Source organism: Dipodomys spectabilis, unplaced genomic scaffold (assembly GCF_019054845.1).
Source record: "Dipodomys spectabilis isolate Male_0828 unplaced genomic scaffold, ASM1905484v1 ptg000228l, whole genome shotgun sequence".
In the NCBI taxonomy this organism is placed as follows: domain Eukaryota; kingdom Metazoa; phylum Chordata; class Mammalia; order Rodentia; family Heteromyidae; genus Dipodomys; species Dipodomys spectabilis.
In genome coordinates, this window is record NW_024870905.1 from 9,636,146 (window position 1) to 9,750,000 (window position 113,855).

At 47.4% G+C, this 113,855-nt stretch overlaps 2 protein-coding genes across 12 annotated transcripts; both read right to left on the minus strand.

The window, feature by feature from the left end:
- Nucleotides 1–4,795: 4,795 nt before the first annotated feature.
- On the minus strand, nucleotides 4,796–24,784 carry Fah (fumarylacetoacetate hydrolase). 3 transcript variants are annotated; one of them, XM_042697767.1, is made up of 14 exons: nucleotides 24,572–24,781; nucleotides 20,440–20,550; nucleotides 19,781–19,902; nucleotides 18,842–18,891; nucleotides 16,320–16,410; nucleotides 14,849–14,946; nucleotides 14,700–14,752; nucleotides 13,726–13,825; nucleotides 12,918–13,048; nucleotides 11,954–12,029; nucleotides 10,391–10,437; nucleotides 8,423–8,524; nucleotides 7,413–7,530; nucleotides 4,796–4,945 (listed from the first exon to the last, which is right to left on the minus strand). In XM_042697767.1, the coding sequence occupies exons 1-14, from the start codon at nucleotides 24,647–24,649 to the stop codon at nucleotides 4,866–4,868; spliced, it is 1,257 nt and encodes a 418-aa protein (XP_042553701.1). In that variant the 5' UTR covers nucleotides 24,650–24,781; the 3' UTR covers nucleotides 4,796–4,865. The 3 variants fall into 3 exon arrangements, with proteins under 3 accessions (XP_042553701.1, XP_042553700.1, XP_042553702.1); XM_042697766.1 differs by having other exon boundaries at nucleotides 24,569–24,781; XM_042697768.1 differs by lacking the exon at nucleotides 4,796–4,945 and having other exon boundaries at nucleotides 7,422–7,610; nucleotides 24,569–24,784.
- A 6,443-nt stretch (nucleotides 24,785–31,227) lies between these two features.
- Nucleotides 31,228–96,498, minus strand: Zfand6 (zinc finger AN1-type containing 6). 9 transcript variants are annotated; one of them, XM_042697698.1, is made up of 9 exons: nucleotides 96,281–96,401; nucleotides 59,971–60,131; nucleotides 51,337–51,453; nucleotides 44,215–44,385; nucleotides 42,505–42,613; nucleotides 40,345–40,445; nucleotides 37,411–37,455; nucleotides 34,623–34,736; nucleotides 31,228–32,170 (listed from the first exon to the last, which is right to left on the minus strand). In XM_042697698.1, the coding sequence occupies exons 4-9, from the start codon at nucleotides 44,366–44,368 to the stop codon at nucleotides 32,022–32,024; spliced, it is 672 nt and encodes a 223-aa protein (XP_042553632.1). In that variant the 5' UTR covers nucleotides 44,369–44,385; nucleotides 51,337–51,453; nucleotides 59,971–60,131; nucleotides 96,281–96,401; the 3' UTR covers nucleotides 31,228–32,021. The 9 variants fall into 9 exon arrangements, with proteins under 9 accessions (XP_042553632.1, XP_042553633.1, XP_042553638.1 ...); XM_042697699.1 differs by lacking the exon at nucleotides 96,281–96,401 and adding an exon at nucleotides 82,898–82,949; XM_042697704.1 differs by lacking the exon at nucleotides 51,337–51,453 and having other exon boundaries at nucleotides 96,281–96,498.
- Between the last annotated feature and the right edge of the window lie 17,357 nt (nucleotides 96,499–113,855).

Genomic DNA, 113,855 nt, shown 5'->3' on the forward strand with positions numbered 1-113,855 from the left:
TTAACAACAAGCATTCCAGCAGGTGGCTTATTATCCTGTTTGCCTCCTTGTAAACTTCCAAGGCCCACAGTCCAGGGGATGAGTGTTGGACCGGGAGACCTGGGTTCTAATCCTCCTTAAGCCATTCAGAGGCTGTGTGACCCTCAGCAAGACCGGCCACCTCTCTGTGCCTCAGCTTCTCACTGGAAGATGAGAGGAAAGCTCTAGAACTGTGGCTCAAGTGGTAGAGAGCTAGCCTTGAGCACAAAAGCTCAGGGACAGTGCCCAGGCCCTGAGCTCAAGCCCCAGGACCAGCATATGTGCTCCCTTCACACACACACACACACACACACACACACACACACACACACACACACACGACACAGCAGCTGTGGCAGTCATCCTCATGCGTCTGGTCCTGACAGTCCAATCCTGCAGCCATGGATCCCCAGGGAAATGAGTTCCCAGAGCACCATCACCCTCGAGTCCCCCTGAACACGGAGGAGCGCCATCGCCCAGACATTCCAAGGTGCGACCAGGTCCCTCCCCTCCCCCACTTCGTGGACCACACAAAAACAGAGGCCCGAGCTCCACTGGAGGCTCTGGGCGTGTGGGGCGGGCTCCAGACCCCGTGTCCTCTGCAGCCCAGCTCCTCGGTCAGCTGGAGGGCCACTCACAGGATGGGGGGCTGCCCTCAGAGCCACAAGCAGAGACCAGGCTGGAACACACAGCACTCGGAGGAAATGGTGATGAACCCCACGCCACAGGCAGAACCTCACGGGTCATGGGGCTCCAGGATCTCCCTCCAGCAAGAGCCCCATAGGGAGACACTGATGGGCTCTGCCCAGGAGTTCCTTAGTCCCTGCCAGCTTTTGCTCACACATGGATCCCCTAGTGGATCCATTAGCTCATGGACCCGTTTCTTTCAGCAATGAGAGTTTCAAATCGGGGGTGGGGGGAGGCTGCTAACAAAACAATGCTTTATATGTTGTGCTCATAAACCCCCTTGTCCAGGTGCAAATGTTTCTTTCCTCCTTTTTCTTCTGATTTTTGTGCCAGTCCTGGGGCTTGAACTCAGGGCCTGGGCACTGTCTCTGAGCTTTTTTTTTTTGCTCAAGGCTGTACTCTACCACTTGAGCTACAGCACCACCTCTGGTGGTTCATTGAGTCTATATGAGGACTTTTTTGGCAGAAGCCATCACAAACAACATGTAATGCACACAGTTGGTGACGCTAACCCGTGGGCTCCACACGTGCAGCCATCTTAAATAGCGGTCAAGTTCCATCTTAAATAGAGGTCAAGAGGAAAAACAAAAAGCTAATAGGACATGGTGATGCACATCTATAATCCCAGCTGATCTCAGGGGGCTGAAATCTGAAAATCTCAGTTCAAACCCAGCTGGGGGCCAGGTGCTGCTGGTTCACGCCTATAATCCCAGCTACTTAGGAGGTTGAGATCTGAAGATCATGGTTCAAAGCCAGCCAGGGCAGGAAAGCCACTCAGAAAACCATAAGTGGTACTATGGCTCAAGTGGTAGAGCACTAGCCTTGAGCTGAAGAGCTGAGGGACAGCGCCCAGGCCCAGAGTTCAAGCCCCACAACCTACAAAAAAAAAGGGGGGGTAGGAAAGCTCCCTGAGACTCTTATCTCCGATGAACCAGCAAAAAGACCGAAGTGGAGCTGTGGCTCAAGTGGTAGAGCACCAGCCTTGCACAAAAGCATAGGGACAGTATCTAGGCCCTGAGTTCAAGCCTCAGGTCTCTCTCTCTCTCTCTGTCGTACACACACACACACACACACACACACACACACACACAGCTGCCTGTTTCCTGGGTTCCTGAGGACAGGGCCTGATTCCTCACTCCTACTCCTTCCTATGAGATGCGTGGCTACTGCCAGGTGACATGGACATGGGGTTAGCAGGGGAGAAGAAACAGGGAAAGCTGGGTACTGGTGGCTGTAATCCTAGCTACTCAGGAGGCTGAGATCTGAGGATGGTAGTTCAAGGCCAGCCCAGGCAGAAAAGTTCGAGAGACTTATCTCCAAGAACCAGAAAACCAAAAGTGGTGCTGTGGTTCAAGTAGTAGGGCACTAGCCTTGAGATGAAGAGCTGAGGGACAGCACTCAGGCCTATAATTCAAGCCCCACGACCAACGAAAGAGACAGAGAAAGAGAGAGAGAAGAAGAGGGAGATAGCTGGCAGTAAAGAGAACTCAGAGCAGGCCAGAAGGAAAACCCAGCTTGGAATCAGTGCCTACCTCTGGAATGGGTGGTGAATGCACACCTCTGTCCAGGCCTGGCTTCACGTGCGGCCTTGTGTGGGCATGCTCTGTAGGACAATGAAGAGTGCTGGGCCCTGGGCCACTGAGGGAGGAAAAAGAAATGCTGGCTGGGCACCGGCAGCTCATGCCTAGAATCCCAGCTACTCAGGAGACTGAGATCTGAGGATCGTGGTTCAAAGCCATCCCGAGCAGGAAAGTTCATGAGATTCTTATGTACAAAGAACCAGTCAAAAGCCAGAAGTAGAGGTGTGGCTCAAGTGGTAGAGTGCTAGCCTTGAGTGAAAAAGCTCAGGGGCAGCCCCAGGCCCTGAGTTCAAACCCTAGTACCAACACACACATGCGCACGCATGTGCATGCACACATACTTGCCCAAATTCTACCAGGCACTGGTAGCTCATGCATGTCAGTTATTTGAGAGGCTGAAATCTGAGCCAGCCCAGACAGGAAAGTCCATGAGACTCTTCAATGAGCCACCGAAAACTGGAAGTAGAGCTCAAGTGGTAGATGCTTGCCTTGAGCTGCCGAGCTGAGGGGTTTGACTCAGAAGGGGGTGGGGGTGGGGAAGGGAGGAGTTCCCCACGGCTACTGTGTGGGGAAGTGGGGTAAAAAGGAGAGTGGCCCCTATCTCCCCCTTCCCGCACATACTCCCCCCTTCCTGCACACCTGGGGACCCAAGGGTGCTATGGGATCTCAGGTGGTCTGAGCCCCTGGCCAGGGCCGGCTGTGTGGTGCAGTGTGCTGTGGCAGCCAGTGTGGGCTTGAGTCGACTCCACACCATGTGTGCCCCCTCTCCTCGCCCGGACACCAACAGCCCGGCCACACTCAAACCCCAGCACCCAGCCTAGTCCAAGCTCTCCCCAGAAAAACAGGTGGGAGCCACGTGAGGTACGGGCCTGGGCCTGACACAGGGACTCCCGAGGACTGCTTGGGGGGGTTCCACCACAGCCCAGCCGGGCCCAGGCTCCACACCCCACCTCGAGATGCCCAGCCAGGCCTGGAAGCGGAGGCCTGCAATCACAGCCACTGGGGGCAAAGATCGGGCATCGTGGTTCTCCAGGGCATAAAAATAAGGACTCCATCTCAGCTCTCGGCCCAGTGCCATGGTCCCTGCCTGTTATTCCAGCCTCACGGGGCAGGGAGGGGGGCATGGCTGGACAATGGTGGGCATCTCTCAGCCCCAGAGATGCGGAGAGACATGACCAGCACAGTCTAGGCTGGTCCTACACAAAAGTAACTGGCACAAAAACAGGCTGGAGGCGTGGCTCACGTGGTAGTGAAGCTTTAGGTTCAAGTCCTACTACTAGGACACACACACACACACACACACCACCACCAACAACAAACCAAAAACTTGTGAGTGAACAAAGGGCAAATGGCATGACTTGGGCAGGCCTCATGCCTCATACCCCCTGTGCTTCCTGGGGCTCCCCCACTCCGTGTTCCCCCAGACCCACCCCCAAACCCTGCCACACAGCCTGAGGGCCAAGGTTCAAAATACCATAGCAACCACAGGACCTTTGAACAAGACCTGCACCCCAGTGCGTCCCAGCCAACACGGGACAGAGCAAGCAGAAACAGGAAAATCACTGCTGCTCTCCACGCCGCTGCACGAGATACCCAAAGGCTTGGTCCTGTGTTAAGTGCTGTGCTAGATGTTTCTGGAAGGATTTCCACTTTATTGGCGGTTGTATGGAACCCAGAGGTTGGACACTGCGGACCCTGAGCTCTTTTGTTCATGGCTACTGCTCTACTGCTTGAGCCACACCTCCTCTTGTGTTTTTTGGTGGTTCATTGGAGAGAAGAGCCTCACAGTCTTTCCTGCCCAAGCTGGCTTTGAACTACGATCCTCAGATCTCAGCCTCCTGGGTATCTGGGGTGACAGGCGGGAGCCACCAGCACCAGGGCTAGAGTGTTTTTTAATGAGAGATTTTTTTAAATGTGTTTTGTTTTTTGGTTTTTGTTCTGGTTGTGGGGCTTGAGCTCAGGGCCTGGTCACTGTCCGTTCTTTTCTTTTCTTTTTTTTTTTTTTGGGGAGTATTACATTTTACGTTCTTTTCTTTTGTATACTCCTGGGACTTGAAGGCCGGGGCCCTTGTGCTGTTCCTGAGCTTTTTCTGCTCTCCCATTGAGCCACAGCTCTATTTCCAGCTTTTGGGGGGTATATTATTGTAGATGAGAGTCTCGCGGACTTTCCTGCTCAGGCTGGCTTTGAACCGCAGTCTTGAGATCTCAGCTCCTGAGGACCCAGCCATTGTCATCCAGCATTCACATTATTATTATTATTATTTTTAATGTGTGCAGATCCTGGGGCTTGAACTCAGAGCACAGGTGCATCTCTAGCTTTGTCACTCCAGGCCTGCGCTCCACCACTTGAGCCACAGCTCACCACCGTGAAGCACGCGTGCGCGGACAGGGCCCAGGCTGCCTCTCCGTGGCCTCCACTGAGTGATGACTAGAACCCACACCTCCTCCTCCTCCTCCCGCCTCCCTCCGCAGCCCTGCCCTACCCCGGCCACAGCAAGGACACAGGACCCTTCAGGACACTGGGTCTTTATTCCAGCCCCACGGGCCGGGCTAAAGGTCAGCCGAGGCTGGGTGGGTGTGTCACAGAGGCGAGAGGGCCGGTAGCACCTTCCCACTGCACTGGCCAAAGCCCACGCGGTAGCCATCTCCCTGGCAGTGACCTAGAGCAGGGAACAGGGGACAGGACAGGGTCAGCCTCTGAGCTGGGGACTCCCAGGACCCAGCCTCCCTGCAAAGGCCAGGCAGCCCCGGGTGCACTGCAGCCCGAGCTCCGGGCCTTCCCCACAGTCAGGGTCTAGAGTTCACACTCCAGGTCTGCAGCTAACCTGAGCCAGGCGGCCTGAGCATTCAGGCCCCGGGCTGCACGGCCTCAGGGGCCCTCCAGGCCTCATCCAGGAAATGGGTCTCCTGGGGGCCCTGCTGCGTGTGCCTACCCGGCACAAAGCCACCACGTGAGCTGACCTATTCAGCTCCAGCTGAACAACAGTGCCACTAAGGAAGACAAGAGAAGCCTGCCTGCCTGCCTGTCTGTCTGTCTGTCTGTAAGGAAGGCAGGCCTGTGGGAGCAGCAGCTCTGGACAAGAGGTGGCGGACAGACGCCCGCCAGGTTCTGAGAGAGCAGCACGGAGGAGGAGAGCGGGGAAAGCTGCGACATGTGTGCCGGGTTTTGACGGGTGTGTAGGCGTTCAGTCCATGGGCACTGGGTGTAGTGAGGCTGCCCTGCAGATGGCAAAGGCCTCCCAGGAACCCGCTAAAGGGCTGGGGGTGCGCAGTGTGGATGCTTTACCAGGTCCAGGTTAAGCCCCACAGTCCCTCAGAGGTCAGCACATCCCGAGGGCCCATGGAGGCCAGAGCCTGTGAAGGCTGAGGCGCATGGAGGCCAAGGCATGTGGAAGGTGAGGAAGGTGGAGGCCACAGGGGCCAGGGTGGGTGGAGGCCGCATGACATGGCAACACCCTCAGCGGGACAAAGCCTGCATGACATGAGGCGCCACGAGACCCCTCAACCCACTGGAGGCCACCCCCAAAGCTGGGGCCCGGCGGGGAGACGCGTCTGAGGCCAGAGTCCCCACCAGAATGGGGATGGCGCGGCCCTGTGCGCGGTCAGGCCTCAGCGCTCAGGGGCCACGCTGGCTTGGGGTGCCTGGCAGCCCTGAGGTCGGCTCGGCTCCCTCAACTCAGCTCGTTCAGGGACCAGCTCCTCCCCCTGCACCGACCCCCAGCCCTCCTCCCAACGCCCACCCTAGCCAGGGCCTCCCCAGACACCCTGTGTGCATAGCCACCCTTGGACCAACTGGCTAGCGCGTGACTCAGTTTCCCCATTTTTCTGTCACTCACTTTTGGATGGCAACATATAAATAATCAATAATGAAGGAACAATCCATGGGGAGGGCTTTCTGGACACACCTGTAATCCTAGCCACACGCAGGCAGAGATCAGAACCAGCCCCCGCAGAAAAGTCCATGAAGGTCTGATCTCCAATGAACCCCCAGAAAAGGTGGACGTGGAGCTGGAGCTCAAGTGGGAGCATGCCAGCTTTGAGTGGGAGCCCCGGGACCTGAGTTCAAGCTCCACTATGGCACCAAAACCAAAACCCAAACCCATCATGGTGTGGCTCAACTGACACAAGGTTCAGTGTAGAGTGCTGAGTTTCAGAGTACTTTAGGGTACTGGGTAACCATGCTCAGTACCACAAACACAGAAAAGCCACCACAGCTGCCCCCACGGTCTTGCTGTGGGACCCCTCGGGCCCCAGCAGAAGTGGGTGTCTGGGACCTGGGCCCACCTGGCCCAGGGGCTTCCTGTCACAGGGACTCAGGGTGCAGTTCACAGACTGAACACCAGGTGGGGTGAGAGTGCCTTGCTGTGGGGCGGGGCCCAGGCCTGGCCGGAGGGCAGGTTGTTTTCTGCCACACAGCAAGAGTCCCAGAGGCACCACCAGAGCTAGGGGGACAAAATAGTTAGGAATGCTCCTGGTTCGAATCCTAGCTCTGTCCTTTTTAAAATTTTGGCTAGTACTGGGGTTTAATCTCAGGGACTGGGCGCTATCCCTTAGCTTTTTGTTTACTCAAGGATGGTGCTCTACCACTTGAACCACACCTCCACGTCTGCTTTTGGGTGGCTCATTGGAGTTAAGAGTCTCTGAGACTTTTCTTTCCCAGGCTGGGATCTCAGCCGCCTGAGTAGCTGGCATGATAGGCAAAAAGAGGAAAAATGGAGGTGTGGCTCAAGTGGTAGAACACCAACCTTGAGCAAAAAAAGCTAAAGGAGAGTGTGAGCCTCTGATTTCAAGTCCCAATACCGGTGTGCATGCACACGCATCCATGCACACACACATGCACGTGCACACACACACCCCTAGATGAATGTCATGACCGAGATGGAACCTGGGGTCCCGCTGGAAGCTCTCTGGCTCTATGGAGTGGGCTGCCACCCGCTGTGTGCCCTGTTAATAACATGCAGAGGAGAGAAGGGCCCCAAGGACGACAGAGACAGACAGACAGACACAGAGACAGAGACAGACAAAGACGGAAACAGAGACAGAGACAAAGACAGAGACAGAAAGATAGAGACAGAGACAAACACACACACATGCACACACACGCATGGGCACCCTCAGCGGCCTCACCTGTGATGATGACCTCGTCCCCATCCAGCAGGAATGTCCTGCTCTGCCCCGCGCCCAGTGTGATGGGCTTGGCGCCTCTCCACGACAGTTCCATCATGGAGCCGAAGCTCTCAGGATCCTTCCCAGGAGGAGAGAGAAGGGGTGGGCAGGTGCAGGGCCACCCACCAGAACTCGGGGCACCCTGGCCAACAGCTCACCCCATGGGGCCCAGAAGGGAGGGGCTGGGTGCACCAGATGCCCCTGAGGGCCTGGGAATCTGGGGGTCTGGGGACCTGGGAATCTGGGGGTCTGGGGACCTGGGAATCTGGAGGTCTGGGGACCTGGGAATCTGGAGGTCTGGGGACCTGGGAATCTGGGGGTCTGGGGACCTGGGAATCTGGGGGTCTGGGGACCTGGGAATCTGGGGGTCTGGGGACCTGGGAATCTGGAGGTCTGGGGACCTGGGAATCTGGGGGTCTGGAGACCTGGGAATCTGGGGGTCTGGGGACCTGGGAATCTGGGGGTCTGGGGACCTGGGAATCTGGGGGTCTGGGGACCTGGGAATCTGGGGGTCTGGGGACCTGGGAATCAGGGTCTGGGGACCTGGGAATCTGGGGGTCTGGGGACCTGGGAATCTGGGGGTCTGGGGACCTGGGAATCTGGAGGTCTGGGGACCTGGGAATCTGGGGGTCTGGGAACCTGGGAATCTGGGGGTCTGGGGACCTGGGAATCTGGGGGTCTGGGGACCTGGGAATCTGGGGGTCTGGGGACCTGGGAATCTGGAGGTCTGGGGACCTGGGAATCTGGGGGTCTGGAGACCTGGGAATCTGGGGGTCTGGGACCTGGGAATCTGGGGGTCTGGGGTTTGGGATCCTGGGGACAGCACAGGGTAGGGGGAGCAAGAAGAGAGAGAGGAGGAGAAGGAGGGGGGGTGTGGGAAAAGAGGAAGATGCAGGCCTGCGTTGGAGGTATGTGCAGCAGGGCGCAGCAGGGTGCAGCTGGGTGCGGCAGGCGTGCACAGATCCACTCACCGGCCCACTGACTGTTCCAGAAGCCAGGAGGTCCCCGGGCCGGAGATTACAGCCGTTGACGGAATGGTGCGTGAGCTGTTGTAGCATGGTCCAGTACATGTACTGGAAGCAACGGGGAGGGGGTGCAGGTATGAGCACCCACTTTTTGAGACAGCGAAGTGCAGTGAAGCTGGTGCAGGCCACCTCCCACACACCCCGGCTGCCTCCCGCTGCTTCCCAACACTAATGACACTGACGGCCGGGCGTGGTGGCTCACGCCTGCCATCCTGACTACTCAGGGGCCTGAGATCTGAGGATCAGGGTTCACAGCCAGCCTGACCAGACAAATCTGATAGACTGTGCTCTCCAACTAGTCAGCAAAAAGCTGTGGAAAGAAAGAGAAGGTGTGACTCAAGTGCTAGAGTGCCAGCCTTGAGTGAAAAAAGCTGAGGGAGTGTGCCAGGCCCTGAGTTCAAACTGCAGAACTGACACACAAAGAAGGGAGGGAGGGGGGGAGGGAGGGAGGGGGGAGGGAGGGAGGGAGGGTGGGGGGAGGGAGGAAATGAGGGAGGGAGGGAGGACGGACAAACGTCTTTCTTGTGCACCCACCACCATCTCCTGCATGAGCCCCGTGGCGCCCTGGCAGCCTGGTGCTCCCCTCCAGCCTCCCAGAGCCACCTCCCTGCAGGGCTCCGCACCAGCCCTGACCCCACGTGCGCACAGCCACCCCTGCCTGGCCAGCCCCCCAGCCCCTAAGCTGCACCCCTTACAGCCCTCACTTCTTGGGCTTCTGGAACACTCAGTGGGCCAGTGAGTGGATCTGTGCACGCCTGCCACACCCCACTGCATATACACTCCAACCCAGGCCCATATCTTCCTCTTCTCCCATGCCCCCTTCTTCCTTCTCCCCGCCCCATACTGTCCCCAGGATCCCAAACCCCAGGCCCCAGACCCCCAGATTCCCAGGTCCCCAGACCCCCAGAAAGCATGCTTTCACCACGTCGTATTCCACTGTTTCCTGTCTGGGGCCATCCTAGAGTTATGATGGACATGCTAATATTCATCTTTTGGTGCACAAATGTGCACCGGTGCCTGACTGTTTGCTGGCCTCTTGATGGCTTGTTTCCTCTTGCCTCCTTTCTAATATAGCACTGTAGCAAGAAGAAATATGAGGAGCCGGGCTCTGGCTCAAAGTTGATACAGTGGAATACTACATGGTGATGAAAAATATAAGCTGTCCCTATAATCTGTTCTGAACAATGGCTATGAAGATACATCTAGATACACATCTAGATACATAGATGGAGGGATGGATAGATAGATAGATGTGTATATATGGGCATGTGGGGATGTTGCTTACTGAAAATTCCTTGGGCTGCATACTCACAAAGGACATGTTTGTATCTAGGTGGTTTAAGCTTCAGTTGAAATTTTACTTAGGGGCCAGGCATAGTGCTGCAAACCTGTAATCCCAGCTATCCAGGAGACACAGGTAAGAGGATTGTGGCCATAGAACAGCTTGAGCAAGAGCACAAGACCTATCTGAGTGCTTCTTCCTAAGAAGAATCTGGGTTCAATGCCCAGGACTGAGGGAGAGAGAGAGAGAGAGAGAGAGAGAGAGAGAGAGAGAGAGAGAGAGAGACCTAAAAAAGGATTAAGTTGGCCAAACAAGGTGGCTCACACCTATTATCTCAGTTACTTGGGAGGTTAAGATCAAGAGGACGGCAGTTGGAAGCCAGTATCAAAGAAGTCATTAAGAGGTCCCTCCCCATCTCAACAAACAAGCCCGCGGCAGTCGTTTATGCCTGTAGTTTAAGCCACGCAAGAAACCTTAGGCAGGAAGAACATGGTCTCAGGCCAACCCCAGCAAAAATGTCTAAAAAAACCAGTCTCACATCCCAAAATATCACAGATCTCTCTCCCTTCCCGCCAGGGAGGAAAGTCTCCTTCTCCTGACTCCTAAGAAGCGGTGTGGGCTTCAAAGCTTGCCTTAAAATTGGACGTGCAGATGGTGGCGGCCTGCTGCATGCCTTCACCTGCCAACACAGAGAAGACGCCGTCACCAAGGCCTGCAGGCACAGGGGCTCAGGGCCGGCACCCTGCCACTTGAGCCACTACTCCACTTCCGGCTTTTTGCTGGTCCCTCGGGGACTTTCCTGCCCAACCTGGCTTTGAACCGTGATCCTCCAATCTCTGTCCCCTGAGAAGCTGGGATGGCAGGCATGAGCCACCGCGCCCGGCTAACATGCGGACCTGAGTGCGTGCTCTCACACACATGATCAGAGGATCACACGACCCACCCACGATCAGAGGATCACACGGTCCACCCACGATCAGAGGATCACACGGTCCACCCACGATCAGAGGATCACACGACCCACCCACGATCAGAGGATCACACGACCCACCCACGATCAGAGGATCACACGACCCACCCACGATCAGAGGATCACACGGTCCACCCGTGATCAGAGGATCACACGGTCCACCCACGATCAGAGGATCACACGGTCCACCCACGATCAGAGGATCACACGGCCCACCCACGATCAGAGGATCACACGACCCACCCACGATCAGAGGATCACACGATCCACCCACGATCAGAGGATCACACGGTCCACCCACGATCAGAGGATCACACGGTCCACCCACGATCAGAGGATCACACGGTCCACCCACGATCAGAGGATCACACGGTCCACCCACGATCAGAGGATCACACGACCCACCCATGATCAGAGGATCACATGACCCACCCACGATCAGAGGATCACACGGTCCACCCACGATCAGAGGATCACACGACCCACCCATGATCAGAGGATCACACGGTCCACCCACGATCAGAGGATCACACGGTCCACCCGAGCGGGAAAGGCCGCGATGCTCTTACCCGCAATGAACCAGCAAAGCCAGGAGCGGGGCTGTGGCTCAGGTGGTAGAGCTCCAGCCTTGAGCCAGGAAGCCCAAGCCAGAGCATCAAACACTGAGCTCAAACAAAACGCAAGACAGGCCCTGGACAGAACACCGGCCGCCGCGGGCCAGGAGGCAGGGCGCCGGAGACCGGGCGTGGGAACCGGGCAGGCCCGCCCCCGCCCCGCCCCGCGCCCGCCCCGCGCCCGCCCGCCCCACGCCCGCCCGCCCCACGCCCGCCCGCCCCGTGCCCAGCCCGCCCCGCGCCCGCCCGCCCCGCGCCCGCCCGCCCCGTGCCCGCCCCGCGCCCGCCCCGCGCCCGCCCTCCCTGTGCCCAGCCCGCCCCGCGCCCGCCCCGCGCCCGCCCGCCCCGTGCCCAGCCCGCCCCGCGCCCGCCCGCCCCGCGCCCGCGCCCGCCCCGCGCCCGCGCCCAGCCCGCCCCGCGCCCGCCCGCCCCCGCGCCCAGCCCGCCCCGCGCCCGCCCGCCCCGTGCCCAGCCCGCCCCGCGCCCGCCCGCCCCGCGCCCGCCCCCCGCCCCCCCCCCCCGGCCCTGCGCCCGCCCGCCCCGCGCCCACCCCCCCACCCCCCCCCCCCCGGCCCTGCGCCTGCCCGCAGCCGCGCGTGCGCACCACATACCTTTCAGGGCGACCGAGAGCCGGATGTCGAAGGAATACGGCCGGTCATGGCAGAGGTAGGGCAGGGGCTGGGGGGCCTGGGGAAGGAGCAGCCCCGTCACTGCAGGCCGCCCACCCGGCGGGAACGCGGGGCCTCCAGCGCGCGTGCGCGCTGCCCCGCCCGGGCTGCTCAGAACCGCGATCCTCCCCGTTTCAGCCCCGGAGCCGCTGAGACGATCATCTACCATCGCGAGCCCGCGCGGCCTCACGCAGGGGCGCAGGGCCTGACGCGGCCCAGGCCTGGGGTCGCAGCAGCTCCCCCTCCATCCCGCGGAGGGCAGAGGGAGTATTTACGGGCGCCATTTGTGGTCATTAAGTGATAGCTTGGGATCCCCGGGCCCTCCTAGATATGCACCTCCATAGAGCTCCGGCCAGCGCCCCCAGGGTCTCGATTTGGGGTATGTGCTGGGCGGGCCCTGGGCCTGGAGATGGCAGGGTTCCAGTATGGGGGCTCACACTTGTAATCTCAGCAACTCAGGAGGCTAAGATCTGAGGAGCAAGGTTCAAAGCCAGCCCGGGCAGAAAAGGCCGTGACACTCTTTTTTTTGGGGGGGACGGAGGGGGGGGGGGGGTCCAGTCGTGGGGCCTGAACTCTGGGCCTGGGCGCTGTCCCTCAGCTCTTCAGCTCAAGGCTAGCGCTCTACCACTTGAGCCACAGCACCTCTTCTGGCTTTTTTCTTTTTGCTTATGTGGTGCTGAGGAATCGAACCCAGGGCCTCAGGCATGCAAGGCAAGCGCTCTACCACTGAGCCACCTTCCCAGCCCCAAGGCCGTGAGACTCTTATCTCCAATGAACCACCAGAAAACCGAAAGTGGTGCTGTGGCTCAAGTGGTAGAGCGCCAGCCTTGAGCTGAGGGACAGTGCCCAGGCCCAGAGTTCAAGCCCCAGGACCAGCACAGACCAAAACCAAGGCATGTGTGCTTACCTGCTCAGGGTTGGGCAGGACGAAGGGCATGAGGGCCTCCATGGGGACCACCCATGGGGAGATGGTGGTCCCAAAGCTCTTCCCGAGGAATGGGCCCAGTGGGACATACTCCCACTGCTGGATGTCCCGAGCTAGAAGGAGAAGGGGGGGGAGGGGTGCTTGCCCAGCCCACCCTGCTTGTCCCAACCTTCCCTCTGCCCTCACCAGAACCTGGCACACTAGCCCTGTCCAGGCTGCCCCAGAACCAGGGGAGAAATCACCCAGTACCAAAGAGGAGAGGCCCTTGACGCCATGGTGCCAGGTCATAATAGAAAGATGGACAAGCTGGTGGCACACCCCTGTCATCCCAGCTACTCAGGAGGCTGAGATCTGAGGATCGTGGTTCAAAGCCAGCCTGGGCAGGAAAGTCATGAGACTCTTATCTTAATTAGAGAATTCACTATCAAAAAGCTAGAAGTGGAACTGTGGCCCAAGTGGTAACGCTCTAGCCTTGAGCACACAAAGCTCAGGGACAGTGCCCAAGCCTCCAGTTCAAGACCCAGAACCAGCACACAAAAAAAGGACAGACAAAGGATGGTCACAATGATTCAGATGAAGAGGAGAGACACCCCGAAGCCCACCAGATCCCTAGGACTGATAGCACACGTGGTGTGTTCACCTCAGGGCCCGGCACTTAATATGTGCTCAGTGAACACCAGTGAATGGAGTCAGCAGACCCAGACAGTCTGGTGAAGTGGCCCGGTCCTCAGAAACAGAAACCAGTCTGCCACCCACATTCCTGGACTGCTGTACCCCCTGCCACCATTACCACTCCAGTCGTTCATGAGAACCATCCCGAAGATGTGCTCATGGGCCTTGGAGATGGGGATCGGCTCCCCAAACCGGTTCCCAGGACCTACAAAGAAGGCCTAACCAGAGCGGGGAGGGGAGGAATGAGGGTTAGTGTCTGGGACTGACCTGCACAGCCCCAGGACCTTTGTCACCTGGAAACCGAAGGTCACAGAAATTTCCCAGCCTTGCCAGGGGCCAGGACTGCCATTGAGCCTGGACTGAACCAATGGCAACTCCGAGTCATGAACTGTAGCCACGCAGCCACACGGCCACCCCAGGAAAGCGAGGCCCAGCTGCCTGGGTGGCCTGCTGTTCTTCCCTTCCGCTCACAGCCAGGCATGGTGACCCATGCCTGGAATCCTAACTATTCAGAAGCCTGAGATCTGAGGATCATGGTTCAAAGCCAGCCCAGGTAGAAAAGTCCATGAGATTTTTATTTCCAATTAACTACCAAAAAAGTCAGAAGTGGAGCTGTGGCTCAAGTGGTAGAGCACTAGCCTTAAACAAAAATGTTCAGGGACAGTATGCAGGCCCTGAGTTCAAACCCCTGGATTGGCACCAAAAACGAAGAAGAAGAGGAGGAGGAGGAGGAGGAGGAGGAAGAAGAGGAAGAAAAAAAAATAAGAACATAAATGAGTAACTATTGAACTGTTACTCTATGGAGAAAGAAATACAGGGTTAGATTTCCATAAGTCTCTGGTCACACCCCTTCCCTTCCCTTCCCTCTCCTCCCCTCCCCTCCTCTTCCCTCCCCTGCCCTCTCCTCCCCTTCCCTCCCCTCCCCTCCTCTCCCCTCCCCTGCCCTCTCCTCCCCTTCCCTCCCCTCCCCTCCTCTTCCCTCCCCTGCCCTCTCCTCCCCTCCCCTCCCCTCCCCTCCTCTCCCCTCCCCTCCCGTTCCCTTCTTCATGCTCCTGTATATCCAGAACTAATGCAACTCCCCACACAGCTCACCATTTCCAACTCGATATCCAGGAGTTTAGAGGCGCCGTATACAGGAGGCTTGGCTGAAATGACACGAACACAAGGGGGTGCCGTGAGTGCCAGGCTGCACGGCTACCAGCAGCCGAGCTGGGCAGGGCCAGGTATTGGAAATCACTTACAATTGTCAGGTCTCATCTGCCCCGTGGGCCTTCGGATTGGGGTGCCGGACACCACCACGGAGGAGGCCCGGCCATGGTAGCCAACAGGCAAGTGCAGCCTGGTTCAGACACAAGCAAGGGAAAGGGGCATGGACACTGTTAAAATACTGCAAAGTAAACCGGAATGACACAGGCCCACACCTGTGAACCTGACTACTAGAGAGGCAGGGATTGAGAGGACTGCCATTGGAGGCCAGCCTGAGCAAAATGCCCATGAAACCTTATCTTAGGCGTAAGAGAAAAAGGAAAGGAAGAAAGAAGCCTGGCATAGTAGTACAGGGTAGAAGTATCTGAGGTCCAGGCCAGCCTGGACAAAAAAGCTCCTGAGAGGCTGTGTCAAACCAACAGCCATGCATGCCGGGATGTGACCACCACACGTCCTGTGGTGGGAGATTTGAGCCACCACAGGACGTGGCTCCTCTCTGTCATCCCAGCTACCCAGGAAGCTGAAAGCTGAGGACCGTGGTTCAAAGCCAGCCCAGTTAGGAAAGCACGTGAGACTCTGATCTCCAATGAACCACCAGGAAACCGGAAGTGGCGCATGACTCAAAGTGGTAGAGCATTAGCCTTGAGTGAAAGAGCTCAGGAACAGCGCCTGAGCCCTGACTTAAAGCCCCACAATCAATTAAAAACAAAAACAAATTCAGTGCACCTATGGATCATGCCTAGAACCCCAACTATACAAAAAGCTGAGATCTGAAGATTTCAGGTTCAAAAGCACCCCCAACAGAAAAGTCTGAGATGCTTGTCATTGATTAACCAGTACAGGGTTTGACCAAGCAAAAGTGCAAGGCTTTGCGTTCAAGACCTTGTTCTGACATCTGTGTGCGCACACACACACATTCACATATATTCATATAAATATTCACACATATCCACATATATATGTATATTCCTAATGCCTATAGAAAAAAAGTTATACAATGGAACATAGCCTGAAGAAAGGAAAAATTCTGATGCAGGCTACAGTATAAATAAGTCTGGACGACACTGTATTAAGTGAAATAATCAAATCACACACAAAAATAGGAAGCCAATATGGTGACACACACTTGTAATCCCAGCATTTGTAAGGCAAGAACAAGAGGATCGGAGGGCCCAGGCTGGCTTGGACTGGAGAGACCTACTGAGACCTTAATGAAAGCTGGGCTAGGTGCTCACGCCTATAATCCCAGCTATTCAGGAAGCGGGAGTCTGGGGATCGTGGTTCAGACAGCCAACTTGTGAGACTCTGATCTCCAATGAACCACCAAGAAAGGTAGAAGGAGAGCTGTGGTTCAAGAGGTAGAGTACCAGCCTCGATTGGAAAAGCCAAGGGAGAGTGCAAGGCCGTGAGTTCAAGCCCCACTATTGGCACCACAAAAAAAAAAACCAAACCTGCTGAACTTGACAGACAGACCAAGCGCCCACCCTGAGCCGCCACCGGACGCACCAGTTGGGCATGAGGGCGTTGTCCTTTCCCCGGAAGATGATACCGATGTTGGTGGCGTGTTGCCGGAAGGAATAGAAATCCGTGTAGTCTCCTAAAAAAGGACCAAGCCCAGCCCATCAGGGATGCCCACAGTGGAGAGGCCCGGATGAGGCCGGGAGCACACACTCCAGCGCCTCATTCAAGACCCATTTCTGGCCAGGCATGGTAGCTCATGCCTGTAGTCCCAGTCATTCTTAGAACCTTTGCCCTGAGAAACAAATTAAAAAGTAGGAAAACAGTAGAATCTGAATATGGAGTAGCTGATAGCCTTCCACGTCTGTTTTTGGCCAGTACTGAGGCTGGACCTCATGTCCCTTAGTGTGTCTAATTCAAAGCTGAAGCTCTACCACTTGAGCCACAGCTCCACTTACAGCTTTTTTTTTTTTGGTGGTCCACTGGAGATAAGAATCTCATGGGCTTTTCTGCCCTGGCTGGCTTCAAACCTTGATCCTCACATCTCAATCTGCTATGTAGCTAGGATTACAGGTAAGTCTAACACCAACACCAACACTTGGTGGTGGTGTCTTTTTTGTTTTGTTTTTTGGTACTGGTATGGAGACTTGAACTTGGGGCCCTGGTGCTGTCCCTGAGCTTTTTCACTCAAAGCTGGCACTCTACCACTTGAGTCCTGGCTCTACTGAGTTTTGCTGGTTCACTGGAGTTAAGAGTCTCATGGGCCTTCTTGCCCAGGCTGGCTTTGAACTGCAATCCTCACACCGCAGCTTCTAGAGTGGCTGGGATGATCAGCGTGCCCACCAGTGCTTGGCCCACTCCCCTTAGGGAGTTTCTGAGCTTCCCAAGTCTAACACTTAAGTTTTCTTTTGTTTGTGATTTTTTGGGGGGGGGGGAGTGGGGGAGGATTTGAACTGGGATCTGTGTTTATCCAATGAAGTGCTCTCTGCTTCTACTTCTGGGCCTGGATGCTATCCCTCAGCTCTTCAGTTCAAGGCAAGTGCTCTACCACTTGAGCCACAGCACCACTTTCGGTTTTCTGAGTGGTTTATTGGAGATAAGAGTCTCACAGACTTTCCTGCTCGGGCTGGCTTTGAACTGTGATCCTCAGATCTCAGCCTCCTCAGTAGCTAGGATTACAAGTGTGAGCCACTGGCTTCTATTTCTTGTACCACACACACTGCTTGTGACCCCACACAGGGACACACACACACACACACACACACACACCACCTCAGGAGCCACACATTTGCTTAGGCTGTGTCTGCAATCTGGACCACTTCTTTCCCCCTCACCAGTGGGTTTCAATTCCAGCACCGCCTTACTTTCTCTCACTGACTTCTTCCTTCCTTGCTATCCCCTTATCTGCCTCCTCCCGGGTGAGCTTTCCTTCCCGTGGGCCTTCCAGTTTTGGTAAGATCACAACCACTTCATTCCACTAGACTCCCTCTCAGGACCACAACAAGGCCTTGCTTGAACAGGAACACACTTGGCGTCTAATAATTGGTGAACTGAACGGGGAGGTTGTGGGCTACAGATGCCCTCACCCACTGAGGGGATGAATAACTAAAATCTGAGGGGATGAATGACTAAAATCTGCAGGGAAACCCACTTGGGATCACTGGCTTGTTGGGTGTCCCAAATCTCACATAAAAAAAAAAAAGAAGGAAGAAATCCAGGAGGTGGCACTGTGGCTCCAAGTGGTAGAGCACTAGCCTTGAGCAGGAAAGCTTAGGGTCAGTGCCCAGGCCCTGAGTTCAAGTCCCATGGCCAAAAATAACTACAAAAAAAAGGAAATACAAAACAACCCGGTACTGGTGGCTCACGCTTGTAAGCCCAGTTACTCAGGAGGCTGAGGTCTGAGAACCACAGTTCAAAGCCAGCGTGGACAGAAATATCTGCAAGACTCTTATCTCCAGTGAACCAGCAAAAACTTCAGAAGTGGAGCTGTGGCTGGAGTGGCAGAGCACCAGCCTTGAGTGAAAGCTCAGGGACAGGACCCAGACCCTGAGTTCAAGTCTCAGGACCAGAACCAAAAGGGAAAAAAAGCCATGTGCTGGTGACTCTCACCTGAATCCCAGCTACTCATCAGACTGAGATGTAAGGATTATGGTGTGAGGCCAGTCTAGGCAGGAAAGCCCACGCGACTGTTATCTCCAAGCACCAAAAAACTAGACATGGAATTGTGGCTCAAGTGGCAAAACACCAACTTTGAGTGAAAAAGCCAAGTGAGCACACAGTCTCTGGGTTCAAACCCCAGTAATGGGCAAACAAAATGGTGGCTCTGATGACCACTTGGAGCACTTGCCCCACAGCCTTCTGGGAAGAGGGAGGGCACTGACGTACATGGGTCACATGACTGACCAGGACCCCGAGGGACCCGGAGCTCCCAGCCAGACCCAACGGCCACAAGTGGGCTGAGACCCCACTCACAGCCGAAGCCCCGCCTGCTTTCCTCTGGCCTGGCCACGGGGAAATAAGCACTCGCCAGATTCTGTCCACATTGACTTAGCAACAACATCAGCACTCACCGATGGTGGCTGGAAGGTGCATGGTGGCAGAGGTCTGGGAGACGAAGGCCCTGAAATGCAGAACCAGGGGCTTCAAGGTCAAGGTCAAGGTCAGGAGCATGGTACACAGAAGCCCCACTCCGGCTAAGACCTGCAGACTCAGCCCAGAATTGCGCTCGTCCTCTGTGATGGTCTGGAAAATCACACCCACGATGCCACACACAGCTGACTGTCCCTTCTCTCTCAAACCTCCTACTCTGAAAAACAGGGCTGGGGGACGGGATCCTCTATGCCAGAAAACAGAGCAGGGGCCAGGCATGGTGGCGCACGCCTGTCATCCCAGCTACTCAGGAGGCTGAGATCGAGGATCGCAGTTCAAAGCCAGCCTGGGCAGGAAAGTCTGTGAGACTCTTTATCTCCAATGAACCAGCAGAAAACCGGAAGTGGAGCTGTGGCTCAAGTAGTAGAGTGCCAGACATGAGTGAAAAAGCTCAGGGACAGGGCTGGGAAGGTGGCTCAGTGGTAGAGCGTTTGCCTTGCATGCATGAGGCCCTGGGTTCGATTCCTCAGCACCACATAAGCAGAAGAAGCCAGAAGTGACTCTGTGGCTCACATGGTAGAGTGCTAGCCTTGAACTGAAGAGCTGAGGGACAGCACCCAGGCTGAGAGTTCAGGCCCCATGAGCAACCAAAACAAAACAAAACAAAAAAAAGCTCAGGGACAGCACCTAGGACCTGAGTTCAAGTCCTGAGAGAAAAAAAGAAGGGAAGGAGCAGAGGAAGGGAGCAGAGAAGGTGTGGCGGGACTGGATGGGGCCAGAGCAGGGGCTAGCTTGGCTGATCGGTAATCCCAGGGCTGCCCACATGTCCCAGAGAGGGACCGGATGGTGTTGGGCTGGGTTCACCAGGCCCAGCCACAGGCCAGGTCTTCATGGTCTGCCACCCAGCCCATGGCCCTCACCGCTTCCGGAGCTCAGTGTCATCTCTGAGCCTGGCTTGGCTGGCAGACAGCAAGTCCTGCAGGTATGCCCTCGCCTCCTTCCAGGCAGCCGGGCCCAAGCCCATGAAGCTGTTGAGAGTTGACTAGGACGAGAAGAGGTCACAGTGTGGGAAAGATCTAGAGAAGCACACAACTACCACCACCGCCTTCCCAGTGAGGGCCAGCCACTCCATAAGAAGGTTCTACTCCTCAATGCTCTTGGAAGCTGGGTGCAGTGGCTCACACCTGTAATCCCAGCTACTCAGGAGGCTGAGGTTTGAGGACTGCAGTTCAAAGCCAAGAAAGTTTGGGAAGCTCTTATGTCCAATTAACCACCAAAAAGCCAACAGTAGAGCTGTGGATCAAGTGGTAGAGCACTAGCCTTGAACAAAAGAAGCTCAGACATAGCAACCAGGCCCTGAGTTCAAGTCTCAGGACCGGCAAAAAAAAAAAAAAAAAGGCATCTGGTGCTGAGAAGATGTCGCCTGCCAGTGGGTCTGTCTCAGAAGGGCTCCCACCTGCGCTGGCACAGCCGGTCATGCGGGACAGCGTCTCCCTCACGCACAGAGGCGCTGAGCAAGAGCAGATGGCATTTCTGGGAGGGGGCACTGCGGGGGGGGGGGGCATGGCGCCCGTCCTACCTCTTGGAAGACGTGCTGGTGCTGGCAGAGGACAGGTCCAGTGAAGAGGTGTGCAATGGCACTGAGGTCCAAGATCTGATCCCCGATAGCCACTCCAATCCGGGGTTTCAGCTAGGAGGAAGACATGATGGTCAGCCAAGAACTGGTGGCTTACCTCTGCAATCCTAGATACTCAAGAGGTGGAGATCTGAGGATCAAAGTTCAAAGTCAGCCCAGAAGGGAAGTTTGTGAGACTCTCATTTCTAATTAACCAGCAAAAGGCTGCATGTATGTGGTTGGGCGCCAATGGCTCACACCTAAGGAAGCTGAGATTTGAGGATCTTGGTTCGGAACCAGCCCAGGCAGGAAAGTTTGAGAGACTCTTATCTCCAATTAACTACTCAGAAAAAGCTGGAAGTGGGGCTGGGAAGGTGGCTCAGTGGCAGAGCGCTTGCCTTGCATGCCTGAGGCCCTGGGTTCGATTCCTCAGCACCACATAAGCAAAAAGAAAAAAGCCGGAAGTGGCGCTGTGGCTCAAGTGGTAGAGCGCTAGCCTTGAGCTGAAGAGCTGAGGAACAGCACCCAGGCCCAGAGTTCAGGCCCCACAACCGGATCCAAAAACAAAAAAAAGAAAAAGCTGGAAGTGGACTGTGGCTCAAGTGGTAGAATGCTAGCCTTGAACAAAAGAGCATAGGGACAGCACCTAGACCTTGAGTTCAAGCCCCAGGACCGACACATAAACACACACACACACACACAGCTGCAAGTGGAGAAGTACAAGTGTTAAAGAGCCAGCCTCGAGAGAAAAGCTATGGGAGAGCGCCCAGGCCCTGAGTTCAAGCCCCAGTACTGGGCACATATTCACATACACACACACAAAAAAGACATGTGCTTAGCTCAGGGAAAAGCCACGGTGAGCCTGGCTCATGTGGTAGAAAGCTGATCTAACGCCCCACAGGCACTCTGCTACATGGGCTTCCTGGAGAGGGGTGCACTAGGTAGCATGGAGTATGGCTCCTGTCTCTACATCCATGAGAGAAGATAAAGAGATTCTGTGTTTCCTCAAAGGGAAATAAATAGCCCTGGGCTGTGGAAAGAGCAGGCAGCCCGGTCCAAGCCTTGTGTCCAAGTAAATTGTCTCAACCAGCCAACACTGGTGACTTACACCTGTAATCCCAGCTACTCAGAAGGCTGAAAACTGAGAACTGCAGTTCAAAGCCAGCCTCGGGGGCTAGGAAGGTAGCTCAGTGGTAGAGCGCTTGCCTTGCATGCATGAGGCCCTGGGTTCAATTCCTCAGCACCACATAAGCAGAAAAAGCCAGAAGTGGTGCTGTGGCTCAAGTGGTAGAGTGCTCGCCTTGAGCTGAAGGGCTGAGGGACAGCGCCCAGGCCCAGAGTTTAAACCCCATGACCAACCAAAAAAAAAACCCAGCCAGGTCAGGAAAGTCCCTGAGACTCTTATCTCCAACTCAGCAGCAAAAAAGTCAGAAGTTGTGGCTCATGTGTCACAGCACCAGCCTTGAAAACCAAGAGGCCCTGAGTTCTAATCCCCAAGTTCCAACTTCTGTGCTATTGCACAGACGCCTGCACTAACCCCGTTCCCCTCGGGCAGCCTAAGCCTTCTCTGGGACCAGGCATTTGGGCTACAGGTCATGGAGACCTCCATACACAGTGCTCAGGGCTGGAAGCTGAGGCTCCAGTGGGAAAGCTCAGGTTGTAGGAGCGGCTGCACCCCAGAACTTGAGGAGGAAAATTCCTTTTTAGGTTGGTGCTGGTATTGGAATTTGAACTCAGGGCCTTGTACTCTGGCTTGGCTTTTTTACTTGAGGCTGGTGTTCTACCATATGAGACACACCTCATGTCTGGCTTTTTGCTAGCTCATTGGAAATAAGAGTTTCCCAAGACCTTTCTGTCCTTGCTGTCTTTAAACCAAGACCCTCAGCTCTCAGTCTCCTGAGTAGCTAGAATGACAGGAGCTTCCGGCACCCAGCTTAGTCCCAGCCCTTGGGCCCTAGCGACCTGGAAAAGCAATTGTGCCAGTGCACTGCTCTAGGTGGAACATGGCAGGGGAGGGGGGCGGAAGGGTGATTCTCTCCCATGCTGTTTGGGACAGGAACTCCAAGCAGTGCTGTCACACCCCAACCTCCCATCCCTACGAGGCCCCAGCCCTCTTGGCCTCAGTTTCCCCCTGGATCTTCAGACAGCAACTGGAGAAAGGCACTCCCTTTGTCTACCGGGACACACTGCCTCTGTTCCCCAGCATCTGGTCGCATGGGACACGGAACTGTCCTGCCACAGGTGAGTGTGCAGAGCTCTGGAAGCTGACACACATGTGTGGGCACAAGCACACACGTCCACCCAGAGCTCATGACTTACCAGGCTGAGATCTGAGAACTGAGGTTCAAAGTCAGCCTGGGCAGGAAAGGCCATGAGACTCCTATCTCCAAAAGCCAGAAGTAGAGCTGTGGTTTAAGTGGAAGAGCACTAGCGGTCAGCAAAAGAGCTCAGGGACAGTGCCCAGCCCTGAGTGCAAGCCCTAGAACCAGCATTCAAAACATAAATAACAAAAATAAAACAAAAATAGAACAGATTAATCCTAGCTACTCAGCATGGAGAGGAAAGTCCATGAGACTCTGATCTCCAATTCAACACCAAAAAGCCAGAAGTAAAGCTGTGGCTACACTGCAGTTTCTACCAGGGTGAAGCGTTTGTGAGCGATCCATGCGTGGAGGGACCCGCCATGGGGGACAGTGGGTCAGCCATTCATTCCCCAGCTGCCACCACCACAATGCCTGGGAGATTCAGTGGAGATCAGCATAGTTTGAATGCTCTGAACTTTCTGGATGGAAAGCCAAAAAGGCTAACTCTCCATCTGGGCACTCTTTCTCAGAGCCCGGGGGGGAGGAGGGGCTTGCCCACCAGAAGTCCCTAGCAGCTACCTGGAACATTCTAGCAATAAAGGAGCAGGGCAGTGTCTGGGAACCTCTGGCCACACACACAAGAGGGACCTGAATTCCAGATTTTCCTGGCGCTCACAAATGCCTGTCCAGTCCTCTCGACCCTCAGGTCAGGTGAGGGCCTACCTGTCCTATCTGCTGAGGGCCAAGGGTCAGAGGTCGCAGGGTCAGAGGGTGGTTCTGCCTGTGGAGCATGGTTGGCTGGCACAGTTAAGGTTTAACAGGCAGTGTTTGTGGAGGGGGCTGCTGTGGCTGTGACCCACACCTGGGTCAAGGCCTCTGGTTGTGCAATCAAAGCATTGACCGTGGGCAAGACCACGCAAGGCCAGGCCATCTGGGTACCAGGGAAAGGCCAGGGGGAAAGGGCTCCCTTTCCAGAAAGGGCCATCTGCCTGCCCCCCCCCCCCCCCACTCCAGGAAGCAGTTCTTTTAACATCTACTCCACCACGGAGAATACCCCAGCCCTAGCAGACATCTCCCCCATAGTTCTGGGTGCCATGATTTAGAATTGGAGTTTATCTATAGGTGGGAGAGGAACACACATGCGCACATGCATGCACATACACACCTGCATGCTCGCTCTCTCTCTCTCTCTCTCTCTCTCTCTCTCTCTCTCGGAATCTGCTTGTCCCCCATTCCTCTCCCCTTGGCCCTGATTTCCTGCTCTTTCTGATCAGACGCTGCCCGTCCTGTCCAGGCCTCTTTCTGGACTGGAGGAACCTTAGGTGCCGGGCAGGGCCGGGGTCAGCGAGGACACGGAGGCTCCTCAGCCCGCACCGCCGGGCAACCACAGAACCAGAGCAACGCCGGTGCGTTGCTCCCGCCTGCCGGCCCAGCCACGCCGGAGGCCGAGGTCCGAGGCCCGCGGTTTGAGGCCAGCCCGGGCAGGAAAGCCCGCGAGGCTCTCATCTCCACTGAACCAGTAAAAAGCTGGAAGTAGTGCTGTGACTCAGGTGGTAGATCGCCAGCCTTGAGCAAGAGAGCTCGGGGGCAGCGCCAGGTTCTGAGTTCAAGCCCCAGGATCAAATAAATAAACAACGTGGGGATTAAATGGAACTTTCCAGGTTCTGGAGTTAGGGATTGCACGCGCTGGCCGGGCCGGGGAGGGGTCCTGGGAACGGGCGGCCGGCGGTCTCGCACCCTCCGGCAGCACCGCGGCCCGCCCCGGCCCCCCACGGTCCCCGCCCGCTCACCCGGCCCGCGGTGGAGAAGACGCCATAGGGCAAGTTCTGGATCGGGAAGTCCGAGTCCGCGGGCACCGGCACGAAGGACATGGCAGCAGGCACCCGCAGCGCGGCCGAGGGCGACGGCGACTGGACGGGGCCCCAGGGTCCGGCCGCGCCCGGGTTCGCGCCCGTCCCCCTTCTTCCCAACCCTCCGTTCGCGCCACTCCGCCCAGCGCTCCAGCGGCGTCCTGGGCAGCCGCCCGCAGACCCGGCAGCGGCAGGCTCCGCCCCGCGGAGACCCCCGGAGCGCCCCGCCCAGGCCACGCCCCCACCCCATAATCATACCTAGACCCCGCCCCTTCGCGTGTCCACCTCCGCCCACACCGCAGCCCGCCCCTGTTTCTCATTTCCATAATCTCGCTTTTATCACACCACTCCCATTCCACAGCCCAAGAAACCACTTTCTGGCCACGCCCATATGAGGAGCCCCGCCCCGCTCGCAGGGGGCTATGTGCGAGCTCCGCTGCCGTGGGGAAACCACAGCGCCGCCTCCAGCTGCGCTGGCGCCGGCCAGGGCGGGGGCGGGGCCGGGGGCGGGGCCGGGGGCGGGGCCGGGGCCTGGGGCGGGGCCTGGGGCGGGGCGGGGGCGGGGACCCTTGCAAGCGTCTTGAGTGAACAACTCCGTTTGCCACACAGTCCCAGTATGTGGAGAAGGGCTATCAGGCCTGCTTATTCCCCAGTCCAACAGTCGTGTCTGTCTCAGCTCTCTGCTCTCAAAGATTGGTTAACTGTTAATTGCAGGGCGTTTGGAAGTGTGTGTGTGTGTGTGTGTGTGTGTGTGGCGTGCGTGCACGTTGAAGAGAGATGAAAAAGAAAGTAAAGAGAGCTTAAAAGGTCAGCTGCCAGGCTGGGAAGGTGGCTCAGTGGTAGAGCGCTCGCCTCGCATGCGTGAGGCCCTGGGTTCGATTCCTCAGCACCACATACACAAGTGGCGCTGAGGCTCAAGTGGTAGAGCACTCTCCTTGAGCTGAAGAGCTGAGGGACAGCGCCCAGGCCCAGAGTTCAAGCTCTACGGGGGGGGGGGGGGGGGGGGGGGAGGGAGGGAGGGAGGGGTGGTCAGCTGCGGGTGGCTCACACCTGTCATCCCAGCTGAGACAGGAGGTGCTGGCAGGTCCAGGCAGACAGACTTGGAGACCCTGATTTCCAGTTAACCACCAAGAAGCCAGAAAAGGAGCTGCAGCTCAAATGGAAGAACTCCAGCCTTGAGCAAAGAAGCCAACTGTCACAAAACAAAGAGAAAGGAGAGGAGGAGAAAAGGCAAAGGGCAAAAGAAGAAAAAAAAAGTTCTGTAAAAAAGAAAAAAAATTAACCCTCGTTTACAATGATTGGTGCTTACAGCTAACTGGACTTGAATCCACTGACTAGAATTAGACAAGTGCTTAATTTGGGGCAAGTGAAATTATGTTTCCTCATCTCAGAAATAAAGACAATCAAATAACTCCAACTAGAATTCCAACCTTGGCCAAACAATGCCGCCTCACAGGAAGTGACCAGTTCCTTTTTTTTAAACCAGGGATATCCAGCCAAAGCCAGCCATTGCTTTACTTCTAGGTTTTGCTTTTTGTGTGTGTGCTGGTCCTGGGGCTTGAACTCAGGATTTGGGTGCTATCCCTGAGCTTTACTCAAAGCTATAGGGATCTACCACTTGAGCTACAGCCCGCTTTAAGCTTTCTAGTGTTCTCCTGTTGGGTTTTTGTGGGGTTTTTTTCGTGGTTAATTAGAGATAAGAGGCTCACAAACTTTCCTGATCTGGCTGGTTTTCAACCATGATACTCTGAATTTGGCCTCCTGAGTAGCTGTGATTACAGGTGGAACCACTGACACCCTGCTAGGTTTTGCTTTTCTTCGTGAAGACAACTAGAAATACAACAGACTGGGGGCACAGTTGCAGGGCAGTGAATGCTGGAGGCCCTGAGTTCAGTTCCCCACCCACTGCGGGAGAATTTGGGTTGTCATTGTCCATGTGTTCTCACCCTACCTGTAAATGTCTGGACAGCACTTCTAATTTTAAAAAAAAATCATTTGCAGGGCTGGGAAGGTGGCTCAGTGGTAGAGTGCTTGCCTTGCATGCATGAGGCCCTGGGTTCAATTCCTCAGCACCCCATAAGCAGAAAAAGCCAAAAGTGGTGTTGTGGCTCATGTGGTGGTAGAGCGCTAGCCTTGAAGAAGAGCTGGGGGACAGACAGCACCCAGACCCAGAGTTCAGGCCCCACAACCGACCCTCCCCCCTCAAAAAAAATCATTTGTTGTGCCACTCCTGGGGCTTGAGCTCAGGGCCTGAGACCCTGACCTCTTTTCCTTGAGGCTAGCGCTCCACCACTTGAGCCACAGCACCTCTTTCAGCTTGTTCTGAGTAGTTAATTGGAGATAAGAGTCTCTTGACTCTCAACTCTATCTTTCCTGCCTGGGCTGGCTTTGAACCAAGATCCTCAGATCTCAGCCTAAGTGGATACGAATACAGGTATAAGCCACCATCACCTAGCTCTCCTCTCACCTTCTGAGTAGCTGGAATTACAGGTATGTGCTACCAGTGCTGGCTCCTTTACTTCTCACTGTCCCAGGGACCAGCAGAACCATTGGGCTCTATCTTCCGGATAGCACTTCCCTTATCCACACTATAGGCACACGATCACAGTTACAATACACTTTCCTAATATAAGCTGTCCACGGCTTTTGGAGGCCTCAAGGGTTCCAGATGCGGCCAAATTCTCAGTTTCCTTTTTATCCATCTCACCCACAGAGCCCTGACTTCCCATTCTGAACATCCCAATGCTCACATGCTAATTCAAAAGGACTCCCCCCCCCCAAAAAAAAAAAGCCAGGAAGCTGAGTCTCTGAAAAGACCCAAAAACAAAACTGCATGAGTCTTCTCCTAAATCCCCAAAGATAGCTAGAAACTCCTTGACAGGGGAGCTTTAGTCACTTTGAGTGTCAACTCCTCAGGAGAAAACATGATTGGCTTGAGGTGTGATCATGCACTGTGTACTGGGCAGCAGGCATCCTGGGAAATGAGGGGCCAGGGCAGCATGCAGCTCCGGCCGTGGCTGTGGCATTTAAGTGCAGTGGGAAGCCTGAGTTTTGTGACCCTACCGTATGAAAAAAATTGAAAACAAGCCAATTCCACAGCAGTGTCACAAAGCATTGCCAGTTTAATAGTGCAGTCAAGCCAGGCACCGGTGGTTCATGCCTGTAATCCCAGCTACTCAGGAGGCTGAGATCTGAGGATAGCAGTTCAAAGCCAGCCCAGACAGAAAAGTCCATGAGACTCTTATCTCCAATAAACCACTCAGAAGTGGTGCTGTGGCTCAAGAGGTAGTAGCCTTGAGCTGTAGAGCTGAGGGATAGCACCCAGGCCGAGTTCAAGCCCCAGGACAGACAAAAAATAAAAAGTGCTGTCACCAAATCAGCTTCATAATTAACTTTTCCACATTGATACTTTGGACCTCTGGTAAACAAACCTCAGTTATGTTTCATGACCCTTGCTTCTGGACTGTCAGTTGAGGCTCACCGGGGGCCTTTTTTTGTATAAATTTTCCCTAAACGCTGGCAAATGTGTCTTCAAATGTTTGATCAGCAAGGGCAGAGCTGGGGTTTGAACCTGAGCACTAGAGCATGAAAAACTATTGAACTACCATTTATGGAGCAGGAGTGAAGTGAGAAGAAAGCAGGCTGTTAATATTAGGGGAGTATATTATTTATGGTATATTATTTAGATTGCTTGCTGTGAGATTTTATATGTAAAAAGATCATGAATGCAGGACTGGGAATGTGGCTTAGTGGTAGCATGCATGAAGCCCTGGGTTCGATCCCTCAGTACTACATACACAGAAAAAGCCAGAAGTGGTGCTATGGCTCAAGTGGTAGAGTGCTAGCCTTGAGCTAAAGAAGGTCAGGGACAATGCCCAGGCCCTGAGTTCAAGCCCCAGGACTGGCAAAAAAAAAAAAAAAGGAAGAAAAGAAAAATAGAAACAGAAATGGCTATTAGAATAAAATCAGAATAGTATTATGTCTACAGGGAACTGGATGGACCTAGAAAAAGTGAAGTCAGAGCCAGAGAGACAAAACACATGTCTCATGTGGAAGCTTGAGCTAAAATATAACCATGATGACATACCCACACTGATTAAATGATGGCATGCTCGGGGAGGAGTTCAAAGGTGGAACTCCTAAAGGATCATTTAACAAAAAGAACAACAAGTAGAAGCCTGTTTGGGGGGGATGGATGGAGGGCATGGGGGCGCACACAGAACGGAAGGAGGAAGGAGAGTGATTGCAGATATCGTGTTCTACATTATGTAAACATTGAACTATGTAACTTGAGGGTAGGGATGGGCCGGGGAAATGGGGGAGGAATGAAAGAAGAGGTAACATGGATCAAGATGCACTGTACTCATAACCTGACTTAGGTAACTGTAATCTCTTAGTATGACTACTTAAATTTTTTTTTTTTGGTTGGTTGTGGGGCTTGAACTCAGGGCCTGGGTACTGCCCCTGAGCTTTTTTGCTCAGGGCTAGCACTTGGAGCCACAGAGCTATTTCCAGTTTTCTGGTGATTCACTGGAGACAAATGTCTTATGGACTTTGCTGCCCAGCCCAGCTTTGAACCACGATCCTCAGATTTCAGCCTCCTGAGTAGCTAGGATGACAGGCGTGAACTACCAACACCTGGCCAATAAAATTTTTTGTTAATGATAAAAGGGCAGGGGGAATGGCTGCCATAGTAGAGCACCTGTCTGAGCAAACACAAGGTCCTAAGTTAAAAACAAAATTAAGCAACAACAAAACAACCAACTGCTGTGATGTGAGCTGGCAGCTCACAGCTATAATTCTCCCAGTTAGAAGGCTGAGACCTGAGGACCACGGTTCAAAGCCAAACAGGATGGACAAACCACCGAAATTCTTATCCCCAATTCACCTGGAGGTGTAGCTCAATTAGTGGAGTGCCAGCCTAGAGAAAAAGGTTAAGCAAGAGCTTCCGGTTCAGAGGTCAAGCACCAGTACTACAAACACAACGATCTATGCATATGATCTATGCATATGTGTGCGTGGGCGCACACAGATAGAGGAATGAGTTATTTCCTCTTTTTGGTACTTCGTTTCAGTTTGATTTTACAGGTGAAGTTTTTTGTTGTTTTTTTTTGGCGGGGGGGTGGGGGGTGGGGGGGGTCCGGTCATGGGGCCTGAACTCTGGGTCTGGGCGCTGTCCCTCAGCTCTTCAGTTCAAGGCAAGTACTCTACCACTTAAGCCACAGCGCCACTTCCAGCTTTTTTTTTTCTGCTTACGTGGTGCTGAGGAATCGAACCCAGGGCCTCATGCATGCAAAGCAAGCGCTCTACCACTGAGCCACCTTCCCAGCCCCTCAGTTTGATTTTACATACATACATACAGCTCAAAGGAAATCCTTTCTAGTCATGATTTGCCAAGAATTTTTGTTAATCATCAAAGTTTATAAAATACTTTATCAGAATCAAGTGATAATGGCTCCTTCCACCTAAATCTATGTGACTAAGTCTATTTAATATTAAACCATCCTAAGTCTGGGAAGATGGCTCAGTGGTAGAGTGCTTGCCTTGCATGCATAAGGCCATTGGTTCGATTCCTCAGCACCATATAAACAGAAAAAGCTGGAAGTGGGGCTGAGGCTCAAGTGATAAGAGTGCTAGTCTACAGTTGAAGAGCTGAGGGGCACGCCCAGGCTCAGAGTTCAGGCTCCATGACCGACCAAAAAAAATAAATAAATAAAATCAAACCATCCTTATGTTTATAGAACAGATATACTACTTTAAGCTGAGTGTTGGTGGCTCACACCTATCATTCTAGCAGGAGGCTGAGATCTGAGGATCACGGTTCCAAGTGAATTTGGGTAGAAAAGTCTGTAAAAGACTTTTATCTCTAATCAGCAAAAAGCCAAAAAAGGAGCTGTGGTTCAGTGGTAGACCTGCTAGCCTTAACCACAAAAGGTCAGGGACAGCACCCAGCCCCTGAGTTCAAGCCCCAAGACTAATACCAAAAAAACTCACACATTTTAAATCAAGAAATTCACTATTATTCATTTTGAAAAGGTAGGTCTGTAAACCAGAGTCCAGAAGTGCCCCTGAGCATGTTTCTACTCCATGATTCTCCATTCAGCCCACTGTTTGAATTTCCAATGTGATCAGATAAAGATTTCTATGAATGCTAACAGGCTGTGATGGAGGGCAGAGCAGACACTGGATAAGGACAGAAAATACCACATGCAGGGGCTGGGAAGGTGGCTCAGTGGTAGAGCGTTTGCCTTGCATGCTCAAGGCCCTGGGTTCGATTCCTCAGCACCACATAAGCAAAAAGAAAAAAAAAAAGCCGGAAGTGGCGCTGTGGCTCAAGTGGTAGAGCACTAACCTTGAGCTGAAGAGCTGAGGGACAGTGCCCAGGCCCAGAGTTCAGGCCCCACGACCGGACCCAAAAAAAAAAAAAAAAAAAAGAAAATACCACGTGCAATCTCAGTGACCATTTGTCCTAAGTCATGAACAGATGTGAAACTATTAGCAGTGCTCTTACCAAATTAGGAAAATAGAAAAACAGAAAACTTAACTGGACCAAATTACCCTACCAGGAAGACTTAGGAGAAAACGAGTGACACGGAGCATTCAGATTTTCCATTTTATTTAATCAAAGACTGGTGGATAAACATAAATACAGCACAATTACTTCAGATCATTCTTCATATTGTATACACAGACCAATGAACGTAATCTGAAAGAAACTTGCAGTCAGCAGTAAAATGCATTCAGCTTTTTCTTCCCTCGCTCAAAAACAAAACAAAACAAAAAAAAAAAAAAAAAAAGAAAAATGAAAAAACACACAAACTTAAAATCTCACCAGCACATACTCTCGTGTGACAAATGATCCTGACATAAATAGTGGTGCAAAGAAACTATGCTAACATATGTATAACCTTTGTTAATGGGGAAACAAACCAGAAGCAGCCATAATGATTAAGATACATTCAGTTACCAATGAACTAGCTGTGCCCGAGGGGCCTGGTGAACAGAGGATTGGTGTGAAAGAGAAAAGCTCTATCTACATAAACCACGAGGACCAAGCTGCAGGACAGCGCATGCGCGTGTAATACTGGAACCCAACACAGCCCTCCAAACTCACTCTCCAGGCCCGCTACGAGAGCCCTCTGCACGCAACTAAAATTAATCTTGAAAGAATAATACTTGCAAAGTTTAAGTCTTTTCAGCCACAGAAACTGCAATGGAAATAAATGTTCAGAGTCATTTTCAAAACAAAAACAAAAATCTATTCTTCTGATGACATGCATGATTAAAGGTCTATGCAAGATAACGCTGCTCTACATTCCCCACGACTAGAAAAAAACCTCAAGTCAGTTTTTAGTTTGCAGATGGTCAAAGGGTTTTGTATTCCAGCAGGAGCTCAAATCTTCTGGATCTTTTCACCAACAACTACTGGATTTTCTTTTCTGATTTTCTCAGCAGCATCAGCCTTGTAATTGTAAGAGCAGTTGTGTACATCTGAGTAGCGATGCACACCACAGTAAACATTTCCACACCGGCATTCAAACCCTGCAAGCAGTCAACATACACAAGTTAGATGACAGCAGTGTTCAGGTTAATTAGCATCAGGCAAAATCATCCTAATTAATTTTGTTTTGTTTACTTCTGGTGCCAATCCGAGAGCTTGAACTCAGGGCCTGGGTGCTGTGATCAAAGCTAATGTAGAGCCACAGCTCTACTTCTAGCTTTTTTAAAAAAAACTTTTTGGTGCCTAACTGGAGATAAGAGTCTCACAGACTTTCCTGTCCAGGCTGGCTTTTAACTATGATTCTCAGTAGCTAGGATGAGCCACCAGCATCAGGTATCCTGGCATACATTTTTTTCTTTTCCTTTCTTTCTTTTTTTTTTTTTTTGGGCCAATCCTGGGGCTTGAACTCAGGGCCTAGGGACTGTCCCTGAGTTTCTTTTTGCTCAAGGCTAGCACTCTACCACTTGAGCCACAGCACCACTTCTGGCTTTTTCTTTGTATGTGATACTGAGGAATCGAACCCAAGGGCTTCATGCATGCTAGGCAAGCACTCTACCACAGAGGCACATTCCCAGACCCTGGCATAATTTCTTTAGCTGCACCCTTACAGGTCACTAACAATGAGCTTTATTTCTCATTTTTATCTGTAAACACAAATCTGTAAGAGGGCAGGACTGCTTCCCTGTGCTCATGTTTCTCAGCCTTTCTTCCTGTCAAAAATACGCTAACTTCAACAATTAAAAAAATAAATAAGCCGGGTACCAGTGGCTCACACCTGTAATCTTACTCAGGAGGCTGAGATCTGAGGATCTTGGTTCAAAGCCAGCCCGGGCAAGCAAAGTCCGTGAGAGTCTTATCTCCATTAACCACCAGAAAACTAGAAGTGGCGCTGTGAGCTGAAGAGCTCAGGGATGGCCCAGGCCCAGAGTTCAAGCCCCATGATTGACAAAATAAATAAAGAGCCCCTATATCACTCTAAATCATTTTGCATGATAGAATGTCTTTGACTATGTCAACCCAAATTGGAAAAAGCGTGAGAATAAAGTAAAGAATAAAGTAAACTAATAAACTAGGAAAAAAGAAATGAGACATTGGAAATCTCATCATTTTAAAAATCAAAATGCTGAAATGTAAAAGAAGCCTACCATCAGGAGGAAACCTCAACGTTTAATTTGGAAAGATCAAACACCCTTCTGAAAGGACCATCGAGGGGCCGAGGGGCCACTGGTCACCCTGCACTCCTTTGCTAACAGGATGGAGAGCAGCCGGGGTGGGCACAGGTGCCAAGTTTCTTAGTGAGGCGGCACATCACAGCACCTGAGCCTCGTCTAGGCTCCAGGATTCCAGAAGAGTTAAGCCACCATGCTTAGTACTGAAGGACTGCAGGAAGCACCCGGTGGGGAATAAACACGCAGGAATGCCGCTTTAATTTCTGAAGAACTCCTAAAGCTATTTTCCTGAAGCAGGATTTCCACTCAAGATCGTATCTGCTCTTGTCAGGACTTTGTGCAGATTATTCAGAATAATGCCTGGCTGGGGTGACACGAATGCAGCAGTTTCTAGCCATAATTGCTGCCCTCCCAGTCACCCTGGGGCCTGTGCTCGCCGCCAGATGGGCAGCGCCACCAGGATTCACGCTGCTCCTTCAGGGCTCGGCTTGCACTTTTAAAAGCAGCCTCCACACATTAAAAAAAAAAATATATATATATCTGAGACGACTGGCTAGTGCTCTACCAACGTTGGAGCCATGCTTCCAACCCCAGCCTCCACACTTTTAAAAGCAGCCTCCATTTAGAGGCTGGAGGCCATCCCCTGCCTTCCACAGGACCTACGCCACCTGCCTGTCTACTGCCCTCAAATCCTGTGGAAACCAGGTTTTAAAAAGCCATTTATTTTATGACCAAGTATGGAATTCAAGCTTTTTTTTTTTATTTAAGAAAGATGGGGGTGGGGGGAGGTGGCTCTGTGGTAGAGTGCTTGCTTTGCATGCATGAGGACCTGGGTTTAATTCCTCAGCACCACATAAGCAGAAAAAGCCAGAAGTGGTGCTGTGGCTCAAGTGGTAGAGGTATTGAGGGACAGCGCCCAGGCCCAGAGTTCAGACCCCACGACCAGGGAAAAAAAAAAAAAGAAAGATCAGGGGGCAGAGAATGTGGCTTAGTGGTAGAGTGCTTGCCTAGCATGCATGAGGCTCTGGGTTCAATTCCTTGGTACCACAAAAACACAAAATAAAAGTAAAAATAACCCTCACAAATTACTAAAGAAAACCAGAAGCACAAGGCTACTTATCCAGCAGCCAGTGCCCCAGCAACTGTGGTGACATGACACTCTGCACTCTCCACACTGTTTTTTGGTTTTTTTTTTAGGTCTGAGTGCCAAACCTAACAACGTCTTTGTTATTAGTTAGCGCTCTACCAACCGAGCCCCGCTCCCCCTACCCCCCAGCCAATCCCTACACATAAGCCACTTGACCTCACGGACATGGACACTCACCAGTAAGGCCCACTTTCTTCCTGCACATGAAACAGCGATTCTTTTTCTGTTTTGGTTTCTCAAGAGACTTGCTTTGCTCTTCAGATGGCTGCTGTGCTGTATCTGCTACCGAAGCTGACAGAAACAAGAGAGTGCGAGTCAGAGTCCAGCTGTCCCCGGCCACTGGGGTACGTACCAGCCCACCCCACCCGGCCTGCAGCTTGCAGGAAGCAAATAGGGGTTATGCACTCATTACTCACACAAATAGGTGCTCATCCATTACTGGGTTTCTCCAGCACACAGGCGGAAATACACCCAGAGTATATAACTGACATGTGAACACAACTCTAGATGGTAGATTTTCTCCGTTTGTTTAAGCTGCATGCCCTAATTAGTTTCGAAATTATATACTTGACAAAAAAATAAATAAAAGATAAAAAGGAGGAATGCTACTTGGGGCTTCTAGGCTCCAGTAAGGCCTCTGCTGCTCTCATCTCCAGGGCTCACCCATTAAAATATTAGAGAAAAGAGAATGTTGTGATGGACAAGTAAATTGATCCACTGATGCACTAAAGCCAAGACCAAATGTACTAAGACTGAGGTTCGCTTACTACTCTCACCCATTTCCCTGTAAGCAGGCCCTGCTTGGTCACTAACGCCAGGCCTTCAGTGCTGTCCCCACAGGCAGACAGTGACATGACACAGGAGACACTGTTGTCACCTGTGAGTGCCTGTCCTGTCACCACAGGGGCCTCCTCTGTGGTGCACAGACACCTCTGCCCCCAACCACCAAGCTACAGGACAGGCCTTCTCTTCTCCTTACTCACTCTGCAGCTTCTCCATGAACACCCTGAACACTCAAGCCCATCTCCTGCACCCCTCTCCACTAATCCTGGCTGCTCACCCTGCAGCCAATCATCTGTCTCGAATGAAACCTACACGTTTAAAACTCAGGTGGTGCCAGGCACCAGTGGCAGTGCCTGGCCCTGAGTTCAAGGCCCAGGGGCCTGCCTTTGTCGGCCTCACACCCTGCTGTGAATAGGGAGGACTCATTTCCACTGGCTACCAATCACCTGTCCTTCTCTTTACCTGGCTAACTCCATCTGGCCACCATTCGCCCGTCCTGTTTACCTGGCTAACTCTATCTGTAACTCCACTCCATCTGGACTTCCTGCTCAACTCCAACCCCAGTGGCCCTGACCAGGAAGTGCTTCCTGTGTGTCCACCGCACCTTTCCACGGCCTGCATTGCCAGCTGGCCTTAGCCTGGCCTCCGTGAGTTCTCTGAGGACAGGCACATGCACAGTGCTCACCGCCCCCAAGGCTCCAAGCACTGTGGGGCGGCCCTCTGTGCCCCACATGCAGCTCCAGGAGCTGCCACACTCAGGCGTTCCAGCACCGCCCTTAGCTAACGTGCTATTCGAGAATCCCAAACCAGCTGACAGAAGAGACTGAGCAGGAAGGAAGGACTCTGCAATGACTGCCTCGTCTACAGACAAAGTTTTGCTTTATAAAACAAAGCAGGAACACCGCACACATTTTATTCCTAGACTAGGAGGGCCTGGAGGGCAAGACTTGAATGTCTTTCTTACAATTTTATCCCCAGTACCTACAAGAATCAAATAAGGTTTGACTATGTGCTTAGAACTCAAAAACAAATCAGTTTGTTGTCTCTGAAATAGCTACCCATAATCAGTTTTTCAAACCAATGATATTCAAACAAATTAACAGAGAAAATGGTTTAATGCAAGTAAACAATATCACCAACATCTTAAAAGACAAAAAAAAAAAAGACAAAGAAACAGGCCAGGCATCAGTGGCTCACACCTGTCATCCTAGCTACTCAGGAGGCTGAGATCTGAGGATCTCAGTTCAAAACCAGTCCAGGCAGGAAAGTCCACATGGACCTTATCTCCAATGAACCACCAGAAAACTAGAAGTGGCACTGTGGATCAAGTGGTAGAGTGCTAGCTTTCAGCAAAAGAGCACAGGAACAGCAGCCAAGCCCTGAGTTCAAGCCCCATGACCAACCATACCCCAACCCCAAAGAAAAAGAAAAGAGCCCCCCAAACTGGTGTTAACTATGGATACAAATGTGTGATGGGACCTGGAAAGGCAGACTGAAAAGACATCAGTGCCATGTACACAGATGCTGCTTCATGCCTAAACCAAAGCAGTCCCAACACAAATCTAGAGACGGGAACAGATGGCTTCTCATCACGTGAAGCAAACGCACAGCTTTAAGCATTAGGGGACTAGAAAAGCCTTTTGAGAGCTGCAAATGTGGTCTACTGGTAGAGTGCTTGCCTTGCATGTACTAAGTGATTCCTTAGTACCACATAAACAGAAAAAGCCAGAACTGGTGCTGTGGTTCATGTGATAGAGTGCTAGCCTTGAAAAAAAAGGACAGTGCTCAGGTCCTGAGTTCAAGCCCCAGGACTGGCAACAAAAAAAAAAAGCCTTCTAATTAGACAGAAACCTGGGGCCAATGAGTGTCAAATATTCGCCCCAATCTTACCTGAAATGTGGCTAAAAAGCCTGAATTTACACAGGCACCATTTGAATTCATAGGCTACTATATTGTGTAAGTCTGGTTCCCAGAAATGATTGTTCCTCAACTCTTCAGAACTGGGTGGATCCCCCATTTGGAAATGGACTAGTCATGAAAAGCTGGTGAATGCATGCCCACGGCGCCCCAGAGCTGCCACAGCTCCCTGTGGGAGGCCCACACGACCCGCTAACTGAACTGGAACCCGGCTAGAAAAGGCCTATGCACTGCCCTGGGCGGGAACATTAGTTTAACTACCCACATGGAGGATCACATTCAAGAGGAACAAGGCCCTCTGCTCTGGGTCCTGTGGAAAGAAAAGAGAGAAAGCAAATTAATCACAAGAGTATACACTCCTTACACACTATGTCTGCTGGAGCATTTTCATCCACAGTGTAAACAATAAAACAACACAAGATATCATCAATATCCCTAACATTACCTAGCTCATCGTGGCAAGGGATACCTGTCCACATAATGCTGGAGGCCAGGTTGCATCTCCTTAATCCTTGATCGAGGGCTAAGCTTTTCTCCATTCATTCTGGCTGTGTTCCAGGGCCTCCAGCACACAGGTGCAGCACCAGGGATCTACCCCAGCAAGACTCTGGGAAGGCAACTATTTCTTCTTTCTATATACTACTGTGGAGCAGAAGGTCTCTCACACGTACCTGCCTGGAAGCCACGATTCTTTTTTTTTTTTTTTTGGGTCCGGTCGTGGGGCCATAACTCTGGGTCTGGGCGCTGTCCCTCAGCTCTTCAGCTCAAGGCTAGCGCTCTACCGCTTGAAACAGCGCCACTTCCGGCTTTTTTCTTTTTGCTTATGTGGTGCTGAGGAATCAAACCCAGGGCCTCAGGCATGCAAGTCAAGTACTCTACCACTGAGCCACCTTCCCAGCCCTAAGCCACGATTCTTAAGACTTCAGCCTCCGGAGTAGCTAGAATTATGAACAGGTGTGAGACTCTAGTTGCCTGGCTGTATCTGGCATTTTTTTCAGGAGCCACATTAACAAGTAATAACATCATCAATGACAGAATACTAATTAAGGCTCTCTAGCACATGAGCCATGCTCAGCCCACGTTCATTCTTCTGAACGCAGAAGGCTGGCATCTGTCAGAAATTTGATGCTTGTAGCGCTGGGAATGTAGCTCAGTGGTACAGTGCTTGCCTCTACTTAGCATGCATGAAGTCCTGGGTTTTATTCCTCAGTACCACATACACAGAAAAGGCTGGAAGTGGCTCGAGTGGTAGAGTGCCAGCCTTGAGCAAAATGGAGCTCAAGAACAGTGCCCAGGCCCTGAGTTCAAGCCCTAGGATAGGGAAAGGGAAAAAAAAAAAGATGATGCTTGTGCTACTAAGTGACGCTGGACCCTGGAAGACTTGAACACCAGAAGTGCAGAAGGGTGTGCAGACTTCCCACCTTGTTGCCCGGATCCATGAGGAAGCACTCCAATGGAAACTGCAAGTCCTACAGCTTGACTGGTCTTTCTCAAGACTTTTTGCAACTTTCATCCATTCTCATTTTTAGCCTCACCAAGTTTTCCCAAATGAGTCCAAAGGAGTCTTTCCTGTGATTGCTGAGAACTTACGTTTAGACAATTCAACTTGTATGAAGAACCCTCCAGCCAGGCGCTGGTGGCTCACACTTGTAATCTCAGCTACGAGGCTGAGATCTGAGGATCATGGTTCGAAGCCAGCCTGGGCAGGCAAGTCCATGAGACTCTTATCAACAATTAACCATCAGGAAACTCAAAGTGGTGCTCAAAGCGGTAGAGCGCTGGCCTTGAGTGAAAAAGCCCTGACACACACACACACACACACACACACACACACACACACACACACAATCTGAAGGTGAAACTTACATGTGAGTTGCCAAAGGCTCACACACACACACACACACACACACACACACACACACACACACACAAAATCTGAAGGTGAAACTTACATGTGAGTTGCCAAAGGCTTACTTACATTGAAATTGCAAATGCTAGGTCTTTAGGAAATTTCAAGTTAATATCTGTTTAGCCTAAAAGTCATTAAATCATCCATTTTTTTAAAAAAAAGGCTCTAAGCTTTTCAAATACTCTAAAAATCATTAAATCATCCATTAAAAAAAAAAAAAGGCTTTTCAAATACTCTTAACTTCACCTTGGATGGAGCCAGGACCACCTTCTGAATTCATGGACTTAAGGGAGGTTGGGGGACAGTAAAATTCTCTGTATACTAGACTGGTATAAAGGCACATCATAATTATTAGTGCACCACACAATCTTCCTTCTTTGTCAGACGAGAATGATAATTATTGGTGCACTCACGTTTTTGGGGTTTTTTTTGCTAGTCTTGGGGCTTGAACTCTGGGCCTGGGCACCGTCTGACCTTCTTTTTGCTCAAGGCTAATGTTCTACCACTTGAGCCACAGCACCACTTCTGGCTTTTTCTGTGTATGTGGTACTGAGGAATTGAACCCAGGGCTTCATGCATGCTAGACAAGCACTCTACCACCAGCCCTGCACTCATGATCTTTTCATATATAAAATCTCATGGCGATGATCTATGTATCATAAATAATATACTCCCCTGAGATTAACAGCCTGCTTTCTTCCTTCTCACTTCACTCCTGCTCCACCTAGCTCCCCGTTCTGCTCTTGTGCTCTGAGGTCTTCCTGCTCCTCCAAATACCTGCCCCGACACCAATCAGCCCTTCCACCACAGAGCCTACTATTTAGTACCAATGACTCATGCCATCTCGAAATTCTATCCTTTCTACACTCTTACATCTTCACTCGCCAAAGCCCTTCACCAACCTCCCAGTCCAACGCAGCCGCCCCACTCAGCCACCCACCATAGTGAAACCGAGAGCTCCGGTCCCACTCCTGTCAAACACTCAGCTGACTTTTCTGTTTTTGCTCCATCCCTGCTCTTCCTTAAAATCTCTACCTAACTAAAAGACTGATCATTTGTTTAACCATTTATAGTAATAAATTAGGTGACTCGCATTGTAGATCCACTTTAAAAATCTATACAAATTGTGGAGCATTTGTGGAGCCTGAAATAAGGAAAATCAGCTATGTCACTTAAATGTAAAACATCTAGTATCGTAATAAAAACCAAGTTATCGGCTAAACAGACGGTGCCTCGGCGAGCACCTGTCCCAGGGACCCTGTGTGACGAGAGGGATGAGCACGCACACACCTTGCAGATCTTCCGTTTCTGGTACTGCTTTGTCCACAGATGAGCTTTCCACTTGGGAAGATGCAACAGACTCTGATAAAAGTGACTGATTTGATACAGGGCTAAAAAAGCAAAGCAAAGATAGTTGCATTTCTTTAATGAAAAATGATTTTTTAACTTCAATTAGTCTTGTCTCTTGACAGGCTCACTATAGTGTCCAGGTTTATCTCAAATTTAGGGGCACAAGCAACCTCCTGCCCTCAGCCTTCTGACTGCTGGGACTACAGGCATGTGCCAACCTGCCTGGGAATATCTTGATTATCTCATGCCTGTCTCCCTAGCTACTCAAGAGGCTGCTATGTTAGGACTACAGAAAGTCCATTAACCACAGAAAAAGCTCGAAATGGTGCTGTAGCTCAAGTGGCAGAGTGCTAGCCTTATGCAAAAGGAGCTTAGGAACAACACCCAGGCCCAGAGTTCAAGGCCCAGAACTGGGAAACAAAATTTTAAAAAGATAAATAAAAGATCATCTCCACACATGAATACTAAAGTGATGTAAATATACATATATATTATATATATATATTTTTTTTGGGTCGGTCATGAGGCTTGAACTCTGGGCCTGGGCGCTGTCCCTCAGCTCTTCAGCTCAAGGCGAGCGCTCTACCACGTGAGCTACAGCGCCACTTCTGGTTTTCTAGTGGTTTATTGGAGATAGGAGTCTCACGGTCTTTCCTGCCCGGGCTGGCTTTGAACCGCAATTCTCAGATCTCAGCCTCCTGAGTAGCTAGGATTACAGGTGTGAGCCACTGACGCCTGGCTGTAAATATGATTTTTATAGAATACACAGACACATGCTTGTAACTTAACACAATCATAGAGCTTTGAAACTGGAGAGCAATCTGCACGATCTGTTTGTGTTTTGGTATCCAAAACAATAATGCATGTCCTTCAGGCAGACCACGAAGGCATTAAATGAAAACAAGGTGACACCAGCATGCCAGACAATCCCTACCCAAAGCTATCCATGGTGTCCCCCCAACCCCCCCATGTAGAAAATGGACCACAGGGCAGGGCCACAATGTGCTTAACTGGTTTCTACCAGAATAAAAGAATGTCACTTAAACAAATACTTCTGAATGTAACTCAACTCTGACTCAATGTTAAAACAAATGAGTACTGAACCATATGACAGCATTACACAAACTGTGACAAGAATTTTGTGTGCTAATATTTGCTGACTACCATTTTTAAAACTTCAGTCATGGGCTAGAATATAGTAAAGGAAGAAATGAAAATCTATGTGAAAGGACATCTAAAGCCAAGTGCTGATGGCTCACTCCTGTAATCCTAGCTACTCAGGAGGTTGAGATCTGAGGATCATGGTTCAAAGTAAGCCTAGGCAGGCAAGTCTGTGAGACTTTCAACTCCAACTAACCAGCAAAAAGCTGGAAGTGGGGGTATGACTCAAGTGGCAGTCAGTGCCAGCCATGAGTGAAGAGGCTCAGAGACTGTGCTCAGGCCCTGAGTTCAAGCCAGCAGGACCAGCATCTCTACCCAAAAAAAGGGAGGAAAAAAATCTTAAAAAGACTTAAAAAGACATCCTTCCCCAATATTAAATCAATAAAAAGCTTTTTTTTTTTTTAACAGTTAAGATACAATTTTAGGCCAATTAATTGTGAGAAAAAGCATCTTTTCTATCAAAGTAATCTGCTTCCTCCATCTGTTAATCTTGAGACCTGTTTTTCCAAAGGGTTCCTGCCTTGGCCAGGTGGCTTGGCCTTTATTAAGTACACACCTCGCTCCCCCCGCCCCACCAAATTCTGTTTGAAGCTCTTTAATTACATCCTAGTAATTAAGCCCAATCTTTTTGCATAGTGAACCTGAGTGCAGCCAATAGGAGCAGAGGGACGGGCCTGCTGGGTTAGGGATAAAAAGGAAGCGGCCTGCCAGCATTGTGCGCTTGCCTGCTGGATTTTTGGCTGATAGCGTGCACTTCTGCAGAGGTAAACTCTGCCTTGCTGAATTCCTTTTGAGTTGATGTCTTTATTCCTATGTGACACCTCAACATCACAAGCTGTTTCTAACAGAATCCTACAGTGTTTTTACACGGTGTCCTTAATAGAACTATGAAAAGTAGAGCCCTTTCTTTATCCAATCACCATCCAGAGTGGCCCTTACCTTGGCTGCACAGATGAAGACGTGGAGTCCAATGCTGACTGCGCTTCTGGGACGCTGCCATCCGTGCACTGAACTGGTAAAGATTCAGACAGACTACTGACAGAAGTCGCTGCAATGCAACCACAGCCCACATTAGCCAGGCTGAGCTCAGGGTAGCCCACACCCCGTCCACAAAACACAACGCAGAGACTCCGCTTGACTACAGACATGGTCCACTGTTTTTAGCTGAAAACCAAAATGTTGTTTGCTGATGAGAACCTGTTTCTTAATGTTGGGGGCTAGACTTGGGGCCTACAGCACATAAAGCCTGTGCTCTATACACTGAGCTTACAGCCAAGTCCTAAAATATTTAAAACTTTTTAAACAGTTTTTTTTTTCTTCCCTTCTCCTTGCTGATCTCTATAGAACTTTTTCGTGTATGTGCCAGGATCAGAGCTTCAACTTAGGGCCTGGTATCCTTGCTCAGCTTTTTTGCTCATGGCTGGTGCTCTAACATTTCAGCCAAGCCTCTGGTCTGGTATTTGCTTGTCTCTTCAACCTTTCTACCCAGGCTGGCTTTGAACCTCAATCTTCAAATCCCAGCCTCCTGAGTAGCTAGGAGTAGCTAGCGGCATGAACTGGCACTCAGCTAAAACATACTAATTTTAACCAAGAAGGAAACGGATAAGTTGTATATATGAGTGAACTTCAATTTCTCAGGATTAAATATCACCCAAACTCAAGTCCTTTAATTCATAAGCACTTTCCAGTACTGGCTTATAAATGAGAAACTTCAAGATTAGTTAGCAGTAAGGCAGATAGAAGTTCAGAGTAAATATGCTCAACTTTCCTTTCCTGTTCTTCATGAGAAAATATGGACGCTAATGGAAGTCACATTCATCTGATCTGGGCCTTATGAAAATTCGTAACTTTTGACAAAACGGGTCTTGTTTTTTAGTTAAATATGAACTAATTACGACCCCATAAAAACCTTAAACATGAAGCATCAGCTTGTACTTTGTGGGCTGCAAAAATCTATCCAGGTTTTGGCCCACACTGGCACCATGCTAGATAAATGGCTCAGACTCCTCATTTAGCAGAACTTAACCCTCCTGTTCTCTGGGTATCATACTTGCTAGAAAGATACTCTATCACCTGGGCCACGCCTCCAGTCCATCATGATCCTCCTTATGCAACTGCTAAAACCAAAGACCTTCTCCATTCCAGGAAAATCCTCTGCTACAGAAAACCCAAACAAACCAATGAACTGAGCTTGAGTATTTCTTTCTAACTCTTGAGTCACCTGACTATACTCCATCATCATGAAGTCAGTTTCCAATAAGCCTGGTTGTGGCTGTCTATAATCCTTGACAAACCCAAGCACTCTTTCTTTCAACAGCTACTGGGCTAATGAGGGAGCCAAGCCCTCTTACAGCCACATTCCCTGGCCTTACTTTCTAAGATGGCCAGCACTGCTTACTTCAAGTGTTTTAATAAAGTAGTGAGAGTTCTGCAGCACAGCAGACTGGGGTTAGATCTGCAGTGTTTTGAGGATGGACACTCACTCTGGTCCCCAAGATAATGACCACCAATGTGCACTGAGAAACTTTCCTAACAGGACTGTGGCAATATAAGTACAATGGGAAGCAGAGTGGGGCTAGCTGCATTGGACTGTGCAGGGACCGACAGACGGACAGATGAACGGAGTGTCACTGTGACAGTGCTACTTACCAGGTGGGCTTATTCTACCATTACTACTATTCTGTCTTTGAAGATGTTCTTTGTAGCACACTGAGCACATGCCGTTTGTGCGAGGGTTCCCATAAAATCCGCAGCCAGTGGAACAAAGCATAGGCACTTGGCTGTGATTGGTCTCTTGAGCCATGCTCCTCGGTTGTACACCTAAAATATACACACAATCAGCAAGGAACTTAAACCCCAGGCTTCCGCTGTACGCTAGGCCAAAGCTGCTTGCTTTCTATAAAAAAGAGGAGACCCCCTACAAACTCACCCACTTCCACCTAACCATCCCAAGACACAGGGCTATGATAGACAAGAGAGAAAGAGAGACCTGTGAGTTTCTACCTCTAACCCATTGGACATGGTGAGACTAGACTGGCTCAACATGCAGGGAAGTCCTTGAGAACAGGACTGGTAGGGAGACTGACATTAGGAAACCTTTTTTTAAAGTACAGTTCAGTTTGAACCTTTCTAGTAATGACAAGTAGGCATCATAACTTTCTGGTGTGTGACACTGTTCATGCTACCAGACATTTCTTTCACCTAAATTGAGATGACCACTGTGGGATGGGGGAAGAGGGGCTGCAGAAAGGACTTCACAAGAATTTCAGAACCAAGAATTGCGAAGAACTTATCTAGATAGGAAAAGGAAGCAGCAGATTTTGTATTTCCATTAAAAAGCAATGTGCTAGCCAAGAGTGGTGGTGCCAGTCCGTAATCCTGTCACTGGGCAGGGCCGTGAAAAGCCAAAGAAGAATGATCAGGAATTGAAGCTTGTCAAGTCTGGTGCACATGCACAACTGTGCACATAAAAACCAAACCAAGGTCCCCCAGCTGTTGAAGACAGTGCTCAGATCTTCAGACACGCACTGAATCATGAGTCACCTCAGAATCCATCAGCACCGCCAAACTGGAAAAAACCTCAGATCTCCACATCCCTTGCTGCCATGTAAATATGCATTGCCAACAAAAGCCATGATGAAGAGGACGGTTCAGACAGCTCATCTACTGTCTGGATTGGGAGAGTTGTTCCTGACAGACAGTGTTGCAGCATTCTTTTTTTTTTTTTGGAGGGGGAGTGGTCCTGGGGCTTGAGCTCTGGGCCTGGGTGCTGTCCTTGAGCTCTGTTACTCAAGGTTAGCTCTCTACACCACTTGAGCCACAGCTCCACTTGTGTCTGGTTTTGGTGGTTCATTGGAGATGAGTCTCAGACTTTCCTGCCCAGGCTGGCTTTGAACAATGATACTCAGATCTCAGCCTCCTAAGTGCTGGGATGACAGGTGTGAGCCACCAAATGCCTGGCTCTTCTTTTTTAAATTAATGTTTGAGCTGGGCACCTGTGGCTCAGCTCAAGAGGCTGAGATCTGAGGATCATTGTTCTCCAATAAACCACCAGAAAACCGGAAGTGGCACTGTGGCTCAAGTGGTAGAACGCTTGCTTTGTTGCTGAAAAGCTGAGGGACAGTGCACAGGCCCAGAGTCCCAGTCCCATGATTGACAAAAAATAAAAATTATGTTTGTCTAGTTGTAACTAACTTGTGTAAATGCCCAACAAAGCGAAGGTAACTGGTAAGCAAAAGTGATGGAGGCTGGGTTTCTGTCCAGTGCATTCTTCAAATGCAGTGGTTTTCAAAGTCTGGGCTCTCAGAAGGGAAAGGCAGCACTGTTAGCAGGAGCTCCAACCCTTTCTCAAGCTTGTCATTGGGCAGCAGAGAGCAGGAGCTGTGGGAAAGGCAAGGAGAAGCCACGGAACCTTCTCAACGCGCCCAATGAGGCACTGGCCCTAAACGACTCTATAGTCATAGCCATCCATCACACAGAAGTAGCGCTCTCTGACAGTGAACATGCATGCATCTTGCTAATGTTCTGAGACTATATGGAAGACACATTCTAGGGAAATATGATTTTCCCCCAGTTCTAGGGCTTAAACTCAGGGCCTGGGCACTGTCTCTGAGCTTCTTTTGGTTCAAGGCTAGCACTCTACCAACTGAGCCACAGTGCCACTTTTCAGCTTTTTGCTGGCTGACTGGAGATAAATGTCTCATGGCCTTTCCTGCCTACGCTGGCTTCTAATCACCCAGTGCTCAGATCTCAGCCTCTGGAGTAGCTGGAAATACAGGTATGTGCTACCAGCACTGGGCTCAGTGGTAATAATAATGAAATGTGTTTAGTTGATACTGAATTAGCTTTAGAAAAACCTCAGATAAGAGTCAGTGAACCAGTGTTTTCCCAGTAGCCATTGTACTGTGGTACAAAATTCTTCATGAACAAGAGATCCATTCAAAGTGAAGAATAAACATTTGATTTAATGTTGACAAGACACAAAGGTTTTATGTGGTCCAGATTCCTCACTGCAACTCCTCTACAATGTCCATGGCAGCCAGCATCTGTCAAGGTCTGGCCTAATACCAAAGAACAGCCACTCCATTATTTGAAAAGGTTATTTAAATATTCTTTTCCAACTGGAGAGGGGCCAGATTTTCTTTGTATCATAGTACATATTAAACCTGAGGAAATCATGAGAATTTTGCTATTGAGCAAGGCCCCAAAGAGATTTGTAAAAATGAATTAACAATGCCACTCTTATCACTAAAGAACTCAGGAGGGAGTGTCCACAAAAAACCTTGAAATCAATTAGTGTTAAACTTTAATTTGTCGCAGATTAGCTTGTAATATAACAAATCAACAAATACCACTACATTTTGTTATATCCAAAATCTCTTCAAATGCTCTTGGAAATGTAAAGTCATGAAAGCAAAATTTTTGAGAACTCATTGCTGCAAAATGTAGTTTCTCAATCCAGACACAGTATTAATGAGCAGACACTAATTTTTAAGTGTGTGTGCACATGTGCATGTATATGTATACACACAACCCACACATAGCATTTCAAAGGGATGCATGCACATACACCCATCACAGACATAACATTAAGGTAGGTACATGCACAAGTGCAAGCATGCACACGCACGCGCACACACACACACAAACCAAGCACAGTATTTAGGGGCAAACATTCACTCTTGAAGGGAGGAGGAACACACACACACAAACCCTATTCTCCTTTTGCATAAATACAGTTATAGGAAGTGGCACTGTGACTTAAAGTGGTAAAGCGCTAGCCTTGAGCAAAAAGGAGCTTAGGGACAGCACCCAGGCTCTGAATTCAAGCCCTACAACCGACAAAACACACACACATAGAGAAGTATACATACAATATAAATAGATATATAGTATCTGTATACTTTGATTTTGTGGAGATGGGCACTGATTGGAAAAAAAATCTTTATTTATTTTTTGCTTGGTCATGGGGCTTGAACTCTGGGCCTGGACGCTGTCCCTGCGCTCTTCAGCTCAAGGCCAGTGCTCTACCACTTGAGCCCTTCTGGTTTTCTGGTAGTTCATTTAAGAGTCTCATAGACTTTCCTGCCTGAGCTGGCTTTGAACAGTGATCCTCAGATCTGAGCCTCCTGAGTAGCTAGGATTACAGGTGTGAGCCACCTGGCTTAGGAAAAAAAATTCTTAAGGGCTGCTTCTCATTGGCAGGTATGAGAATAAATACAGCACAGTATCAACTAATGGCATTAAAATGTCAGTAAGAGCAGAATGAACTTTCCCAGTGCAGCTGCACAGTCTTGACAAGTGATGGGCAGAAGACACAGTATACTTCCACAGACATGGATCAAAGTACAATGTGGCTATCAACTTTTTCATAATAATACTTGCTTTAGAACAGTAAGATTAACCGGTGGCCAGTGGCTCACACCTATAATTCTAGCTCATCAGGAGGCTGAGATCTGGGGATTGTGGTTCAAAGCCAGACCAGCTAGCAAAGTCTGTGATACTCTTGTTTCCAATTAACCAGAAAAAAGCCAGATGTGGAGCTGTGGTTCAAATGGTAGAGTGTTAGCCTTGAGTGAAAAAAACTAAAGGACAGTGTCCAGGTCCTGAGTTCAAGGCCCAAGACTGGTGGAAAAAAACAAAACAAAATCCCAGTCAGATTAAAATTCAAAACACACAATATGAGCTGTTCTCCAAAGCCACACTGCCCTGCACACGAGCACACTAACAGGGTAACAATGGTTTTCAGAGCTCAAGAGGCACAAAGAATTTCATGGTTAACTTTAAAAAGAAAAGAAAGAAACCAACCACACCTGTGCATTTTAGGACACAAAATGTACCTTTTATGGGAGACTCAGAAAGACCCAAAGCTGGCCAGGTGCCCGTGGCTCGCATTTGAGAGGCTGCAAGGATGCAGTCCAAGGCCAGCCTCTGACAGTGAGTTCACAAGGTCCCTATGGACAGCTGGACATGGGGTGGGCCCCGTTACCAGAGCCATGAAGGGAAGCCTTAAAACAGGCGGGCAAAGACTGCCTTGCCTGGCCAGCATAAGGCAAGGTTCAAACCTCAGTACCACCAAAGCAAATAAACCAAACCATACAAAGCTTCTGGCTTATGGTATGTAAATGTGTAAAGTCATGGAGCACTTAGGCCAGCATCTAGACCATTACCCGGCATCCAGACCAGTAAACAGCCTGCAGGGCAATTAGGCTGATGCTGAAAGGATAGGGGGGTGGGAGGGGAGGAAGGAGAAGGCTGAACAATTTTCATCAGATCCCTAACATACTTAAACAAGGCTCCTCCAGCATTCACAACTTATCTTCATTTAAAGATTTTGAATTTCATTCAGTTGTGAATCTTCAGTTGTTTTTAATGTCTCTTTGCCTAATAAGTTCTTATCAGTATAAATCCATGAGATTAAATACTTAAATTCCTACAATAAAACAGCAATGAGTGAATTGAATATAGGCTGGATTATAAGGGCAAATCCATGCCAATTAATCCTATTTCCCTTTGCTTCATTTCATAGAATTAAGTCAGTTACCTAGCTGCAACTGTTTTCACTTTGAAAAATCTCACATTCTTAATTGTTCATTTCATCCCTTCCCATCTGAAGGCTTGGCTTCTGAGCTCTGTATCCCTGCCTCGCTGCAGGCCTGGAACATTTGTCTTACCACATTACTGTGTGAAAGAGGAGTACCCAGCCTAGCACTCACAACTTACCCCATTTCTCACTTAAGTGTGCTGTGTGGATGGAGAATGGTGGTGGAGTCAGGTGATGCCAGTGTGATTCCCACCTCTGTCATCCCAGCTGGGCAAGTTCCCACACAGCCTTACACTCAGATGCCTGGGAGGGAGTGCGCTTAGACCCAGGCTAAACAATGCCTGCAGGCATGGCTTGTGCTCTGCCTCAATGAAAGCACACCACCCTTTGTTTTCTTTCACCTACATCTCCTAGAAGGGTCTAGCTCACACAGCTCCCTGCTCTGCAAATGGCATCCGCTTCTGGACTCTGCTGTGAAATCCGCTCTGTGGCAGGAACCGCTCTGTATTCCTAGAGAAGCTGTCTGTACCGCCTGCTAGGACAAGGCCACTTCATCTCCTCCCCACTGGGCCAAGGCCTCAGAGGGTACAGCTCGTTTTCTGGCTAAATTTTTTCTTCAAATAGCCGGAATGCCTAATATGTATTCTGTAAAAAAAATTCCTTGGAAAATTTATTTAATTGTTGTTCTATGTATTGTTGGTTATTTTCAGTTGGAAAAGGCAGGTGAACATATTTAATGGGAACTGTTTTACACTGCAGTATTCATTAAAGAAAAAAAGAGGGCTGGAAATGTGGCTCAGTAGTACAGTGCTTGCCTAACCTGCATGAAAGCCCTGGGTTCGATTCCTTAGTACCACATCCACAGAAAAAGCAGGAAGTAGCACTGTGGCTCAAGTGATAAAGTGCTAGCCTTAAGCAAAAGAAGCTCAGAGACAGTGCCTAGGCCCTGAGTTCAAGCCCCAGGACTGAGTAAAAAAACAAAAGAGAAAGAAACTGAGACAGTCTTCCTTGAGCATGGCTAGCAGCCATAATGTAGAGCAGCTACTACCTGGCCAACTTCAGTTAACTCCACCTCAGTCACATTTGACTGGGGCATATATTAATTTTTTTTAAGCAGCTGCAATGTGAGGACGAGGAGTGTGAGCACTGCAAGCAAGATTCTGAATTCACACCCCAGTGTGGCAGGAGAGGGGAGTATCACCTAAACACTGCAAGACTTCTGGATTTTCTTGAACATTTCTGGAAAAGACAGTTAAGACATATAAGGTTCATTTTTCAGAATTAAAAATCTACCAGCTTTGGCCCTAGTAAGTGGTGCCTATATTCTTCAAGACCACCCTCACTTCTGGGTAAATCTTGCTGACACTGATAAAATATTAATTCAAGATCTCTAATTTCAAAGAAAAATAATGACATAACACAGCGAGTGAAAAATACAAACTAAACTTTGTACTACAGTATGAAAGGTAAGAAGAAAAGCCCCTCCTACTCTTAAAAAATTAAAAATGAAAGACTGTTGGGCACTGGTGGCTCATACCTATAATCCTCAGGCTACTCAGGAGCCTGAGATCTGAGGATCTTCATTCAAAGCCAGCACAGGCAGAAATGTCCATGAGACTCGCATCTTCAGTAAATGACATAGAAAAATCTGGAAGTGGTGCTGTGCGCTGTGGCTCAAGTGGTAGATGGCTAGCACTGAGCAAAAAAAGCTCAGGGACCGACCGCATCCAGGCCCTGAATTCAAGCTCCAGGACCAGCACCAAAAAAGGAAAAAAAAAAAAAAAAATCACTGGAAAATTAACCAGAAGTGGCTAATCCTCTGTATCAAAAGAGATTTTTGAGCAAAGTAGAATCTATTTGCTTTTTTAAATAATCCAAAAAATGGCTTCCAGTCTGACATAGGTGCTTCGGATTGGCATTTCCTGGTGATAGAGTGACTGACTGCTCATGCTTAAGGGTACTTGGGTCCTCATTGGACACTAGTATGGGGAAGTGGGGGAGAGGGGGGTGTAGGCGGGCAAGGGTGTGGGGGAAAGGGAATCTGTATGAACTATGTACGCATGGGAGTGGGGGGAGAGCAAGAGACTGTGTATCTATCTATTGACCATGTTATAGTTCATCTTCAGAGACAAAAAAAAGGGGGGGGGAGGAGGGAATGCAGGGCAATTCACAGAGCAAACAGACCAGAAAATGAGTTCACAGAAAGCCCTTGGTAGGATGCTACTCACTCTGATAAAATAAGGGCTTTGGGTTAGGGTTCCTACTGTACTGAGGAGGCTCTGCAGTTCTCTGTATAGCAGTCCCCACTTCCCTAGGTCAGCTTGTCTTTCCTGCTGTTGCTTGGGCTGAAAGACAAAAAGGTAGGAGTCGACTAACATGAGGATAACATCTATGGGGTTATTATAGATACAAACTAACACATCATCCCCAAGATACCAGGCTACGAAAGCCTAAAGCTAACTCAGTAAAGACAACCCTCACTTGCCCAGCTAGTCCTAGAACCTACATCTCCATTGGCTGGTATCAATAAATTTTATCAAAAGGAGCCCTAGTAGCCAAGTCTGTTGGTGCCTGTCTCTAATCCCAGCATTTGGGAAGGCTGAAGCAGGAACCCAAGTCTGAGGCCAACCTGAGTTACATAGCAAGACCCTGCCTCAAAAATAGTTAAAATGAAGCCAGGTGCCAGTGGTGCCTAGCTGCTCAGGAGGCTGAGATCTGAGGACTGTAGTTCAAAGCCAGTCCAATTAACCACCAGAAAACTGAAAGTGGAGCTGTGGCTCAAAGCGGTACAGCACTAGCATTCAAGCAAAGAACTCAGGGACAATGCCCAGTTCAAGCCCCCGGACCAACAAAAAAAAATTTTTTTAATATGTACATGGGGATATTGTACACTCAGGACTTGATTATTTATATGAAATAAACTAGAAGATTCCCCCACTGGGATTTCTATTTGATTGCATACCACTTAGTGAAAAGACCATCCTTTTCCCACTACCAGTGAGAAAGTGTTACCAACTGTTTCTTTTGTCTGCACACTCGGTTCAATGCCTGGAGAAGCCAGGCATAAAAGCAGGCCCCTACGGAGAAAGGCTGAGGCCTCTGGCCAAAAGCTCCATGGGTGAAGCTAGAAGGGTATTTGCAGCGCTGGAGCCCTGCTGACTGCACGCCTTGTCCGCATTCCCAGCAGGAGCTATGGGACACAGTGACTGGGTCCTAACACTTGTAATCAAATTAAAACATGGTTAGGAACTGGAGCTCCACAATGTGGAGGCCTCGAGTTCAATCCCAAATACTGATAAACAAGCCTATTTTAAAAACATTTTAAATATGATGGTTGTTTAAATTCAGAGCTCCAGGAAACAAGCTGGGCAGCAACTGGTAACTAACCTAAAACTTCTGAGATACCTATCTCTCCTATTCTTGCTGCCAGCAGTCTTTGTTTAACAGAGCAACCAGTAAAAATCGAACTAAAAGCTCACTGGCTGTTTCCTCAAAATCCTCCAATAGTTTCCAACCTCACAAAGAGTGGAGGTCCACTCCTGACTACGGCTCCAGGGGTCCTTGATGCTGAATCTCTCATGCAGCTGGTCCCAGTTCATATGGACTGCCAGGTGTGTGCTCGTGGGGCACTGCATCCCGGCCTTCCCACCTGCTGCTCCCCACCCTCCCCTGGTCTTTGCTCAAGTGGAGCTTGTCAAGGAGGCATTGCCTATTTTAAATTGCTCTGGTTCCTTTATAAGCCTTCCCAGTGCTATTTTTCTCTTAAATACCTTTGTCCTAAACTTACTATACTTATTTTGTCTGTCTTCCTTCTTAACTTTTACCTCCATTACAGCAGGGATTTTGAGTGTGTGTGCACGTGCTCACTGGTCCTGGGGTTTGTACTCAGGGCCTGGGCACTATCCCTGAGCTTCTTTTTGCTCTACCACTTGAGCCACGGGCTCCACTTCCAGCTTTTGTGTGTGTGTGTTTAATTAGAAGAAGTATGAGTCATCTCATGGCTTTTTCTGATCAGACTGGCTTTGAACCATGATCCTTGGATCTCAGCCTGCTGAGTAGCTAGATTACAAGCATGAGCCACTGGTGTCCAACAATATTGTCCATTTAATGCTTAGCAAATGCTAGGCATACAGTATTCATTGCATGGAGGAATAAAACCAATCTGCCATGGTGACAACATACTGCCAACTAGTAGCTAAACGTCTACCCTTATCCCAAGGCAAAAACCAGGAAGCTCCTTTTGGAAAAACTGAATTTGCTCTTTGGATGGGTGTCTGCAGCAGGGCCTGCTGTTTCTGGGTGTGTGTTTCTGGATGTGTGATCTGTACAGCATGAGGCCTTCTGAGACTGCTTGCAGTGTTCCAGGGTAAAAACTATCTTCCTAACAACAACAACAGTAGCAGCACACAGGCCAGGCATGGCAGCACATACTTGTACATCTCGTTACTGGGAGCCTGAAGCAGGAAGATCACTCCAGCCCAGGAACTCCAGGCCTGAGCAACATCAGGAGGTCCTGTCTCAAGGATAAAAAAAGTGCTGGGTATGGTGGTTCACACCTGTAATCCCAGCAGTTGGGAGGCTGAGACAGGATTGGAATGTAAGTTCAAGGCCAGCATAGACTACATACATAGTATAGTTGAGACCAGTTTGAGTTATACAGCAGAAGACCTTGTCCAGGAAAATAATGGAATGCTCATTTGTCCTTTTGACTCTGTTGACATTCGTATGAGAGTATCAAAGGAAAAGTACTAGTCAGAGCCTTTGCATGGATGTCAAAGTAGTCCATATGTATATGTGAGTATGTGTGTGTGTATACCACTACACTTTTAACAGAAACAAAAAAGCCAGTCCTTAACAAAATAATAAAATTACCAATTTTATTAAATCTTGACACTGATTAGACTTTGCTGTATTATTCTGGAATACCAGCCTCCCAGAGTAAAGCCTTACTCCACCTAGTTTCCTATCCACATACTGCAAATTGAAATCTACAGCTCTGGAAGAATCTAGTGCATGGCTCCTTAATCTCCCATTCTGGAAGTAGATATCTACACAAATTCATAGCCAATGTCATCCTTCAATTTGAAATGTGGAGAGTGAGCAAGCAATAACAGAGGAGACTGTAACATTAAAGAACAGCAATCACAGTTAGGGTTATTTTTCAGAGTTGCATTTGCAAGCACTGCAGATTAAGATTGGGAAGGTTTCCCTCTAAAGCCCCAGTGGCATTCTAGGATCAATGCCAAACACATAGATACTCAAAAGTTGGATGAATAACCAATGGCAAAATTATGTTGGTTGGAAATATCATCAGGGAAGACACAGCAAGATTCCACGATGGTAAGCCAGTCCTGATTTGCTAGTTCTGTGTTCAGGGCTGTGCACTTTGCTATATTTCTATGTTCGAGGCTGTACACTGATCCATGGCACTCAATGCTCCACCAGGTATTATATACCAGAAGACAGATGTTTATGAATCATAGTTCTGCTCTCAAGGATGCTGGGAGCTGCGAGGGCAACTCAGTGCCAACCACTTATTTAGCATGAAGAGGCCTGCTCTGGGCTCAGTCTCAGGCTCAAAACGAAAGGATTAAGGTAGGTAAAGCGACAGAATATTAATGTCTGATTTTCATGTGTCTGCATAGGCATCTCCAAAATCACAACAATGAGGCTCAAAATCACAAACTGTGGCCTAGTGCCAGTGGCTCATGCCTGTCACTGTAGCTACTCAGGGTGCTGAGATCTGAGGACTGAAGTTCAAAGACAGCCTGGGCAGGAAAGCCCATGGGACTCTTATCTTCCATTAACCACCAAAAAGCAGGAGGGGGAGCTGTGGCTCAAGAGGTAGCAATAAAGCTCAAGGACAGCAACCAGGCCCTGAGTTTCAAGTCCCAAAACAAACCAACCCCACAAATTGCTAAAATGCTACAAAGCACCATAACCACAACATGTATCACTCTAACTGAATAGTTATCTGGGATCCCAAAAAGCTTCACAAGATATTCTAGAAAATAATTTACTTCGGCAAAAATGAATACCTTGAAGAAACACACAACATATCGAGAAGAGGCACAATCATACATCATTGGGACAACTTGGGGTGCCATACGGCCCATTACAAAGCACAAAGGCAGACACAGAATCTGCCCAACTTTGCCACTGCCTAGGCCTGAGTGGTTAGAGCCGGACTGCTCACAGCAGAGGAAAGATGGGGAAGGGAGGGGGCTTCCTTCTCCAAAAGACTTTGAGGCCCCAATGGGACAAGGATGAGAAAGCACGCCACAGAAACAGCTCAGAGGCGCGCAGCTTACTCAGAGGAATTGTGATGGTGGCTACAGTCATAAATCTCATAAATCAAGCTGGCCCCAGGCACCAAGGCCCTGGACACAAAAGGCCTCCTTGCCAAGCCACACAGTGCTCCTTGGCTAGGGGTCATCTGAAAATTCCTCAGTTCCACCAAGGTGAATACACTTTCTGGATTACAAGTGTGAAAGAATGGTTTCAAACATCCTCCTCTTGAACACATATACAACAATCCATCAATTATTCTAGATAACTGCCAACAAAACCTCACCATAGGCTTATTTATATTTGCATTCACACCGTGGAGGGTAAAGTACAGCCACACACCACACAGGATACTGTGTCAACAGGCAGGCCTTTCACCCACCTCACGGCCATCCCAGAGAGTACACACGTGTGTGCACTCTATGTGTGCCTGCAGTTCATTTCCCAGAGGAACCCCACGTTTAGCGGACATAAAACCTCCTAGCTGAGGGGAGAAGTGTGTGTTTCAAGTCAAAGCTGGTAAAAAATGTCAAGGCCACATCATAAAAACACCCATGCTGAGACGTTCATGTCTAAACCAGTAGGCCATGGGGAACATCTCAACCCTAGAAAAGGGAAACAACTCAGAAATACCACCTTGATGAATGTGAAATTAATGAAAGACCACCTTAAATTCTTTTCAGAATGCCATTCTGTGGAACAACAAAAGTAGATGAAAAGGATCAACAAAGAAAAACAGTAAAAACAAAACAAAAAAAACACTAACTGTTAAAAAGTCAGAAACGGTCTCAATAAACAAAATGCCCCTATTGGAAGAACCTGTTTGCTAATTAAAAATCCTTCAGTTGAGAATATTGATGAAAGTGAACAATGCAACTTGGGGGTGATGACACTGTGGAAAGGAAATGTACTTGGTACTTATTGCCTGACATATGTAAATGTAACCCTGTTGTGCTGTGTATCACCTCTATAGTAACAATAAAGTAAATTCTAAAAATTATTCAGTTGATTTTATTCCTCCTCGCAGCTAATACAACAGCTATGACTAAGAGGCAGAATATTCTAAAGAAGGAAACGAGTTAACTACTCAGGAGAAATCACTTAAATTTTGACCCAGATAACACAAGATTACTTCCTCTTGTAGCAGAATACAACAGTCAACAACTTGTACAAAGTAAAAAGGGCCTCCACAGGGTCATTTTGCACCATTTTTCTATGTTTCGAACAAGGAGCCAAAGTTTTAAGAATTAAATTTTAAAGAACTTACACCTGGACTTCATTCATCCTTACCATCTAGCAGTCCTTCACTGAAGTTTTTTTTAATGTGCTTTTGTTCAAGGATCACTGAGGCAGAGGGGAAAACGGGTGAGGAGGAGGAAAACTGGACAGACTGTGCCCTGAATCTCTGCCTAAAGTGGGACAGTGGTTTGTATTTTTATATGCCAGTTCTCTGAAAGGTTGTTGTCTAAACAAAAAAATCCAAATGGCTAACACATTTGGAAAGTCTATTCTAACCTCCCTGACTGAGACCGAACATAAAGATCAAGAGTAGGCCAATTTAACATGGGTCAATGTACAAATGATCACAAACATTTATAAGCTAACAAGGCCAATTAGGCCAGACAGGCAGCACCTACCACCAGCAGAATGGAGATGTTCTGAGCAAACATTCTCCCTAATTCCCCCAATTTATTTTTTAAAGTGATGAGATAGTACATGCCAGTAATTCCAGCTACTCGGGAGGCTAGGCACCTGGTAAGTCTATCTCAAAGTAAAACTTACAAGGGGCTAGGACAAGGGGCTCAGTGGCAGAGTGCTCTCATGTGTAACGGGTTAAGAATAGAAACCACAGAGGAGTAAAGATTTCAGTGCTCTGCTGGGGATATTTCTGCCTCGTGTCAACTTCCCCACCACCGTGCCCATCCATTTCCCACCATTACACAGACCAGGAATGCCATCCTGATCCTTTTGCACTGCACAAAAGCAGCCACTGCTAAGATGTGGGTCCAGGGGAAACAAGAAGCAGGCATGGTGCTCCTATGCAATGTCTGTCTGCCTCTGTCACCCCTCCTTCCCTCTTTTCCACCCCTCCCCCCTTCCCTTTCTTTTTCTGCCAGTACCCATGCTTGAACTTACAGCCTGACCCTTTGGCTTGACTTCATTGCTCACAGCAGGTCCTTCACCATTTAAGTTAACATCCAGTTCAGCATTTTGCTGGTTAACTGGAGATGGAATGCCTCAAGATTTTTCTGCTGGGGCTGGCTTCACACTAGATCCTCAGATCTAGCCTCCTGAGTAATTAACTAGAATGAGCCACAGGTGCCTTTCTCTGCTTGTGCTTTGTATTCCACGAAGGCTAATGCTTAGAATTTTCCTCTGTAGGAGAGTAACACATAATCATCTTAGATCAAAGGAAACTGAGGAACAATTTACCTAATTTTCCTATTATGTATCCTTCTGTCCAATCTTATTTTTAAAAATCAAAGTTCTATTAGCTATGTTCTGAAGGCTTCCTTCACTTTGCATTTTCTTTATTTTGACACTAATTAAAAAAGAAGAGTGGAGGAAGTGTATCAGAACATGGTCAACACAATAGGAGCACTGAATTAAACCAGTTTGACAAGTTTACTTGTAAGGCTACAAGTTTACCAAGTTTACTTGCCTAGACTCTTACAGAGGCCTGGATATAAAATAGGAAACTAAAGTATTTCTTCTCCAGAGCTCCTGGAAGACTGGGAGCTATATCATCTCTGCAGACTCACAAGGTTGCTCGCCTCTTGACCAACTCACAAAGAGAAGAGACCAACCAAAATCTTTGCGCCTTTCTCTGCAGCCAACATTCACCTCCTCTCTCCAAGTTCACGCTCCTTGTACAAGAATCTCAACGTTCAGCTTGTAATTCCCAGCTACTCAGATCTGAGATCTTTTTGCTGCTTTAACCAGCAAAAAAGCTGCACTAGAGGCATGACTCAAGTGGTAGAGTAGCAGCAGGAAGCAAAAATCTGAGCGAGAGCCCCACTACCAGCACATATTACATACACACACCCACACACACCCACACACACCCACACCCACACCCACACACACACACAAGTATCCATTCAATATGCTTTGTGTTTTCTCACTGCTTCTAAAGATACTTTTTTTTTTGAAGTTTAGTGAAGTGTCTCACAGACTTTCCTGCCCAAGCTGGCTTTGAATGGCGATCCTCAGCTCTCAGCCTCCTGTATAGCTAGGATTACAGATGTGAGCTATGGGCACCCAGAGAGATAATCTATTTTGATTTTCTCACAGCCAATGTTTATGGAATATGGAAGAGAAAGCCAATTCAAGATCTTAGGTGTAACACACACCACACAAATATAAATATACCTGCTACCCGGTGACTCCCTGACAGTTAACAAGATGTTCTAAGTCATTGTTTATCTGTGAGCTCCTCATTTTGCTCAATGTTTGTGATTCCTTGTCATCTTCTAAAAGTGGGAAGAGGAAGACATTTAATTTAGTGGTTTGCTTCTAAAATCCATGAGGTAAAAAAGTGGGGAGGGGTGGAATAGGAAAACAAAAAAAATTTTAAAAAGCCCTTCCAATTAAATTCTTTTCTTTTTTTTTTTTAAACCAGGGCTGAGAACCGAACCCAGGGCCTTGCGCGCGCCAGGTGGGTGCCCTTCCGCTGGGCTAAACCCCCACCCCTCCAATTAAATTCTTGAAGGGATAACTTTCAGTGAAGGGGGGGGAGGGGGGAAGGGAATTGCTTTTCTACAATAGGAATATCAAATATTTTTAAATGAACACTGCTATAGTTTAAAAATCTCCAACTAATTTAGGAAATGAAAGCTCCTTTATTCTGCAGTGTATAATTTCTATTAAATCACTGTCAGGAGCAATTTTCTTACTTTTCTTTCTTTTTTTTTTTTTTCATTTTTAACTTGCCCTAGGCTTGAACCCAGGGCCTCAAGTTCTCATTTGCCTTCACTTGGCTTTTTCACTCAAGGCTGGCACTCTACTACTTGAAACATATCTCCCCTGCCAGCTTTGTGCTGGTTAATTGGAAATAAGATTTTCTCTGGCTTAACTGCCTGAGCAGACTTCAAATCAATATTTTCAGCTCTCAGCCTCTTGCACAGCTAGGATTACAGGCATGAGCCACTGGTGCCCAGCACAAATTTCTATATTAATATCAAATGCTACCTTTCTAAAACACAGCTTTTATGGTTGGCCAAAACCCTCATTTTGAAAAAAGCTGAACTCAAACAATCTGTAAACAAATAAAACAAAACAAAAAACCATAATCTTTTGCCTCAATGTAATATTATTAATGTGCAGTCTGATACCTAGAATAAGTCTGAAAAGATGTACGGCCACTAACACTAGTTGTGCTACTGCACAAAAATATTTTATGAAAATCTACAGCCCACTCCACTTTCAGTATCCTACACGCCTAACATTAGTGTAAAAAGAATTATTTTAAAGTCTTATCAAGATGACTTATGCGCACCTTCAAGCATTTTAGATTAAAAAACCTTAAGTTTGACACCCATTCCACAGAGTTCCAGTCTTAAGTCTCTACTCACACAGTGAAGGTTGATGAGCAGACAGCTGTCCTGTATCTTGACACAGACATTAGCTTCCTGCCTTCCCTATCCTCATAAGCAGCTACTTAAAGTTTGAGTTTTATGCAAGAATACATTTTAAAGCCTTCAGTGTTTTACTGCAGCAGACTTCAGATTCATTCCTGCAACACATTCAACATGAGACAGAGTTGAGACAGTTAGAATTCATTAGGCACTACATTTTAATCAGGTAAAGTTCAAAGGAGTCGTTTTACTAGTATTGCTACATAAAAAGGACTGTGGTAAGCAATGAAATCATTCCATTTGGCAAGTGACACCAATGTAAAAATGTAACAATATACTACTTTAACCTACTAGTTTTTCTATATACAACCATAGAGTGATTACATTCTTTTTTGTGTGTGTGCTGGAGCCTGAGGCTTGAACTCAGGGTCTGGGCACTATCCCTGAGCTTCTTTTGCTCAAGATTAGTAGTGCTCTACTACTTGAGTCACAGCTCTACCTCCAGTTTTTTTTTTTTAGTAGTTTACTAGAGATAAGAGTCTCATGGATGGGCTGGGAAGGTGGCTCAGTGGTAGAGCGCTTGCCTTGCATGCATAAGGCCTTGGGTTCGATTCCCCAGCACCACATAAGCAAAAAGAAAAAAAGCTGGAAGTGGCGCTGTGGCTCAAGTGGTAGAGTGCTAGCCTTGAGCTGAAGAGCTGAGGGACAGCGCCCAGGCCCAGAGTTCAGGCCCCACGACAGGACCCAAAAAATAGAGTCTCATGGATTTCCCTGTCTAGGCTGGTTTAGAACCACAATCCTCAGATCTCAGCCTCCTAAGTAGCGTGAGTCACAGCTTAGAGCTAAGGGAGATTACTTTTTATCATCATCTGTATCCAACTAAGCAAATCTAGGTATTTTTTTCTGTTTTCTTGAAGTTTAATCCATGTATTTAGAAAAAGTAGCCACCACCATCAACAAAAAAAAAAAAAAAGCAGCATTTCACATGGTAAAGTGCCTTCAGTGTCCCAAGGAAACGCTTCTCCAGCTACCTTCCTGGGAAAAAATAGATCCATCCATTTTGACAGCAAGAAGAGCTGCATTTCTAACATTTCCAGTAAATAAAGATCTGTGGCACATTTGCCCAGATTCTATAGCACCATTGCTGTTACCAAAAAAATCTCATTTCACTAGAAAACAAGATTGCATTTACATAATTAAGTTTTTACTGTTTTCTTCAAATAGCTGCACAAAGGGCTTGAGTTTAACAAGTCAATTTATGTGTAATGCACCTGGGTCAGTTATCCCTCTATCTCCTACAGGTACATTTTCATAATTCTTTTTTTTTGGGGGGGGGAGGGGGTCCGGTCGTGGGGCCTGAACTCTGGACCTGGGCACTGTCCCTCAGCTCTTCAGCTCAAGGCTAGCGCTCTACCACTTGAGCCACAGCACCACTTCCAGCTTTTTTCTTTTTTGCTTATGTGGTGCTGAGGAATTGAACCCAGAGCCTCATGCATGCAAGGCAAGCGCTCTACCACTGAGCCACCTTCCCAGCCCCACATTTCCTTTCCATAATTCTTAACCCTACCCAAACTCAACTTTCAAAATGAAAGAGAGAGAGAGAGAGAGAGTGTGTGTGTGTGTGTGTCTGTCTGTCTCCTGGGCCTTGACTCAGGGTCCTAGGTCTGCCCCTGAACTTTTTTGCTCAAGAAGTGTTCTACCACTTGAACCACAGCTCCATGTCCAGCTTTTTGGCAGTTAACTGGATATAAAAGTCCCAAAGACTTTCCTGCCCAAGCTGGGAACCTCAGATCTTAGCCTTCTAAGTAGTTAGGCTAACAGGCATGAGCCACTGGCACCTGGCTAAAAGTTTGTAAGACAGAAAAATCCTTATTGCTTCATCTCATTAACAAATATACAGGCAATGATACACACACTGATAATAATGGTTTGTACTGCAGAAATAAAGAGATGTTAATTAAACTGACTTTTTCTAGTTTATATGACTAGACAAAATGTACTATTTAAAAATGACAGATTACTCTTAATAGCCTATTACCATTTATGCAATCTAATTTTTTTTTTTTGCTGGCTTTGGGGCCTAAACTCTGGGCCTGAGCGCTGTCCCTCAGCTCTTCAGCTCAAGGCTAGTGCTCTACCACTTGAGCAACAGCACCACTTCCAGCTTTTTTCTTTTTGCTTATGTGGTTCTGAGGAATCAAATCCAGGTCCTCATGCATGCAAGGCAAGCACTCTATCACTGAGCCATCTTCCCAGCCCCTGAAATCTAATTTTTAAATGTCCTTCTCCTATTCTATGCATAACGTGTAATAAACATCAGAAAACATGGCTTTCCTTTTCATTGGTTATTTTTCCCTCAATGCTAAGTAATTCCAAGGCGAAATAAAATAAAAATTAAAACACAAATAAACACTCTTACTTTTTATTTCTATAGGAAAAGCTTTAAGATTTCCTAAACATGGCAAATATGTACTATTTATATTACCAACATGGATCAAAAACACCATGAGAAACAGCATCCAATTGCTTCCAATTCACTTGTTCTAAAAATATTATCTAATGTTAAAATACTGCATGTTATAAAAGATGACTGATTTTATTCATAATAACACATTTATAATCTACTTACACCACACAAATACAAACTAGATATAATAATTTTAAACCTCTTAAATGTCATAGCTACATAGAGCGTCTGGGATGCAAGTTTTGTCTCACATCACACTCACCTGCACTCCACCAACTGCAGGCAGTGCTATGATTGACTGAGATTTTGAGACGTTATAAATTTGTTCAAGACCACAGAGCTGGTGAGTGACAGAACTCAGAGCTAAGGCCACACTTATTTGTTCCAAAGCCTGGTGCTTTTACAAACCAAGCTAGATCACAGTGGAAGTGAACCACTGTACTGACCTATCAAGCCACATCTGGAATTGGGTATCATATGCAAGTACAATACTGGTAAATGACCGGTATCAAGAACCCACCAAGATGCTTATAAATTCAGGAAAGCCATCATCTCTTATAAGAAACCATTATATGGGGCTGGGAATGTGGCTTAGTAGTAGAGTAGTTGCCTAGCATGCATGAAGCCCTGGGTTTGAGTCCTCAGAATCACATAAACAGAAAAAGCTGGAAGTGGTGCTGTGGCTCAAGTGCTAGAGCGCTAGCCCTGAGCAAAAGATATGCAGGGACAGTGCCCAGGACCTGAGCTCAAGCCGAAGGAAGGAAGGAAGGAAGGAGCGAGTAAGTAACCTAAGAAATAAAAAAACAAGAATACATTTTTTTTTTTGCCAGTCGGGACTTGAACTCAGGGTCTGGGTATTGTCCCTAAGCCTCTTTTGCTCAAGGCTAGTGCTGTACCACTTAAACCACAACACCACTTCTGGCTTTTTCGGAATAGTTTATTGGGGATAAAAGTTTCACGGACTTTCTTGTCCAAGCTGGCTTCAAACTGCAATCCTCAGATCTCACTCTCCTGAGCAGCTAGGATTACAGGCGTTGAGCCCTCATAGCCTGGCTAGGAATACATTTTGAATGGCTGTGAAAGAAAAAAGCACAGGTGTTATCTCCTGTAGAACAAGAATACTCAAAGCAATGTTAGAGAAATCTCAGGCAACAAACTGTAGTCCCAGTTGAGTCTTCCCCATTGAGGTTCACCCAGGCTCTGCCTCTGAGTACTGAGTTTGTGTATCACACACCTGTACCTGTGTAAGTACCATCGCCATTCTAGCAGAAAGTGGTTGCGGCAACATGACAGGAGGATGTTAGATGACACTTTGGTGAAGACTGATAATATACACTGGGTCTCCTAGTCACCCTCAAATGACATATTATGAGAGCAAAAATAACTTAAGTGGGCGACCCCAGCAGAGATCAGATAGATTGGACACTGAAACTAAGGAGTACTGGTGAGCGCAGATGTGTGGCCCTGCAACTGCACATCACAGAGGGTAGACTGTGTACAGAGCCCCCGCTGAGGGGTTAAGGGGGTTTCTGGAAACAGGACCTGATTCCCCTTCAAAAACAACTGAAGGAACACTCCTGACTCAAGAATGATTAAGACAAGGAAAGGTAACAGATCATTCTGGGGTGGTTCCTGCCCTAGACAAGCAGATGAGATCTGAGTGTGGGGTGTCTGGGAGCCAGAGAGTTTACACGAGAGTAGGCCCTTGTTCTCAAGACACTACAGGTGGTGACTACAGGTGGGACTGCCCACGGGATCAGCAAAGCACATGACTGTGTGTGCAAGGGGCCCAGAGACCACAGGTCAGGAGGGCTCTAGTGCGCGGCTTGCTCCACTGTGCAAGCCAAACCACGGGTAGAATTCTGCCTGCCAGATGGACGCCTGGGAGAGGAAGGGGTCTGGGGGAAGCAGGTTGTAGGCCTGGTCTTGGAAGTGTGCATCTATCACAGGCCTCATCCCTTCTCCTCCGCTTCCTGCCCACATCGTGTGAGGCGCCTCTGCTGTACATGCCTGCTACCGGGCCGCCTGCCTCACCGCAGGTCCAGGATCAGCAGAGCCAGGAACGGTGGACAGCGAGGTGTACGGCGAGCACTGGGAAGCCAAGTCCACCTGCTCCCACGTGGTTTACACGAGGCAGGGCATGCAGGTGACAGGAAAGCAGACTGACAGCACATTGCATGTGGAAGGCATATGCAGAGGGGAGGTGGGTCGGGACACTGACAGCTGAACAAATGGGACAAATGTCAAGGTGTCACCCACTATGGGGTGTATATCAATTATTTCAATTATTGTAACTTGCTATAAATTTTAATTACTTCCAAATAAAAACACCTGGACTTGAATACCAGAACTTGATATTCTAAGGCTTCTGAATATCTTTATTTTTTATCTATATTTCTTATAGCAGGACTATAAACCATAAACCTCAACCCTCAGCTGCAGCATTTCCTTTGACTGGCATGGAGTCTGGACTCAAGGAGAGAGGAAGGGGTGACAAAGGCCACTAAAAAATCAACCTTATTCTTACAAACAAGAGTGTTGAATAAGGAATAGCATTTTAGGAGGTTAAAGAAGACAGTAACTTCGTTAGGAGGAAGGGCAAACAGGAATAGCTGAAAATGATGTCATTGGCAGAACAATGGATGGAACTGGAGACCAGCTGTTAAGTGAGACAAACCAAGTGCTGAAAGACAAAAGTAGCTCAGGTTTTTGCTCATGTGTGGAACCTAAGGGAGTAATAATGTAGCATGCTGACAAAGGAGGGATTGTGGGGGAAGCAATGAGAGGGAGAAGGGCAAAGAGAAAGAGTGACAGGGCGCGATAAGACAGAGCACATTGTACATGCATGTGTGCAGAACAATGAGCCGGCACCAGGGGCTCATGCCTGCAATCCTGGAGGACAGGGGCTCCACAGAAGTCTTGGCACAAAAATTGGTGAGACCTTTTCTTAGCTCACAGATGGGTCAGCGGTACAGGCCTGTCACCAAGAATGAGAGGACTGTGATTCCAGGCAGGCCTGTGCAGAGAAGTCGGCGAGACTCCAACTCAAGTCAGCAAATCACTGCTGAGCGTGGCAGTGCACACCTTTCGTTCCAGCTTGGATAGGAAACCTAAAAGGAGACTGAAGTCCGAGCACACACCAGGCCAGGAAGCAAGATTTTGTCTCAAAAATAAACAGTACAAAGCCAGGTGCCAGTGGCTCAGGCCAGTAAGCCTAGTTGCCCAAGAGGCTGAGATCTGAGGATTGCATCATGAAAGTCTGTGAGATTCTGATCTCCAATTACCAGTGTTACTGTGACTCAAGCGGTAGAGCACCATCCTAGTATAAAAAACTAAGGGACAACAGGTATACCCTGAGTTCAAGCCCCAGTACTGGCGCACATACCTACCCACCCATACTGCCCAACCCCTTCAACACACACAAAATACAAAAAAGGTTAAAGAAATGGCTTAGCAGTACAGACCCATAAGGCAAGAGGCCTAGAGTTCAAACACCAATACCACCAAATATGGCCATAATGAAACACACTAAAAACTGTTTTAAAAAAAGGAGGGGGAGGCAATTCATTCCCTAAGGCAAATACTAATCTTAATACAGACAATACAGGCTAATACAGGCTTAAATCATCCATACCAGAACTAAAAGATAAAATATATTTAAAATAGAGCAAATCCTCACTCCTATCTGCACATATCAGACTTGTACTCAAAGGCGCATAGTTATTTTGCAGTAGCCACGAAGTGCAAATAAACAAGATATACATGCTAAATGGAAAACAAAACATCCACACAATGGAGTCCTACTCAGCAATAAAAGAGAATAAAATATTGAACATACTGCACAATATGGTTTTATTTGTAGGAACTATTACAAAAATATACAACAGAGAAAGACAAAAAGGGAGGGAGGAAGGGAGGGAGGGAGATCTAAGGGCACAGACAACATGAGGGAGGGAGGGAAGGAGGGAGTGAGGGAGGGAGGGAGGGAGGGAGGGAGGGAGGGAGGGAGGGAGGGAGGGAGGGAGGGAGGGAGGGAGGGAGGGAGGGAGAGATCTAAGGGCAGACAATGTCATCGTCATCCAGGGCAGAGAGGCCTGACTCCCACGGGATTAAAGGGACACTTTCTGGAACAATGGAAACTTTTTGCCTGACTAATGGGAGGGGGGGGCGGCCCACACAACTATACCCATCCTAACAAAATTAAGAGCCAAAGACCATGGAAAATTGAATACGTAGTATGTAATATAAATGACACCTTGAACTTTCTGTGTGGGGGCTGGGAGACAGCCCTGAACCTCACACATCAGGTGAGCTCTCTACCACTAAGCCAGAGTCCTCACTCTATTTGTAAAGAAAATAAAATTCAATTAGGACATTTTTACTCATATACTACAAAGTTAGATGCCAAATAAATTTACAGCTATTTGTAAATTCTCTCAATTCTTTCCTTCTTTTATGCTGGTATTAGGGCTTGAGCCTCATGCTTTCGCTTCGGATTTCCCATCCACTTGAGCCTCCAGCTTCTTGGTGGTTAATGGGCAATGAAAGTCTCACAGACTTTTCTGTCCAAGTTGGCTTTGAACCCTGATCCTCAGATCTCAATCTCCTGAGTAGCAAGGCATGTGCCACCAGTGCCTGGCTCCTTTTCTCTCTATTCTGTGTTTTGGGCCCATCAGGATTGCCAGGATAAAACAGTCTAGGGTAAACACATTCAACAGATACTCACTACACACAAGGCATAGTTTTGAAGAAAACAAGATACAATGCACAAATCCAGCCTGAATAAGATGTGATCTTTTCTCTCCTAACTTCTACCATATAGACCCTTCAGATAAGAAATTAAAATGCTACCACTCAATAAAACAACATTGTGCTGGGCACCAGTGGCTTATAGCCTATAATCCTAGCTACTCAGGAGGCTGAGATCTGAGGATCATGTTTCAAATCCAGCTCGAGCAAGAAAGTCTGTGAGACACCTCTAATCACCAAAAGAAAAAAAAAAGCCAGAAGTGGAGTAGTGGTAGAATGTTACATTTGAACAAAAGCAGCTTAGGCCCTGAGTTCAAGCCCCAGGACTGGAACCAAAAAATAACACCAAATAAATATCATGCTATCATGTTGAATTTTTTAAAAAAGTTTCCAATTACTATCACACCAGTTTTTTTCTGTAAGTCCCCTGATAATGCATCCTGGTTAGCAGTTACCTGTTGGAGGGAGGAAAGATGGATAGGCGAGGGAAAACCAAGTATGAACCATCAACATACTAGAAACATACACGTCAGCAGCCAGCCACTCTCCTGGCTTAGTGAAGCCATGGAAGCCTCTGTCGGACTGAGATCACACCACGTTCTCAGGTGACCCCTAAGGCTCATCATGATACAGGATTTCTAGGTTCTGGAACATCTGCTTATAACAGGTGCCCAAGGCATCCAAAGGCTTAAATATACTCATTTATCTGCATTTATCTCTTTATACCAACTAGAGCAAATCAAAATCATATTACCAACCAACATCCTTGCTACCAATAATCTTTGTAAGATCAGTGAAGAGTGGAGCACACTGATCTGGCCTGTATTTGAGCCTTTCCTCCTCCTACATCATTAAATAGTCAGCAGCTGGCTAATCGACAACAATCTAGTTTGGCAGATGACAAATCCTTTTAAGATTTTCTAATTTGTACTATATGATCTTCAAGAATGTAATGGCACCCACAGGCCATTTAGGAAAATCAAAATCAACCATAAAAAAAACAACCCACCTCCACAAAGGCAGTCACAGTATGTATTCTCTTTTTCATACCTTTACAACATACTACTGTGTAAACACACAATATTTCACTATTTCTAATGCTAAAGAAATATCAGTAAGCTGACCAGTTTTCAATCTCTTAATTGAGGGAAAAAAAGTAGAGTATCGCTAACTCTGAAACTAGTAGAATGAATAACTCTGAAACTATTTCAAAGTCAAGAAAAGTGAATCTAAGCAAGGTGCTGGTGGTTCATGCCTGTCATTCTAGCTACTCAGAAGGCTGAGATTTGAGGATCACAGTTTGAAGCCATCCTGGGCAGGAAAGTCCATGAGACTTCAGCAAGCTGACTGAAACCCAACTGGCTCCAACAGTGGTCTCAGCATTGTGGTCTCACCGCTCCCAAGTTAGCCTCACCAAGACCTGGCCTTCGGCTGGCCTGAGTCAAAAACCAAGAAGGTGTGTGCCTGAAATTTCAAGAGGTAAGTTTTTAAAATTGGAGATTTCCTGAAGTGATCAATAAATGCAGACTTCCCGTGTAAATGTCAGACGGATGTTCCTTAACACTGAGGGACAGCAGCAGAAGCCAGCAAATCCCTGGCTTACTGCTTAAGTACTGAATCAACTCTGCAGAATGCATCCAGGGAGAGACTCCCTAACTGGGAAGAAGGAATTCCAGAAATACATACTCACCAGAGAAAATTACTGTAAAGACAGTAACTTCAGAAAAATTTAGGTCAACTAAAATTAGGCCAAAGGATGAGCCTTCGAAAGTAATCGTTGGAGCCGTGCACTGGTAGTTCACACCTGTAATTATACCTCCTCAGGAGGCTGAGATCTGAGGATCGAAGTTCAAAGCCAGCCTAGGCAGGAAAATCCGTGAAACTCATGTCCAATAAACCGCCAGAAAACTGGAAGTGGTGCTGTGGCTCAAGTGGTAGAGTGCTAGCCTTGAGCTGAAGAGCTGATGGACAGCACCCAGGCCCAGAGTTCAAGCCCCACGATAGACCAAAAAAAAAAAAAAAGAAAAGAAAAAAGTTGGTGGATCAAACTAATCAGCCTTTTTAGTTCTAATAAGCACTGACATAAATGTCATGCCTGTCATCTTTGCTACTCAGGAAGCTGAGATCTGAGGATCCTGGTTCAAAGCCAGCCCAAGCAAGAAAGTCCATGAGATTCTTATCTCCAATGAACCACAGGAAGTGGTGCACTGACTCAAAGTGGTAGAATACTAACCTTGGGCAAAAGAGTTCAGGGACATCGCCCAAGCCCTGAGTTAAGCCCCATAACTGACAAAGGGTTCATTTAACATGCAAGCAAGAGTTCCGATTCACATGACATGTTTTTACACTTGGGCTTATTCACCCATGCATATTTTAGGACCAAATGACCACCAGCACAGGCCAGGATGCCACTTTCACTGACACCACCAAATAACACTGCGCTCACACAGGAAGTGACGAGGCTGAAATAACCAAACAGCCCCCACTCTAATCTGCCAACGTATCAACTCAAGAAGTAACTACTTACTATTAAGGGACCACAGAGAGGTATTAGACATATGCATTAAAACTGGAATGTTTCTCATTAAAGAATAAGGCAAAAGTTATTGACAAATCAGTAATGGTTACTGTTACTTTATCTAAAATACTGCACTCAATTTTCATAATATGAGCATTATATAAAAAATAGACTGTCCGGGCTGGGATGTAGCTCAGTGGCAAAGCGCTTGCCTAGCAAGTGCAACGTCCTGGGTTCGATCCCCAGTACCAAAAAAAAAAGAAGACAAAAAAAAGAAAAAAAAAATAGACTGTCCATTTTACCTAAATGAAACTTAGTGAAAGCAAATGAGTGAGAGGCCCTGGTAGCCCATGACCTCCAAAGGGCATGTGATTATTCTGACCAAACAGTCCAAACTATTAAAATACACTATGCTTGCTTTATTCATGATTTTTTTACACTCGGTATTGACAACAGTCAAAAAAAAAAAAAAAATCAAAAGAAATGCTTGCTCAGTGTTTCTCTTCCTTTAATTTTGTGAAAATATATGCCTACCAAAAAGCTAATGGATTCTTCACACATATGTCCTTGGGATTGTAGGGCACAGAAATGGAGGGACAAAGAGTGAACAAATGTAGCAGTGGTCCTTACTGGATACTATGTGGAAAATGAACTCTAAGTGGTGCTGAGGCTCCAGTGATAGATCATTAGCCTTGAGCACAAAGAGGCTCAAGGACAGTGCCCAGACCCCACAACCAAAAAAAAAAAAAAAGGACCCTACACTGGGAGAGCATGAGGGAAGGGCTGACATGTCCCAAAAGAAATGCACTCCTTACCTGAATTATGTAACTGTCACCCCTCTATACATCACCTAAATTGTTTTTAATAATTTTTTAAAGCCAATGGAGCTTGGCATTGTGGCTCACTCCTGTAATCTCGGCTACTTTGTACCTCGAGGCTAGAATTATACAAATCATCTCAACTACAAAAAAGAGCTGAGTGAGGTAGTGTACACTGGTCCTGGCTACTCACCAAAAGTCCCCTTCCTGCCCTGCCTCAGGCAAAAAACCACAGACAGAGTCCCTACCTGAAAGGCAAAGCTCAGAGGGCTGGGAAGTGGGACAAGAACCTGAATGCAAACCCCATAACTGCCTCCCCACCTTCCCACAAAAACAGCAGGTTACTGAGCCTTAAGTGAAGGCCTGAAGTAAAAACTTTAGATTTGTTGAGAGGAAAGCCTGGAGGCGGGGTGGGAAAAGAATCAAGCATCTGCACACAGAACTAAACTGTGCAGCCTGAGCATGCAAGGCCTTTCCTCAGGGAGGTCTCCTGAACTCCGCAGGCCCCAGATCCCTAGGATCCAGATACAACCAGGAGGGGAACCCCAATTCACACCAGCTGGTTGCCAAGCGATCAAGCGGTACCGGGGCTGGGAGCAAGGCTCAGTGGAGCACCAGCCAATGAGTGACAGTGGCAGGTCCCAGCCTGGGTGCCGGTCCTTCTCCAGTCTGTGTGCATCCTCTTCTTCCTCATCTCATTCCCACACTAAACTTACTCAGTACTTATTCCATGCTAGAAAGACAATACAAATGCTGAGAACTTCCTTCCTTCCTTCCTTTTTTCTGAATGATGCTGAACACCTACGCCCAAGAAACCTTCCTGGTCTCAATGGCCCAAGAAGCTGGGATTAACAGGGTGCCGGGCTTGCTTATGAAATCTTTCTTTGCAAGTTATTTCCTTTGGTGACTTTTCTTCCTATTTGCCAGATGGGGTCACCATAGCTCTCTAAATCGAAATCAGGGTATGAGCTAATAAAAGTGTGATCTCTGCTTGTCTAGCAAGGAAGAGGGAGTTCCTTATTTCTCTGTTGTTTCCCAGTGGTGACCAAACGCTATGGCTGTGATTATCTCTAAAATATTCCAAAACTTCAGAAAGCCATTAAAAAAAATCTGAAGATGGCCAGGTGCCAATGGCTCACACCTGTCATCCTAGCCACTCAGGAGGCTGAGATCTGAGGATCAAAGTTCTAAGTCAGCCTGGGCAGGAAAGTCCATGAGACTCATACCTTCAATTAACTACAAAAAGCCAGAAATGGCGTTGTGGTTCAAGTGGTAGTGCACCAACCTGAGCACAAAAGCTATGGGACAGCTCTAAGGCCTTGAGTTCAAGTCCCAGGACCAGCCAATTTAAAAAAAAAAAAATCTGGGGATGTCTGCTCAAAGATGTCCCCCTCCACAGCCATCCTGCTAGCACACATGATTAGGTGTCCAGACTCTGGTAACACCTTTCTCCGAGACTTTTGTCTTAGATGTTTTTGGTAAGTTACCATATTAACTGTTCAAAGGGGGTTTTACTTTATCTCCCTCTTAGGGATCCTCCTTCCTCCTCTTTCTTCTTAACAGATTTAAGTGTCTTTCATCATGCTATTTTCTTTTTTGGCACGGGGGCTGGTGCTGTGGCTTGAACTCAGGGCCTGGGCACTGTCCCTGAGCTTCTTTTGCTCAAGGCTAATACTCTACCACTTGAGGCTTTTCTGTGGTACTGAGGAATCGAACCCAGGGCTTCATGCATGCTAAGCAAGCACTCTACCACTAAGCCACATTCCCAGCCCTCATGCTATTTTCAGACGCATATGAAACTGTCTTTCCACCAGCACACCTCTCACAACCATCCCATACTTTAGGTCTAGATTCTGCAAAAGCTTGGCTTATATGCTCAACCTGATGAACTCTGGCAATTTCTTCTTTGTGATTAACTAAATACACTGCGCAGATGTTTCACATTTTCTTTACCCATTCATCTGTAGTTATCTTTTTGAGACTTGGCTCTCATGTGATCCAAGTTGACCTCGAACTTTCTACCCTCCTGCCTCAACATTCCAAATGCCAGGGTTACCAGTGTGTGCACCACACCCAGCTCTTAAGGAGCCAGGCTTGACCACACCCACACTGGCAGAACTCACTCTTCCAGACGAATATTAATCCTTTCCAAGAGCACTTACCCCACCTCCTCTATCTAATTTCCTTAAACGCCTTCTTTTTATGGAGAGGTCAGGGGTCTGGTGTTTTGAACTCAGGGCTTTTTGCTTGCTAAGCAGGCATTCTACCACCCATGAAGCTTTCATTAATTTTTTAAAATAATACCACCCAGGGGGCTGGGAATGTGGCCTAGCATGCATGAAGCCCTGGGTTTGATTCCTCAGTACCACATACACAGAAAAAAACAGAAGTGGTGCTGTGGCTCAAGTGATAGCGTGGTAGCCTTGAGCAAAAGAAGCTCAGGAACAGTGCCCAGGTTCTGAGTTCAAGCAGAGCACCAGCAAAAATAAATAAAAATAATATCACCCAAGTCAGCCTGGACTGCTATCCTATTTTGCTATTCAGGAGGCTGAGACCTGAGGGATCCAAGTTCAAGGCTACCTCAGACAGAAAAGTTCACTAGACTCCATCTCCAAAATAACTAGTAAAAAGCAGGACTGGGGGTTGGGAATGTGGCCTAGTAGTAGAGTACTTGCCTAGCATACATGAAGACCTGGACTCAATTCCTCAGAACTACATAAACAGAAAAAGTAGGAAGTGGCACTGTGGCTCAAATGGTAGAGCACTAGCCTTGAGCAAAAGCAGCTCAGGTACAGCACCCAGGCCAAGTTCAAGACCCAGGACTGGCAAAAAGAAAGTAGTACTGGGGTATGATTCAAGAGACAGTGTGCCTAGTTACCAAGTGTGAGGCTCTGAGTTCAAACCTCAGTACAAACAAACAAACAAAAAAGATATCTATATAGAAAAGTGAAAAGGGCTACAATCTAAAAGGACAGCCAAAGCCAATTGTGTGGCTCACATTTCTAATCCTCACAATTTAGGAGTATGAAATCTAGAGGATGGTGATTTAAAGTCAGCCCAGGTGGAAAAGTCCTAGGGACTCCATCTCCAAAATAATTAGCAAACAGCTAGGGTGGAGGCATGGCTCAAGTGGCAGAGGAGAGCAAGGGAAGCCAGTTTAGCCAGTGTGATACCCTGACTTCAAACCCCAGTATCAGAAATTGACAACAACAAAAAAGCAAATAAACTAGTTTAAAATTAAATCAAAACAAAAAGTTCCAGAAAAAAAAGTGATTCAGTATGAAAACACAAAAGGATGAGATTTCTTGGGGGAAGGGGGAAGGCCTTCATTTAAAAAAAAAATTAACTATAGGGGCTGGGAAGGTGGCTCAGTGGTAGAGCGCTTGCCTTGCATGCATGAGGCCCTGGGTTCGATTCCTCAGCACCACATAAGCAAAAAGAAAAAAGCCTGAAGTGGCGCTGTGGCTCAAGTGGTAGAACACTAGCCTTGAGGTGAAGAGCTGAGGGACAGCGCCCAGTCCCAGAGTTCAGGCCCCACGACCGGTCCGCCCCCCCAAAAAAATTAACTATACTGAATTTTTTATTTAAATTCAAATAACTACTATCTACTAGGCAGCACTGAACAGTAGAGGAAATTCTATCACTCACATAGGGAAGGGGACAGCAGGCACTGGTACAGAACAGCAGAGGGTTGGGTAGCAAGGTTTGGAAGAGAACCAGAGGCTAGCAAAGCCGCCAAACAAAGAGCTGAGAATGCTGGGAGCAATGGTCCCAGGGGAGCCCGAGCTGAAGGAACAGGCTGAACAAGGATTTTTGGCCAGTAGAGGTCTTCAGAAAGCCCACAGCTAAAGCAATACGGGGAGAGGTGAGAATTGGAATGACAGGAGGCTACAGCAGAGAAGGTAACATTTTATTTATATTTACCAGGGTTTGTCAGGCAGGAAATGTAAATATAAATTAATTCCAAATAGAGACACCACCCTGTTTTTGTGGGTCCTGTGGAGTTTGAACTCAGGGCCTGGGCACTGTCCCTGAGCTCTTCAGCTCAAGCTCAAGGCAAGAGTCTCACAGGCCAGGTGCCAGTGGCTCATGCCTGTAATCCTAGCAATTCAGGAGGCTGAGATCTGAGGATTACGGTTCAAAACCAGCCCTGGAAGGAAAGTCCGTAACTCTCATCTCCAATAAACCACCAGAAAACTGGAAGTGGCACTGTGTTAAGTGGTAGAGCGCTTGCCTTGATCTGAAGAACTGAGGGACAGTGCCCAGGTCCAGATTTCGAGCCCCACAACTGACCAAAAAAAAAAAAAAGTCTCACGAACTTTCCCACTCAGGCTGGCTTTGACCTGTGACCCTCAAGCTCCTGCATAGCTAGGATGAAAAGCATGAGCATCAGCCCAGGTGTAGGTAAGGTTAAAGAAGAGGCAATTTTCATGCACTACTGGGGTAACTGTAAAGACAAGGGGATCTCAGAAGGCAAGGATGTCACCAGCAAGTGACCTGTGCCAAGGGATAATCTACTTCCACGAAGTGCCTGGCATGTCAAATTGACAGGAGACTGGCCAATCAGGGATCTGTGGGGAGTTCATGTTAAATAGATGCCTTCCATCAGGATTCAACTCTGAGGTGGTGACAAATGCCTGTATCTATTCCTTACACCAATGAAGACAAGGAGGATCCAACAAGGCCAGTAGTTCAAAGCCAGCCTGGGCAATACAGGCTGGCCTGTGTTTAGGGGCCCTGGGATGGTAGCTCACACCTATAATCCTAGCCACTGGGGAGGCTGAGATATGAAGGTCCAGTCCAAGCAGACAAATCTGACTTGGAGTCCAACCAAAAGTTGGATGTGGATAGAGGCCTGGCTCACATGGTAGAATGCCAGCTGTGAGCAAAAAAAAAAAAAAGTGAGAGTAGGCCCAGTTTAATCTCTAGTACCAGCAGGTGGCGGAAGGGGACAAAAAGCCTGAAGGGCTCAGTAGGAGGAGGCAGGGCTGGTCTAGCTGGCTAAGGACCCTGGGTCAGACCCTCAGCAGGAATGCAGGAAATACACTGTCTTTGATAATGTGTTCTACCTTAAGAGTGGTGATTTCTTTAAGAAAGGTACCAGGGTCTGAATTTGAGTTCATTTCAGTTACTCCCTTTTGAGCAAAAAAATAAAGCTTTTGCTCTATCTATATTCCTTTAGAAGAACAGCAAGAAAAAAGGACAAAGACAAAGGAGGCAGCAGGGTTCCTGTACCTGAGCAAACACATATACCTAACCACTCCTAAGACTTGCGTTTTCTAGCTTCCTGACTGCCTAAGCTTGTAAGTCATCTTTCCCCTCATTCAACTTCCACAGCAATGATTTTTATTATAGCAAGGCACAATGTGGTCGTTAGTAATATAAAACACTGGCTTAATGAAGAAGAAATATTCAGAATTTTGAGACAATTGTGTAAAAAATTAAAATGGTTGCATATTTTACTTAGAAATAAAACATTCAAGTTATATCCTATATATCATATAAATTATAGTAAAAGTAGCCTAACATTTTGAGTAATAAGCTATTGTTAAAATTTACTTTTGAACCAGCTACCAGTGGCTTATGCCTGTAATCCTAGATACTGAGGCTGAAATCCAAGGATCACAGCTCAAAGCCAGCCTGGGCAGAAAAGTCCATGAGACTCTTATCTCCAGAAAACTAGAAGTAGCACTGTGGCTTAAAGTGGTAGAGTGCTAGTCTTGAGCAAAAGAGGTCAGGAATAGTGCCCAGGCCCTGAGTTCAAGCAGCACAGGACCCACCAAAACAGGGTGTTGTTTCTGTGTGGAGTTAATTTATATTTCCTGCCTAATGACAACCCATAACCACCACCACCAACAACAAAATTTACTTTTAAGAGTAGTATCGGGCTGGGAAGGTGGCTCAGTGGTAGAGCACTTGCCTTGCATGCCTGAGGCCCTGGGTTTGATTCCTCAGCACCACATATGCAAAAAGAAAAAAGCCGGAAGTGGTGCTGTGGCTCAAGTGGTAGAGCGCTAGCCTTGAACTGAAGAGCTGAGGGACAGCACCCAGGCTCAGAGTTCAGGCCCCATGACCGGATCCAAAAAAAAAAAAAGAGTAGTATGGTAACTTTGGTGGGGGGGATGGGGGGAGGCTAGGAAGGGATGGGAAGGGGAAACAAAGGAGGAGGCTACAATGCTTGATAAGAAATGTACTCATTATCTTGCCCATGTAATTGTAACCCCTCTGTACAGTATTTTCACAATTAAAAAAAAGGGAAAAAAAGAGTAGTATAGTGTTTTCTTTCTCAAAAAAAACAACAAAAATAAAACAAACCAGGAATTGGTGTTGTGGCTCAAGTGGTAGAGTGCTAGCTAGCCTTGACCTCAGGGATAGTGCCCAAGCCCTGAGTTCAAGCCCCAGTAATGGCAAAAAACAAAAAAAACCCACACACACATTTAGGCTGGGAATGTGGCTTAGTGGTAGAGTGCTTGCCTAATATGCATGAAGCCCTAGGTTCTATTCCTCAGTACCAGATACACAGAAAAAGCTGGAAGTGGTGGAGTGCTAGCCTTACGCCAAAGAAGTTCAGAATAGTGCCCAGGCCCTGAGTTCAGTCTGCAAGACTGGCTAAAACATAAAACTTTCAAGTAGAAAACACACCTAAAAAAAAAAACCTGCTGCTTTTATAATAGGCAATTCATGAATTACCCTGGCCCCACTATTGGATTTGAACTCATGGCTACTTTATTTCATGTTTTACAATGCTGTGTTTCTGCCCATGCAAGCTTGGGAGTAGCTGGGATTACAAGCGTGTACCACCATGCCCAGCCTTTGTGGAATTTTACCTTCATCTGCAACTGTAATTAACAACCCAACCCACTTAAATAAATACATAAATATTGGTAACATTTGCCTATACTTCAAACATGCTATATATGTTTCTTTTATCACACTGCTCTCAAAAGCTAAGGACAATGGAGGTCTTTTGGCTTTATTTTGGTCAGTTGTGAGGCTTGAACTCTGGGCCTGTGAGCTGTCCCTCAGCTCTTCAGCTCAAGGTTAAAGCTCTACCACTTGAGCCACAGCACTACTTCCAGTTTTTCTGGTTGTTAATTGGAGATAAGAGTTTCATGGACTTCCCTGCCCAGGCTGGCTCTGAACCGCAGTCCTCAGATCTCAGCTTCCTGAGCCACCAGCACCCAGCTTTGGCTTTAAAATAGACTGGAGGGGGGATGGCAGAGGAAGGCAAAGATAAAAAGAAAATTATTTGAACCCTACCAGTTATGTTATCAAAGGGCAAGAAGGAATCACTAGTAAGGGTTGATGGTTTTTTTCTGTTTCTTAATTTAACATTTTTTTTTTTGGAAATTTTAGTAAGGTTACAATTCCCTAAATCAGGTTGTAAATACAATGTATCCTGACCAATGTCACCCCTTCCACTGTTCTCCCTATCTTTCTACCTCCCATCTCTTCCCTCAAATTACAAGCTTAATATGTACATTGAATAGAAGGATTATATTGGCTCATACTTCACTTCCTCCTTCCTCCCTCCATTCATGCAACTCCCACTACCATCCCCCACAAATATACTAGTAATTTTGAGCAAAGAAAAACCCATGAACACACAGTAATATAACAAGTCAAACTGGAGATGTAGATCAATTAAGGCCAGGCACCCTGTGGCTCACATCTGTAATCCTAGCTACTCAAGAAGCTGAGATCTGAAGATCTCAGTTCAAAAAGTCAGCCTGGGAAGGAACGTCTGAGACTCTTACCCTCCAATGAATCAGTAAAATGCCAGAAGTAGAAGTGTAGTTCAAATGGTAGAAGGTACCAGGCAAAAAAGTGTGAGGCCCTGAGTTCAAAGCCTTAGTGGCACCAAAAATTAATGATTAGGTAGCCATTTTAGTGAGGTAAGTATGAAATCATGCTGGGCTAGGAAGTTAAAAAAGAAGATGACAGAGTTGGGCACCGGTGGCTCACACCTATAATCCCAGATACTAAGGAGGCTGAGATCTGAGGATCACAGTTCAAAGCCAGCCTGGGCAGGAAAGTCGATAAGACTCTTATCTCCTATTAACCACCAAAAAAGCCAGAAGTGGACCTCTGGCTCAAGTGGCAGAGCACTAGCTTTCTGCAAAAAAGCTTGCAGACAGCTCTCAGGCCCTGAGTTCAAGCCCCAGGACCAGCACACATACACAAAACACAATAGGCCCTGGCCCTGAGTTCAAACCCCAGAATGAGTGCAAGTGTGTGCACATGTGTGCACACCACACCATACAGGCCCTGGCCTGTGTTCAAACCCCAGGACCAACAAAAACAAAAAACAAACTTTGGGGAAGGGGTGTCAGGAGAGACAGGTTCTAGAGATATTAAGCATTTACATATAGCCTGGGATGAAAAAACAAGATGAAACCCAGCTTCTTTTCTGGACTTTCACAAACACACACAGGTCATTAAAAACACAAGACTACAGATAACCAAGCAAAGGAAGAATGAGAAGACTGTTAAGAATCCTTGGCCCCGGGCTGGGAAGGTGGCTCAGTGGTAGATCACTTGCCTTGCATGCATGAGGCCCTGGGTTCGATTCCTCAGCACCACATAAGCGCCGGAAGTGGTGCTGTGGCTCAAGTGGTGAAGCGCTAGCTTTGAGGTGAAGAGCTGAGGGACAGTGCCCAGGCGAGAGAGAGAGAGAGAGAGAGAGAGAGAGAGAGAGAGAGAGAGAGGAGAGAGAGAGAGACTCTACCACTTGAGCCACAGCTCCATTGCCAGCTCTTCTGCCGCTAACTTGAAGATAAGCGTCTCAGTTTCCCAAGAAGAAAACACACACACACACACACACACACATGCACATGCGCACGTGCACGGCACACTTCCCTAATGAGCCAAAACTGATTGCCTTCCAAATGACTTCTACCATTTTCTGTCTGCATTTTAAAATAGTAACACACAACTATCATCATTCATATATTTCCCCAACATTTAGGTCAACTTAAGAGTTCTCAAAACTAATTTTTACTTTTCTTCTGAAAGTCAATCAACTAATAGGAATTCCAGACTTCTGTCTGCCAGAAGCCAGTACGGCAGAGACCCAACAGAGAGCCCATTAAGGACCATCATTCTGGAAGGTTCAGTGCTCCCTGGAGACCAAGAGCAGGTAAACCTTTACCTTGGATGGCCATTAAATGTAATCAACATCCAAACTCCAAGTGCTTTTACTAAGATTATTACATATAATTATGTCAATCTGTAATGTAGCAGGAAGATTAAATTTTGCTGAAGAAAACAAAGGAGCTGGAGGCACAGCTCAGTGGAGCATGGTTTGTATGGCACTGTTCAAGACCCTGGTGTGAACCCAGTACTGCCACACATCAAAAAAGTACGTTTTCTCAAACTTCAGACTAATGAAGAGGCTGGGTGTCCCTCTGTTTAGTCTCAGAGGTCTGCTAAGCAAAACAAAACAACAAAAGTAACAAAAAACAAGCAAGGCACCAAAGGCTCATGCCTGTCATCCTAGCTACTCAGAAGGCTGAGATCTGAGGATCAAGGTTCAAAGCCAGCCCGGGCAGAAAAGGCTGTGAAACTCTTATCTCCAATAAACCACTAGAAAACCAGAAGTGGTGCTGTGGCTCAAGTGGCAGAGCACTTGCCTTGAGCTGAAGGACAGCTCCCAGGCCCAGAGTTCAAGCGGACCAACAAAAACACAGAATGGTAGGAGTACCTGTGTTACAAATATGGGTAAATTTTTCTCTTCTAATCCAGATGTTCAAATAATAAAGTAAAATAAACCTGCTTGCTGCTAAGTGGCTCATGCCTGTCATTCTAGTTATTCAAGAGATTGAGATTTGAGGATCACCATTCAAAGCCAAGCGGGACAGGAAAGTCCGTGAGACTCTTGTCTCCAATGAACTACCAAAAAGCTAGAAGTAGAACTGTGGCTCAAGCAGTGGAGCACCAGCTTTGAGCTTGAAAAAGCTAAGGGACTGTGCCCTGGCCCTAAGTTCAAGGCCCTAGTACACACACGTGTACACACACACACACACACACACACACACACACACACACACACACACACACACACACACACACACACACACACACACACACACACACACACACACACACACACACACACACACACACACCTTCCCCTGGAAACAAACACCACAAAACCTCTCAGAGTAGAGAAACTAAGTTATTACTAAATCAAAATTCAAGTCACCAGGACTTAGGTTAAGTGATGCAGACTCTAAAATGAATATAACTATTTCTTATTCTGGCTTAGTCTGTGGCTACATGTATTCAATTTATTACCCTGAATTTTGCTTTAAATCAACTTTTTCAATGTGTTCTGCTGCAACAACTGCCTGGTTGCAGCAGCCCTTGCAGGACAAAGACTACATACACTTCAAGACCAGCCACCGCATCCACACCATACATGCCTGTCCTGCTTTTTATCTTTCTACTTCTAACTGAAAGCCTACACACAGTGGAAACATGCTGAGACACCATTTCTCAACCTACAATTACACATACAAATCTTCTGTTTCTCTGGTATATATTGTTTAGAAACCCAGTCTAGAAGTATGCATAACAAGGGCTATGTGCACATGCTGAGACAGGTGCAGGACTCTCATTCACTTTCTAGCAATGTTCTGTCCACATTATGTTTTCTCAGACATATTCCTTCAGCTGCATGTGTGTGTGGCGGGACAGCACATGGTGAAGAGTGGTGTGGGCCACACAAAGTAAGCTATGGTGAACTTCTGGGAGCGGCCTGCCGGCAGCAATAGACAAAATAACCAAATACCAAGTATATGCAATGACTCACTCAAGTGGACAAAAGCTTTCCTAGTTTCCTTCAGCTAATTTTAGTATTCAGAAAATGGACTTAGAGCCATCTCCATCTTGCTAATGGCGTTTAAAACAGGCTATTTGTTTAAGAAACACTGATAACTCTGCTCCAGAGGCACAGCACAACAGGAAATAGAGCGACTATTAAAGAGAATTTTGCACTACATTGCTGGTGGCAATGGAAATTGATGCGATCTTTTTGCAAAGCTATACCAGGTTATTCATATCCTCGGATCTCTATTTACAAAAGAAAGAAACCTGTTTGAAAAAGGAAAATACTTGAAAGAACTATTTAGCAGTATGTCCAATGAACTATGATCAAAGTCATGAAAACTTAGGAATCTTAGAGAACAAAGGAAAGATTAAGTTCATTACAGTCCTCATCAACTTAAGACAAAGGTATGGCTACAAGAATCTAAACCAAACTAAAACAAGACATATTACAACGTGGGATATATATATATATATAAAACCGCCCTTATTCACAATTATGGAAAAACGTAAAACTATGGAGGAAAGATAGAAAAAAGGAGCACGCCACACAATGATACTTGCAGGTATGTGATTCCTAGATTTTATAAAAACAGAATTGTTTAAGTAACTGCTAGAGCAGAAAAGCATTAATTTAAAGACCTTTCCCATAAATTGGAACAAGCAGCAAAGCAAATCCAAGCACACTGGCTAAAATACCTAGCAGGCATTTGTATCTATTCTTGAAATGAACTTTTACATCCTTAACTTCCACGAGACTCAGGGCGGTAACGTAAAGCAAACAGGCTCCAAAGAAAACTTAACAGTACTGAAACCACAAAATTATTTCTTAATAAGAAATGTTCCTAGATTAATATACTTTTTTCCAGGTTTTGGTAGTCCATCTATAGCTTCTAAAACTACAAATTCATACATTTCCTGTTTCAAAAGAATGTTAATTACTTATCTCTTCCTCTGAAAGAAAGAAAAGTTTTTTGGGAAAAAAAGTTTTACTTTCTTCATACAATATAAATCAATGACCCCTCTCTTTTAGCTTAAAAAAGGCTAAAATTATAAGCGTATTAAAATGTTAATATACTGCTGAATTGAAAAAACACTCGTTGTTAAAAAGAGGAATGTAATAAAAGGGGTTTAAAAATGTAAGCAAATTGGCATTTCAATTCTTTAAAAAGGAGAAAATTAAACCTCCAACCCTGACTGCTCTTTTAGCAACGTACCACCTTAGAGACATGACACACACCCTCTCCTCCAGGTGACCCTTCCAAAAACTGACAAATGACTGCTTCCATGTCCAGCCCAAGAGAAAGCCAAAGTCTAAACTAGAAATACTGATCAAAGAAAAGTCAAGTTTGAGTCTCTCAACACCTATTTCCTGTCTAAACAAGCCCTTTTGTTCTGCTTGCCTGCTTAATTTTAATGTCCAGTTTACCAAAGAAAACAGAAACAATAACAAACCTAGTATACAAAGAAGCATAAAGGAGCAAAAGCAAAAAAAAATAAATAAATAAACACAAGATCATTAGAAGATTAGAACAAAAATCCTACCAATAAAACCTCCACAATTTTCTGTCTGCTTCACCTCAGATTAACTTCACTTGGGGCTGGACTCCAAAGCAACCAAACCTGATTACCAAGCCCCACCTTCTCCGATTCTAGTGGCCCGCAAGGAGAATCTCCTCCCTGTGAGTGAAACTGATAATGGTGATTGGATACGGCTAATATCCATTATTTTAAAGAACTTTTCCTTGCTAGCAGGTTAGGTTAAACGCACTAAAACCCCCTGGATAAGCAGGTTTCTTAAAGAAACAGTAGAGAACGCTTCGGTTTTCCCATCATATACTATTTGCTTTCTCTTTTGTCTAGGTGAAAAATAAACTAAGTAACGTCAACGGAAGCTCACAGAAGCCGCTTTCACGTGAAGTTTAGTGACAGAAACTTTAAAAATGCATGCTTTTTAACATGAGGCATTTGATATTTTCACAGGGCCATGAAGTTAAGCTTTAAAAACAAAGATTCCTAATCTGGAGTTCAGTTTGTGTGAATTTTAAAGCAACTACAAAAAAATTACTAAATTTTTCTAAGAACTAAAGAAAGGACAGTCTTAAAATTAAAACATACAGCAACTAAAATTTCAAGTCCAAAATATTCATTTCCAAACTCCTTATCAAATCCTCAGTAGTCTTGATATATTTTCAGTATCACAACAAAGTAAAATTTTCAGTGACATCAGAGACTGGTATTTCCACTGAAAACTGAGGAGAAAATTAAACAGAAATACCAGTTCTGGATTAGCCATGAGCAGCTCTGACTGTGTGCTCTGCTGCAGTTAATGCTCATCTAGTAGTAGCTGAGTCTGAAAAGGAAGAGTTTGTTCTAATGGCACTGCTTAAGTAAAAGGTTATTTACTTGTTTTATTTTGCAGTGGGGGGGTGGGGGGTGGGGGGGATTGAACTCAGGACATCACATGTATGTGAACACTCCCAGCTCTAGGTAGAAGTTTACAATGGTTTGCCTGGGCTCGTCCTCCTCCCCTCTTAAAAGAGGAAAGAGCCAGGCTCGATGTGATGTGTTACACTGATAATCCCAGTTATTGGAGATGCTGAGATCAAGAATTGAGATTTGAGGCCAGCAGGGCAAAAAGTTCACAAGTCCCTCAAGACCCCAATTGAACAGAAAAATCTGGGCATGGTGGTGTATGCCTGCCATCCCAGCTACCACAGGAAGCACAAGAGGGGTCCACTAATGGCCTGTAACCCTAGCTACTCAAGAGGCTGAGATCTGAGGATCATGGTTCAAAGCCAGACCAAGCAGGAAAATCTGTGAGACTCTTATTTCCAATTAACCATCAAAAAGCTGGAAATGAAGGTGTGGCTCAGTGTATTTAGTGTGCTAGCTTTGGGGGGGAGAAGAGAGAATACTTTGGGGACAGCACCCAGAAACAGCACCAAAAAAATAAAACATTTTTTTAAACCTGCTTATGTTTTAGTAACTTGACCAAACATTGTGCTAACATTAATCATTATCTGACTAATTCGACGGCATCTGGTATTTAGGTGAAATGTAATTTCTACTTCTACCAAAAACTGGTAACTGTTATTCATACAAATAAAATACAAATAAAGGCAAATTTGAATGAGTTCTGTTTTTAATAAGTTTTATGTATCATGGAATTCTTAATTAAATGTAGTTTTCCAAGTTCAAATTTTTCCCATTTTTTTTTCCCCCTCAGGGAATATTTAACTATTAGAACACAAGGCCAACAAAATTACTTTGAACACAGAAAAAGACATTTTTGTGACAGAATGGACATTCATCTCATGGCAGCTAGATGTGAGTGTGGGGAAAGACCCTGCTGAAGTACACACAAGCCATGGTGGTGTCGATTAAGCGGACACACAGAAAGCGCCAATCCAGAGGCCTCACCCAGGGTCTTTTGCAGGACTTACTCTCTGAATGTGCAGCACTTCGGGAGTTAAGTTGGGGTTCTTTTCACAGCATGACCCTCTTGCAAAGCAACACTGGAAGGGGAAGAGGTACAGGGGCAATCACCAGAAAGAACAGGGGAGGGAAATATGGTAAATGGCCAAAAAATTTTAAAGGTTAAAGGACAAGGGCTGGAAAATATTTTAAAGTTTGACAACCACAGCATTAGAAGACAGTTATAAGACCCAAATAAACATCTGCTCTGAGGTCAATTTTTTACTTCAAAGTTAATTATTTGCATGATCCTCCCTGTAATCACAGTGTCATAATAATAAGACAAATCTACACCCCAGAGAAAAGAAGGAAGATGTGACTATGGATTACAAATAGTCTAAAGATCACAGGATTTAAAGTTAGGCAGTATAGGGCTGGGAAGGTGGTTCAGTGGTAGAAGGCTTGCCTTGCATACATGAGGCCCTGGGTTCCATTCCTCAGCACCACATAAGCAAAAAAAGCCAGAAGTGATGCTGTGGCTCAAGTGGTAGGGGGTTGCGTTGAGCTGAAGAGCTCAGGGTCAGTTCCCAGGACCAGAGTTCAGGCCCCACGACTGACCAAAAAAAAAAAAAAAAGGTAGTACACAGATTAAAACTAAGGGTGTTTTATTACAGCTCTAAACCAGAAGAAAGTGGTAAAAGTAGAGTAGAAGTGATACCCAAGCTTTTACAGTCTAGTTTATATGAGAACAAGAACAAAAAGCCTGCACAGAAACTTCTAGACTCCCTGAGATTATATGAGAATATCATTTTCTGAAGATGTCTATTCTTTGTGGGAGTCTAGACATATCAGTTAAATGTAACTCATACCATCACTGGACAACTTAGTGCCACTTTCTTTAATTTTATTATTATTATTATTAAGGTAATGTACAGAGTCAGGTAATGAGTACTTTGTTGGACAATGTCCCCCCTTCCTTCACTTTCTGCCAGGCCACTTTATATTTTACTAAAAAGATCCTATACATACAGCTGTGTGCAGCGTCTCAAACCTGTAATCCTAGCTACTTGGGAGGTACAAATAGGGACTGAAGTTGAACAGCTAGAGAATAAAAAGTTCTAAGTCCCATTTCAACCAAAGGCTGGGTAGAAGGGTACACACCTATAATCCCAGCTATGGGGAAGTACAATCAAGGGGATACAGGAGCATGTGCCTGTCATTCACAGGGACCTGGTGAAGCACAAGCAGGAAGACGACAGCCCAGGTGGCCAAGGAATAAAGTGAGATCTTACTTCAAAATTAACACACACAGGGTTGGGAATGTGGCTCAGTGGTAGAGTGCTTACCTAGCATGCATGAGGCCCTGGGTTCAATTCCTGGGTGTCACATAATTAAAATATCATTTTTAAAATAACCACCAATGCAGCTAGGCTTCATGCCTGTAATACTACACCTACTCAGGAGGCTAAGATCTGTTTGAGGATCGCAGTTTGAAGCCAGCCCAGCAGGAAGTCAGTGAGACTCTCTTCTCCACTTAACCACCAAAGTCAGAAGTGGAGCTTTGAATCAAGAAGTAGAGCACCAGCCTTGAGCACAAAAGCTCAGGGACAGCACCCAGACCCTGAGTTCAAACCCCAGCACTAACAAACACACAAACACACACACACACACACACACACACACACATACATACATACACACATAGACACAAACACACACACAAGCCATAGGGCCTAGAGCTGCACCTCACGTGGTAGAGTGTCAAGCAGGCCATGAATTCAATCCCCACTACCACAAATAATAATGATAATAACAGTAAGTCCTATATAAAGAATACATACACAACACCTCAACTACTAGGAATAACTTTTGGTGGAATACATAGAGAAAGGGGAAAAGGGCTCAGAACAGCTTCAGATACCTATCCTGGGCTTATTCCTCAGACACACCTGATGCTGAGAGCAGCAGGTGATGACAGAGGACCTCACATGAGTCAGCAAGACCTGATGGAGTACCACCATGGTGGGATCAGCAAGAATGAAGTCTGGTGGTGCACCCAAGCAGGGACCAGGGGCTGATGACAGCCTGGGCCGAGAATAAATGAAATCCTACCTCTTTGGGCCTTGTGGTGAGTGCCTGTGATCCCAACTATTCAGGAAAGGAAGACTTGGGGCTGGGAAGGTGGCTTAGTGGTAGAGCACTTGCCTTGCATGCCTGAGGCCCTGGGTTCGATTCCTCAGCACCATATAAGCAAAAAGAAAAAAAGCCGGAAGTGGCACTGTGGCTCAGGTGGTAGAGCACTAGCCTTGAGCTGAAGAGCTGAGGGATAGTGCCCAGGCTCAGAGTTCTGGCCCCACGACCGGACCCAAAAAAAAGAAAAAAAAAAAAAAGAAAGGAAGACTCTTGAAGGATCATAGTCTAGGGCAGGCACCAGGCAAAAACTGAGACTTTACCTGGAAAATAACTAAAGCTAGAGGCATGGGCCAAATAGCTATCTAAAGGTCCTAAGTTCAAATCCATCAAAAGATAGATGGAAGGAAGGAAGGAAGGAAGGAAGGAAGGAAGGAAGGAAGGAAGGAAGGAAGGAATCTAAATGGAGTGATAGCTCCAGCTGTGAGGAAGGAACCCAAGCCACAACTCAGGTTGTGGCCTGTGTTCAGAGTTCAAGCCCTGGTACTGACACACACTAACACACAACTCAAACAACATTTCCAGGCAAATGAACATTATTGCCTACAAAAATAAAGTATGTAGTTGAGCTAAGTGCCAGTGGTTCACATCTGTCAGCTTAGCTATTCAGGAGGCTGAGATCTGAGGATAGTAGTTCAAAAACCCAACCCAGACAGGAAAGTCTGTGAGACTCTTACCTCCATTAACTACCCAAAAAGCCAGAAGTGGAGCTGTGGCCCAAGTAGTAGAACACTAGCCTTGAGCAAAAAAGCTTAGGGACAGCTCCTAGAAATTGATTTTAAGACCCAGGACCAACACACACAAAAAAGTAAAAGTATGTATTTGAGTTTGTAACTTTTGGAGTAAAAATATGTATTTGAGTTTGTAACTTTTTGGTGTGTCCCTTCTAATTGGTTATCAGAAAAAACCCAGAAGGTGTAGATGGGGAGTGGAGGAGGGCAGTGATGGCCCACTCAGCAAAACACGAATGCAGAGCACATACAGGCCACATACAGATAAGAAAACCGAAGGCTGGGAAAGGGAGAGAGAGCTCTGTGTAAGACACAGAAAGTTGCTTTGTTATAGGTCCAGAAGGATGAACAAAGTCGCCAATAAAGAAAATCACAAAGAAACAGAGACCAGGACATCAAAGGGAAAAGCACTCAGAGCCCTCACGCGTCGTTAAGGCTTAATACTAACATTGATACCCAGTAAAACTGCTAGAGACAGAAAATAAACAGATCTGCAAGCTTTTATATCCTTCACTCCCTAACTACTTAGAACTGAAAAAAATAAAAAATCGAAAGACAAAAGATTTTCTATGTACTTTCTTGAGACTTAAAAACCAAACGATGGCCGGGCGCTGGTGGCTCACGCCTGTCTCCAGTTAACCGCCCAAAAAGGATGGAAGTGGAACTTTGGCTTAAGCATTAGAGCCTTGAGCACAGCGTCAGAGCGTAGGCCCTGGGTTCAAGCCCCAGGACTGGCACAAAAACAATATTATTCAGTGTTAATAGTTTATAGACTCACTAAACCTTTAAACACCTATTATGTCTTGAGCATTGTTATTACTACCTGTCATGAATGTCCATATCAACAAAATAAACACAAAGTCTCTACCTTTGTAGAAGCTTCTGCTCAGCCAGATGGCAGTGGTTTATGCTTATAATCCTAGCTACTCAAAAGGCTAGGTGAGGACCCTGGTTTGAAGCAAGCTAGGCCAGGAAAATCCAAGAGACTCTTATCTCCAATTAACCACCAAAAATCCAGTGTCAAGTGGTAGAACTCTAGCCTTCAGTGAAAGGGCCAAACAAGAGTGCAAAGCCCTCAGTTTAAGACTGAGTACTGGCACACATCACTCTCTCCCTCACACACACACACACACCTCTGAAATAGCACTGTCCAAATAAAACCCTATCTGGAACTACACTGATTTTCGATTTTCTGCTTAGTCACATTAATTATACACTTAATTCAACGTGCAAAATATCTCATTACTTCAATATGTACCCATTTTTAAAAATCAAGATAATCTCATTGTTTTGGACTGAAAATTAAGTACACATGGGATACTATGTATGACCAGCCACATTTCTACTGTCAGATCTGGCTATTTTCTTTTCATTTAAATAAATCACTATAGCCATCAGCAACATGACTGCAAATTGGGATTCATATTTATTGCTGAAGAAGGTGTCCTATCTCTAGTCCAGTGCAATCACTGATAGCCATACATGGCCTCTGACAAAACTAATCCAACTGAGGAATAGAATTTGTGTGTATGAGTCCTGAAGCTTGAACTCAAGGCCCAGATGTGGTCCCAGAGCTTCTTTGCTCAAGGCTGGCACTGTACCACTGGAGTCACACCTCCATTTTTGGCTTCTCGGTATTTAACTGAAGATAAGCATCTCAGTGGTTTTCCTACCCAGGCTGGCTGTGAACCACAATCCTTAGATCTCGGCCTCCAAAGTAGCTAGGATTACAGGTTTGAGCCACCAGCACCCAGCAGGAAGAGAATTTTTAATATTTCATTGAAAAGCCATTGAGATTGGGAGATGGCAGACTGGAAAACACATCTCTGAAGGAAGAAATAAGCAATGAAACAAATCACACACACTTAATGAATTGCAACTATTACACATTTTTACAAATGAAATAGCCAATACAATCTCACAAAACCAATAGGACCTAGTTTTTAATCATAAAGATTCAAAAGAAAGCTGGGCGCTGGTGGCTCACGCCTGTAATCCTAGCTACTCAGGAGGCTGAGATCTGAGGATCTCGGTTCAAAGCCAGCCCGGGCAAGAGAGACCGTGAGACTCCTATCTCCAATAAACCACCAGAAAACCGGAAGTGGCGCTGTAGCTCAAGTGGTAGAGCGCTCGCCTTGACCTGAAGAGCTGAGGGACAGCGCCCAGGCCCAGAGTTCAAGCCCCACGACCGACCAAAAAAAAAAAAAAAAAGATTCAAAAGAATCACAAGTTAAAAGAACAACATGTAGAAAAGTCTTCTGTAGAAAAAAACAAAAACTGAAAATTTGTTATGAGGAAATACCAAGGGGCAAAGTAATACAAAGTTACCTGAAGAAGTCTGACTAGATCATAAAATTTAAGCAAACCACCCAGGTGTAGAAGAGAGAGAGAAACAGCCCTATCACTTGGAGATAATTAAAGTTAAAAGGTAATTGTATTATTTTTATTTTTTTGTGCCTTACTGAGGTTTGAACCCAGAGCCTGGGCACTGTCCCTGAGCTCTTTTGCTCAATGCTAGCGCTCTACCACTTGAGCCAGAGCTCCACTTCCGGCTTTTTGATGGTTAACTGGCGATAAGAGTCACTCAAATTTATCTTCCTAGGATCCTTAGATCTCAGCCTCCTGAGTAGTTAGGATTACAGGTGTGGGCAACTGGCTCACTGCCCTCTAGTTTTACTTCGGGGGAATGGCCCAGGCAGGAAAGTCCGTGAGATTCCCATCTCCAATGAACCAGAAAACTGGAAGTGGAGACTTGGAAAAAATTATATTAAGTGAAGGAAGCCAGGCCCAAAGAAATATAGGTCTCATGGTTTCTCCTATTTGCAATAACTAGTATATGTCTGAGACAAACAGAAACTGTCAGACAAGTTGATGTTAGGCGAAATGAACCCCAAGATAAGGGTTCAAATTTTTTTCTTATTTGCAATTGTTTCCAACATATTTATAAGATGATTTCTTTGTTGCTTTGTATGTACCTCTCCCAGGGTATAAGCCCTGCTTTCACTGTATTTAATGTTGATATAATTTGTGGAGGGGAAGGGAAAAAACAAACTGTTTAAATAGAGTTACAGGTGGACCCATTACAACAATGAGATGTACAAAGACGTTATGTCAAAAAACGAACTTTACAACTTTGGCAGGGTAGGGGGAGAGAGGGTGGGGAGGTAGGGGGTGGGAGGGTGAGGAGTGGGGGGTGTGGGGGTGTGGGTGGAAAGGGGAAGGGATGGTATGGGGAAACAAAGGAGTAGGCAACAATGCTTGATAAGAAATGTACTCACTATCTTGCCCATGTAATTGTAACCCCTCTGTATGGTATTTTCACAATAATAAAAAAAAAAGGAAAAAAAGAAAAAAAAAAAACCTGGAAGTGGCGCTGTGGCTCTAAAAAAACCTGGAAGTGGCGCTATGGCTCAAAGAGGTAGAGCGCTAGCCTTGAGCAAATAAATGAGCTCAAGGATGGCTCCTGAGCCCAGAGGAGTTCAATACTCAGGATAGGCAGGGGAAAAAAAAAAAGTGACATCAACAGAAATGTGACTGAGTGCTCCAGGAAAAGGCACAAACTTAAGGGCATTAGCTTCGCTTGTTCATGGATGTCAAGAAGGCTTGACAGGCAAAACACAAGGGCAGGACAGATCCTGAGATACAAGCAGGACCCAGTCACTTGTCCATACACATCTGAAACATGGCTATTCACTGACAAATTACATTCCAGATGTTAAAGCCAATCTGTAAAAAAGAAAAATGCCCCAGTAATGATTTGTTACTGCATGTTGAAAACACTGTTTTCAGTGCTTTGAGGAGATTTTATTTATCTATTTCACCTGTTTTTCTTCGTAATGTAGCTATGAGAAAAAAAAAACTACTTCGTTTTACTTCTATTGACAACACTGGTCTACAGTACACAAATCCCAGTAAAAAGTCTGAATTTTATTTTGTATACTGAAGAGGCACTTAAGTATTTTGAGCTTTGGAGCATCATAATCTAGTATATACATTTAAATGGTGGTTCTTCATTGAGCAGGGAACTGCAGGGAACAAGAACTAAGACTATGATTCCAATTACTTGAGCACTTGGAACTGGAATTACATCAAACAAAGGTGCTAGGTAGCCTCAGGCACTCATGCCTGTATCCTAGCTGAGATCTGAGGATCAGGGTTCAAAGCCAGCCAGAGCAACAAAGAACAAAAAAAGAAAAACTGGGAGTGGAGCTGTGGCTCAAGTGGTTGCGCACTAGCCTTGAACACAAAAGCTCAGGGAAAGCTCCCAGGCCCTGAGTTCAAGCCCCAGGATCAGCTCCCCCCCAAAAAATATATAAATAAAAGGGGGAAAAAAGGTGCCAACAGACACTTCTGAGATGAATTTGAAGGTAGAGCCAGGATAAGGTTGCTTAAAATTAACTACTAATAGTTAACAATATGAAAAACAAAAACAAAACAGCAAAGTTGGGCATCAGTAGCTCACACCTAGAATTCTAGCTGCTCAGAAGGCTGAGGTTTGAGGATTGAGATTCAAGGCCAATCTGGGCAGAAAAATAAAAATTAAGACTCACCTCCACTTAACTAGGAGAAAAAAGCTGGTGGTGTAAAAGTGGCAGAGTGCCAGCTGTGTGAGTAAGTACAGAGCAACAAATTGAAGCCCAAGTATCAGCACAAAATAGAACAAAGACACAGAAGACCAAAGACATACCAGACAACATGTTAACAGTGGATCTCTATGCTGGCATTAAAAGTAAGGTTTGGGTTACAATCCATTCCAAAACTGAAACACTCCCCTCCTACATACACATGCACACCACGCATGCGAGCCCACACACATAGCCACTGCCTTTTTAATCCATTACAAATTTTTGTTGTTGTTCATGGGGCTTGAAAACTCAGCCTGGGCACTGTCCCTGAGCTCTTCAGCTCAAGGCAAGTGCTCTACCACTTGGGCCACAGCACCACTTTTGATTTTCTGGTAGTTAATTGGAGATAAGAGTCTGATGGACTTTCCTGCCTAAGCTGGCTTTCAATCAGCCTCCTGAGTACCTAGGATTACAGGCCTGAGCCACTGGTGCCAGGCTGCAATTACAAAACTTTTAAAAAGCAAAATACCGCCCTACAAAAACAAAACACCCTGTTGTTTATCTGCAAGATGGGTGTTAAAAATATTCTATTCTCAAGCCAGGCAGTAGCTACTAGGAGGCTAAAATCTAAGGATTCCAGTTCAAGCCAGCCCAGGCAGGAAGGTCCATCAGACTCTTATCTCCAATTAACCACCAAAAAAAAAAAGCTGGAAATGGAATTGAGACTCAAATGGTAGAGCACCAACCTTGAGCAGAAAAGCTCAGGGACAGTGCCCAGGCCCTGAGTTCAGGTCCCAAGACCCATGTGTATGTGCTCACAGAGCGCATGTGTGTGTGTACACACACACACACACATTTCTATTCTCATGCCTTCAAAGAAACAACTTAAAGCTATTCACTACTGTCATGTTATTTGCATACACACTGTCTTCAGAAAATTAAAGAAATACCGTTCCCTTGTTTCTGTGGAAGCACTGGGGCAGTTTCAAATCTAAATACTTATTGATGTGTGGTTCCTGAAATACCTATCACACATCTTTCTCTCCAAAGCATACATGGCATAATTGTACAATGTCGCTCTAGTCCTAATATTGCTGCCAGCTGCTGCCCAGGACAGAGCTGGTACAAACCTGAGAACATACACATTTCAATTTCACTTGCAGCAAAACACTAAGACAAAGAAGTTTGTCCAGTATTTTGCCAGACTGAGAGGAAGGGAGGGCCAAAGAAAGGCTGATTGACAGCTTAGGAAAAAAGGAGGGAGAGAGAGAGAGAGAGTGAGTGTGTGTGTGTATTTTTTTCCCCACTCCTGGGGCTTGAACTCAGGGTCTGGGCACTGTCCTTGAGCTTTTGTTTTTGCTCAAGGCTAGCACACTTGAACCACAGCACCACTTCCAGGTCTTTCTGTGTATGTGGTACTGAGGAATTGAACTCAGAGCTTCCTGCATGCTAGGCAAGCACTCTTCCACTAAGACACATTCCCAGCCCTCTAGCTAAATTTTTTGCATTAAGAAGGAATATAAAGTTCTACAATGGAATCTAAAGAAAGAGACTTATCAGGTAAAAATAATAGGAAACTTTGGTTTTTTACACAAATATTGAAAAACTAAACCATTCACCAGGGCCTTGAATCTTCCACCTAAACAATATAGAGAAACTGTGGTAGTGCCAGTACTGGGTCTTGAACTTGAGATCTCCCATTCTCATTTAGCTTTTTCACTCAAGGCGGGCACTCTACCACCCAAGCCACACCTCCACTTCTGGCTTTTTGTTAAAGATAAAGAGTTTTACAGGCTTCTTGTGCCTGGGGTGGCCTCAAACCATGATCTGTAACTCATTAGTAGCTAGGATTAAAGGATATGCCACCAGTGCCCAGCAATACAGGGAATGTTAAGGTCTCTAATTTATTCCTATATACGTTAATCTATTTGACTCCCAACTACCTAAAAGCATTTCACACAATCTACCTTAAGTAGAGAAACACTTGTGCCACAAAAGCTGGCAACAAGAAAATTTCATCAAGCACACCTGTTAAAAGCAAAATATATGGGGCTGGGAATGTGGCTTAGTGGTAGAAAGCTCGCCTGGCATGCATGAAGCCATGAGTTCGATTCCTCAGTACCACAAAAACAAAAAAGCCGGAAGTGGCACTGTGGCTCAAGTGATAGCGTGTTAGCCTTGAGCAAAAAGAAGCTCAGGGACAGTGCCCAGGCCCAGAGTCCAAGCCCCAGGACTGGGGGGAAAAAACTAGCAAAATGCCTAGGAGAAAAGATTAGCATCAGATCACAACGTAATGCAGTGAGGTACAATCACACACTTTTTCTAAAACTCAAAAGGAAACTAAAGGGACTATACTGTTTATATACAAGTAAGTTAAAAACAACAACAACACCTTATTTTGAAAAAGACAAGAGAGTAACACCAAATCCACTAATGCAGAATGTTTACCTCAGAGCCAGGAACCCATGACTCACTCCTGTAATCCTAACTACTCAGGAAGCGGAGATGTGAGGACAGAGATTCAAAGCCAGCCCAGACAAGAAAAGGTCAGAAGATTCTTATCTCCAAGTAACTAGCTAAAAGCCCAAAGTGGAGGTGAGGTGTGGTGTGGCTCCTGTGCTAGAGTTTCAACTATGAGTGAAAATGGTAAGGGACAGTGCACAGCCCTGAGTTCAAGGCCCAGTACCAGCCAACCCCCCCCCCCCCACCCACACACACACATTAACAAACCAGAACCGGTGGGGTGGCTCATACCTGCTATCCTAGCTACTCAGGAGGCTGAGATTTTAGGACTGCTGTTCAAAGCCAGCCTGGGCAGTAAAGTCCATGAGTCTCTTTCCAATAAACCACTCAGAAAACTGGAAGTGGTGTTGTGGCTCAGTGGTAGAGCACTAGCCTTGAGCTGAAGAGCTGAGGGACGGGGTTCAAGCCCCAAGACCGACAAAACAAAAAACACAAAAACAAAAAAACAACCAAACAACAACAAAAACCTCAGCAGTAAAGGTAAACAGGAATCCTGGCCAGGTAAGAAGCAGATTCACATTTTGTTTTGCTCCATCTCTTGGTTTAAGGGGAGGAGTCGTAAATTTTTATTGCTTAATCTCTTCATCTTACATCACGGCTGTGTATTCTGTTGTGGTATTAAGTACATTTTCAGGCCTTAAAAAACACTTTATTGAGGTGCAGGTGACAAAACCAATTGGCACAGACTTAAAAGTGTACAAGGGGATAGTGTAACAATGCTTGAACAGAAAAATTACCCCTACAATAAAGATAATAAATCCATCCACTCTTTAAGTCTTCCCCCTGTATATCTGTGATCTCTTACTCCTAAATATATATTCTTAAAATGTAAAAAATAAAGACTTGGGCCTGTTTCGAAATTTTACACACGCTCACTTCACAAAATACCTTCTCTTAAATCCACGTACTCCAACAAGTGCACGGAAAGTGCTGACACAACTACTAAGCTAAGCTGAAAACGCTGTTATTCGATAGTAAAAACAAAACAAAAGCTGTTTTGAAAGAGGAATTGAGCCGGGGGCTCGGGGGGAGTCCTCCGGGTGCGGGCCCCGCTCCCCGGCCCGCACCCTAACTTTTTAAACACTTGTACCACTGCGAAATGTTCAAATACAAGTCAGGGCCCCCGGCCCCGCGTGGCCCCGGGAGGCCGGGATGAACCCCCGAGCGGCCCGTGGCCCGCCCCGTCCACTCTGGAACGGCGCTCGGGGTGCGGGGGTGTCGGGGTCAGGCAGGGAGGGGCGCAAACGCGGGCGCCGCGAACCCCGCGGCCCGGCCCGCAGCCCCGGAGGGAGTCGGGACGTCGCGACCCACCCCGCCCCGCCCCCGCAAACGCTCCGTCGCGCGCGGGCCCACCACCTGCTGCGTCCCCCGCCGCCCTCCGCTTCCGGCTCGCCACGGGCCGAGCCTCCCCGCCGCCACCGCCGCCCCGGGGGGGGGGGAGGGCGGGCCCGGGGTCCCGAGGAGCCAGGGGGAGGAGAGGCGAACCGAGCCGTGCTCCTCACCTGGCGGCGGCTTCCTCCGCCTGACGCGCTGGCCGCCGCCGCCGCCCGGTCACCGCCGGTGAATGGGGGACAGGTGAGGCCGCCGAACGCCCGCTCGCTCCCGCCGCGCCGCCGCCGCCGCCGCCAGCCCCTCCGTCCGCTGTTTATTAAACTTTTCTGTTTGGTTGTTCAGCCTGTGACGTCACTGCGGGAGAGCGGCCCTGATTGGCTAACGCCCGACGCTTACGCGACCGCTCCGGCCCACTGCCTAATTATTACCGGCCCGGGAGGAGGTACAAACTGGAAAAGGCGATGGGGCGTGGCTAAATCTCGGAGCTCACTGCTATTGGTCAGAGAGTCGGGGAGGGGCGGGGCCGAGCGCTGTGGGGACGCTCCTCCTTTGTGGCGGTGGGGGCGGGAGGCATACTCTCCTGTCGTCGCTCAACTTCCTCGCGTCCGCGGGCCCTGAGAGCACCCGCGGCGCAGACGGGATTCGCTGCGGCGTGAGTCGCTCCCTTTGACGTCCTGAGGCTAAAGCGGCGTCTTGGCGCCCCACCTGCCGCTGACCTTCGCCCCCACGTGCCACTGGTGCCCTCCTGCCCCCCTCCCCGCTTCTGCAAGCGCGAAGTCCGCCGTGCGCGTGGCCGCAGACCTCTGCCCGGTCCAGAGCCGGACTGGGAAGAGAAGCAGGACTTGGGACATGTGTGCACTGCACGCGAGTGTCAATTGCACGCGCGCCCGGACCGCAGCCTTTCCCAGAGGCGCGGGTCCCACCTCCCACCTGCTCCATGCCGGCTGCTGCAGGCCACATTGACACTTCTGGGGCAAGTAAGAAGGGAGACACAGCGACCTTCCAGAACTTTCTCTACCTTCTTTCCTGCTCCCAGGCAGCACAACAGGATGCACAGGTGGTTCATCCTACCCGGATTGAAGAAAGAGGTCAACCCGCTCGTGAGAACCCTATTTTGCTAGTTATTGGGATTTTTAATATAAATTTCTATTTTTTGTTGTTGGTCGTGGGGCTTGAACTTGGGGCCTGGGTGCTGTCCCTGAGCTGCTTTCGCTCAAGGCTACTACTCTAACCACTTGAGCCACATTGCCACTTCCCATTTTGTGGTGGCCCAATGGAGATAAAAGTCTCACAGGGGCTGGGAATGTGGCTTAGTGGTAGATTGCTTGCCTAGCATGCATGAAGCCCTGGGTTCGATTCCTCAATACCACATACATAGAAAAACCTGGAAGTGGCTCTGTGGCTCAAGTAGTAGAGTGCTAGTCTTGAGCAAAAGAAGCTCAAGGACAGTGCTGAGGCCTTGAGTTCAAGCCCCAGGACTGGCAGGTGGGGGTGGAGAGTCTCACAGACTTGCCTGCCTAGCCTGACTTTGAACAGTGATCCTTAAATCTCAAGTCTCCTGAGTAGCTGGGATGATAGGCATGAGCCACCTGCTCTGGCCACCTGCTCTGTATCTTGAGTGCTAAAAGTTTTTCATTCACACACTAGTGGTGGGAACTATGTGAAGTTTAGGATTTGAAAGGCTTGAGAACTGGAGAATTGGGGCATCTTGCTCTGGGCAGATTTGGACTGGAAGGAGAGGACAATGGAGGAATGGCAATTATAGACATCAGAATTTTCCAAGAAGAAAATTGCTTTCTCTGGTGTTTTTTTGTTTGTTTGCTTTTGTCTGAGACCAGGACTTGAACTTGGTATTGACTCATTGACTGGTGCTTTACCACCTGAGTAATGCTTCCAATTCCAGATATGTCACTTTCTGACTCAGAAGAGTGCAGAAGCTTGCTGGAATAGGAAAGAAAGTCTCCTAAGAAACTCTCTCCCAAAGTACCAGTATCTGTGGCTCATGCATATAATCCTAGCTACTCAAGAGACAGATCTGTGAGTTACAGCTCAAAGCCAGCCTGAGCAGGTGTATCTGAAAGATACTTATTTCTAATTAACTAAGAAATAAAAAAGCTAGAAGTGGAGGTATGGGTCAAGTGGTAGAGCTCCAGTCTTGAGTAAAAATGCTATGGGACAGAACCCAGGCTCTTGAGTTTAATCCCCAGAACTGGCACGCACATCCGCGCACGCACATGCACACACGCGCGTGCGCGCATACACACACACACACACACACACACACACACACACACACACACAGAGGCTTTCCAGGCGCTAGTGGCTCACATCTGTAATTCTAGCTACTTAGGAGGCTGAGATATGAAGATCACAGTTTAACATGGGCACACATATCCCTGAGTATCCTATCTGCAACTAACTAGGAAAAACATGATGTGGCTCAAGTTGTAGAGCTCCAGTGGTGAACTGAAAAAGCTTAAGAATAGCTCCCAGGTCCTGAGTTCAAGACCTAGTATGTGTACCACAGGGAAAAAGGTGGGGTGAGGTGGGGCTAACTCAAGAAGATTCATTTTTATAATAGATCTTTTTTGGGGGGGTCCAGCCTGAACCTTGGGCTTGGGTGCTGTCCCTCAGCTCTTCAGCTCAAGGCTAGCGCTCTACCACTTGAGCCACCTTCCTAGCCCAGGTTCATTATAATAGATCTTAAGCCAAATTGAGTAGTTGACTTTATTCTGTGGGAAATGGGAAGCCATTAATTAGAACAAAAAGGAAAGGAAGTGGTGTATTACAGCAAATTCATTGATACTAGAAATAACTTTTGTAGCTTAAGTTTCTTTCTTTGCAGCCCTGGTTTCTGGTTATCAGGTGATTGAACTATATGAGAAGAATGTAGGGTTGTGTCTGAGCCCAAATCCTTGCACAGATACTTTTATTTTCTTTTTTTCTCCTCCCTCCTTCCTTCCTTCCCTCCCTCCCATCTCTCCTCCCCCCCTTTCTTTTTTGGTGCCAGTCCTGGGGCTTGAACTCAGGACCTGGACACTGTCCCTGAGCTCTTTTACTCAAGGCTAGCCCTCTACCATTTTGAGCCACAGCCCCGCTTCCAACTTTTTGGTGGTTCATTGGAGATGAATCTCACGGACTTTGCTGCTCCTGTTGGCTTTGAACCTTGATCCTCAGATCTCAGCCTCTGAGTAGCTAAGATGACAGGTGTGAACCACTGGTGCCCGGCTCCTGGGGTGATTTTTGAGACACATGGGAGTTATATTGTTGGCTATGCAGTGCAACCTGGCAGAACAAGGTTCCAGCTTCAAAGAGTTTTTTTTTTTTTGGTCAGTCGTGGGACTTGAACACTGGGCCTGGGCACTGTCCCTCAGCTCTTCAGCTCAAGACTGGCACTCTACCCCTTGATCCACAGCTCCATTTCCAATTTTCTGGTCGTTCATTGGAGGTAAGAGTCTCACAGATTTTCCTACCTGGGCTGGCTTTGAACTGCAATCCTCAGAGCTCAGCTTCCTGAGTAGGATTACAGGCATGAGCCACCAATTCCTGGCTTCAGAGAGATTTTTTTTTTCCCTAACAAATGAAGATATGAATTAATACTGCTACAAGAAAGTCCAGCGGGACCAGAGTTCCTGGCGAGGAAGAAAGAGAGGTCTGGACTCACTGGAATGGATCCTGTGTCTAGAGGCAGTGAAAAAATCCTGGGAAGTAATGTGGGCCCCAGTCACAGCTAGAGGATGACTATTAGCTCATCTCATCTGCAGGATCTCTACAGGTGCTCATGTTTACTGCTTCAACCAGTAACCTGAATCCAGAACCATCTAACCTCATTCTTCCCTACTTCTAAACTTAGCCTTCAAATCTGAACCAAAATTCATTTGCTTTTTTCTGAAGGTCCTGGTATATAGCTTGGCTCCCTGGTAATTGTTCTAGAAAATTGTCCTGGAAGCTTGGCACTGGTGGCTCATAGCTGTCATACTAGCAAGTCCGGAGGCTGAGATCTGTGTATTGTGATTTGAAGCCAGCCCAGGCAGAAAAGTCTGTGAGACTGTTATCTCCAATGAACCAGCAAAAAGCTAGAAGTGGAGGTGTGGCTCAAGTGATAGAGCACCAGCCTTGAACAGAAAAGCTAAGGACAATGCCTGGGTCCAGAGTTCAAGCCCCAAGACTGGCATTCATGTCCACACACGTGTGCACAAGCACACACACACACACACACACACACACACACACACACACACACACACACACAGATACAAAAGAAAACTTGTAGAGAGCCAGACCTCTTTCACGGTTTAAGCTAAGCTAGCCCTGGCTTGTGGATCTTGGGTGAGGGGCCTGAAGGATGGGTTATATTTAAAAGCCTCTGGCTGGGTGCTGGTGGCTCACACCTGTAATCATTGATACGCAGGAGGCATCTGAGGATCATCGGTTCAAAGCCAGCTTGGGCAGGAAAGTCCATGAGACTCTTAATGTCCAATGAACCACCAGAAAACCAGAAATGGAGCTGTGACTCAAAGTGGTACAGTACTAGTCTTGAGCAAAAAGAGCTCAGTGACAGCGACCAGGCCCTGAGTTCATACCCCACTGTCAACGTCTAGTGCGTTGGGGTCCCTGGGTAAGGGTCACGAAATCACCACAGGGGATGCACTAGACGTTGACACCCCACAACCAACATAAATAGTATAATAAGTAAAAGCCCCCAGTTGGCTCTGATACATTGCCTCCTGCATATGATCCCACTTTCTGGGTTACAGTAACCACTCCCTCCTCTGGTCCTTCATATATTTGACCATCCTCCACCCCTCCATCCTGCCTACCACTTGATCAGCAGTCCCTTTGTCCATGGATCTGCCTCATATTGTCCTCACTTTGTGTGTGTGTGTGTGTGCATGTGCGCATGCATGTGTGCGTGTGCTCACAGTCCTGGGGCTTGAACTCAGGGACTGGGCACTGTGCCTCAGCTTTTATGCTCCAGGGTAACACTCTACCACTTGAGCCACAGCTCTACTAATAACTTTTTTCTTCTTTTTCTTTTTTGCTGGTTGTGGGGCTTGAACTCTAGGCCTGGGTTTTTTTTTGTTGTTGTTTCATTTTGCTGGTTACAATCAGAGATAAGAACCATACTTTTCGGCTGGGAAGGTGGCTCAGTGGTAGAGTGCTTGCCTTGCATGCATGAGGCTCTGAGTTCGATTCCTCAGCACCACATAAGCAGGAAAGAAAGCCAGAAGTGGCGCTGTGGTTCAAGTGATAGAGTGCTAGCCTTGAGCTGAAAAGCTGAGGGACAGCGCCCAAGCCCAGAGTTCAGGCCCCACGACCGGACCCAAAAAAAAAACCCAAAAAACAAAGAATCATACTTTTCCTGCCTGTGTTGACTTCTAATCATGATCCTCAGAGCTTAGTCTGATGAGTAGCTGGGATTGCAGGCATGAGTCACCCAACACTTGGCTTTTTTTTACTGGTTATTTTCAAGATGGACTCTCATGGACCTTTCTCCCAGACTGTGTAAGCTCCCTGATTCACAATTACCTGTTGGGATCTTCATGGTTAAAAGTAGAGACCAGTCACATCCTTGGTGAAAGATGTTACTCCAAACCATGGTGGTACCAACATGGGATGCCCACCAGAATCCAGGAGCCCAGCTTCAGTTCATAGTTGTATATGTTTCCTTAGAGACCTATATGTAGACAAATCTTTTTGACGGTGGGCCTGACCTCATCAGCAAGTGAACACCAGATTCAGAGGGAATGGCTGCCCAAGCAGATATAAACAAAATCAAAAGCTCGCCCTGTTTTTAACGGAGTAACCCAAAGCCTCTCCCAAACTTGGATGGAAAGCAGGGTCCCGGGTCCAAGTTCCTGATATTGTGAGGATGTGAGCCCTATGCTGCTTCTCTGGCCCTCCAGCGACCTGGTTGCTGGCTGGTGGTCAGTGTGCTCCCTTGCAAAGCAGAGGAAAGATAGGGTACTCTTCCTGGAGCTGGGCAGCTGAGGGGGATGGGGAAGGAATCAGGAGTCATTAGCTCAGAGTTTCAAAAAAGTCAGCCTCATACTTCCCAGAGGGGACCTGGACTGGAACAAACTGGACAGCCAAGAGTGCAGCTCTTTGGAGAGCTGCCCAGGAGGTTAACCAGTGCCAGCACTGAACCATGAAAGTTTTCTTGGGCACAAAGCAAAACCACTTCCAGGTGAAAGGAGAGTTCTATCAGATCCTGGCCAAAAATGACAGGACAACTGTAAGGAGTTCCCATGGGGTGGGGACATGATGGAAGGGGGGGCATTGATCAAGATGCATTAGACTCATAATAAATGGACACCTTGAAACTGCTTTGTACAGCTACCTAAATGTAATGAATAAATAGCTGGGTACCAGTGGCTTATACCTGTAATCCCAGCTACTCAGGATGCTGAGATTTGAGGATCAAGGTTCAAAGCTAGCCTAGTAGGAATGTGAGACTCTTTCTCTCCAATTAATCAAAAAAACAAACAAACCAGAAATGAAGCTGTGATTTAAATGGTAAAGTGCCAGCCTTACTCGAAAAAGCTAAGGGATGGTGCCCAGGCCCTGCTCAAGCCTCAAGGCTGTCACAAAAATAAATGGGAAACAATAAAAAGGGTAAAGAGTTCTATGGAATGGAACAATAAGAACAATCTGTGGGGTGGGGGCTGGTACTCATGCCCATAATCCTAGCTACTCAGGAGGTTGAGATCTGAGGATGACAGTTCAAAGCCAGCATAAGACAAAGGTCAGTGAGATGCTCCGATTCATAGCAAAAAGCCCAAAGTGTAGCTGTGGCTTAAGTGGTAGAGAATTAGCTTTTAGTGAAAAAAATCTAAGGGACAGTGAGTGCTTAGGCCCTGAGTTCAAGCCCTAGTAAGGGCACAAAAACAATCCAAGCTGGGTTTCAGGCAACATGGGTGGCCTATGTTTTTGTCCCTGTGGTCTTGGCAGACGTATGTGTAAATGGCAGTAGGGGTAGGTGGCCCAGGTCAAGTCCCACTGGACAGGAGACAAGGGCCTTTGCTCCCAGCTCACATCTAATCAAGCAAGTACTTCCTGTGAGGAATGCAGTACTGAGCTATAACAGGTCTCCACCCTGCCCTGGAGTGCAAAGCTGCCCTTCCTGTCCCCACAGGACTGACTCAGCAGCAGAGGTGAGGCTGAGTTAGAAGACCAGATGTTTGCCTGGATCTGGGGAGCAGAGGCTGACGGGCTTCCAGACCACAAAACCTGTCCTTCCACACAGCAGGCGATTCTCCCTTCCCTGTCCACGCTGGGCTGTGAAAGGCGCAGACTTGTATTGTGATTACCTGTCCTGCTTGCTGTGTGTGTGTGTGTGTGTGTGTGTGTGTGTGTGTGTGTGTGTGTCTGTGTGTGTGTGTGTGTGTGTGTGTGTGTGTGTGTGTGTGTCTACGTGCCTGCAAGCATGCCTGTTCCGGTACCCATCTACTTGTGTGTCCTGGGGCATGAACTCTGAACCTGGGCGCTGCCCCCCCCCTTTTTTTTTTTTTTTTTTTCTCATGGCTGGCACTTTACCCACTTGAGCTACAGCTCCACTTCTGGCTTTTTGATAGTTGATTGGAGAAAAAAGTCTCATGGACTTTTTCTGCGCCAGCTGTGGTTTCCAACCACAGTCCTCCGACCTCAGCCTCCTGAATAGGATAATGGCTGTGAGCCACCAGTACCTGGCCAGGTTCGGTTTGACACTGTCCTAGTACAGAGGAGGAAGGCCAAGAATTGAGGTCCCTGGCAGCTCAGAGTGAGGGGTGTCCCTGTGCAAAGGGAACAATTGCTTGCTTGCTTGCTTGCTTGTGCTGGTACAGGGGTTTGAACTTAGGGCCCCATATTCCTGCTTAGTTTTTTCTGCTCAAGGCTGATGCTTTACCACTTGAGCCACAACCTCCATTTTTTGAATTATGCTATGTAGTTGAAGACTATAGTCTCTCAGGTTTCTTCTGCCTGGACTACTTGTGAACCCAGATCCTCAGATCTAAGCCTCCTGAGTAGCTGGGATCACAGGCTTACAAGAGCTACCATCCACCAGGCCCTGGCAGAAGAGAGCAACATGAAGTGCCCAGGCAGACAGGGCTGGGTCCCTCGAGTGTGGGTGCTGGTCACGGTTGTGCTGAGAGGACCACACACCTGCGTATCTGGAGAGTGATTCATTAGCTACATCTCTGACCCAAGTACATCCCAATTCTAGCTCATTAGTCACTCTCATACATGAGGAAGTTGATTTAGGAAAAATATTTGAGATCAAATAATACAGATTAGGCATGGTAGTACATGCCTGTAATCCCAGTACTCAGGAGGAGGAAGCAGGAAGATTGAAGGTTGAAGGCCAGCTGGGCTACCAAGACCAAACAAATTTCAGAATCCCAAGTCTGGTACCTTGTGTCCAACACATCAGGACTCAATAAATCTTTGCTTAGTAAATGCATTTTTTTTTTGCCAGTCCTGGGGCTTGAACTCAGGACCTACATGTTGTCCCTTAGGTTTTTCATTCTAGGCTAGTGCTCTTCCAGTTGAGCTACAGCTCCACTTTGGCTGTTGTTTGTTAATTTGAGATAAGAATCTCAGATTTTCCTGCCTGTGCTGGTTTGGAACTGCAGTTCTCAGGTCTCAGCCTCCTGAGTAGCTAGGATTATAGGCATGAGCTACCAGCGCCAGGCAACACTGACTGTGTTTGAAAACTGGAAAGTCACAAGAGGACCAGAATCAGTGCTGTAGGAAGTCTGATGCCAAGCAAACAAACAGGATATATTAAGAAAACAAATTTGTGCCAGGGGCTTGTGGCTTACGCCTGTAATCCTAGCTACTTAGGAGGCTGAGATCTGAGGATCGCAGTTCAAAGCCAGCTTAGGCAGGAAAGTCCATGAGACTCTTATCTCCAATAAACCACTCAAAACCAGAAGTGGTGCTGCTGCTCAAGTGGTAGAGCACTCACCTTGTGCTAAAGAGCTGAGGGACAGCACCCAGGCCCAGGCCCAGGGTTCAAGCCCCACTAGTGACCAAAAGAAAAAGAAAGAAAAGAAAAGAAATTCATGAGCCAGGCACCTGCTACTCATGCCTGCAATCCTAGCTATGCAGGTGACTGAGTTCAAAGCCAGCCTGAGCATGCAAATCCAAGAGACTCTTTTATTTGTAATAAATCACACAAAAAAAGCCAGTAAAGACATGGCTCATGTGGTAGAGCACCAAGGTCCTAGGGTTGGCACACAGCACACACAGATACACAACTCACTACTTTCCATAGGGCCTTGTGTTGATGGATTTCCTGGCCAAGTGTCTATGTATTTAGGGGCCTCCTTTCCACTAACCAACTGAGCAGGTCTAGTTCTCTCTCTCTCTCTCTCTCTCTCTCTCTCTCTCTCTCTCTCTCTCTCTCTCTCTCTCTCTCTCCCCTCCCTTCTGTCTCTCCCTCAACTTTACCATTGGACAACTTTCCTTCAATGGCTCAGATACTGGACTGAATTTTGGCAGAGACGTGCAGGCTAAAAGAAATCAGACATTGTGCCAGGAATGTGGCTTAGTGGTGGAGTGCTTGCCTAACATGCATGAAGCCCTGGGTTCAACTTCTCAAAACCACATACACAGAAAAAGCCAGAAGTAGTGCAGTAGCTCAAGTGGTAGAATGCTAACATTGAGCAAAAAGAAGCTCAGGGACAGTGCCCAGGCCCTGAGTAGTTCAAGCCCCAGGACTGGCAAAAAAAAAAAAAAAAAGTGGACATCTGCATAGGGCTAAATGTGTGCTGAAGAAACCACATAGAGCCAGGCGCTGGTGGATCAGGCCTGTCATCCTAGCTACTCAGAAGGCTGGGATCTGAGGATCGTGGTTTAAAGCCAGCCTGGGCAGGAAAGACTATGAGACTCTTCTCTCCAATGAACCACCAGAAAACTGGAAGTGGCACTGTGGCTCAAGTGGTAGAGTGTTAGTCTTGAGCAAGAGAGCTCTGGGACAGAGTCCAAGCCCTGAATTCAAGCCCCATCTCTCTCTCTCTCTCTCTCTCTCTCTCTCTCTCTCTCTCTCTCTCTCTCTCTCTCTCTCTTTCTCACACACACACACACACACACACACACACAGCCATATGTTACAGAAACAAGCGTCAGCCCTGAGAGTTAACCCCTGGTTGACTGGGTCCCGCCCTGAGGCTCTTCCTTGAGTCACCTGCACCTGCTTCCTGGCTCTCCTGCAGGCCCTGGGCCCCAGCCCAGGCTTCTGAAAGCCACTGGCATCTCTGTTCTGTGTGGCCTCCAGTCCTCCTGATGCTGGCCCATGGCCGCAGCTGACTCCGCGTTCACGTTCAGCCTCACCCTCACCTGCCCTGTGACTCTCACACCTGTGGTCTCTTGGGCCTACTAACTCATTAAGTATTTCTGTGGCCTCTTTCCTCTGTGGAGGCACTGGGCTGAGTGCTGAGCTTCTGCTGGTAAATAAGACAAGGAGTATTCATTACAAGGGAGGAGAAGACACCGACTGGCCAATTATACACAATGGAATAAATGCCTAGGATGTTATAAACACCTTTAGTAAACTAGATAGATAGATAGATAGATAGATAGATAGATAGATGATAGGTTCTTTGGTGGAAGTACTGGGATCTGAACTCAGGGCAAGACAATCACCCTCAAACCATACTAGCCAGGTGCTGTGGTTCACACCTATAATCCCAACTACCCAGCAGGCTGAGATCTGAGGATTGTGGTTCAAAAGAAGCCCAGGCAGGAAAGTCCATGAGACTCTTATCTCCAAGAACCACCAAAAAGTTGGAAGTGGAGCTGTGGCTCAGGTGGTAAAGCACTAGCCTTGAGCAAAAGAAGTTCAGGGACACTGGGCACTGGTGGCTCACGCCTATAATCATAGCTACTCCAGAGGCTGAGATCGGAGGATCATGGTTCAAAGCCAGCACGGGGAGGAAAGTCCATGAGACTCTTTCTCCAATAAACCACTAGAAAACCAGAGTGGTGCTGTGGCTCAAGTGGTAGAGCTCTCGCTTTGAGCTGAAGAGTGCAGGGACAGTGTCCCATGACCACCATCAACAACAACAAAAGTTCAGGGACAGTACCCAGGCCCTGAGTTCAAGACCCAGCATGTGCACACGCACACACAGGTGCATACTTCCAGGCCCTTCTCTTACATTGATAATGATGATGATGGTGGTGATACTGATGCTGATGCTGATGATTTGGTACAGGTCCTTGAACTTAGGGCCTGGGCACTATCCCTGAGCTTTATCTACTCAAAACTAGCACTCTACCATTAGAGCCATAGCTCCACTTCCAGATTTTGGGGTGGAACATTGGAGATGGTATCTCGTGGACTTTCCTGTCTGAGCAGGCTTTGAACTATGATCCTCAGATCTCAACCTCCTGAGTAGCTGGGATGATAGGTATGAGCCACCAGGCACCCAGCTAATTCACAAATTATTTTATTTCTGGAAAAGCCAAAAGACTCTGGTCCTTTAGGTCCTGTCAGGCCCAGTCAAATTGGATCAGTATACAGACACCATGCTAATTGAGCCAAGATGGTCACAAATGGTCATTTCCCCAACTTCTGTAGGGCTAGAGTATTTTCTACCAGATACATAGCAGTAGCATGTGATGTTGAATCTCACAGAGAAAGAAATGCGGCAGGTGTGGAGCACATGGGCAGCAAAGATGGCGCTGAGAGGGGGTTGAGTGGGCAGAGCCAAATTTACTGTAGAGCACATGGCCAGCCAAGATGGCGCTGGGAGAGAGTAGAGTGGGCAGAGCCCAATTGATCTGCCGATCAGTGCCTAACCAGCCCGATCAGTGCCTAACCAGCCCGTGAAGGCTCAGGTGAATGATAGGGTGTGACCTTGACAGTGATTGGTTCCTCTTCCTCCCTTACCATGCCACCCACCCTTTTTGTCTTTAAAAGAGGCTGCTCACAGTTTTTCTACCTGCTGGATTTGGCTCCCCGCTGTGTCTGATTGTCTCCTGGGCTGAGGGAGGCTGGGGAATGGGCGAGCGCCGCACTTACCTTTCCTCGGACCCCGTCCGTCTTTTGTGGGACAGAGGAAGACCCAACAGGCAGGCAGGGCAATGGTGGCTATTTGGAGGGCCCCAAGGACTTTCTGGTTTGGGGGTACCTCTCAGAGGTGCCTGGCTTCTGAAGCCAGCTGTTTTCTGTGGTGGTTTCAGGAGTTCCTCCCGGAGGCTGTCTCCATGCTTGCAAAGACCCCACCATCCCTCCCTAACCTTCATAAATACTTTTCTGTGTGACACACTGGGCTGGATTCTGTGGTCAGTCCCAAGAGCTTTGACCAGCATGTGCTGCCCCGGGGAAATCAGTGTGCCTGGAAACTTATAGTTGTGGAGGCCCAGGAAGCACACGCTGCCCTCGCTCACACTGAGGACACTGACCCACACTGCCTCAGGGCAGATCAGTGCTGCCCCTCCTGACACCAGGCAAGCAGAGTCTGTCTGTTCTTCTCACCTTCCCTCCCCTCGCCTCCCCCTTCCTCCCCTTTCCTCCCTCTCCTCCCCTGTCCTCTCCCTCTCCCTTCCCTCCCTTTCCATTCCCTTCCCTCCTTTTTTTTTTTTTTTTTTTTTTTTGCTTTTTGTTGTGCTAGTCCTGGAGTTTGTACTCTAGACTTGCGTGCTCTCCCTTGGCCAGTGCTCTACCACTTGAACCACAATGCCATTTCTGGCTTTTTCTGTGATTAGTAGAGATAAGTGTCTTACAGACTTTCCTGCCCAGACTGGCTTCAAACTGAGATCCTCAGATCTGAGTAGCTAGGATTATGGGTATGAGCCACCAGTCCCTGGCGGCCACTTCCTTCCTTCTCCTCCTCCTCTTCCTCCTCCCCCCCCTCTCCACCTCAGTTTCTCTTTGTCTCTCTGTGTGTCTTTTGTAAGGCTTGAACCCAGCCTCCTGCTCTACCTCACATCTACCAGGGACAGATGCTTTACTACTTTAGTCATGCCTCTAGTCTGGTATTTTGCTAACTCATTGAAGGTGAGTCCTGAGGACTTTCTGCCCAGGTTGGCTTTGAACCTTGATCTTCCAGCCTCCTAAGTAGTTAAGATTACAGACATGAGTGACCAGTACCTGGCTTCATTTTCTACATATTCCTTCAGAATCTTTACATTTTAGTAAAGTACAATATTTCTCTCTCTCTCTCTCCCTCTCTCCCTCCCTCTCTCTCTCTCACACACACACACATACACACATACACACACATATATGCTGGTTCTGGGACTTGAACTCAGAAACTGGGCACTGTCCCTGAGCATTTCTGATCAAGGTTAGCACTCTACCACTTAAGCCACAGCTCCAATTCTGTCTTTTTGGTGGTTAGTTAAGAGATAGAAGTCTCATGGGCTGGCTTCAAAACTCAATCCTCAGATCTCAGCATCCTGAATAGCTAGGATGAGAGATGTGAGCCACCAGCATGGTGTTTTGTTTTTTGTCTTTTCTTTTCCTTCTTTTCCCTTTTCCTTCTCCCCTAGGACCTAGAGTTTGAACCCCAGGTCTTGTAATTTACTAGGCCAGCCCTTTTCCATTTGAGCCACATCCTAGCCTTGATTTTTTTTTTCTTTAAAAAATGCTACTCAGGAAGCTGCGATCTGAGGATCATAGTTCAAAGCCAGCCTAGGCAGGAAAGACCATAAAACTCTATCTCCAATAAACCACCAGAAAACCACAAGTGGCACTATGGCTGAAGTGGTAGAGTGCTAGCCTTGAGCTGAAGAGCTGAGGGACAACGCTCAGGCCCAGAGTTCAAGTCCCATGACAAACAAACAAAAAAAGTTTAAGAAATGGCCATGTGCTGGTGACTCACACCTGTTATCCCAGCTACTCAAGAGGCTGAGATATGAGGATTGCAATTCAAAGCCAGCCTGGGCAGGAAAGTCCATGAGACTCTTAGTGCCAATGAACCACCAGAAGACCGAAGTGTGCTGTGGATCAAAGCTCTCCTTGAGCTGAAGAGCTCAGGGATAGCGCCTAGGCCCAGAGTTCAAGCTCACTGACAAAAAAAAAAAAAATTAAGAAGTGGGCTGGCTTTTAAAAATTTGTTTTGGTAGAGTTGGGTTCTTACTGTGACAGGAACTTGGGGCCAGTGTAAAATAAAATGAGAGAATGAGGTTTGCTCTCCACTGATAAAGCAATGTGGCTAGGAATGAGGAGGAGCTGAGAGAGAAAGAATGAGGTGGGAGGTGCTGGAGGCCAGGACCTTGAACTAGAACAGTGAGTTGTGACAAGGGTGGCTAGCATTTATTGAATGTTTAATATGTGCCAGGCGTTTGTGTTTACAAACGCTTTAACTCATGCAATTCTTCCAACATTCCTGTGGAGTCAGGGCTATTATTATCACCTGTGTTTTATATATAGGGAAACTGAGTCACCAGGTGATTATAGTCACTGGCCCAAGGCTGCAGCTAGTAAGTGGCAGAGGTGAGATGTGAACTCGTCTGACAGGACTCCTGGCTTTTACCCACTGTGCTTTGCTACAGCTGGCCAAGCAATGCTGATGGCTGGTAGGTGTCAGGCTGCAAGGCTGTCCGAAAACTGTTGTAGGGGATATGGGGCATGTATGGTGTGTGCATGTGTGTGCCTTTGTGTGTATGTGCATATCTCTGTGTTTGTGTGCATACGTGTAAGTCTTTATGTGTGTATGTGTATGTGCGTGCACCTGTATTTAGATCTATCAGCATCCTGGCATGTTTTCTGCTTTTTATTTTTTGTCTGCCAGTCCTGGGGCTTGAACTCAGGGCCTGGGTACTCTCCTGAGCTCTTTTGCTCAAGGATAGTACACTACTAATTGAACCACAACATCACTTATACTTTTCTGGTGGTTCGGTGGAGATAAGAGTCTCCCAGACTTTCTTTCCTGGCCAGGCTTTGAACTGTGATCCTCAATAGGATGACAGGCTTGAACTACCAGTACATGACTGGTTTCTTTATAAGATAGACAGACAGACAGATGATAGATATGGATAGAGATAGATATTGTCTTTAAGTAGTTGTACAAAGGACTTGTCAATGAACAAATCAGTTAACAAATTCAATGCATCTTTTTGATTGATTGTTGTCAGTGTGGAGCTTGAACTCGAGACTTGGGTGCTGTCCCTGAGCTCTTTTGCTCACAGCTAGTGCTCTACCACTTGAGCCACATTTCCACTTCTGGCTTTTTTGGTAGTTAATTGGAGAAATGAGTCTCATAGCTGGGCACTGGTGGCTCACAGCTGTCATCCAAGCTACTCAGGGTAAGATCTGAGGATCCGGGTTTAAAGCCAGCCTGGGCAGGAAAGTCCATGAGACTTTTATCTCTAATTAATCACACAAAAAAGCTGGGAATGGAGCTGTGGATTAAGTGGTAAAGAGCTAGCCTTGAGCAAAAAGGAACTCAGGGACTGTGCCCAGTCCCTGAATTCAAGCCCCAGGACTGGCACAGGAAAAAAAAAAGTCTCACAGACTTTCCTTTCCAGGCTGGCTTTGAACCTGGATCCCCAGATCTCAGCCTCCTGAGTAGCTAGGATGACAGGCCTTAGCCACTGGTGTTTGTCAGTGCTGGGGCTTGAACTCAGGGCCTAAGCACTGTCCCTGAACTTCTTTGCTCAAGGCTAGCACACTTGAGCCACAGTGCTATTTCTAGCTTTTTCTGTTTATGTGGTATTAAGGAATGGAACTCAGGCCTTCATGCATGCTAGGCAAGCACTCTACCACTAAGCCACATTGCCAGCTCTGGCAAGAGTTCTTTTTTTTTTTTTTTTTTGGAGGTCTGGTCGTGGGGCCTGAACTCTGGGCCTGGACGCTGTCCCTCAGCTCTTCAGCTCAAGGCTAGCGCTCTACCACTTGAGCCACAGCGCCACTTCCGGCTTTTTTCTTTTTGCTTATGTGGTGCTGAAGTATCGAACCTAGGGCCTCAGGCATGCAAGGCAAGCACTCTACCACTGAGCCACCTTCCCAGTCCCTGGCAAGAGTTCTTAACCCATGAAATATTTAGGAATGGAAACCAGGCGCTGGTGGCTCATGCCTGTAATCCTAGCTACTCAGGAGGCTGAGATCTAAGGATCACAGTTCAAAGCCAGCCTGGGCAGGAAAATCCATGACACTGTTATCTCCAACAAATCACTAGAAAACCAGAAGTGGCATTGTGGCTCAAAGTGGTAGAGTGTTCATCTTGAGCTGAAGAGCCCAGGCCCTGAGTTCAAGCCCCACAATAGACCAAAAAAAGAAAAAGAAAAAAAGAACTAAGCGTGGGACTTGGCATTAGAAACCCAGGCTAAACTCAAATGCTTCAAAAGGACTTGGGGGGGGGGGCGTCCCCTAAACGATCAGGGCAGAAATCCAGGCCAGGTCACCCAAGTCTCCATGACACAGGGTTTCAGTCTCCAACAGCCAGGATAACCTCCCTCCCCCTCCAGCCCCGATTATCTGCTTATTTCCTATCTTGAATCCGAGGACAAAGAGCCTGGGGTTGGTCATGTGAGGGCTGGCATCCGGGAGCCTGGCAGGTCCACACACACAGTGCACCCCATAACCCTCCTGGCATGCTGCATGCATGCAGTCATTCTTACTTGCCCGCAGACTTGAGTGATCTTATTTATATCACATTTGCTCACTCACCTAATGAGGGCAGGAGGGAGGTTTTCCTAGATTTATCTACCCAAAGCAAGTACTTCACAGTGAAGAATTAAGCTGCAGGACAGACCTTGGTGGCCCACACCTGCCTCTTCACTCTAGCTACTTAAGAGGCTGAGATCCAGTAGATCACAGTTCAAAGTCACCCTGAAGGGGGAAAAAATGGCCACAGGGCTCATCTCCAATGACAGCAAAAAGCCAGAAGTAGAGGTATAGATTGAATGGTAGAGTGCCAGCCTGCACAGGAATCCAGGTGTAGAGGCGTGGCATGGAAGGATCCTACCCTGACCACCACCCACAAGGTCAGCCTATGCAAAACCTCTGCACACAACCTGACCTTCCCGTGTCTCCCAGCCCCTGGATCCTACCTAACTTGTTAGCTCACCTTATCTTGCTAATGACCATAATTGTTGGATGCTTTGTCAGCCTTGGCCCAGCCTCAGTAACTATGTTGAATGAGAGCTTGGTGTCAAACGGAGACTGAAATCTTCTGGGCCTGGTGCTCACTGGGAGGGAGGGCAAAACAAGTCAAAGACTTGCTCAGGCCTCCTCTTCCAGAACACTCTACCTTGGAGGGAAGGGAACGTTCTACAGATTCCAGGAGTCAGACACCTGCCACATGTGATTATCAGCAGCGGCAGGTGATGATGGCTTCGTCCTCACAATCTCACAATCCAAGCTTCCCTGGGACAAGTCAAGGACTTCTGGATGTATCCTATGCCAGAGGACACATTTTTATGGTGGTTTTCATTGTTCCAGTTCAGGGACTTGAACTCAGGGCCTAGGCGCTACCCTTGAGCTCTTTTGCTCAATGCTAGGATCCACACCTCCACTTACTGGTTTTTTGGTGGTTCATTGGAGATCAATCAGAGTCTTTCGGACTTTCCTGCCTGGGCTGGCTTTGAACTGTGTTCTTAAGATCTTAGTCTTACAAGATGTTATGTCGAAAAACAAACTTTACAACTTGGGTGGGGGTGAGATGGGAAGGCAGGGATGAGAAGGGGAAACAAAGGAGGAGGCAACAATGCTTGATAAGAAATGTACTCATTACCTTGCTCATGTAATTATAACCCCTCTGTAAGGTATTTTCACAATAAAAAAACTTATTAAAAAAAAAGATTTTAGCCTTCTGA

Bases quoted from the DNA above. Each gene is read 5' to 3' on its own strand.
- Zfand6 (XM_042697704.1), bottom strand. From the start codon at position 44,368: ATGGCTCAAGAGACCAATCACAGCCAAGTGCCTATGCTTTGTTCCACT. The intron at 42,614-44,214 runs GTAAGTAGCACT...GTTGCATTGCAG, and splicing joins TGGTAGAATAAGCCCACCTG to CGACTTCTGTCAGTAGTCTG. The intron at 34,737-37,410 runs GTGGGTAGTTAA...TGTTTCTGTCAG, and splicing joins TCTTGAATGTGATCCTCCAT to CTTCGGTAGCAGATACAGCA.
- Fah (XM_042697766.1), bottom strand. From the start codon at position 24,649: ATGTCCTTCGTGCCGGTGCCCGCGGACTCGGACTTCCCGATCCAGAAC. The intron at 14,947-16,319 runs GTGCGTCCGGTG...TGTCTGAACCAG, and splicing joins AACGCCCTCATGCCCAACTG to GCTGCACTTGCCTGTTGGCT. The intron at 14,753-14,848 runs GTAAGTGATTTC...GTGTCATTTCAG, and splicing joins GCAGATGAGACCTGACAATT to CCAAGCCTCCTGTATACGGC.